Source organism: Dermacentor albipictus, chromosome 1 (assembly GCF_038994185.2).
Source record: "Dermacentor albipictus isolate Rhodes 1998 colony chromosome 1, USDA_Dalb.pri_finalv2, whole genome shotgun sequence".
Classification (NCBI taxonomy): Eukaryota; Metazoa; Arthropoda; class Arachnida; order Ixodida; family Ixodidae; genus Dermacentor; species Dermacentor albipictus.
Window position 1 is genome coordinate 402,791,915 of NC_091821.1, and position 144,179 is coordinate 402,936,093.

Consider the following 144,179-nt stretch of genomic DNA (forward strand, 5'->3'; position numbering starts at 1 on the left):
GAATCCGACGCTTGCTGATGTGTCTAATAGAACAATGACTTTGAAAGCACAGTTATAAATACCACTCCATTACAGGAATAATGTTATGGCTTTAAGTTGGACAGAAGCATTCAAAGTGGGAACCCCGAGTAGCAAGTACGCCGTGCGCCCTTCTCTGCATTGGCTATAGAATAATTTGTCCAATCAACAGACGTCAGTCTGTGCTATATGCATTCTCAAAACTTTAGCTTTTTCGAGGCGCGCCAATAATTTAGATAACTCACGTAACACCGCAGACAACCTTTCCTTGCATTGAACTTTACTGAGCGAGATACTAAATGAGATATGTATACCGAAGCGCACCTATTTATACTTCGCTAGATGTGCTTCCTGGTGAAAGCGAGGATATCTTCAGCCTTTGCGACACACAGAGGTCTTCCTTCTCCCACCAAGTTGAGAGTGGGGAAATAGGGTGAGTGAATTGTGCAAATGTCAGGTCCCCATGATGAGCTCCCCGCGCAAAACAACGTGCAACTATTGCTTCGAGACACCTGGACTGTACACGTCTGCGTTACAACATTATACTTGTAGCGACTGATACGGGCATGGATACGAATAGCTTTATTAAAAGCATCCTTAGAAGTGCTGCCCCTTAGGGCGGCACCGTGGGCCACTCCCCCGTGGGGAGAGGTGTAGCTTGGACCAATCTAACCGCCGTATTGCAGGCTCTCTGGACAGCCCAAAGCTGACAATGGTATTCTGAGCTCTTGATGGCCGAGATGCACTCGCAACGAGGGGCACCACCAGACCATGTGATCTAAATTACATGTCTCCCCCGAGCTAAGACACTGTGAGCTAAAAACTCCCGGCAATAAACAGTGCATGAAGGCGGGGCTAAAGTAAGAGCTAGTGTAAGCATCCTAAGAGCTATAGCCTGAGGTCTTGTGAGCTTTTTATGTGCTGCAAGAAAGATTCTTCTCTCCAGATGGAAATATTTAGTGAATTCATTAAAGGTGAATATAGTGTCTCGTAACTCTTGGACATTGTACAGTGACAAGGCTCCTCCTCCCACGCGGAGAGCTAGTACGCGCGCCTGGGAGTGGGCAATGTCATTAAGGTTTCTGAGCGAGTCCTGATTTAGGCTCAAGCATGCCGGAAACCAAGTGATCGTATGTAGAGTGATTGCCATGTTACTGAGAAAACTGTGGGTCTCTTTTGCGATGGAGCCCGAGGCAAACGCCCCGACTGCCGATCTAGAGACTGCTTATGTTTGCGTACTGTTATTTTCCAAAGAAGCTAGAGCAACAGCAACCTGCTCCGCTTTAGACGAAGTGTTTCCAGCCACCGAGGCTGCCGAAACAGCATGACATCTGTGATCTATTGCCTGTATGGCAAAATGAGACGAGTGGCCATCTTAGCCGCATCCACAAAGCAGACCGATTGGGGTTCGTCCTTGAATTTCTTCAGGATCGCAATCACTCTGGTCTTATGCCTTCCGCCATTGTTCTGCACGTGTACATTATGAGGGATTGGCGCAACGTAAACGATTTTTCTTTTTCGTCGGTCCTTCTCCCTTCAGCAGGTACTGGGTTAACGTCCAAGATGGCCAGAATTCTTCTCCCTGCGGAAGAGCCGGATGGCCGAGCCAGTTGGGCGGATTCCTGCGCCTCGATAATCTCATCCAATGAATTGTGCACTCCCAGTTGATGGAAGCGTTCTTTACAGGCGGTCATGGGATTGCAGGGTACCCTTTTGATGCTTTTCCGAATGGGGGTGTTCAACTTCTTTTTCTCAGAAGTGCACCAATTGTGCACAGCTGCTACAGTAAATGCGAACGGCTCCTTTATAGAGGAAGATTATTAAAAATATATAAATGTGACGTTTCCGATTTACTACGATATACAAAAGGCATATATATAACCGACCATTCTTTCTTCACGTTCCTCTAAAGTTCTTCACGAGACTTATGCACCATTAATGCACAGTTCTAGGAAAACGTTAGCAAGGAAACGGTGACACGTTACATTCATAATGAGATGGCGGAGTCCTGCCTGCGCATGGCCATTACGCTTTCTGAGTATGCGGGCGCTATTCCAACGCAAATTTGAAGTTTAACGTATTGCGAGTTTAACGTAAGTATTACGTACGCTCAGAAATAGCGTTGTCGGGTATCTGTGGGCTATGGACCACCTATGGGCTCTTGCTTAACGAAATTGTCTGGAAGGCTTCACTCTCGCTGTCGTTGATTGCCAGTAACTGTGAAATTGAGCTTTCGCTTTTCCTAAACTCTCCTTAGACGCTAGTTTCGAGCACAAAGCGCCTTCAATTTCTGAAAGGACGCGGCAATTCAGCCGACTGTAGGCTTCGCGAGCCGCGTCGACACATATATAAACGACACAATTATTTGTAATGGATTGCTGTCGTTCAGAAGTTTCTAGCGCGAGGCACGAACGACTCCATTTTAACTCTGTTACGTTTCCCTTCATGCACGTTACAATAAAAGTGAGTACGTGTAACGTACATTAGGTGTCAAACTCAGTTGGTCTTGTCGTTAGGTGTCTTGTCATTTGTGTTCTTCTTCCTAAGTCCTGACGGTGGTGGTGGTGGTGGTGAATTGTAGCAACAGGCGGGTTTAGCCTGGCGAACAAGGCCGGCAATTGCTCCGCCCGAGCGTCTCGCACAATACCGCTGAAGGGTTTCACCATATGTCCATCAGACCGGTCTCCCTTAAAAAGTCGATGAGGAGACGTGAAGTTTCTTTGCGGGCTATAACTGATCCCTCGGGAAATATAAGGTCTTGAAGGCGTGCATGCGGAAGGTCCTTGTTTTGCAGATTTTTCAGGAGAGTGTCTCTTTCATCTTGGAATTGCTGGCAGGACCACAAAAAGTGCTCAATGTCTCCTGTCTCGTTGCATGCCGTACAGTTCGGAGAATTGATTCGCCCCGTTTTAAATAACCAGGCCGGTGTATAAGCAGATCCTGTCCTTATTCTATATAGCAGTGTGGCTTCCTCTCGGTGCAATCTCTTGGTTACGCAGGGCATATGCGGTGGAATCCAAAGCGACGCAAAGTGATTTCGAACGTCAGATTTTTGCACTTGATTACTCTTTGGAGCCTTGATTTTGGGAGGATGATAGAGTGCTGCGTATGCAAGCGCATCAGCTTTTTCGTTTCCTGAGATGCCAATGTGGGAAGGAATCCACTGAAACTTTACGGTGAAGCCTTTGTTGTTGAGTTCTCTCACGATGGCTAGTGATTTGCGTGGGAACTTGAGGGATGGCAAACCACGGTATATTTGCTGTAATGCGGCCTTTGAGTCCGTAAGGACCACCACATTCTGTGGAGGCAAAGTCTTTAGTTTGCGCAGAGCAGAAGCGATTGCTACGCCTTCCACAACTGTCGACGAGGCTATACAGTCCAGACGGCCAGACCACGTATATCTTAGAGAGGGAATATAGAATGCAGCTGCACAGCGGTCTTCGTCTGCCTTGACAGAGCCATCTGTGTATACTTGTAGGTGATTCGGGTAAATCGTGCTCAGGTGCTCCAGGACCAATGACTTGGCTTCTGCAGATGGAATACAGCTCTTTGATTGCAATCGTGGTACACCTAAGTTGCATGTGATGTCCTCGAATGTCCAGGGTGGTTCTATCTTTTCCCTCTGTCTCGAGCAGCGCAATCCTAATACGCGAAGCGTGTTCAATGCGGCATAAAAATGTGAGCGTGGCCTGTTACCTATACGTCTTAAGAGGGCTCTACCGGGCGTAGACTCACTCAATCGTAGGAGCTGGATCATCAGAGCCTGGGAAGCCTGAAGTCGTAGAGGGCGTGTCTCAGCTTCGTAGAGCACTTTCTCGTTTGACGCTGGCTGAGGGACTCCAAGGCAAAGCCGGATACCTTTTCTGTGGATGGCTTCTAAGCGCTCGTATTGGCTGTCTGAGGGTGACATCAGAGGTAGCTGATACAGGATTCGACTGGTAACCAACGCTGTATGTAGTCGTAGCATCGACGTCGGGTGGTTGCCCCAGCGTATGCCAGCGACTCGCTTGAGCACGTGTAGCCTGGGTGACGATGACGCCACAACGTGGTCAACACCGCGGCGCCAGAGTAGCCTGTGGTCTAAGGTAACGCCCAGAAATCGGACGTTGGTGACTTGTCGAATCTGGTGTCCGTCCAAATTCAGCGTCAAGCGTGTAGATTTTCTTTTCATTCCAGGAAACAGTACGAATGATGATTTCTCTGCTGATAGTGATAACCCAATCGTTGCCAAGTGGCCCTGAATGGCTTTTACTGCTCCCTGGGCTATTCGTGCAAGGCGGCGATGCTGGTAGCCGGAGACCCATATGCAGATATCATCGGCATATATGGATATCTTCACTGGTGTTCGATGGTTTAGTACTCTTGGGAGGCTACTCATGGCAATGTTAAATAATAAGGGAGATAAAACACTCCCCTGTGGCACACCGCGAAATATACGTATTTCATCACTCAAAGTGTCGCCAAGACGAACTCTGATGCGTCGATCATTGAGGAACGTATGTATAAAGTGCAAGAGATGCCCCGTGACGCCTATAACTTGCAACTCGCTGATGATGGCTCCTTGGGACACGTAGTCGTAAGCCTTAGAAACATCCATGAAAACAGCAAGTGTCGACAGGCCATCCGCACTGTAATGTTCTATGTGGCTTAGCAGGTCCAGCACATTGTCTTGAGCGCTTAGACGCTGCCGAAACCCAGTCATGCACGATGGTAGTTTTCGGCCCTGCTCGACATACCATGTGAGTCTTGTGCACGCCATCTTCTCCATTAGCTTCGCTGCACACGAGGTCAGTGATACCGGTCTGTATGAGTCCAGAGCTGCAGGATTCTTTCCAGGCTTCAGAACCGGTACCACCCATGCTACCTTCCATAAATGTGGAATAGCCCCACTGGCCCAGACTTGGTTAAAAAACGCCAGCAAATCACGCCGTCTCTCAACCGGTAGGTTAGTCAGCATCTGATTACTGATAAGGTCAGGTCCCACCGCACAGCGACGTCGTAGGCTGCTCATAGCTAGTTCCAGCTCTCTGAGTGTGAAAGGAGCATCCATTAGAGACGACGATAGCAGCGGGGGTGGGTTGGTTGTGCCGGCTGACCTTCCGGAAGAGTATATTTCAGCGAAGGCATTCGCAAGACAAGCGAGTGTCTTGCCTAACTTCAATGCTAGGGCTTCAAATGGCTTGTTTGGTCGAAAGGTGCCAGCAAGGTTATTAACGACCCACCATATCCGTGGAACTGGCGTGAAGACAGATAAGCTTGCACAAAATGATGCCCATTGATCTCTTCTTAGTTTCCTTGTATAACGTCGAATTACTGCGTTAATCCTGTTATATATAGTCTTCATTGGTGGGTCGCCCTTCGTCCTCATCAGCCTCCGTTCCGCTCTTCTACGGGCAGCGCATAGATTTTTGAGCTTTAGATCCGGAGCGGGGAAGTGGTCGGGTAGCTTCAGCTCTGCGGTAGCAATCTTTTGCTACGTAACATGTCCGCGAACAGGTCTCCAGATGATTCGCTTAGGCCGTCCCTGTACGTATCCCAATGCGTCACAGGACAGGATCTGCGGCCGTTGGCTCTATATCCAGCAATGTTAACTGAAGACAGGGAAATGATCACTGCCCATTCTATCTTTACTAGTCGTTGACGATGCGAGGATGTCCGTTGGGTGTAACGTCAAGTCAATGACACTTTAAGAGGCCGGTGGTCGAAAAAACGTTGGCTGTTTGTCATTTGCCACGCAGAGTCCCTCGGTGTTTAAAGCACTAACAATTTGCTTTCCACGTGCATCAATCGCCTTGTCGCCCCAGAGAGTATGGTGCGCGTTGAAGTCGCCACATATAATCCTAGGAGCTGGGCAGCGGCTGCAGAGGTCTCTTATTAGTTCTCGCATCGAGACCTTCAGGCGAGAGCTCACATACACGGAGGCCACGCTGAGGCTTCGGTTTCCCAGCCGCACTTGTACAGCAGTCACTTCCAAAGCACTGCTGCAAAGGTCTTGCACTGGTAGAACGTAGTGCGGTATTTCGCGTCTCACATATAGCATGGCGCTTCCGTTCGGAAATGTCGGAATACTTTGGTTTCCATGTGCGACATAACCAGCAATTGATCTGGAACTTGGAAGACCAGCCTCGGACAGGGCCAATATCGGCACAGGCATGTTACGCAAGAAAAGCGACAGTTCAGGTAAATGGCACGCAAGACCCGCACAGTTCCATTGCATAATAAGTGGCACTTGCGGACGAGATGGTGAACATTCTGTCCTGACCGCATCCATATTGATAGGTGCTTTAAAGAGAGGCAGAGCTGAGAATCACTGACTCGAGAGCCAGGACTACTTCGAGCATTTCCTTCATCGAGCTCGCCGGCATCTTCTCTATGTGTGATCGCAAGGCCTTGAAGAGAGCACGTAGCACCTGCTGACAGTCCTTCTGTGGTGTGTTTTCATCGCAACGCGATTGGGGTCGCTGCAGTACAGACTCATAACTTCGCTGTTCCGGTTGTTCAGCAGTCTTCTCGTCTACGGGGCCTCTGTTCATTGATTTGTCTGTTTTACCCGGTCCGCTGCGCGATGGCACCACAGTGTCCTGGATTCCTGGAGAAGGCTTCAGGCTTGGAAAATCAGTTTCACTCTTTGAGCTCCATCTCGTTTCGTCTGACTCTCTTTTACTGTCTGTCTTTTTCTTCGTCGTATTTTTCTCATCGTTTCCTGTTGGCCCCAAGATAAACGTTTTTTTACGCTTTATTGCCGCTGCCCGCATAGGACACTTGCTATAGCTAGCTGGATGACCACCACTACAGTTTGCACAGATAAAGTTCTCTCTGCACGCGCATGTTTTGAAATCGTGGGGTCCTCCACATCTCTTACACCGCTGCTCACCACGGCAGTACTTGGCCACATGTCCATAGCGCTGACACTTGAAGCACCGAGGTGGTGTCTCAACGTAGTCAATGGTCTCGTGTCTTGTGAAGCCCAAGTTGATCTTCTCTGGGCGGTCTGTATTTGGAGCGAACGTAAGAACCACGGAGCTAGTTCGCCTGGACTCCCAATCGGTTTCGGAAATTTGGACGCGTCGCGTGACTCTCCTTGCATGGTAGACTCCTTGTGGTTTTAGGTATAGCAGCAGTTCCTCGTCAGTGTACCACTTCGGTACTCCTCTAATAATGCACGTGTTTTGCAGGTACGAATTGGGCACTCGTGCTGAGATTGCAGTCCCTGAGATTGACTTGCAGCTGAGAAGGGAATTCACATGCTCTTCTGTCTGTACATCTAGAAGCAGGGCTCCTTGAGCAGTAAATCGGCTCCTAACTGGCGATGCGCCAAGAATTTTTTCAATTTCTGTAGACAGAACAATCGGATTTACTTTTTTCAGGTCGGCTCCTTCTGTGGCAGGCGTAACAATCACTGGGATTCCGACGGTCCTCTTCTTGCGGTGACGCACAAGCCTGAAGCCTTCATCGTCCAGATCTGTGATGTCAGCTATGTCACAATCGTCAATAAGCGTAGACTCGTCGTCTGTTTCTGCAGCCTTGTATCGCTTACAGTCACGGTTGCTCTCGGGGTCAGTCGGTGGCCTCTGTCCCGGTGTCAGGTCAGGCGTAGTCATGACGGAGCTCTCACCGCTACCAGATCGGGCTCTTCGGCAGGCTTCTATCGAAGCGGCGGGAGGCGAAGGTCACCCCGGCCTCCGGTAGGGAAGGTACCTTGGCGAGTCGTCCGACGTCTTCGACAAATCTATTTGACAAAACGTCGAAAAAATTTAAAAACACTAGGGAGCGAGACAGCAGTGCGACTGTGTCGAACCAAACTTCTTCTTCCTCCTGGTCTTCTGCGCCTTGCCTTTACTACTTCAAGCATGAACCAACTAGCCCAAGCAAGAGTATTACTTAAGTTTTAAAGCTGTCTAATATCTGGAAACGTAGCCCAACCGTCTTAAATATTTTATTAATCTCTTTACATATTCTGGCATTCTGCCGACAAATGGGCCCAGAAGCCCTAAACGTTCATGTCAATGACATGCAGTTAGATAAGACTGTCAATGTGGCACCTGTCAGCTGGTACGAATAGACAAATAGCTTTTACATCATCTACGAATGCCACACTCATTCTTTCGAATAAGAGCACGAATAAGAGCACAAATAAGAGCGCAAAATCCGGACATGATCTTCACTCAAATGTTCCCTTTAACCGAGGGTCCATCTGTACATAAACACCCAGCAAAATATCTGTTAACAAAGTTGTATTTTAGATGACGATTGGTTCTGAGAAGCCATACAGAAAAATTGCGTCAGAAACAACCCTGGAAGATTACTAAGTTAATGGGAAGCAGTCCTCCCCTGCAAGTGGTGCAAAACTCGAACGAACTCACATTCTCACGGGAAAACTCTGACTCGAGCTTCAGATTTGACGATGTGCCCAGAAGACAGCAACTTTCCGGGGAATTCGTCACGTTATTCAATATATACAGATTACTTTCTTTCTCCATGTTTTCCGAAATAAATGTCAGTTGAGAGCCAGCGTCTGTCCTGTGCAGACCTTCTTCGTGCTTCGTCCACATCTGAGCGCTGCACAGACATGCATCACGCTCACTCGAGGACCACCATGTGCGCGGGCCACAACGCCATGGCGACGCACGATAGGCGTCAGATGCGGTCGCAAGTAGTACAAGTCGCACCAAATTTGTCTTCGTCAAAGTTACTTGAAAAGCACGCGCCTGCGTCTGGCAATTGCCGCTCCTCCAATCACTCGTTGTTTTAAATGCCCGCTGGTTAACTCCTCGTTCGGTTAACTTCTCGTTGTTTTAAATGCTTCGCATTTAAAACAACGAGAATTTAACCAGTCTAAGCCCCGTTGGCTACCCTGCACTGTGGAAAGGAAAAAAAAAGGGAGGCTGAAAGTCCAGCGCCTGTCCTTTCAAGTTCATCTTCTTTGTTTTCACGATCACTGGCTGGGCCCTTCCACTGACCTATATGTACCAACTTGTCCAGTCAACAGCTCTACTGTAAGAAAATTGGTCAGCAAGTAAGGCAGAAATATATGGCCCTCTATTTTCGTATTTACAAGCAAAGCACTGATTTCCTCTCCACACACACAAACACACACAAACACACACACACACACACGCACACACACACACGCACACGCACACACGCGCACACGCACGCACACCCACTGTTAAGAATGGCCAGCTGCCGTGCAGGATTGCCACCCACTTACGACAATGAAGGCAATCTCCCGGCGCTGTTGAGAATGGCCAGCTGCCGTGCAAGATTGCCACCCGCTTACGACTATGAGGGCAACATACCGGGAGCTTCGCCGCCAACTTCTAGCCGCAGCGTGACTAAATCTACTTTGTGACGGAATGAGTTCGGCGGGCCAACTATTGGTCCCAAACTCCCCAACGCGCTACCCGGAACGGCTCTGAGTGCTACGGGGCCCTTCTGACGTCGGCTCCGGACATTTGAACGTGTGTGCCTTTGTGTGCGTAGGCCGTCCTGCGAGAGGCGGCTAGTTTGCGCCGACGAAACGAAGATTCGCCGCCTTGTATCGCCGGAGGACCGAGTGTTTAAAAACTGCTGCTGTGCGGATGCTCGGCACATTTCTCTTGAGCAGTCGTGTTGGACTGACACTTCTCTCAAGCAGTCATGTTAGACTGATGTACTTTCTCAAACAGTCATGTTAGGCTGATATAAATATTGTAAATAAACCCATATCCCTCGTTCTCGATGAGAAGCAGTCCTTCCCTTCATCAACGTCCTCAGCGTGGATAAGTTGGACGACGGCATGGGCCAGCTACCTTCTAATTCATGCCGGACTCCAATCTTGACAACGGATCACGAGCGACGGGATTGAGCCCCTAATCCTGACACCACACACGAACAAAATTCTGTTTCTGCCTCTGCTGATTGTTGGCTGCTGATTTACATCACCGTCCGGTACCCGAAATAGTACGAACAAACATCTGATCCTTACCCCTTCGTAGTCCGGTGATCGTCGTCAGGGCGTCGTCGCCATGGCATCATCATCACTCCAGTGTCGTCATGCCATAGTCGTCTTGCGTCATTGTCAGTTGGAGTAGTTGCGTCATGGTTCTTCTATCAACATCATTTTGTCATAGTGATTCGAGTGCCGTAAGGCCATTGTCATCATGCGTTCGTCGTCACATTGTCGTCGTCACATTCTCGTCGTCATGTCTTCTTCGTCATTCTACCGTTGCCATTCTTTCGTCGCCATGCTTCAGATCCGTATGTTTGAGAGTTCATGTTGAGCAAGGTGGTTTCCCATGAACATGTTTCTAACTTAGTCGTATGCGTTATACGTGAAAATGGTGGCTAAGCAAGAACCGCGTTCTTAGCAGACACCAGTAAAATATTCGATTAGGCAAATTCCCTCAGCATGCTGGGTCCACATTTTGCTATGTTGTTGCTTCCTGTTGCGCCCCCAATGGCGGAGACGTTTTACTATTATCCATTGCAGATTCGGTAACAGTTCATTTAACCCTTAAACCCAATACTTCTAGCATGGTTACTAAGTGATCACTGACATATATATGGATAAAGGGCACACAAATAAATAGACGCTACGCGGTGGCAGCACTGTTACATATTAAAGTAGCACTGAACAAATATAGGACGCATCTGCTAGCAAGGGAGGATGGTATTCGACATGAAACGGTTGCGGAAAAAACAGCCTAATGTATATATTCTGTCCGCGTACGGAAATAAAGGTAAAAAGATCAACAAATTCCACTGAGGCACCGCGTACGTGATGCCCAGAATAGCAAAACGCCATCGCAGAAATCCCCGTTCTTTCAATTGGTTAAAAAATTTATCTGCTGGCTTCTGTTTTTGTCAGAACGGCAAAAAGAAGCATGGCCGCCTGAAGCAGCTGCGCCGCTCGCGATCTACAAAATCTCTCGACAATAGGACACGTGATCTGAATAGCGCCGCCGTTGCACAACGCTGTACGCACATAGCTAAGTTGCTCCACGCGTCTTCAAACCTGCGTTAGCTCTCTCGCTTTTTTTCGTAACCTGCAACTGAATGACGAAATTACGCCGTCAAACGTTTTCGCACAAAGTGTTTGCATACACACGATGAATAAATGTGTTTCAGCTTAAACCTATTGACGAGTTGAAAGTTGTTGGTGACCCTAAAGAATTCGTTTCTTGGCCCATGGCCAACTGCGGGCCTTCAAAAAAGAGCGCTTCTTGCTCTGAAAACGTTTTTAGAGGACACCAACATTTTGGGAAAATATTAAGTATTGGATAATCCGAATACGCTAAATGAGTTACATAAACGTTGTTCGTGGTGCATAGTTGGTTTAAGTGGTGACCGCAACTTTTACGCAACACGTATAATTCTGTCCTGTACTTGGAGTGTATTACAAGTGTTGTTGTGTGTTTTGGCTGTTGAAAACATCGGACTTCATATATGCGTACGTGGACTGAACTCATGCACAGAACTTTCCGACTCATGTGCTGTTGGACTGTATATTTTTATTGATCCGGTGTTCTACTGAGTGTTATATTTAGTGTCGCTATTCTCCCTTTTTTCGTAAGTTTGTTTGGTCAGTCAAGTGACAAGGAGTAGCCGGTGCCACCACATAAAGGCGCCAACCTCTCCTAACATTCACTTCAATAAAAAAAAAATCGTTTCTTTTCTCCGCATACTTCGAAGTGTGTTTAGTGCAGTGTGAAATGTTGCATCGTGAAAATTACGCCAATAAATACATGATGGCAATATACCACGCAGACCACCACAAATATTTGTGAAAGGGTGTTAGCGAACGCAGAATATTATTAAACTTCTTTATTGCAAGTAGAGCAGTTCCCGTAGTGCGATAGATGATGGAGGAGTTCTGTCGAAAAAAAAAACATAAAAAAAGGAAATTGTAACCCCACAGGGCCGCAAGAAACGGGTATTAAACACTCTTAAATTTTAGGAATTAATTAGTGGTGAAGTTACTAATTGTAATTTACCTTTACTAACGTGTTTCTGGCTGTTTATTAACATGTGGCATTCAAAGCTGTGTAGAGATAAAGTAAAGTCTGGTGCTTCGTCTCGTGCGTGTACTATTATCATGTAAGTGGCTGTCTTAGTACCATAGTTGCATAAACTGCAGTTTCTTGCATTAAATTGGAATATCTGCTGCCTCGTAGCGTACGCAAGTCCAACGAGTACGTTAAAGAAATTAGGTAAGAATATTATTTATAATATAAAGACGGCGGTAAAGTTGGGGGTGGTGGTGGCTAGTGATTCAGTGATACAGTGATTCTTCATAAAGCAGCGCTAAAACAAGCGAAGACGAAGATGTGAAGTATGCGAGGACAAGTGTGAAATATATAATAGATTAGAACCATACAAATTTCTATGGAGAGAAAAACAATTTGTGAAAAAAATACGATGGTGATAACAGCATTACAGGTGTCTCACTAAGTTCAGAGACTTCGTTTTCAGATTGCTTCAACAGCGCGACTCGGAGCCACCAAACATTGTCCCTCTTTGCTGACTACAATGAGTACGATGGCGATGGATATGCTTATCTTACCAATGACAGAAAGTTGGAAGGGGTTTCAACTTCTAGTTGGCGTCGATCCAATGCTGTCGCTCCAGCGCTGCTACTATGACAAATTATGCGGCTCCAAAACCAAATCCTGATGCCCAACTCACGTCCAGGAAGAAGTTGTCCCTCACTTACTTCAACGACAGGTTTAATCACCTACCAAGTTTGTTCCTTCGCAACTCTGAGCTGTTAACTTATTGGCTGCGCACAGTACTTACGTCAGTGGTTGCATCATCACAAATACTTAACATATAATTTCTCGCGGTGGGCCACGCTTTCGGGGTGGCCTAGCTTCACTCAAATATCACTAATATCCCTGATCGGTGTGGCCAATACATGCGTTGGATGAACGGTGAAACGTACGCTAGGCGAGTGTCCCGACTACTACTACATGAGGAATAACTACCTCATGACCAACATTAGGAACTACAAAGACTGGACAACGACCAATAAGGATGTGAAGCACTCGCCACATTGCTGCTTCTCAGCGAGTTTGCAATATAGGTCGGAAATGACCGTCGCTCTAAACCTTTATTGCCAACTGTTCTTTCATTGATCCCATGCATGTTGCGGTAGCTGGGTAGGTTCATGTCTCGCATCGTTTAGAGCCACTTCAATAAACAATACGCAGTTTCGCCTGTAAGACAAAGCTTTGATCGTGGTAGCAAAGTATTACACAACTGCGCGAAGTATGGTTCATAGCTTTATTGGCTGCATATATTGTACTGAACATTCGCTTACTAGGTAAATTATAAACCAATGTATCAATTGCGCACAGGCAAACATGGAACAGATCTCACCAGAGATCACGGTCCCCGTGTGGTACACCCCTATAGGTTTCAATGCACTCGTCTGCACAACCTTGACTCTTCTCTACCCCTTCGCATCCGAGCTAGACTCTGCCGACGCGAGGCTGATTTGCCGAATGTGACTGGGAGAGGCTTTTACAAAATATTTTTCTTTGGGAATCGGATGGGTCCACTACACCTCATGTGATTACCCTGGTAGTGAGGAGGCTCTTCAACGCGTTCTCTGCGACTGTGCTCGCTACAATTCACTGAAACGATCGCTCGCACTCGCGATAGTGCGCTTTGATCAAAGATCTTTAAGGAAGGAAATCATTTTAGAATGCTGACATCGCACACCATCGCAGGTCAGGGCAGTGAGGGCACTGTTGCAGTTTTTAAGGTCTACAGGCCTGCGCAAGCGGTTGTAGCCTAGACTGATGTTTGCACTGCTACAAGTGCTAGTGTGAGGTGATGGTATGGGGTGATAGTGGCCAACTGAGACTGTTTGTGTGTGCTTCCTTTCACTCTATGCGTTCCCCATGGTAGGTAGAAAACTGGATTTCCTGTCTGGTTGATTTCCTCGTTTCCTCTGTCTCTCTCTCTCTTTCATTAAGTAGGCCACTTATAGCGCTAGTGTTAAATACTTATCGAGCACAGTAATATATATATATATATATATATATATGTATATATATATATATATATATATATATATATATATATATATATATATATATATATATATATATATATATATATATATATATATATATATATATATATATATATATATATATATATATCTGGGGGTTTCTTCAAAGTTCAGCACGCAGGACGCGACGTAACGTACGCAGGAAAGAGTCGACGAACATTTAGGAAGCCTTATTTACTGAACGTTTTCGGCTGGTGGACCAGCCTGTAATCTGACGAAGGCTGGTCCACCAGCCGAAAACGTTCAGTAAATAAGTCTTCCTAAAGGTTCGTCGCCTCTTTCCTGCATGTATATTATGTATATATATATGGCGTCGCTTATGGTACTATAAGCAAGGTACCAGTAATGACATAGTGGTGCGTTCCTGTTTGCGGTCAAAGCTGTGTTTGCCGACTGTTTTTTGAGAGATCACTACTTAATGTTTACGCACTCATAGCCAATTATCATACAAAAGGGCCTGTGTTTAAACTGGCTGCTCAAATGTTATTTAGACAAGGAAAAATCTTCCTTAGTGCGTTAACTGTAAGATGAAAGATAAAAGGAGACAGGACAGAGCGCACAGTAACAGCCAAGTTAATTTCTTAAATCGTGGGCATATAAGTAAAATCGAGGGGAGGGGGGAAAGGAGGGCGTAAGATAACTGCTTAGGTACATGCACAAGAACACGCATCATTTCAGGAGATACTGATATTCATTGTCTAGGATGTTATTGGAAGGCGCGCTCTCACATTTATTTTCACCTGCACCATGATTAAGAAAAGACTGATGAATTTCATGTGCAATTTTGCGACTGTATTTGTGCGCACCTTGGCAATCACTAAAACCAGGGCCGTACTTGCATTTGAAAGAGTGAGTTTCCACGTGAATTCGTACAGACCCGCGCGACAGACTGGCTGCTCTCTTAGGCGGTCGTTAATACATCGGAATAAGCAAAGGTTCCTTCATAAGCGCGTAACTCTCATTACGCTTCGTGGTCGGACTGCATGAAGAAATATTCAATATTTATGTGGAATGTAGCATGAGAATTTCTACAGCATTTTTTACTGTCTGGTCACTGCTGCATCGTCCTGACAAGGCGATATATTAAAGACTGTCCAGCAAGGCGTGTGAATCTGACGTGTGGGTGTGTAGGCAGCCACCTGGCAAATAACTGTTCAAATTGCAAGTGCACCCATAGTTTGGGCGATTACCAAGTTGTGGCCAAGTAGAGTGACAAAAAGGCAAGTGAAAGTTAACAGGCCTTTCTTATGCGAGGTGCAGGTGAAAGTGAATGCGTGAGCGTGCCTTCTGTCTACTTGCTATTTAATGAATGTCAATATATCGTGGGAAGGTGCGTGTTGTTTTACATGTCTAGTAATGTGGAAAGTTGGGCAAGATAGTGATTATTCATTTATCATGTTGGTGAAGCATGTCCACATGTGCATACTGTTATTTAGCCCCATCTTCTTCCCCTCCCCACCCCTCCTCCGATTCTACTTATACTCCCACCATCTGAGTAATAAACTTGGTTGTTAGTGGACGATCTGTCTTGTCACCTTCTTCTTTCCTTCTTGTGGTTTGAGGAATAAAGAAGCTTTTTTTTCTAATCAAAGGAAGTGCCGTTATTACGGCTCACCACTGTGAGAAACATCATCACGGGGCGATAATAACGCCGACAATTCGGACGTTAAAGATGCCGAAAAGCACCGCGAGAGCGAAACATGAGCGGGTGCGCTCGGGGGCATCGGAGTGTGTGCGTGTGCGTGCGTGCGTCTGTGCCTGATACGGTGACTTCTTTCTGACTCAGTACTATAGCGCCGGCCTTGCGACAACGTGCGCTCCATACGTACTCAGCGCCCGCCGCAGGTGTGGCGAAAGTCGGCTCCCTCCATCTCCTGGGTGAGATTGTTCTTGGCAAGCTATAAAACACGCCCCTCACGAGCGAAACAAGATCATTGAGCATTGAGGTTTGAAGTTTCGCCTTCGCTCGTCATTACGAGCAGTGTGTTGAGCTGACCGCTCTTTGCGAACCATACAATAAACGCTTTTTTTTTCTTCGTTACGTTGCCTCGTCTTTGCCTGGGCCATCTCCACTGCCGGCCAGGCTCCGGACCACTGGGCTACCCTTACCCCTAGAGGCTCGTGAGCCACCTTTGCAACAGCAAACGGAGTGTCCCAGCTAAGGCGGATTAAGCTATTCTAATAAGTAGGCTTAGAGCTGGAAAGATGGCACCAGCGATGTTTTGTTCGCATTCACCTTAATAACGTTGGACAATTTTTAATGGCTTAATAAATTTATTATGTAAATAACCTAACCTAACAAATACATAATGAATAATAAATATTTAAATGAATTGCTGATTATATCCAGTGACATAACCTAAAATATTAAATACTGATTATATCAAGTTACATAACCTAGAATATTAAATAATGGTAGAATTTTGTAGGCTCGAATGTCAAATTGTACACTGCAATCTAAAACATCATCTTAAATTGGTTTCCATCTCTCTACACTTTGCCTAGTTATTTCTTCGTGGTTGTAATCTTGTGCCGCAAAACGCAAAAAAATAAGATGGAATGTGAGCTCGGGTGTTGTGTTTAAACGCGAAGTTTTCTTTTACCCAGTCGAAGCTAAGTTTAGAACAGCGTCACGAGCTAGAACACGCCAATTCTGCCTCCGAAAACATATCGGCCGATCTCGGAGATTGTGCAGCTTGAATTGCCGCCGGACTTAGTGCAAACAACCACTGCATGTAGTAGGAAATAGGCCACCCTCACGGACTGGTAGCTAACACAGTGCGAACAAACATCGGATGTAGGCGCAAGTAATACTGCTCCATTGGTCGTACTGAACACAACACAAACAAACACCAGATATAGAGCGAAGAGGGCAGTCCAGTTTGCCAGTATCGGACACTATGCAAACACACAATGGAAACACTACAAATTTGGCCGGCCCAGTTGACGAACATCGGACGTCGTGCAAACACCGGATATAGTTCGAATCACCCCACCCACAGTGGCAGGGAACGCATGTTAGTGGTAACGTGAGCTCGATTGCCAACATGCCATCGTTTTCATGCGGTCGTCTTGCGGTAACCGTCATTTTATTACTTTCACGACATTGGCAGCTTCACCCCATTCTGTAGTCATATCACTGTCATCTTTCCGCCGTCACTGTCGTGCTGTCGTGGTGGTTAAATAATCGTCATTTTGTTGTAATGATTACACGGCAGTGAAACCATTGTCATCACGTCCTCATCACCGTACAGTGGTCGCCATGCCATTAAAATATTTCTAACTTCATCATCACCCTGTCGGAATTATACTTAAGCATCGGCAGCATGTCGTCGTCAAGCCGCGTCGTCTCAGCATCATCGTGATACCATCGTCATCACTTAAGCGTCGTCATTTAACAGTCGTCATGCAGTCTTCACCACAACACAGTTGTCATGTCATGGTCGTCTCGCCATCGTTGTCGCACCATTTCCGTCATACTATCGTCATCACTACAATATCGTTATCTAATGGTCATCATGCAGTCGCCGTCACGGCATCGTTGTCATGTCATGGTTTTCACACCAAAAACACCCACGACCAAGTAACCCTACAGCAAGACCTTAACCACATTCAAGAATGGTGTGAGAAGTGACATATATCTCTTAACTCGGACAAATGCAAGCTTGTTTCCTTTTCCCGCCGTAAAAAACCCTTAATTTTTCAGATAATATCGCAAACGTCCCTGTAGAGTCGGTATCATAGTTCAAATATCTAGGTGTCACATAGTCTAACGATCTTACTTGAAATGCGCATACAATTAGCATCATTTCATCCGCTAACAAAATGCTGGGCTTTCTAAAGCGTCACTTACGTCATGCGGCCCTGCAGTGAAGTTGCTCGCGTACCAGTCTCTCAGTAGATCAAAACTCAAATATGCCTCCGCCGTATAGAACCCGCCCCAAATATATCTCATAAACGGTCCTGCATCCGTGCAAAATCGCGCCACCCAATTCATTCACTCCCTATACTCATACGATATCAGCGTGTCATCCTTAAAAGCACAATATTAGTTATTACCGCACTCTGTTTGCCGTCGTATCACCACCCTTTCCCTCTTCCTAAAAATGTTTCATTCTTCACTCAACCTAGCGCCTACATCATCCCCCGACGTACATTTCACACCGAACCGGCCATTCACTTCAAGTGACCCGTTTTCGCACCTGAACTGTCAATTTTTCCACTTCTTTTTTCCCCGTGCAGCCAAAGATTGGAACGACCTTCTAAGCTCTATTGTTTCCATCACCTGGCCATCAAATTTCATTGCAAACTTAACAAATCACCTCTGTTGGTAAAACGAATGCGGCGAAATGTATATTTTTATGTGCAAACCACCCCTCTTGTAGTATCCCCGAGTAGGGTCCTTAAGGAAATAAAAATGAAATGAAAATGCAATCACACCATTGTGGTCATGACATCTCTGTTTCTGAATCGTCGTCATTCCATTGTCTATATGTAGTCGTCCTCACACCATTGTCGACACCCGCCGTGGTTGCTCAGTGGCTATGGTGTTAGGCTGCTCAGCACGAGGTCGCGGGATTGAATCTTGGCCACGACGGCCGCATTTCGATGGGGGCGAAATGAGAAAACACCCGTTTACTTAGGTTTAGGTGCACCTTAAAGAACCCCAGGTGGTCAGAATTTCCGGAGTCCCCCACTACGGCGTGCCTCATAATCAGAAAGTGGTTTTGGAACGTAAAACCCCATATATTATTATTATTATTACCATTGTCGCCATGCCATTGTCCCCACTATTCACACGCAGTTGCGTCGTCCATGCATTTCACATATGCCTGGCATGATATAGATAACCATCAAGAATGATTTATGTCTGAAATTTTTACTTCACGAAACTAGCGCTCCTTATCGCCGCCCTAAGTCTGTGCGGCCTGCTCTAGCACACAACGTCAGGCGGCCGCTTATAGCTGCATTCAATGCCTGCGCCCCCGACCTGTCCATCTTGAGCGGTCGTGAAATCAGTTACTTAGCCTAAAGGTAATTGTCCTAAATCCCTCTAGAGAGCGCTGTTGTCGCACACGCGAGGCGCAAGGGTGGGCGCTCAACTCGCATTCTTTGTCGCGTTTTGCGGTACAAGAGTGAAAACGGGGCGAAAAATAATTAGGGAGAATGGATCGAATTGGAAACCCTTAAATGTGATATTTCGAATTGGACGCTCATTTTCGCATTCGAGCTCACGGAGTCATAGGAATTTCGATTCCATTTGGTAATTGAGTTTTTCGTAATTAGCTAATGAATGATGCACGAAAGAATTCTGCAGTTCACGCAAAACGACAGCTACCAAAAAACATTGCAAGTCCCATTCTCGCAAATCATAGCCCCTTTTTTTGCTGCTGCACTCTCTGCATCAGAACCATTATTTTGCATCCGGAAATTTTGTTCATCGCATTGCGCTGCAACGTGGCAGCGTCGCGAACCTACGTTTAATAATCTTGGTCACCACATCTGCATATTTTGGTGTGTGTATTTCATAATATTTATTGAATGGGACCAAGCGTGGCATTGAAAAGGAATCTTCCAAGTCTGAAGCAGCACAATAAGAAACAACTACCATTTCCTGGCAGCCTCCATGTGTTAGATGACACTATATGTATATTTATGAAATGGATTAGATAGTGTCCTTATCAGGCTTCTTCAGAGCTAAGCCAGTGCAGCAGTGAACACCTTCCGGCTTTCTTTCCAAGAGCCTAATAATCGAAACGGCCCGTACAGTTTAGAGCTACGTCCTTCCTGTTTTGATTTAGTAATGGAAACAGCTGTACACAGATTCTGCACGCGTCAGAATGGCATCGTAGACATTTATGTTATCTGAAGGGAACACATCAAGCTGCAGCATCAGGATGGTCGAAATACGAGCTATGCGAAGGGGTAACTTCCGTGACAAATTAACCTTCAGCGACGGCTTAATAGCACACTTAGAAATAAGACGCTTGTGCTGTAAACATGCTTCAGAGTATCCAGGCCTCACGGTAAACGAAGGCGGAAGAGAAAGAAGGCCGACTCACCGCAAGCGACTAGTAGAGGATTATTCGAATAAAAAATACAAAATAAAAATAAAAAATAACGCCTCTTTGTTATGTTTCAACGATACAGGAACTTGTAGCCGACAGGAGATTAACTTTTAATTGAGATTTTCACTCATATTATTACCTTTCTCTCCAAATATCCGTCACTCACATCGAAAGCATGCTTGCGCATATATGCCAGTAGACCTGAATACTGCTTTAGCGTTACAGCGACTATGCTGAGAACCTAATTAACTGGATGGCGCACTAACCACTATAAAAATTGATATATTTTAGCATAGTAAAACGCTAACTTGATGGTCTCCTAAACATCAAGTGCCCTAGCTGACCTTTCCTGATGCAAAATAGGAAAACACAAGCAACTTGAAGAACTCGTGAAGGGACGTAGGCCGACAGGATAACGAGCCCGAGGCTTAAGCTTCTTTGCAAGCATTCCTAGCGCTCATCAGTCGGGACATGAACGAAGCCACACAGAAGAAGATGACGCGGGCAGAGAAACCTGCAAGTAACGTGGCTTCTCAAGGACTTATTTGCTATGGTATGACGGCTGTCGGCAACGCAAGAGCCTTAACTAAGTGAAGCGGCTCTCCATAGAGGTTTGGTTAAGCACTTCCGGCATACACACATCATCTTCATTATTAATTAAACCACAAAACAAGCCCCTATTCAATAGCATTTAAATACTGGATGCTACGTTAACATTAGCAATGTTTAAAAATTACCTGTCACATAGAGTACGAATGTACTCATTGAAGTGGATTAGTCGTTAATTAGTTATTAGTTATTATTAGCCACATTTATGCAGTATCAACAATGACTAGTGGATTTGCATGCCTCGACCAATGGTTAAATAGTTCACGAATTAGTATTCTGAGTATGCTCATGCGTAATACTTTCAGCGCATGCTGATGCATTCTACATTTCTCATTCTTGCAGTTTATTTTTTTCAGGTGCGTATTTTCCTGTGTGCGACTTCTACTCTGTAGTTGTGTAAAGATGCCATGCAAATTTTTTCTCTTGTTTACATGTGATTTGTATGTGTATTCTTGCAAGTTCATGGTTGTTCATTTTTCTGAAAGTGATTTATTATAATTCTTTTTCAACTGTGCTCTGCTCAAAGCATGTGAACTGTCACGAAGTGTGGAGGCAGAGGGGCCTTTGTCAGGTTTGAGTTGCAGTAAGCTTTGTAAATTGCTTACTGTAAATAAACTACTTAATTAAAAAAAGAAGACACAGGCTACAATTTTTAAATTGCGATATGTTTTGTAGAGTAATTAGTTCAAATGTTATCCAGCGAAACTTCGCTCATTATTCAAATACGAATTTTGATTTCTTATGCAAATAATGTCTACATTAGAGTAATCTACCTCAGCCAGTAGAATTGTAATACATGACAAAGTAGACATAAAACTTCTGTTAACGCTGAAATGAAAAAAAAACAGGATATATAGATTAAGGAAGGAGGCAAAAAAAAAGCTGTTTGAGTCACTTTTGAAGCTTTGCATCGAGGATAATGTTTCCTCTGCTGAACCCTTTGTAAAATGCATGGAGCCCTACTAATTGGTGCGTGAAATCGCACATAAGTAACGCGCAAAAGATATTGCAGAAATTTATATAGTCGCATGTATTGCCCACACAATGCCTCGTCACCTTCTAGAGAACCTAATGCTTTTAAGTATGTCATTCTCACTGAATATGTTTTAATGAAAAAATAATTGAAGTCTACTTACTATCAATCTACGCTACACTGTAATTCTGGCGAACGCAGAACGAACATTCGCCAACCACCATGACGAAACTCTCATCGCAGATCTGTAAGTGAAAGTGCTCCACGGATGGCAGTGACCATGCTACTCAAACAAGAGTTGAGTGACACAAGAACAAAGAAAAAACGGGAGCCAACGCCACGACAACAGGACCTGCCTTTTTCAAAGGGACTTACCATTTGAAGACACCTTGAAAAAGACAATTCCACTGGTCGAAACTTCGGCTCCCGCTTTTACCTTGTTCTCGTTTTGCTCATCGTCTTGAATTTTCATTTTCCGCCTTCCCCGTGTTTTCCCATAAGAGTTGTCTCAGATGAATTAATACGCACCGTCTCTCCTTCGGCTGAAAGTTTGGAATGATAGACAAGTTATAAATAAATGTTTTAATGCGATAGCGTTAATGACCCCATGTCGCTGAAAATAGGGCGTCAGACGGCGTTACGGCAAAAACGATTTTCGAACCACCTATGCCCAGGCTCCTCATGTGGCGCAAAGAAGCTACTGAACTAATTCAATTGCTCAACCTACGTAGAAAAATTGCTCATACGTAGAAAAATCGTAAAGTACGACTTACACACTACCTACAGACATAGACAAAAAACGTAGTTCCTTTACACAAAAACTCAAAGAAACCCCTTTTCCAGCGTTTCTACCAATCATCAACCGACCACGCTGCCCGCCGTTTGCGCGCGCTGGCACGTGAGTATCTCGGGGGACACGGAGTGGCGCACCCGGTTTCTTGCAATACCTCCAGATGGCACGTGCCTCCGCCCCCTCGCGGCCAGCGCAAGAGGCCTCGTTTCTACCAGGAAGCCCGCCTTCATGGATAGAGTTCACGGCCAGCGTTTCCCGGTAAACATTGAGGTTACATACACTCCAGTTGCCGGGAAGCGTGAGAAGCAGTCAGAGAGCTTTGAATGATGTTGCGTTCGACTCTTCAAGCGAAGCTTATGCGTCCTCCATTTTTTTTTCTCCCATTAGCTGTTCTTTCATAAAAATGCATCCCCTCATCACGTACGGCGAGTTGTTCCTGACCACCTCTCACTCTTTAGAAGAAGCGTGAAAATGCACATAACATGGCACAAGTTCATCGGAACTGCGTTGTTGGCCTGCTCTGTTAGAATTAAATTATAAGGTTTTACGTGCGAAAACCACTTTCTGATTATGAGGCACGCCGTAGTGGAGGACACTGGAAATTACGACCACCTGGGGTTCTTTAACGCGCACCTAAATATAAGTACACGTGTGTTTTCGCCTTTCGCCCCCGTCGAATCGCGGCCGCCGTGGCCGGTATTCGACCCCGCGACCTTGTGCTCACCAGCCTAACACCATAATCACTGAGCAACCACGGCGGGTCACCTGCTCTGTTAACCCTTTCAGGCGCCACTTGCAATTATGCATAGAAAAAAAATCTTTTTATATATAAACATTCGTTTTGGGACCTAAGAAACACAAAACCATCGAATTCTTGAAAGTTATTATGAAACTTCATTATTTGCAACATCGTATACAATTGTGTACACAGCGCCTCGGTGGTCACAAAATTCACTTGTGGAATGCGAGGAAGCAATTGCTCTCTTTCGTCAGGCACAGTTGCACGGCGCATTTCATGCAGAATATCCGGGTGCCTCATGTGCACTTCTCGAGCTTGCACCTAATTCGCACGTTCTGGTCGCGGGATTCGGACCAATGGTCAAAGGAGTCGTAGTGCGCGTCGGTGCAAGGACGCGATATTCTTGCTTTTTTGCCATATCTTTGGTTGTGGTGCTTGGATCTCTGCAAGAGAAGGCCTTCCACGCTTTTTCTCGGGTAGTACCGATTTAATTAATGCTTCGGCAGCTTGCAAGCAAGCGAAAATTCATCAAATATAGGAGTTTAGCTCCAGACAGCGTTTGATTGTCACGGTGGTAGTCCAGCCAAGAATTGCAGATACCCAGCTTCACAAAAGGAAAAAACACTCTGTGTCCACTTATTCAGCTTGCGTTTCCCCTGCAGCAGCGTCTTCCTCTTCTGTGAGGTTGGTGAACGCAGCGGCAACGCAGGCGTCGGTCGCTTCGCACGTGGCTTCTTCTTCGTCACTTTCCCCAACGTCTGAAACATTTATCAGCAATGAGCTCCAAAAGCCTTTCAGCTGTCTTTTGGGTTTTCTTATACTTGTTTGCATTGTAGAAAGAACGACGAATGGCCAAAAAACCTGGAAAGAAAATCAAAGCAACTCTCAGCGTTCTTCATTTCTGCAGCGACCACGGCGCTTTGTACACAATCGTGTACATATGCGCGTGCGAGCGTTAGCGTTCGGTCATCTCCTCAGAAAGGATAAAATTATCACTTCTTGGTACTTCATATGATGCACAAGCGCGTCTAATTTTTTTTCGCTTGCCACAATAAAAAAAAGTGGCTCTAAAAAAATAAGAACTTGACTCACCGCTCTTTGCTGCTCCAGCGTCCGCCATTTCTTGTTTTGATATGAACATCTTCACCGAAATGCGACAGATGGTGCCCAAAATGCACATGGTTGTCAGTTTAATGTTTGGGAATGTGCTAAAGCCAACCTAATAGAAAATTGCGCGCCCTAAACGCGAAAAAAACACCAGAAGTACAATGTACACAATTGTGTACAAGGCGCCTTAAAGGGTTAAATAACTGTAACCATTACACATGTGACAGTCATACACGAGCATGTACCTGATTCTCTCGGATGGTCGATTCATCTACACGTTGTTCCACTTAGTAGAAAAATTATACTTGGGGCAGGGCATGGTTAGAACTTTCACCTTTAAGGAGAGGGGACGGGGCAGGGGAGTTCGACCTAGGCCTTTTACCCATACAAGTAAAAGCGTTTCACAACGAATTACACACATGTAAAGGTACTCCGTAAAACCTGTACCCTAGACAACGACCTTAATCTGGTAGAGAACTTGGCGGAACTTGCTATACTTCAGGAAGCCTGTCGTTCATATTATAGGAAGACATGAAAGGGAGTAAGAAAAAAAAATAAGCGGGTAACGCATACTAATTCACGGAAGTGAATTATTATTAAAGCACTGACGGTAATGCTTTTTGTTGATAATGGGGCAACAGCTGTCTTAAGCCTGTCTGTTCACAGAAAGCGTTGTCAGCACACCCCGCCAGCTGCGCGTCTACGACCAGAGCACGCTAACTTACTCTACCATATACGATTACATTCATGCCCATAGCTATACCACCTGCTACATGAATGTCAATCGTTTTGTAAATAGCGCCACAACTGTGTGCTTACGTCTAAACGCTTTAGGGGGAATATAGACTGCGAACCCCGTCACTTGGCTAGTTAACCCTGGCTATGTAAATACAGTTGTGTGTGGAAGACCGCGTGTTTTTTCCTGAGTACCTTGCCTCTTAAAGTTCACTATACAAAGTTCGAGGGATCTTTCTGTCTTCTATAGCGTGGATACGTGAGAAATCAGTTGGTGCTTGCTAAGCCGCGAAAGTCTGCAATGAATTTGTTTACTGATGAAATCGTTGTTCCATCTGCAGACGAAAATATAGATAAATTTCCTCCTTTCTTTCACTGAAAAGTTGAAAAGCACAGAAGCGAGATAGGAGGCAGAGGAGTACGTTCACTATTGTGGTTTGATTCAGCGAATCGGGAATATTTTTAGCTAGTAGATCACAATGACTGAGTAGCTAAGAGTAGTGACTCATATTTGATGCCTAGTGAGTGTGCTAACGTTACCGTCACTTTAGTACCAAACGTGATCAGCACCCACTAATAAAGTTGATAGATGCTGTTATTGTACACAGTGCACATGTACTGTGCACAAACCAATTGCGAAGGCCTTCCGAAGACTAAACTGAGTCTGTCCAAGCCTACCGGGATATTGTGCTAGTGTGAAGTAAATTTCTCTATCTTACTAAAGAAATAGGATGAGCGAAATTAAGGTGTCTATTGAATGAACCAGTAAAATTTTATGCGAATGTTTACCTTCGGTGGCAGCTTTATATCGCGAGATTTCATCCGCGCTTTTGAAAAGTTCAGCCAGAAAATCAGTCGGAATGTGGCGTCAAGGTAAGTGTGGTAGAATTTTCGTAGATGGAAGAACGTCTATATATGTATACATACATGTGTTGCATATAGACCAATTGATAGTCAACTTTTGGCCATAAGGGTCCCTGCATTCGGCGAAAGGAAACTCTGGGAGAAGGTCTTAGCATACTCTCTAGTACGCAGATAAAGCTTGACTTCAGGGTGTTCGAAAAAGTTATGCAAATTCAACACACACCTAGGAATGTAAGCGAAGCGAAGCTTTCGTTAGGGGGTGAATTAAATGCTGTAAATCTGTTAATTTCACTCTTGCGTTCGTGACGTAAAGAAAACCGGTGCGTGAATGTGCTATCGCGTACCCATGCTACACAATGCGACAAACCACATTTCGGTTTGTATTTATACATTGCTTCTTATTTAATTAACGTACGCGGCTACTTGTTGCCCAGTCCCCAGTTGTGGATAGGTGCCATAGTATGCAAATCGTTATCACCATCGAAACGTAGAGATTATATCAAATAGCTAATTGACGTGTGCCATCACGATATGTGTGCGTCCCGTTTCTTGGCCCAAAATTTCCAATTGTGGGCATGCGCCATTGTATCGCCCGCTTTTTGGCCAACCGCCGTTGAGGATACGTGCCGTTGTCTGGAAGTCATCATTATCGTAATCAAAACGCACACGCGTTTCTTGACAGATCCCCCGTGGCAGACATGTATATGCGATAGTACGGAAATCATTATAATAATCAACACACGTCTATCAGCTTAAAGAACTGTTTGACGTTGCCATGGTATGTAGCCACCGCTTCGTGGCCAACCTCTTTGTGTATGTGCCTTGTATGGAAATAATCGTCATCGTAATAAACATGAGGAGACGCTGCTTGGTCGATTCCGCGTTGTGGGTATATGCCATGGCATGGAAATCGCAATGATCAACATGTGGCGATCATCTCAAAGAGCTAGTTGGCCTTGGCGTGATAAGTACAGCCCGCTTGGCCACTACTTCGTGGTAGGTATGTACCCTAATGTGTAAATCGTCATCATAACAAACTCGTCGCGCCCAACAGAAGTAGCACATATGTGTGTCGACTAGTAGATCATATACCAGGCCACAACCGCATGTACCCTTCTCTCGTCGCAATGCCTCGTAGATGTTCGGCAGATGCGAGACTTCAAGCACTTAAGCGTACACCTGTCTCAATACTTCAACAGTAATCCTCAGTGGTCAGTGGAAGTTACAGAAGTAGAGCGTAAGGTTAATATTGCCTGAGGCGACAGTTGTCCAGTTTAGCCGAGATGAGGCTCGCAATGTTAGCAGGCAAAGCAGGCAAGCCAGTGTGATAATAGCCTAGTGATGCATCAGCGTTTGTGTGTGCCGCTGCTTTCGTCGTATGTCATCATCCAAGCGCTGTATTCAGTGCCTAGAATTCTGCAGAAATTCGTTATTAAATGACAGCTAGCTGAGCTGCTTAGTGAGTGCTGAAATCGTAAACAAAAGCTCACTGATAATTGAAACAGCATTCAGCGCACACCATAATTTTGTAAAGTGTATAATAGCTGTGTCTTACCAGTGCTCACCTGCGGGGCAGAAACCTGGAGGCTTGCGAAAAGGGTTCTACTTAAATTGAGGTCTACGCAACGAGCTATGGAAAAAAGAATGATGGGTGTAACGTCAAGGGATAAGAAAAGAGCAGATTGGGTGAGGGAACAAACGCGAGGTAATGACATTTTAGTTGAAATCAAGAAAAAGAAATGGAGGGTCATGGGCAGGACATGTAATGAGGAGTGAAGATAACCGATGCTCATTAAGGGTTACGGACTGGATTCGAAGGGAAGGGATGCGTAGCAGGGGGCGGCAGAAATTTAGCTCGGCGGATGAGATTAAGAAGTTTGCAGGGCGACATGGCCACAATTAGTACATGACCAGTGTTGTTGCAGAAGTATGGGAGAGGCCTTTGCCCTGCAGTGGGGCGTAACCAGGCTGATGATGATAAGTTTCGAGACTGGCATCAACACATGAAAGATTGACAGCCGCTGCAGGAAATCTTTAGAGCAATAGTACACGCTCACGTCGGCTAAGGTTTTATTGCAAACAACACTCTTGAACTCCTGGCTGCGAAATTGAACGCCAAAATAAGATAGCGCAATAAGCTTTCTCCATCGAACTCCGCGTCTGTAAAGGGTATTTTGCAAGTCAACGCAAATTAAGAATGCAGTACCCACTTAAACTTGTCAGTATCGCACCAACCTAAAGTTGTTAATGTGACTGCAATTATACGTAAGCGATAGCAATGTTGGTAAACGTCAATGGCTGTCAAAACTACCTGCAATTTCACGCTCCGACCATTTCTTCTATGCTGTCCACCCGAAGTTATTGCGCACTAAAGAGTGTTCAAAAATCTGCGAAGCGAATATAAATGGCGCGTACAATGGACCCGAAAAGAACTCTTCCAAGGGATTGGGATAATTGCATTATTTGCCGCGAGATACTGCGCGGCATAATTTCGGCCAGACACAAAAGATTTCGAGCTGTGGTAGCACTTACAATAATTCTGTCCGGCTAATTAAGCTGCTTACGCAAAATCCTATAATCCGGCGTAATAAGTCGCGATGGCTGGGGAAGCGAAGGCGAGGTTTTCGAGCCAAATGCTATTCCGGTTTTAATGTGCCCGGAGGCTGCTGCGTCCTCTTCAACGAACATTGCCACAAATATGCATCAAGTTAGCTTGGGCAAGCAAAATGTAAGAAGCCTTCAGGCACAAGTCAGCGCTCGAACGCGTGCTAGTCTGAAAGCTCCCCAGCACAATCCATCGCCAAAGGCTGGCGGTGCATGATGCCTGGCTGTTGACATTCAGAGCGAGTGATATGACAGGCGACAAAACGCGCTGGAATTTGCATGATCGTGGCCACGTCAAGACCTCGTGGCTTTCGTTGGCCCATCACTAAAAGACACGAGTAGACATGTACGCGTTCAATATATGGGAGAAGGACGAAGAGTCGAGACAGTCGTGGACGGGGGAATGTGTCAATGCCGATTGACGATGGTGACGGCGCCTTTTCATTGCGAAACGAATCACTGGGGCCATGACCGTGTTTTGTTACGAAAGTGCAGACACAGCACACGGACGTCGTTCGAGCTTGAAACGAAGTTAGGCAAGAATCGCGAATAAAGTCGGCTTGATGTATGCGAGTGGCCGCATCCGCGCTGGTGTCGGGGCACACTGCAGGGTACGGTCGTTTGGCGAAAATGAGAGACGTAAGTGCTCTCCCGGGGACGCGTCCGGCGTCAGCAGTACGGTAGTATCGCAGACCTTACCAGTAAGTGCATGAGCAATTTTATTAGAATAAAAAATGGCGCAATTTCAGTGTCAGTAGGGATGTCTCATCATATCTATTGCTGACTCACGATGTTTAGAATGATTTCACATTTTCTTAGATGGTCTCAATGGTGGCGCTCACTTTGCGAGAGTGAACTAATAATTTTTATCTAGCGTGACGGCGTTTCACTAGCTTTGATATGCGCTGATTTGACAGGAGTCGAAAAACATATTATTCATTCTCGTCGGTATAGCTCCAGAGTGATGCTTTTTCCTTGTTTTTGCCTTATTGAGAAACAATTTCTTACGGCAGCTATTCATATGCAACTGAGGTTGTGACTCGTTGCAAAAAAAAAAAATCTCTTCTTGGATGGCGGTGACACTTCTTGCAGCACGGTCAATTATTTCTTAGAACTAAGCGGTCTAAAATTTCAATAAGAAAAGATCACATATTTCTCTCCCTAATACTTGCGGTAGCGAACGAATACAATTAATTGATCGTTCATTGGAAATGGATATCACCACTTAGACCTCGGAGATGTGAAAAGAAAATTGAACACGAAGATTTCTTGGCGCCATGTTACGACGCAGCATTACATATTACATATTCGCGCTGGATAACTACGTTCCTTCATAATTATATAAAATCATTGCGAAGACGTGTACTTGACAGGGCCAAGTTGAGTTGTTGAGTTGAGTGGTTGTAGGCTACTTGCAGTTGCTGCCGGCAATTGCTCCACCTAGCCAACTTCAGACGTGCCAAGGCATACTCCAGCAAATGCAGGACAAGACAGGACACAGAGTGTCACAATCGTGCGTAAGCGGTCCAGCTGTTGGTGACACTCACCCTTAATTATTGCCCACATAAACTTGCAATGTCTCCTACCTAAAGGACGACATCTCGAAATCAACGCAGATGATCCCGCAAGAGGCTCAATTAGAAGCGATTGACAGCAGGCTCTCGCACATGAGGGAGGCCAAACAAGGGCTGCAGAAGCGATGGAAAACGGAGTAACATAACAAGATATTAAGAAAGAAGATAGCCTTGTTCAACAAAAAATAGAACAATATGCGCAAACGCCCAAAAGACGACAATGGAAGGAACTATGTACGATGCTGGATTAGCAACTGAGCCCGAGCAAGACGTGGATGTTGCTCCAATATCTCCTTAATCCAATGCAAAGAAAACGGTGCACAGGCAAAACATACACAAGATCATATACGCGTGTAAAGGAGCCGAGCAAGAATTCTTGAAAGAGGTCGAACTCAAATACATATCACAGGCATCGCCGTGTGTTTATGCCGAATACGAGGGAGAACAAAACTCCGACCTCGATGAAGAGTTTAGGGAAGCATAAATAACAGCAGTCCTGCACAAGCTCTACACCAAATCGACACCGGGCCCAGACGCTCTTACAAACAAGACACTCATAAACCTGGACGACGCGTCTATTGGCAAACTAACAGAATTTATCAAGAAGTGCTCGAAAGAAGGAAAGATATCGCAGCAGTGGAAGAGGGCCCAAGTCATCCTAATATCAAAGCCTGGCAAAAAACTACAACTCGCGAATATAAGACCCATATCGTTCACTTCCTGCGTGGGCAAACTAATGGAGCATGCCTTCCTCGTGAGGCTCTCGAATTACATAGAAGACAATGACTTATTCCAAAACACGAGGATAGGATGGATAGGATAGTAAACACGAGGGGACAAGAAACCTGCCTACACAAGATGCTATGCTGCAGCTGAAGCACCAAGTAATAGACGGACCAGGAAGATCGAGTCGAGCCAACTTCGGGCTACATATCAAGAAGACATTCGAAAATCTGGCATACCAAACCGTACCGCACCGAATCCGAAACCTTGGCTTGGGTGAGCGGACGTACAACTATATACGAGACTTCTTAACGGACAGCAAAGCAAAAATCAGGGTGGGAGATGTAACGTCTGAGAAAGTGCGTATTGGCAGTGCAAGCACACCACAGGGCTCGGTGATATCGCTCATGCTATTTAACCTGGCTCTGATTCGTCTTCCTAGCAAATTACAAGGAATCAAAGGACTTAACCATGCTACTTATGCAGACGACATCACGCTATGAACAAACGGCGGCAGTGATGGACCGATTGAACAGAGACTACAGGAAGCAGGTAAACCAGTCGAGAAGTACCTAGAAGGCACCGGTCTAACATGCTTGGCCAAAAAAATCTGAGCTGTTCCTGTACAGAGCAGCGCTAAAGGGGAGACCTCCGAAGAACCACAACGTACAAACCTACCCTGACATACAACTCAAGACCCAAGATGGACAATCTATGCCCAAAGTCGAGAATAGAAGGGTGTTGAGAATGATCACAGAAGCCAAGGGCACTCGCACACAAACCATTCGCGAAATCGCAGCCAATGTTTCTCAGATGAGGTGATTGATCCAAAGAATCTCTAGCAGGCATGAGAGCATGAAAGAAGCAAGCGTCATGAAAATCATCCAGGCGTTCGTCATAAGTCAGATCACGTATGTGGTGACGTACCACAGATGGCACGCCACAGAAAAGAAGCTAGATGGCCTGATTAGGAACGTATATAAACAAGCGAATGGACTCATGTAAAACATGAGCATGGAGACCCTCATAGAGTTAGGACTGCACAACACGCTAGAGAAGTTAATCGAAGCGCAACGCGTAGCAGAATACGAGCGCCTCTCCAATATGACGGTGGGCATGCATATCCTAGATAAATTAGGGATCCGCTACCACACACAACACGGAGAAAAATGGGACATACTCAGGTAAATAAGGGTCTATCTTATGGTACCCTCCCTACCAAAGAATATGCATCCTGTACAGTACGGGGGTAGAAGAGAAACCAGGGCAAAGAACATGGCGAAGAACTACGAAAGAAACAAGGATGCAGCCTTTGTAGACTCTGCATGTTACAAACAAAAACGCAGCTTTGTCGCAGCAGTACTTAACCACAACAGACAATGTTGCACAAGCTTGACTATAAACATGACACACATCGAAACGGCAGAAGGAGCGGCTATAGCGGTAGCCATAGCAGAAACGAACGCATACTATACAATCAGTGAATGCTAGACAGCAATACGCAACTTCGCGAACGGCCGGATCTCACCTGAGGCACTAAACATGCTAAGAAAAGGACAAACAACAAGGGAAGACAGATGCGTCCAAATTCTATGGATGCCATCCCGCCCCCCCGACTCAACGGGAGATGATACTCCTAACACGGGGGCACAAAATCTAGCTCTATGACTCACTTTCGGAGGGCGATGAACGTAGAACCCTCGACAGGGCCCTCCGAAGTATGGAAATAGGAAGACAGAATGACCAGGTTCAACGACATTACCAACCATTACAATATGCAAAGATGCACTTATCCACCACCACAGCAAATCGCAAGGTGCCCAGTGGCGACACCTACAGACCAAATCATACAAGCGTCCGACACTAATGCGTGCTATTTATCCAGACATATACACAACAGACAGATGCAAAGTGTGTGGCACCAGAGCCATGCTAGAACACATGCTATGGCAAAGCCAGGGACTAATACACGACAATAAGTGCGGCCTCCATCGACAGCCTCCGCGTGCGAACGCAGGCGGCGCTGCTCAGCTCGAACCTGGAAGACCAACTCTGGCCAGTCCAGCGGGCCGAGGCAGCCGCCGGGAGGAAAGAACTCTTGGCCGTAACCTCGGCGTGTGCCCCAGCCCACTAACTCGCCAGGTGTGAATTGTTCTAATTCGAAATGAAGTTTTCTCACTCAATCACTCCTTTCTTTCCCACTCCATCTTCCCGCCATTTATCTTTTATCACTAGCCTCTGCCACACACATACTGAAACAAACCATTTATCAGAAAATGTGCCTTTTTTTCTTGCGTATTAATTCTAGCTGGAACGACCGTACCAGACTGTGAGTGTTACTGTGTGCGTGGGAGTCCTGATAGACCTTTCTCAAACGGTACGTCTCGATTTCGTCAGGAATAATAAAGGCACGGAAATGTAAACGTGCTTAAAAAGGCTGCGCGTGTGCCTGCAAAGCCAGCGTTTCATGTAGCACAGCACGCGTCAATCATGTAACCACCCAAGCATTGTTATTCTTCCTTGTCTAGTTTTCTATCCATATTCGAGCGTATGAGGTTGCTGCATGGTAACACAAACCGATCAAAGGCGTAGTAACTGAGCTTGGTGACGAGAGAAACATGAAATAGAGGGGGAAGGAGGCTCATGCATTCGTGTCTTGTGTCCTCTGTGTCTCGTCTTTGCGCTGTTTTGAAGCAATTAGCGTTTATTCCGAACTTTACAGTTTTCGGTGTGTCTGTACACGCCTAACCACCTGAGTCGCTGAGTACTCCATGGTTTAATCAGTAAAGCATAGGGATGATTTGCAGAAAGAAGTGCGCTCGAAACCAAGCGTGGAACCATCCGTGATCACTGGGTGTGTGAGAGTGGGTATGTGCCGCTCTTCAATACACCTCTTTGACACCAACTTCGCTTAACGTGCATGTGCCACTGGATACGTGTCGTCGTTTCATATTGCAGCGAAGAAAACTGAAGGTTCTATTATAGTTCTTTACAACATAGCTATAGTGAGCCATCCAGCTTTGGCTACTTCAATTCTTGACACAAAAATATATGTAGGTAGTCGCAGGCTCTAATAATGCAATAATAATGTAGTTATTACTGTAGTTATTAATTATAATGTAATAATAATGTAGTAAAAGTGTTCTTACGGGCCGTCTCACCCCTCTGAGGATTTGCCCTTTGAGGGGAAGTTTCAGCCAATGCACCCTCCTCACACCCGACGTCTCCGCGTTAGGCGGCGCATCAGTATCAGCTCCGTATCGTTTGGAAAGACTCCCCCGATGCCTGAGGCAGGGAGATGTGACCGTAAGCTGTCTGGTGTACTGCCGTAAATACGCGACTCGTGAATTCCTGGTTCGCGCTGAAAGTTTCTTTCTCTATTTTTCATCTTGTCTTTTTTTTCAAACTTGTTTTATGTCCTGTTCAAGTTCGCCGAAAATATATCGTGTATATAGCCATGTTCATGGGCGCATGCGTATGGGAGACTTCGAAACCACGATCTTAGAACCACTGAGAAATACTACGTTGTGCCACCTCTTGCGATCAGCAAAACCCGTACATCATGGATAGTTGAAGCATGTTTTCATGCACCTAGCATCCTCTGGGCTGGAATTCTCCTACATAAGGCGGCCTGACTCCCCGCAAGGTTATCTAGTTGAGCGACCTTGGATGCTCGGTTGCCACAGTTTGAAGTTCGAAACCTCGTGTTTTTTTCCTGAAGGTGGGAAGCTCGAATTCACCTACCCCAGTACACTACATCTCCAGGCTTGGAGTGGCGCCTGATACAAGCAAAAGCGCCGGGAGCAAGTGTGGCTATACTAATTAAGATACAAGCAAATTAGGAAGCCCGCTAAGCTACAACAAGGCACTCCCTTACAAGAACAGGAATTGGCATCCTTGGTGCAGTATTTGGCCACTCCCTTCCAAATGACTCAGCCAATTAACCGATGGCCCTCAGTCCCCAGCAGCTGCGGAGCACCTGACCAAGGCGGTGGTCAGACCTGTAACGCTGCGGGGAGGAAAGAGAAAAGCAGAGTGTGCTAAGAATCTTTGGACCCGGCAGGCCACATTTGGAAACTAATCCTTGCAACCATTAACACCCAAACCCTCTCGAGTGAAGCTAGCCTAGCAGGACTCTTTCAGGAACTATCAGGCAATGTTTGAGACATCATTGGCCTTAGTGAGGTTAGAAAAACTGGTGACACTTATACAGTGCTGACAAAAGCCACGTCATCTGCTATAGAGGACTAGCAGAAAAAAACCAGTTCGGAGTAGGATTCCTAATTCATAACGACATAGCGGGCAACATTGCCGATTTCTACAGCATTAATCAGGTGGTGGCAGTAGTCGTAATAAAGCTGAATAGGAGGTATAGTATAATGGTACTACAAACCTACGCTAACACCTCCAGTCACGATGATGAAGAAATAGAACAATTTTATGAAATTATGAATTAGTGATGTGAAAAGTGCAAACTCAGCATACTGTAGTCATAGGGGACTTCAATGCAAAAGTGAGTAAAAAGCAGGCTAGTGAACAAGCAATTGGTGACTATGGTGTAGATTCTAGGAACACTCAAGGAGACATGTCGGTAGAATTTGCAGGAAGGAAAAAGCTGCGAATAATGAACACCTTCGTCAGGAAGTGCGGGAACAAAAAGTGGACCTACAAAAGCCCAAAGCGTGAAACAAGAAATTGAATTGATTTACTACATTCTGCCGATCCCAGCATAGAGCAGGATGTGGAAATGTTAGGCAGGGTTAAGTGCAAGGATGATAGGTTAGTGAGGGCTAGGATTCACCTCAATTGGAACAGAGAAAGAGTAAAATTGATCAAGAAGAAACAGGCCAACCAAGACGGAGTAAGGGTAAAAACAGACCAATTCAGGTTGGCACTTACAAGCAAATATGCAGTGTTAGAGCAGAGAGATGAAGATGACATCGAGGGGCTATGAATCAAACCGTAGCAAGGCCGGCTTCAGAAGCGACAACTGAAGTGGGAGGTAAGGCACCAAGGTAACCAGTAGGTAAGCTCTCCCATGTAACAAAGGACCTAATACCGAAATGCCAAAGAATGAAAGTGTCCATCTCAAGAGATCAAATAGAGTTCGCTGAACTGTCAGAACTAATCAACAAAAAGAAAATAAGGGATATTCGAAATCATAACATGAGAAAGACTGAGGGAGCAGTAAAATATGGACGCAGCCTACAACTCAGTGATAAGGGAACTTCGCATCGGACAAACCAAGATGTATACATTCAAAGGTAAGCCGGGTTATATCATCAGCAATCTCGAAGATACAGCAAAAGAAGCGGAAGAATTCTCTACTAACCTGTAAAATACCCAGAGGATTCAGGATACCTCCATTAGAAACAATAATGAAAAGGATACAGAAACTCCCCCTATAACTAGCGGTGAGTTCAGAAGAGCCTTGGAAGACATGAGACGAAGAAGGGAGGCAGGAGAAAATGGAATAACAGTCGATTTAATCAAAGATGGAGGAGACATAATGCCGGGAAAACTAGCGGCTCTTTATATGAAGTGTCTATCGGCTGCTAGGGTCCCAGGAAACTGGAACAATGCAAACATAATACTAATCTAAAGAAAGGGCAACATTTAAAGATTTGAGAAATTATAGCCCCACAGCTTACTCCCAGTATTAAATAAATTATTCACCAAGGTCATTTTCAATAGAATGAGGCCAACACTGGACTTTAGTCAACCAAGGGAACAGGGCGGCTTCAGGAAGGGATGCTCTACAATGGATCATATCCATGTCATAAATCACGCAATTAAGAAATCCGCAGAGTGCAATGAGCCTCTCTGTATGGCTTTTATAGATTATGAAAAGGCATTTCAGTCAGTAGAGATACCAGCAGTCATAAAGGTATCACGTAATCAAGGAGTACAGGACGCTTAGGTAAATATCTTGGGAAGTATCTACAGAGATTCCAGAGCGGCCATAATTATCCACATGTAGGAAGATACCTATAAAGAAAGGGGTCAGCCAAGGAGATGCCATCTCCAACGCGATTCACTGCATGCTTGGAAGAAGCATTGAAGCTAATAAACTGGGAAGGCTTAGGAGTAAGGATCAACGGCGAATATCTCAGGAACCTTCGGTATGCAGATGACATTGTCCTGTTCAGCAACACTGGCGACGAGTTACAAAAAATTATTGAGGGCCTTAACATAGACGGTATAAGAGTGGGGTTAAAGATTAATATGCAGAAGACAACGATAATGGTTAATAGCCGGGCGAGGGAACAAGAGTTCAGTAACGCCAGTCAGCCTCTAGAGTCTGTAAAGGAATAATTTTACCTAGGTCAATTACTCAAAGGTGACCCTCATCATGAGAAGGAAATGCATAGAAGAATAAAAATGGGTTGGAGAGCATTCGGCAGACATTGTCAAATACTGACTGGAAGATTACAATTGCCATTAAAAAGAAAGGTGCGCAATCAATGCATTCTACCGGTGCTGATATATGGGGCTGAAACCTGGAGACTGACAAATAAGCTCGAAAACCAGTTAAGGACCGCGCAAAGTACGATAGAAAGAATAATGTTAGGCGTAACGTTAAGGAGACAGGAAGAGGGCAGTGTGGGTCAGAGAGGATACGGGGATAGTCGATGTTCTAATTGACATTAAGAGAAAGAAATGGAGCTGGGCAGGTCGTGTAATGCGTAGGTTGGATAACCGGTTGACCGTTGTGGTCACAGAATGGCTGCCAAGAGAAGGGAAGCGCAGTCGAGGACAGCAGAAAACTAGGTGGGGTGATGAAATGAAGAAATTCGCATGCGTTAGCCGGAATCGGTTGGCGCTGGACAGGGTTAATTGGAGGTCGCAGGGAGAGACCTTCGTCCTTGTGTAGACATAAAATAGGGGGATGATGAATGTAGGTAGCGGGTAGTGCATGATTACTTCATGACATACTCATAAGCCATGAGCATGAATTCACGCTTGGTAATGTTTAGGTTCATACACCTTATTTTACACGATCTGGAAACAGCGTTAAGATCATTCTGAAGAACTGTTATCTCATTTGCAGATTTTATTTGACGAAATGTTACGCAATTGTTAGCAAATAAATAAACATGTTAAATAACGCAGGTTGGTAAGACGGTAGATGTAGAGGATAGAGATAAGGATATGACCAACTGCGGAGCCTTGCGGTGCCCCACAGAGGACATGGCTTGCCTCCGAATCAGAACAGTGAGTGGAGACGTACTGAAGACGGCTAAATAAAAATTACTTTAACCATGCAATTAAACTTTTGCAAATGTGTAACTTCGGCAGTTTATGCATTACTAGAATGTGATTTCCATTTTCGTATCCTGTTGAGCAATATTAAATTGTACTCTCTGCTTAGGAGGAACAATGAAGAATAACACTTAGCATGAGCGTCAATTCTACCTGTTGTGTTTCAGAAGATTAACTCTTTCTGAAGCCTTGTTGCGCATCAGTGAGAAATGAGTTGGATTGAATAAACTAGCTTGATTATAGGAGAAGACGTGCTCAAAAGTCTTACAATGCGTACTAGTAAGTCATAACATAGGTTAGTTAAGGGGAAAAGCTTATCGCAAGATTCGTAGATTGGTATCAGATTACCCAGTTTTTACTGTGTCACTTAACCCATTAGGGACCGGTTTCTTTATTGTCTTGCTATCTTGAAATAAATGTCATATCTTAACTTACATTGATACTAATAATTCACATGCAAGAAATAATTACTCTTGCCTAATTAGTTTTTGAAATATAGCCCGTGACCATATGGTCACACTGGGCCCTTACGCTACAGCGAAATACGCGAAGTTAAAAACATTTATTTCAAGCCATGAAACATCACAAAAAAATATATAGCGAATAGTCGAGCCCTGATTTAGTGTGATATGGTTTAAATCTTGGAATATACATGCCGACGTCATACTTTGGGCATGGTGTGTGCACCGCGCTGTTGCAATTATCTCATGCACACCTCCACCTCTTGCCATTACGTATTGGTGCAACAAAGTGGGCCACTTGGTCACACCGTGTACCAGTCAGGACATCACCAGTCTTTGGTATTCTGCGTTGACCAGGTCCTCTATGCTTATTGTCCCATCGAATCAGGTAGCTTTGTGCAATTTGCTTGCGGAATTCCACCTGCGTGACGTTGAACCCTGTGCTACGAATTAGCGCCCTAGCGTTGCTGATATATACATCACAAAGTGAAGTGAAAATCGGCAACCACCACTTTTTGCCACAGATTGCAATCCTATAGGCGCCTGCATTTGCATCCGTCTGGTCCGTATCTCCTATAAATCTCGTACTTAGCAACAGTGTTTGGATGGGCCACCTTGATTCGCTTCTTCTCAACATACGAGTACTTGCCCTATCGAGTACGGCGTTGTCAAAAAGCTCGAACAACTCAACAGGTGAAAAGTGCCTGTAAGCAGCAAAGTTTGGGTCGGGAAATATGCCAATACTTGTCTGGAGGTCAGCCTTCGTCCACTTAGAAGCAGTGGATAATTTTGCCGGAATGGCCACATCAACTACAGAAGAAGAAACCTCTGATATTCTGTCACCTTGCTCGCCGGGGTCGCCATCGTCGGAGTAGCATCCACCAATGCTGCGTCCGTCAGAGAAAACAGATTCAGCGCCGGCTAATAGCTACCACCTGCTTAGAATGTCAATGAGCCCACCTGAGTCTTCATCGGCCAAGTTTTCATCCGAATAGGTGCTAGCCTCTGGCGGCTCGATAAAAATCACTGACACGTCGTCATGCACCTCTACGACTATCTTCGCTATTTCTTCCAACATCAACCTATTCAGACAATAAAATAAGAAATAACCACTGCGAGAACGCGCCTGCAGCCGTGCGCGAGATGAGAATGCATTAAAAAAAAATAAAAAGTTAGGTAGCCTAAAAGCCTAGCGTGACCATATGGCAACGCGCAAGATAACGCGCTCGTTCATGGATAAATCAAACATTAATCTTTCACAAAGGGTCATCGAAGGTCACATATTCAAAGAGCAATACGGAGGTAAGGATATCTGACTATTGCTTAAACAAGTAGTAACAAAAAACACACTTAACCCTTGGAGCGATGAATGGCAACGCTACTCGCAGAGACACACTTATTCCTGCCTATGCTAGGGGCTCCCACAAACCGACTGACAACTGCTGCCACTTGGTATATATAAAGGGAACTCTAATCTGCCAAACGGCACGTCAAAGGCGATTTTGGTGCCATTTTGTTAATCTTAGTTAATTAAAATCCACTGTGCAGACTGACATGACCATATGGTCACGCTAGTCTTTAATGGGTTAACTGGTGAAAAAGCTCAGTAGTAGAACAAAAATCACAGCTGCGCTTTTCAAAAATTTGTGGCTAATAAATGACACCTCGCAGGCGAGGAAGATTTAATTTTGGTAATGACACTCTCGACATCAGTTGCCCCAATCACCTGTGAGAACATTAAAGTGTAGTTGTAAAATTTGGCTACAGGCAGACTTATGTCGCAAGTGCCAGAAAAGTTCTGTACGAGAAGTGCGTTTAAAATAAATGCGTATTTGCTCGATGAGACACTGTTTCCAAAGCAATCTAGCAAGCTTACGTCACCATTATAGCTGGGGTTAATATTGCGCCCGAATTCTTTGCATTTGTTCTCAGCATTGAAGGCAAAGTGCGTTATATAAGTAGGTTCTGGAATTTTTCAGCATATTACAGTCACATACAGAGGCAAGTCTTCAGGTTATCCAGTGAGTGACGTTGGAACTAGCATTAACTGTTACGTAGAGACGGTTTCCTTGTTTTAGATACTTTCGATATGGGCGTTCTACAACGATGCCTTGAGATCACCGATCAAACTGTTAACAAATATGTATTTCCTTGGTAAATCATTAGGTTTAAGAATAAACGTATCGAGGTTTTCCTCGGCATCCCGGTGTTAAAAATTTTTCAAAAATGCTTGAAGAAATTAGGATAGTTCAGTGCTCATTGTTTTCTAGTTAGCTTGTCTATACTTGCGAATGATTTTTGTATATTTTGTAGCTTGTAAACACTGCAGGTATAATAAATGAAAAAAAAAACTTAGCTCACGCAAAGCAGGAATGCATTTGGTATTTGAAGTGCAGCCCCGTCAGTTGTTAAAGGCGGTCAAGAATTTCAAAGATCGAACATTTTTTCTCGGAGTCAATTGCGCAGCTTCGCAAAAAAAAACTGAGGTGAAATCATGGACATCTTTGTGCAAGATTGAAAACTGCTGCACAATTGGGGGATCAGATTTCAACTGAATATTTACGATAATAATGTCACCTAACAATAATAAAGGTAAGGCTGGGTTCCGGGGGGACAAATATAAGTAGCCTCGTGCAGATCACTTATAAAGCTACATGAGTAGCCAGTTCGCAATAATAAGTACCAAAATTTATTTTGTTTTATTCAGTAGCTCAGAAATAACCCACAGAATCTCCAACTCGATGCGTGTCTAAGTACATTGCGATGAGATTTCTCTACGCACAGGAACCAGTAAGCAAGAGCCCCACTGTATTGATCGGTTGTGTTGTCCTGGTTACGTTTCATGAAGCGTTTTCACGTGAAAATTTGTCAAACATGGTCGCATGCTTGATGTTTGCAAAGGGTCCTGAAAAGAGCACAGTGTTCTTGGCAGACACGAACTAAAGCTTCGCCCAAACGGATTCCCACGGTGCTCGAGATCCGCATATTTGTAACTAGAACTTTTGCAGGTCTATTTTTCACTGGTGCTGCAACGCCGCAGTATATCGCAACATGGTTTCACCGCTTTGCAATCAGGCGGTGAGCCGCTGCGTAACGTGTGCAGCCCCGCAGTCTCGGGCATTAGGGTCTTAAATCTTAGCCCGAGACTAGTGAGTTACTTAGGTGCACGAGGTTGGCCCGAGGCTTTGGCCGTCAAAGGAAATTTATTACAGTGCTTCTCAGGACTCCGGCTTACAGGACCCGCCTCCTTCATTACTGGAGTGGTTAGCATGCGCCCGATGTTTCAGTTAGATGCAGCGATGCGCCACGGAGGCGTGCCATCCAGGCATCGAAGGATGTGGCAGTGTTGTAATTTAAAGGCGGTCTCTCGTCTTTTTTTCTCTCTGTCCTTTCAGGCTTAGGTATTCCACTGTTGGCGTGCGTTATGGCTCCGCTACAACTGGAGTGCAAAAGTACGAAAGTACGAAGAGTACTACCGCATACCGAGGGCAATGCGTGGGGATATGTTCCGTTCTGGAGTATTTGAACCTAACCCTTGGCTGGAGAGATGGACAATATAGTTAACTAATACTTAGCATGAGTTATCACAATTTCCGTGGCGATGAAAGGCTAGATAACATGTTTTCTTCACTGAGATTCAAAACTGGCAGTTGGTTCAGGTATAGAGATTGTTCCAAATTATTCTGTTTAAGAGAGTACTTCTGTTGAGAAATAAATTAGCAGTGGTTACGTTCATTGCTTTACATTATATATTTCAGCAAAGGCTCGAATTAGGTCAGATTTTACGTGAAAATTACGTCCTTTGGCTTAGGGCAAAAGCTTTGGAAATATATTGATGTATTTTCTGAAGAATACAGAGTTACAAGATGTATTTCTTATTCCAGTATGGCCTTGCGGGAAATACTATAAAAAAGGTAGTCTATGCGAATACTGACCTTGACGTTCAAATCGAATAATAATCGAATTGTGGTAAAAGCCAATAGAATCTATTCGTATCAAATATCTAATACTTTTTGATACCTGTGCATGAAATTTACACTTTCTAACACTTAATATCGAAGAATTTTCATATCCTGTCATTTGGGACGTCAGAAAATTTGTCATTACAATGCACCTTAAAAAAATGGTTTATAAAAGTAATAAAAGGAGCATTATGAATAACTCTTCACAAACATCGGATTTATGCTTAAATTGCTGTTTTGTATGACTTTTTCTGTTATGCAATGTTTGCTATGTATCACATTATTATTGATTATTCTTACAGCTTTTTATAATACTGAAAACCTTTGGCGGACTTCTTCCAGAAGCAGCGTTTGCATTTACGTCGGCTGTATTTCGATGCATCGCACTGTCACTTGGGGCAGACCGCATCTTGAAGTTCCAACCAACCTGATGGAGTGTCGTCAGACGAAATGTAAACAGCAAATAATAAATAAATAGACAAAAAAGTTCTATTTTAGCGTGGGCAACCGACGACATGAGCCACAAAAATATATATAGGACTTTTCTAATAGCGCGTAGTTGTTTTCTTGCGTCGAAAATATTGCAGACCCCAATTTTACGGTAAGGTTTCTGATTACATTTGCGATTTAGGTGCATTTTTGTATAGGGCCAAAAAATTCCCAAAATAAGGAAGATATTGGCATAAAAATTATGTCTAAATGAAAATAAACTAGCATAAAAATAAAAATTAGGTGTACAGCACCCATACGGAATAGACTCGGGGACGAATTCACAAGCGTGTTTATTCATTTTGTTTTTCTTATTTATTTTCTAACACTTCCTGACTAGTCGGCGCCCACGGCTAATAATAGGCTCACTGTCACTATGAGCGGTTTTTTATGCTCACAAACTCTACTAGCGCAAGAAGTTGTCCTGAGTACGGGCTCCGCTCTTATTATTTTCTTGAGTCTCGACTGCATGCTCCACGTTCGCATGCAGCGTCGCGTATGGCCTCACTCGTTCCCATTCTTTCGTTCCTAAAAACATCCTATAACTGGAACCGCCTGCCAGCCTCATTAGTAAGCATTACAGACGTTAATTGAATTAGCGCTTTGCGATTTCGGGTGTAACGTGCAGCATGCTGCCTACTGGTCACGGCTGCCAAACGCCCTTTTTGTGCTTCGAGTTTACGGGTCAGCAAATTCTCACATTCTGGAGCCCGCTTCGCAGTGTACGTTGTGCTCGGCCTCGGTCATGCAGGACGTGCGGGCAGTCGCAAAACTAACTTGCCATCCAGTCAGCCAGTAAATTGTTTAGCTAGCCTCGCAATCGCTATGAGCAAATGAACGTTGACTACGGAGAACAGAAGAGTACACTGATCTATTTCCCAGATAGCGCACATTGATGTTCGCGTAGTCAAGCGCCTCACATACGTAAAATTCCCAACATCACAACACTTCCCGTGCTGTGAGAGAAGGCATTCGATTTCTTCTTTTAGATGTCTTGGTTCGGACAAAGCTTTTTTTTTTATTTTGCGCTGAGTTTTACTTTGCGAACGAAATTGCAAGAGTTCTTGATAGTAGTGAAATTAGGTATTAGTGAAAATTAGGTAACTTTCCGTAGCACTGAATCTTCAAGGGCTCCATCGCGTTAAGTAAGTGTGCGCATTAGGTGGCAAGTAAAAACTGTCAGCGCCAGCGCTTGCTGACTTCACCTAGCCAGGAATAGCGATATATCGGTGTGATGGCAAATCTTAGCTGTTACTTGTTTTAAAAGTAATGGAAACAGCATGTACCAGTATAAATAAACGAACCTGTCAAGAAAAATGTTGCCTTGACGTCCAACTAGTGTAACGTCTTTAGTGTTAGATCACGTATTAACAGTAGGTGGCCCTTCGGGCACCATGCAAAATGACAGGTGTTATTCCTTACGTCAGTAAGGCCGAGTGATCCATATGCGTAACCCTAGGATAAATGCCCGACAGATGCCTAAAACAGGAAAAGAAACAAAAACTACCATAATTATGGAATATGCGCGAAGCTCCCATGCAACCATTAGCCAAGCAAAAAGCGAGGACAATTTGCGAGCACATCACGCAATAATTTCACGCTGTTAGATACTAAGCCGCAGGCACGAAACAAAAAGATAATAATAACCACCAGCACTCACTGTAATTATAAGGAGGTAGAGCGTACACGAAACACTTTCTGCACAAAATTTCACAAACCCATTGTCCGCAATGCAATGGCGGCCAAGTGGATGACAGTGCACAAAATACAATTTAGAATTTCAGCAACAAGTCAAGCAAAGCCAATGTTTACAATGTAGTTTATTGGAATTGGAGCACGGGTCATTAGGCCTCGAGAGTATTATACATCCATAAACAAAGTATTCCTTGCAAAGGCGTGCGTTAATGTTGCACCAGAGCTTTCTCAAGTGAGTTACATTGTGGGAAGATAATAAGAGTATTTGTCATCTTGGTAAGCTTTCTGAATGTGTTTAATGCGACACGACTTTCTTCCAACCTGTGCCTGGATTCGAGAATCTTTGTGCGAAATTATGCCACGTTTCCCGATGTGCCCTGACATGTGTACTTATGATAATGAACTGTGTGTTTCTATGTACTTTTGTCTTGGAGTTCAAAAAGATTTTATATAATTTTTTATCTGACAAAGCTTTTAATTTAGAGTGTGTCTTGATGTGAATTTTGTATGTCTGTGGCCTTCGTTATTTGAATTTAAAGGAAAAAAAGCAGCTGGTGTAAATTAAAGCTGCCAACAAATCCTAAACATCATATCATAAAAAAGTGTATTTTGCGCGTCCGTATTTATTCACGTCTTTATAATACCTCAATAAATGGGCTGTGTGATTATAGCGATCAATATTCTTAGGGAAGGTTCGTCCACTTTTCCGTATCTGTCTGTGTATCCAGCTGTTCTCCCTGGCCACTTAAATAATCGAGGCCGGGGAAAACTAATAAAAATAATAATCATTGACGCCGCGGTGCATGAGTTCCACAGCACAGTAGTCACGTGATTTAGCAAGACACGCCACGGTTGAGATTTTTTTTCTCGCGAGGTATTTGTTGTTTTATGTGTATTACTGTAGAGAATTCCATAAGGCACTGGCCAGCATGTAACGCATTGATGATTTAAAGACTATGTACAAAGCGTCATGCGTTCACCTTGAAACAATAACAAAAAACTATATGTATTTTCGCGCATTAAAAAGTGGCATCGACACTCAGGCGATCTTGCCTTTTTCTGCGCAGGCAAACGAAGCATTGACAAAATGTTATCATCAACTGAAAAAAAAATTGTCATGGCTTAATTTTGGTGCCTAGATAAATTGGGCAAAATACTCAGGTCTTCCGTTTGGTTTATAGGAATTACCAGCAACTTGCCATGCAGGTATAGAGTGCGCAAACGTGCCGTGTATATACGTTATCGTTCCTTTAGGTGCCTTCAAGCGTAGTGTGCGTTACTGTCGAGAACGTGTACCAGTCCTCCAGCGCTATGTGGGCACGTTTATTACGCGCCACCTCTCTTTGCTTGTCAGGGTGGTGGCTTCTAAATTATCCCCGTCTACAAAACGTGTTTTATGCACTGCATAATTTTCAATGTAATAGGACATACATTGAGCGTCTTTATAGAAGGTTCACTACTCTTTGTGAGGTATTCTACCTATGAACGTCTGAACTGCATGAACTGTATGAATCTTTAGACCCGTATGTGCTGGTGAACTTGGTCTGGTGCATCTATTTCTTTGTGTGTTTTTGCGACAAACAGCTTGTCGTTTCTTCTTCTTCCACAACATTACACAAGCAGTATTGTGGCCATTAATACAACTAAAGCTAGCGTATATGCTCTGCCCAGCCTACTAGCTTCAGCTCAATATTCTGGGCGACTTTGTGATGTTTTCTATATCAACTATATTGCACTGTGCACTTTGTTTTGATTTTGTTTTGTAGCTTATATTTCTCTATACACGCTAGAGAAGACAACTACACAAATATTTGTTATAAATTATTTTCTCACCGCCCCTTTACACTTCGACAGTTTCTGGCTGTTAAGCCCATGACGTAGTGCATTTTGTCCACGTGATGCTTCTATCCTTATCCACTAAGTCATATTTCTTTAAGTAGAGCATTTGAACGCTAGCTGCTAAAACATGGTTGTACAAAAAAAGTGTCTTGTAGCTTTTCTGAACCATAAGCATTGCTTCATAAGTGGTAAAGTTGCAACACGTTCCTCGGATGAACTTAAAAGGACACTGAAGAAAGTTTTTATCTTGAATCAACATACTATACAATATTTCATTGCACCCATAAGGATGTCGTGCCATTTCTTACACTTTTCCTAGTTTGACTAGACACGTTATGAAAGACACGCATGTTGGACCGAAACGCTGAGCCTTTTCTATCTTCGAAAATTTGGTTTCCTCCAATGACCTCACTTGGAGTACAGGTACGATCTAACAGAGTTTCAAACTGACTGGTACCACATATGGATCGGTTCCCTGCGCCACGGATACACTGGGTATGTGCCGCTGGTCAATAACTGTCTTTTACGTCTACTGGGTGACTAATTATGTGCCAGTGCTCTAAAGAGAAAAAAAAATTAATACACATTTTATATTCCACTCAGCAATGAATTTTTTTCGAATCCCGGCCACGGCGGCCGCATTTCGATGGGGGAGAAATGCGAAAACACCCATGTACTTAGATTTAAGTGCACGTTAAAAAACCCCAGGTGGTCGAAATTTCCGGAGTCCTCCACTACGGCGTGCCTCATAATCAGAAAGTGGTTTTGGCTCGTAAAACCCCATAATTTTTTTTTTTGGGGGGGGGGGGGGGGGTTATGTGTCACTTTTTGATGGTAAAGTGTGCTGGCTCTCGCATCTCTGAGGCCAGGCGCGGATTTTTTGGTGATGTGACTAGATGGCCAAGAAACGCAACAGTACGCAAAGAAAGTGTAAGTAAACTGAGCTTTTCTTTCAGCATTATGACATTAAAGAAGCTTTTCGCTTTTTTACCAGCGGGGAAGTCTGTGCTTTTCTGTCTCACAGTTCTCTTTGCGCTTCTCAGTCAAACGAGACGACATTTTGCAGCGCAGAGCTGACAAGTGGGCAACTACATAGAGCATCAACGTAGATAGACTGCTTGAGATAGAGCCGCTATATTCTGCTGTGGGCCAATGTTAAGTGCATCACAAATTTCAGCTGCAGCTCGGGTAGTGGTTAATTTCGTATACAGTGGCAGCGTCGCTTGAAAGACGGCTATAACATTCCTAAGTAATAACGATGACTTTGTTGTTAGCACCGTCCGTATGCCTACTTTGGCATATTTGCTTGAGGACTCAGGTAATGTCTGCTTAACTGTGTAATATAAAACGCAAGCGAAACCTCATTTGTTCTTTTGAGGCAGTTTTATTCTGTGGCATGCTAGCAGTGATGACTGTAGCACAGATACGTTATGATCAATTGTAAGCTCGCTATACTCTATCTCTTCTATTTGGACTATGTCGCACTCGGCATTCATGTGCCTTCCTTCGAACGTATCCTCTGTTTTCTTCTGTACCTTGACATTAGTGTACTTATGTGAGTGAATGTGGTGTCAGTGCGTTTTTATGCGACAGTTTTGGCAAGCTGTCTATCTTGTAATTATGTGAATTGACTTAAGGACTGAATTTGTTACACTTACTGTTGTAGCTTGACAATAAATGTATTTCAATTATTTGTATGCGTTGCCTTGAAGTACGAATTTCCTACCCGTGGCCTTCATTACATTCAGTAGTATGCGACAAGGAGCAAGCGGCGCCAGATAAAGGAACCAGCGTGCGCTAGACATCATATACAAAAATACATCGGACTCAGAAAAAACCACAGCGTGACAAAAGCATTAAGTGGACCACAGGAAACAGCAGTGTCGTGTGAGCTGAAGAAGGCCTTTACATTATTGCGGTAATGTCAACGACATGGCTCTAGAGGCGCGAAGTCATTTCAATTTGCACTCGCATAAAACATGCCTCCAAAACATGCAGATATTAGAAATATTTATAGCCTTTTAATTGCCGCAACGGGAAACCCGCGCCGTGTGCCTTGAATATGCGAGCTCAGCCTTAGAGAAATGCTATCATCTTGATAAGTTCTTGTTGTAGCGGGCATAGAGCACACGATGAATGCGCAGGTGACGTGTACTGAGAATAAGGGCAGTGCAAAGAAAACGCGCAAATATTAGAACTACTTTAGATACTAGCCACTTGAGCTTTGTGTGAGGCGCTGATGTGATTCTAACGCGTAGACTACAAAGAAGTAAAACTGAGGGGCCATTCCATCCTGTGACGGTGAATAAACAGCGGAGCTGCTATGGTGCTATAAATTATGTTGGTATAGAGTTTTGTTGATATGTAACTGTACCTATGTATGTACATGTAATTTACGCGAAATTCAAAAATATCAGGCACGCACTACGTCACACACTACGTCACACATACACGGAGCTACCACCTAAGGGTTTTTACGACGACGCGTTAAAGACAGGTGTCGTCGACGCAGCTGCGACGTGGCGCAGTTTAGACGCAGGTGGCTGTTGAACCGAGCCTCGACGCGAGCGACGATATGCGTCGACCAGGCTGCAGTCCAAAGGAGTACAAGAAACAAAACACGTTCTTTTGTACTTTGCTATTGAGCATATTTCCTAGTTAATTAGCAGAATGGAACTTGGAAGGACTAGAGTTTTATGTAAGCGGACAAACAGGGGGCTGTTTGTTTCCCTCCCGTAGAACCGCAGACGGGAATTCCACTATATTTACAACTTCACTGTTAACTCCGTAATAATGAAAAGTAAATGAAATTCGTTGTCAGGTTACAGTCGTCTTACAGGCTAATTGTCACATAATTTGTTTCGGGACAGTTCTGATAAAACAAGAGTTACAGCTGTTTTCTCTAACAATACTTCCTCCGTAGATGCCCATGTGTTGTCAGGAGATGGGAATTCTGTAACATTTATAAGTTCACTGTGAACTAACCAAATATGACAAGTGCAACTTGGCGTAATGATAGAGTCGTCTTAGCGGCCGATTTTCGCATAATTTTTTTTAATACCTACATTACATTGAGAGCTACATAGCATTCGCGATGAAGCTTGCTTTGCTGTAAGGCGTTTTCTGCTCGCCACCACGAATTTACCTAAGGGTAGCCATAGACATCAGAAGAGCTTCAGTTTGGCCTAGTTGGTGTTTACTGCATATCATATTAATTGCAAATAAAGACGGAGACCGCAGAAGAGAAGACAAATACGACACGGGTGGTAACTTTCAATTGGTTTATTCACGGCAAACCGTGGCATTATATAGACAAACAGAACATGCACAGAACGCAGCAAACAAGAACACTCACCAACCTGGCGGAGCAACCAATTATAAAAAAAGTCTATCTCCGATTGAAACAACCTGATGGAAGTGTCATTACCACACTCTTGACCTCCATCAGTTCACGTGCGGTCTGGTCCAGGCTTCTCCGCAGAATATTTATCTCCTTGAAAAATGGTGCACTGGGGCGGGCATTGCAGTGTGCAGGCAGGTGCGCCAATTCACCTTTCGTTAACTTTTGTTCATGCTCTCTGGTTCGATCATTCAGACACCATGCCGTCTGCCGTATGTAGTACTTGCCACACGCCAGGGGGATTTCGTACACAACTCCTACATTGAATTTTGCATACGGCTTGGTATGGTTCTTGCCACAGCCTTGCCTTCCTTTAGGATGAAGGCAGGTGCGAAGGCAAAGCCGCACCAGCATAAAAGGAGCTGAAAAGACAAGGGGGACTCCAAATCTGCCTGCCGCCTTCCTTAGGTTGTGAGGGACCCTGTGAATATGTAGTTCCCCTTCAGGTGTTACGGCTATAGTAGTCGTCCTCACCCTTGCTTTGCTCATAGATCATTTTACATTTTGCAGGGGGGTTTCAACCACTGGCGTTGCCATCGAGTCAGAGAACACTGCCGTCAAAAGAGGGGAAATTGTCGAAGGCAAGCTGCGTGCTGTGCAGACACGACTTACGAAAAGCCAACTCTAAAGAAAGCATCGCTAGTCCTCAGTTTACAATCTTTGTCTGGGAGCAGTTATATGGCACCAAACCCTTATGTGCGCGAGGGAAGTACTGCCAGCACGCGTGGCCTTTAGCAAAGGTAATGCTTAAGTCTAAAAAACGCAGGGAGTTTTCGAATGGAAGTTTGTACGTAAAAGAAAGCCGTTTACCGAGTTGCCTAAGAATGGCTAGAATGCTGTCATAAGTAGTTAAACTGCCTTGCCCTTTAAAACAATTAAAATGAGATCCATATATCTAAAAACTTCTAAAATTTTTAAAAACGCAATCCTAAGCGCCTCACCAAGCGCTTTGTCTATGGTAGCTAAAGAAAAGTTGCACAAAAGCGGCGCAATGCTGCACGAGCCGATGCAGATTCTACATTTCTCCAGAGAGAAGGGTTCGTCAAAACTGATAAAAATGCTATTATGAGAGGTTTCCAAAAGCGTTAAAAAATCTTCTATGTCACAGAAAAAAGAGAGGCCAAGACTGTGCTCGTGGCCCTTCCTTCAGATAGTATCAATCCGAGATAGAATTGTTTTATATTTGGTTGCCCGGCTAGGCTGATCAGTGTTCTTGTTTGCTGCGTTCTGCGCATGTTCTATCTGTCTATGTATTGCCACAGGCTGTGGTGAATAAACCAGTTGAAAGAGACTGCCCGTGTCGCTTTTGCGTTGTCTTCCGCTGTTCCCGTCTTTATTCGCAGTCAATATGATATGCAGCCATAGACAGCTTCGCTGTAAAAGGTTTTCGTTAAGAAATGAAGCGACTATCTTTTAGTGATTTCGGAATTAGCTTTGTATACGCCTGGTAGAGTGGCAAAGGATCATACTTATAGCTATACCAGCAACAGGAGTGTCTAAGATGTTGAACTTCATCGCCACCGATCAGCGTCTTTTTAAATCAAGGCTTCTCTGGCCATTCTTCCTTTCATCCTTTTTGGCATCGATGCATTGCTCTCAGCTCAGAAGTAAGTCAGTTCAAGTTGGCCCAGAAAGTTGCTTCGTTATCAAAGACGTCTTTCAGATTTTTGTCGAGCGCATCCCGTGCAAAAGCATTCGGGTGTATGGTGCGCGTTAAAACATGTAAGCCACCGGTAAAATTAAGGTTTATTCCCACTCAACGAGAAAGCGGATACTTCCAAAACGGACAACGTCGTACGTGATGTTGACAACATCGGCGTGGCTGAATAACATGTGGAAGATGAAGCCGAAGAGAAGAAAACTGAGCCACAATATATTCGCAGTGTTCGCGAAGGCTTCGCTGCTTGAAAAAAAAAAAGAAGAAAAGCGAATTATGGTCCCAACTTTACTGAATACACCTGGGCACACTTTTATCCTGGAAGCTGGCGGTGAATTTTTTCTTGCTCATAAACTGGCGAAAAGGTCTCAGTATCTTCTTACAATATTATTTTGAAGGATGGGCGTCTAGACATAAGAGACAGCTATCGTGTGAACGCTGGCGTTGTCACTCTAAAGGAAGCTTGCTGTAAGATGAACGATATGCTTGGAAAGTCAGCTTTGGTATAGAAATGTATTTGATGTCACACCAGATAAGGCTTATCACTAAGACATCGATATATGCTGCACTATTGAACAAAATAAGGTTTTTCTTGAGCAGAGATCAGCTGGAACATTACTCTTGCGGCGCCGGCAATGTGTGCTGTTACAAACATGCGATTTTATTGTGCTAGTTACATTCTCAAAGAGGGATTGAAGGCACGCTCGATAGAACATATTTCCTTGCAAAAAAAAAAAAAGGCATGAACGAAAGGTGTACCGAGCTGCTGGAAGCACTTTCTAAGGTTTCAGTGTGCGATGGCCAATGTGTCACTATTCAATCAGGGTTGATATATTAGGAAGCAGTGCACTTGATAAAGCAAGTTGATAACGCCTACTACGCGGTGACACAATTTTTATATGTGGTCCTATTCTTGGCATCTGCAGTGTTGATTCGATGAGTCACGACATACGTCTGGCCTAGAGGGCGACCTTCAATATCACAGCTGTCATGATAGGACACCAGAACGCAGCAGAGATCTTGAGCTTGAGCCTGGGTCAGGTCGGAAGCGATCATCTTGTTAATGTCATCGAGAGACGAAGGCGCGAAGTTGGCGCAGCAAGAACGCGCAAAAACATCTGCATCCAAAGCGGCAATCTTGCAAGGACCAAGCGCGGAAATGGTGGCCAGCTACATATGGCTTGCGGGATAACTTTAGTCATCAGGCTAACGTTGAGAAGGGGGAACGACCACTGTCATTGTCAGCAATGGAAACATTGATGTGAGCAAGGGCGACATCGTGGGCTAACAGAATGTCGATAATCGGAGGCAAGACGTAGTCGCCATCGGGAATATCATGTGAAGACATCAAAGTAACGCATGTAACATCTTGAGGCGGCAAGCGTACGTGATCGCGAGAGCACAAGCGTAAATGCCCATGTCGTCGAGCTCCTACGGGACAATGGCGCGGACGAATGGAGTCGTAATTGAGCTCGAGTCAGCGGTATCAACTGGGGCACGGGTGAGGACCTCAAGTTCGCGGGGTACTGTCCGTGTCCGCTGATCTGGTGCAACTGACAGCTCTGCTGCCGTGTGGTCTTCGCAAGAGGACGTTGCCGCCGTGTTGGGTAGACGGGAAAACGCGTGGTGAATGCATTGGCTTTTATTCTGCTCAAAGCATCGGCATACTTTGTAATAGCGTCGACTGTACAGATATTTTCGCGTATTAAAGGTTGAAGGCGTCGTTGGCGATCACTTTCAAGATATGCCCAACCTTGTCGTCCTCCGGAACCTCGGCATCGGCCTTTCGACATAGCGATAACACATCTTCAGTGTACGAGACGTAACATTCTGCAGACGTCTGCGCACGTGACTCGAGGCTCATTATTGTGGCGATCTTCTGGCGAACTGGCTTCCCAAATAAATCTCGTAGTTTTTCTCTGCAGGTCTCTCAGCTCCCAATCTCAGCTTCGTGGTTATTGAACCATACTTTTGCAGCACCTTTGAGGTAGAAAATAATATTTGACGACATCAGGGCAGGGTCCCGTCGGCTGTTAGCACTCAGACTTTCGTACTCCGCCAGTCAGTCTTCAACGTACGGTTCACCAGAACCGCATGACGTGCCAGGATCCCAGTGTTGCACCAGCATGACCGTTGAAGTGGCGGGCACTGATGTAGGTGCCGTGTCTTCCGCCATTGCAGATAGATATCCAACGTGATGGCCACTGCGGAGTTCCGTTGCGAGGCGTGACGTATCCTGCACCTCCACCAAAGTGGGACGGAGGCGAGATGTGGGCGAAGGTTATACTTACGAAATATTTGCAAGGAAAGGTAGGACAAGCGAACATGTCCGATGCGGCACTCGTGCAAGCGACCTCATCGTCGTCTTCATCGCTCTGCGAAACCTCGCATTCATCCATGTATTAAAACCTCTGTAACAATATCTTCTAGAAATGTTGCAATTTTGCATCACTATGAAAAACAAACACAGAGCAAGCAGTTAAAACAGCTTGAGTCCGTCAGCTACATGTCTTGTTCTGCCTTCCTCCACTAAATAATAAAAAAATTAACATGTAAATGCAATAAGCTATTCTGTAGAGGGCACATGTTTCATTAATAAGATTTATTCGTTATCACACTGCAAGGAAAGAGAAATAAATTGAGATGATGAGTTGGTGAGAAGTGGAACACGAAGAAATAAGGAATGAAGTTATTGCTACTGGCAATGACAGTGGGTGAAATAGAAATGGATCACTTAACCAACATCATTGCGATGAGGCACAAGCTCGGAGCAATGGAAACATGGTAATATGTGGTACATCTTGGTATAGTTATTTCTCTAACCATGCTGTCCCTTTTGAAGTTTTTTTTTCTGGTGACATAAATGTACCTAAAGTAGAGCAGAAACGAAACAAAGGAGAAATAAAATACTACAATTTCAGGAGCGCAGAGAAGTTCTGTGACTGATTGCCAAGGATTGAGGCCAGCGGTGCCATAAAATAAAAGCGACTCGCACCACCTGTACATAAAAATATAAATAGGCATGAGCATAGCACATGGGCTTGCGTTATGTTGGAACTGCCACCCAAACTCATACAAGAAAAAAAAAGCGTGCTATAGTTAAGGCAGCACCAGGCCTTCCACGTGGCCCTGCGGGCAGAAAAGCATTTACAGCGGCTGTCACAGGCGTGTCCCTAAGCCCATTGCTTCCTGCCCAATTGCAACGTTTACTTAGTGCCTGTCGGTGACACATCAGGCACGCACGTGAGGAGGTGCCGGTGCTCTTTCTCTCACACCCCGGACGTAGCCTATAGATGCTGTCGCCACCTCTTACGCTCTTTGTCCTGTTACTTATTCTTTCGAAACTGACTTCGTTGCCAATTGCTGCAACTGTTGCTTCACAGCGCAAATTCTCCAGCAGACCATCGCTTACCTGTGTCATGAACGCTGCCGCACAACAAAAAATACTAAAAAAATGTTTCATGTTAGGAGGGTTCCCAACTTTCCTTTTAGAAGGAATTACCGAAGCATGCACTATACCATCCATTGTCACGTTATCAATTACGTAACGTTATAGATTATGTCACGGCCATTTTTGTTGTAGATTTGCACACCATATATTCGGTTTGGCAATTGTTAGTGTTGCTTGTCGGCTTTCCTTTCGTTCGAAGAGTCCCGCAGCCGTGGTTGATCAGTAAACTTGCCAGTGAGCAGCTGATGCACGAACTCAATATAAATGCTCATAAGTAGTCAATGTGACCTTTTATGAATACGTTTATTGCGTCATATGCCTGCAGGTCGGTCTCTGAAGGGTAATTCCACGCCAAATCAACCAGCGTTTTTTAAATGCCTGAGCATTTCTGTGCAGAATTTTGTCCTTCTGCTACGTAAGATGAATGCAATGGCTCGTACCCCCTAAACTATGGCTCAGACTACTGTAAGCAAGCAAAAAATACAATGGCTCATACCCACGTAAGGCAGGGGCTACAAGCGCTCTGCAAAGTGAAGCGAATAGTGCATACATTCATTGAAATCGCTCATACAACACACCGAATAACGTAACTTTCAATAAAGAAAAAGCTCAAAATAAGCTTCTGAGCCGTCACAAAGCACTGCATACCCGCCTCAGCAAATGTAGGGGTGGTTTAGCAACAGCTTCGCTGGACGTGCAGGTTGATAAGAACCGATAAAGAGTTGACAAGGGTCGCATCATGTTAAATAAGATTGATAGCGACTGATTAGGGTTGATAAAGGTTTAAACTGGTCGGATGAACTTTCATATAATTGAGAGTGATACCGGGCTGCGTGGAGATGGGCAAGTGGGACAGTGCTTACGCATACTTGGACAACTGCCGTGGGAGTTTCTGCGTGAATTTTTTTTTCCATTGGCACAGATATAGATCGAAAAATTTCCACGTGCGTGTCGAAGTTATAATTTCATTCTCCACGTTTATTTTTCTTTGCAAACATTTTCTACTTTTTTGGAGAAACTTTCTTGTTCTGTCCCAGTAGAGCTTCAACGCACTAATTGCGATTGTTTTTCAAAGGCATGTTGTATGGTAGTGCACAGTAGGGTATAACCCCGGGTCTACGCTTGGCCAGCGTCACGACGCGTTAAACAGTCGGTTGCCGGTACTTTCCTAAAGTTATTCCTATCCTATCCTTGTATGGTACAGATATTGACGTGGTGTGTATGGCAAGACCATGAAGTGGTGCGACAGCCAAAATAGCCAAATTTTCAAATATGTGAATACTTCCAAGTGACTACACGCCAAAAGAAAGTAAAATTTCAAAGTTGAATTTTTTTTCTCAGAGCACCGGAAAATTAAGGTGGCGGAAATTAAATATAGAATGGCAGTCCGGTTTACAGAGTAGATATGAAAAAGATTAGCTTTGAAGGTTCAGGAAATCGCTTAAAAAAGTAAGCTGCAAAACTTTCTTTTTTTTTTGCAAAGTGAGCTTCATATTTAAGGTGTTTTTAAAAAGATTGCTTTGGCGTTTGGCCTAAAATTATCTGCAGTACATAATTACCTATCCCTACGTACTTTGTACAGATGTGAGAAGTTAGAAAAAATTATTTTTTACACACGGAAAGTTATTTTCTAGAATGTCCGTACCTGGATCGCGCAGACTGTATAAATACTCATATGAAGCTTTGTCGTCCAGCTAGGACAGGTTGTTAAAAAATAGAGTCCGAGGTACTATTCAACAAGCTTTGACTCTTTTTACCGACAAAAAGGCAGGCGACGTCAAGTGCTGCGGCCTCGACTAATATTTCTTTCTTTCCATGAATGCGAGTAGGGGACGTCAACCACGCCTGAGCGCGTTAGCCTGAACAGGACACGTGCAAATTTTAAAGACGAGCTTGCTCAGGCAGTCGAACAGCGGTAACACGCAACCCCTGAATACATTGTTCACGCTCGTGTAGGTTTTCGGTTGTGATCACCCCCCCCCCCCCCCCCCTTCCCTAGGGGTGCTTTCTGCTTTCTGCATTCTAAACTTTCTTATTTCTACATTTAAAAGGGATTTTTCATTTCAGGTTCGAGTATACTTGGGCGCTTGCTCCATCGCAAGTTCTTGCCCGTGGGAAGGACTTTCTCATGCGTGTACCCAAGCGTTCAACCTTAGGTGTTATCTAATGATACTGCGGCAGTTTTCATGACCCATCACTGACCAAGACGCGAAAACCACTATTCAGAGACTGTGGATTCATTATAATACAGGTTATGTGAAAAGGCGTAAACCCAGGTATAGCAAGGAGATAGGCAACTTTCCAAACTATTCTAACAAGAAGGCAATGCAGCAGGATAAACAAAAAGCAAACGGAAATATTTCGCAAGCCGGCCGTTGCGCGTAGTGCTAGAAAAGGTAGCGGAGAAACTTTGCGGCGCAGGAAAGTGTCAGATGATATGAACAAGACTGTAGCGTAATGTAATACGTGTCGTAATATAATTAATTAGGAAGTTAATTAGTAAGTTGTTTAATTTAGCACAATGCGTGTTTTGATTCCTCATGGAAATAATGTCCACTTCCCCGAATAATCTGGTTAAAGGATTGATATTGTGTTACGTGCAACAGGTGGTTCTAAAAAATTCCGCAAGCTTAAAAATTATCAGCCCATATACAAAGCACCGAAGCGGGCACAGAAAGCCATGCAATTGCCAAAACTTACGCAATTTTAGGCGACCAAGCTAACAAATCCCCACGCTCGTTATTTTACCTCCACATTACCTTTATTACTCTAACATGACCTACTGTTTTCTGCTTGACGCGAAATTTGGATCTTCAACTAAGTTCGAGTTCGCACTTGCGCGTCCGGCATACGCGTTTGCTTTTACGCGTTTTTTTTTGTTTAACCTTGCACGTCTTTCACTTAATTTTTCGAGCGATTGTAATGACAATAACATATACATGTGAAATATTAACTCAAAGGCAGGAACTGGTGAACAGCGATGCGGTAAGAGCCAATCGTACTGAATTCATGAAACTCCAGACCGAGGCTATCGTCAATAGTGCGGATTCGTCCATGCATGAATGCTCATCACTACAAATAACGCACGACAACCACATGATCGTAACGCGAGACCATCGCGAACTGTTACGAATGCACTGCAGATGTTTCGCTTAGCTTAATTTTTCTAAGTATCACTTCCGAAATCAAGTGGGAAGCGGTGGCGACAGTTGCCCCACTGACGTCAGTTGACACTGCGTCACTGCCTATCACCCTTAAGTTTCGAAATGCGCAAGGTCATCCAAGCGTATGCTGTGTTCTCACTGCTTAGCTCGCGTTCAATCGAGAGACACCACGAAAGTCATTTTGCTCGCTGCTGATGCCGCGCTTTTTCACTGCAACATTTTCACAGCGAGTGTGAGATGTGTTCATGTTTTCTTGTGTGGGCGTTACAATAGGCTTGTTATTTAGTTAGTAAGCGAAGGTTTACAAGTTTATACGGCAAATGAAACTACTATCATTGCTTGATACAGCTGTCTACTAATTTGCTTTTGCAATTAATACTTCGTTTTTCGTGCAAAACTACGACTTTCTTAACCACTACGGCGGCCTAGTGGTAGATCATCCGCATTATGTGCGGGAGGTGAAGGGTTAAAATTCCGGTGCCGCCGGAATGCCACAAGTCTTTCTAATGGCCAAAGATGTTATCAGGCCCGGCGCTCGGCTTCTTGAGGGGGTTCGCATCTTGGAAGGATGCGCTATAGAGATTTGTACATGTGGTCCCTGGTGGCCCTTGTCCAACCACCCATGGTATTCCGGTTGAGTATCCGCTGCGGCTTTGTGAGGAGGACTAGTGATACCGCTGGGTGCCTACCGGTGATATTTCTACAAGAGCGCTCCTGGCTAGGTGCTCGGTCATAATGGCATTTTAACGCTTAGAAAGGGGCTTTTCTTTCGTAGCCGAGGCTGTCCCGATCCAATAGGCTCATTGTAACGCAACATAGAATGTTGCCGCTACGGGAGCTACCCAAACCTTCCTTTTTTTTAGACAATTCCACTTTCGGTCGGCCGCCATTCTTCATGGCCCAATGCTGCAATGAGCGCTTGGACTGGTCATAAGTTAAATTTCGCAGAAGCTTGGCTAGGTGTGCTCACATGCAAGAGTGTCTTCTCAGCCTCACGCATAGCCAGCCACATTACCAAGTGTTCAGATTCTGCCTGTCAAAAGAATTCAATTTCTTCGACACATCGATAGGCACATACGCAATCCTGTAAGTCGAAGCAGGCGATCCAGAGGACCCTTCTTCACTTATACATTTAGCTGCCCTGCAGTGTTCCTTCTTCAGTAATTTCCTTTCCACGACGTTGTTTCCATTATCAGGGTCCATGGGTTCGCTGTTGTAGAAAGAGGAACCAGACACCGCTACGTCAGTATTTCTTGCACTGCAACATTGGGAGCCTAGTGCGAAGAGACGTGCTCAAAGCAAGAGATGGCATGCTGTCTCTCATTGCCTTGGACAGCTTCTCGTTCAAGGTGCGCAATTAGCCTCCACTGTAGCAAAACTATCGGAGGAAGACAAAAGCTATGTTTGCTCAATTTCCTTCGTCTTCTTCCCCCAAAACGGCTGTTCAAAATTGTTTTCGACGGCAAGGGGAGCGAACGAGACCCGTAATGAAACAGTTCAAGACGCGTAATGGTGCAATTGATACGCATATGGAATTTACTGAAGAAGGCACGTCGCATTATTGGCTTCTATGTTTAGTGAGGCTAAACGTGAGGGGGGGGGGGGGGGTGCGATAATGCATGGTACCTTAGGGATTAACGCAACGCAAGAAACCAATCAGTTTACTTGAAGAACGTGTTTTTAGATCGGCATAGCTTCGACTTCCATCGTTATTCAAGAATTGTTTACCGCTGTTTATTCCCAGTGGTTACCAAACATCCCGCGCTTTGCTTTTTCCCATCAAGCTGTCGTTTTGTCGTTTTATTCGCGAGCCGCTCTTGCTAAAATTTGCTTGGAGATGACAACTGACCTTTTCCACGTGCCAGAGAATACGACTTACATATTCACAAGGCGCAGCTCATGGAAGTTTACGTCATAGACACAAAACTCTATCCTGAATTCAAAGCTGAGGGGCGTTGCAGAGATAGGGCCCATATGTTTGCTTAAACACCGTTGTGGACAGTGCACACAACTCCACGCATTTAAGCCCTACAGCTCTCCGCACAATCTCTGCAAATTATTCAAAAGACGACCTTCTTGGCGTGTTTGGCGTTTCCCCGGCTACTCTAAATTATGCATCTTTTTCTAACTACGCAGAAAGATTTAAAAACGATGGCGCTACACTATAATAAAGAAAAAGAAGAAATAGAGCCATGATATGGCAGAGCAGGCATTAAAATAAAAGTAAGGAAACGGACAGGGAATGGGGAAACCTAAGCTTTCCACCCCCATTTTTCGTCGATGGAATTCATTGCATGAGCGCACGACATGGATATCGCAATAACAGCTGCAGAACTCATGGTGTAGACATTGAAGTTTAGGAGGAGCGAAGCTGCTATGATGTGGACAACTTGATGGTATACAGCTAATTACGATGCGTCAAAATTCTTTTATATTTTTATTCGATGCAACGTTTCTTCTCATTCAATATTTACGCATATCGCACAGGTTACAACGGGAGAGGTATATGAAGCGAATGGAACGCTCACAATCCCTATGCCGTTTAATTAGTGGCACACGACCCCGTGGAAAATCTGCCAGTGTAACTGCAACGAGAGAGCAGGACCTAAGCGCTGCCGTGATATAGTTGGGACGAAGAAACTTCGTGAAGCGCGAGTAGCTTTAGCCCGCAAAAACTTGCTCTCTGAAGCGCTTCCGTGTTCGCAAACGAGTGACGATTAATTGCCCTGTCGGGATTCTCCCCTAAGCATGATGATGCGGAGGCTCCTCTATCCTTTGATACTTCAGGCACGGCTTTGTTCACTCGCTGTGTAATGCCATGAATGGCGTCTAGTGCTACGCTTTCACTTTTTGGTAGGGGCTGTCTATTTCCCGTTTCCTAATGATCAATGTTCCAAACATGGTGACAATGACGATTTTCTGGCTCCACGAATCACTTCCAGTACGTGCAGCTAGCAATATTATAGCCTTCTAGAATAACTGATGTTACTTGTACATGAAGCCTTGGCTGCAGTGGGGCGTGGATTCGAACAGGATACAATACAAACCGCTCAAACTCTGAAAGACAAGTTTTAAACACTAGAGCACAGCTCTTAGGCGCTCGTTCCTGGGGTGAGCATTGTTGTCGTTGTTGCCTATCACGTGTGTGGCTCCTACCCGCGGTGGGGGATTGGCCAAGAAGGCTGAGCATTATTTGCCTCAATCTATCGCTAAACGAGCACACCTATACTGCTACGCTCAAGTTTCGCATTAGGGAGTATCCTAATTGTCGGACATTTATTTTACATCTTTTTTGCTACACAGTGCACTGGTTGATTATCGAACCTAACAGAGCACAAAATGGCAGCGATGGTATCCAATAATTCTTCATTTATTTTATTTGTAAAGATTAGTTACGAACTTTTTACGAAAAGTTCACGGGCAGCGTATCGTACTCGATCGCGTACTCCCATATAGCGCAGGGCTTTTTCTCATCTTCACTAGTTACACTGTAGTAGAGTCAAGCGCTCTGCTGGCGATTTGTTGAATACCGGATGCACCTTTTACGGCTGCATTAGTCATGATTATCACTCGTAGAGCGATTTGTGATTTGCACGCACCATTTCTGGCTCAACAGTGCTCATCGTGATAGAACGTGGCATCTGCTCCTTTTTTAGCAGCTTTAGGTTAAAATTTTGTTTACATGCGGATCCTAAATCCCAGGCTGCCTGCGACTCGCATTCACAAAAATAATACGCTCAAATATTTGGTGAGTGAGTGAGTGAAGAAACATTGTTGTGAATGCCTGCAGAACGGTAAAAGAAAAATCTAATCAATTCTTATGCTGGAGAAATTAGAGATAGCAGCCTGTCAAAGAAAAGTACCACTTACAAATGAAAAGCCTAGTAGATTTGGCCCCTGATTTTTGTCTACATCAGTTTCGGAAATTTGATGTTGCGATAATTTGACGTTTATGAAGTATAGAGTTGAGACTTGTTTAGGGATTCTAAAGAATGCATTAAAATTTTCCTGATGTTCAGCTTTTACATAGGACCCAAGCACAGAACTTATTTAGTGCCGAGAATATTGATATTTCGGAATTAACACTTTCTTTCCCATTAACAGCCAATTAGGAATAAAGTGTTTTGTAAGCTCATTGGGAATGTTTCTGTAAAACAAATATTATATGTAGTTGCGACTGCACGCAACAAGAACTCTAAAAATGTTGGGCCCATATTTACATACGACTTTACGCTAGGATGGTTGCAAATTTTGGCCAATCTTTCTTTCCTTTTCTTTATTCAATACTGCAAACCTTGTACAGGTTCAAGCAGGGTGAGTTAAATGGCAACAAAACAATAAACAATAATAACAAGGTAAAAAAAATATATCAAAGTGTGGAAGGCAATAAGGAATCATTCCATGCCAATAAGAAAGGCAATAAGGAATCATTCCAGTCGGTTACAGTGCGAGGGAAAAATGAAAACTTGAATAAATTTGTTCGCGCAAAATACGGCGTCAGAGAATTAGGATGATAGTGGCGTGTATGCCTTGTCGTTGAAAGCGACAGATATGGAGAAGGGTTAATAGCTAGACCTTGATGCCAAAGCAAGAAAAGAAATCGCAAACGCAAATTTTTTCTTCGTTGTTCAAGACATTGGATAACCTTTATCTGCATTAATTGAGACGGTGAGTGATACAGGGAAAATTTAGAGTAAATAAATCGTACTGCTTTTCTCTGTACCTTGTCAAGGCGGGTGATATTGTGTTTATTAAATGGGTCCCAGACAACGCATGCATATTCGAGTTTAGGTCTAATTAGTGAATTGTAAGCAAGTAATCTTACGTTAGGGGGAGAATTTCTAAGCTTATATCTTAAAAAGTACAGTTTACGGAATGCGGAAGAGCAGATGTTATCTATATGTAAATTCCATGATAAAGTATTAGTAAGTGTGACACCCAAATATTTACATTTAGTCTCTTCCAGCAAAGGTGATGAACCTAGCCTGTAGTTAAAAGAAAGCTTTTTTTGCGAGAGAAGCGAAGAAAGAAGGTCTTATCAGTGTTAAGTTTCATGTCCCACGTTTCACAACATTCAAAAATCTTAGCAAGAGAGGAGTTAAGATGGATTTGGTCATTAATTGAAGTTATTTCTTGAAAAAGCACGCAATCACCCGCAAACAACCTGATTTGGACATTCGTATCAAGTTCAGCAGTAATGTCATTATTGCATAATAAAAACAATAATGGCCCCAGCACACTTCCTTGGGGCACGCCAGAGCCGACCGCAAGGCAACCTGATTGCTGCTCATTAACTGCTACAAATTGGTAGTGATTGGTTAAATAGTTTGATATCTATATGATCAATATTTCTGGGAGGCCAATGCGTCTGAGTTTAAAATTAGTTTGTCATGGGAAACTCTATCGAAAGCTTTACTGAAGTAAAGAAATATTGCATCAATTTGCCCGTTCCTATCGAGACATGAAGCAAGTGAATGTAGTAATGTCACTAATTGTGTAATTGTTGAGTATCCTTTTCTAAACCCTTGCTGGAAATTCGAGAGGACTGCGCGAGCATCTAAAAATTCATTAATCTGGTTGGCAATAATATGTTCGATTAGTTTACAACGTGATGATGTAAGTGATATTGGACGATAATATTGTAATAATGTGCGGTCACCTTTCTTGTGTATTGGCCCAACCCTGGCTATCTTCCAGTCGCTCAGTAATTGTCCATGCAGTATAATGAAATACGAAATAAAATAACTAGAAACTTTGCAACAGATTCCACATATTTCTTCAGAAATACGTTAGAAATGTTGTCGGGACCACATGATGATTTAGTTTTTAAATTTAGTAACATAGAAACTACGCCAGGGTATGAAATAAAATTTACATCAAAGGGGTGAAACACTACGTCATTGGATGGCCAAGCACCGGATTTCGAAAACACACTGTGAAGGTTGTCATTGAAGAGGTGCTCAATATCCTCGTGATTGGTAACCACAGGACCATGAATCAAAATTTGTGACACCGGTTTCCTTTCTTCACTTATATAATTCGAAAGCTTTCTTGGTTCCTCTACAATGAAATTTGGCAGCACTGTATAAAAATAATGTTCTTTCGAGGGGTGTACTGCACGTGCAAGACCTTCTTTTAAATCCTTTAAATGACCTAAATGCAAGCGCCGTTTATTTAACCTTTTTATCTTTCGCTTTAAGTGCATATTTCACGCGTCATCCACGGCATTTGCCTGGGAACAAATTTACGTTTGCCTGACACAAACTTATCTATACAGTATAGGCACATATCTGTAAAACGGCGCCAAAGTGTGTTCAAATCAGTATCATTGAAATCGATAAGGCATGTTTCTAAGTGTTCTATAGTGGATGCATCATCTGTACGTGAGTAATCTTTGACAGAACAATGCTTCACAGTGTTAATAGATAGAGTACAAGCGACAATGAGTAAGTAAACGCTGACAAGCAGGTGGTCAGAGATGCCTTCCACAACTTCAATAGTGTAATCAGGTAATCCTCTTGGCAAAAATACCAAATCCAGTACAGATTTGCTAGTTCCTTGTACACGTGTTGGTTCGTGAACTATTTAAATTAGGTCATGTGTTACAGTACACTGTTTAAATTATTGCTGTTTTGAGGAAGGGATTCAAAACGCTCCCAATTAACGCCTGCCAGGTTTAGGTCACCAATACGCTGGGCGTGCTATTAGCGAAACGAATCGTCCAATGACAAAGAACACTCACGAACAAAAAGCCTTGTGAATTCGGCCCCTGTACATGGCGGTGACCGTGAAAACTTGAGTCGTGCTAGTAACTAAGCCCCCAATTCTGAATGTTTTGTGTTCATAGGCGTTCTTTGTCATTTGCTGGCCTCCTTACCGGTATGTCCAATATCCTGATTTGATAGTATATCCTCTTACAAACGCTTCACGTGGAATAACATTTTTGCGAATACATGCTCAGGTGGGTTCTGCGGAAACCGCCCAAGTGGATGAACATATTGAATACGGAAGTTCCCAATAGCCTAACGACAATAGCCTAACAACAACGATAAGACAACGACGGCATGACGAGATTCTGTCGTCGAAATTAAAATGATTATGATGAAACGACAACGATGGTGTCCGGACGATGTTATAACGAATCCATGAAAATGAATGTATGATGAAGATGCAGTCACGACGATGGTATGACAATGACATGAGGAAAATGGGATGACGATGAGTGTATGATGAAAATGGCGTGACGATTACTGCATCACAAAACCTTCATGGAGAAGATGGCGTGATGACGATGGCGTATTGAGAATCGTATGATGAAGCTTAAGTGCGAGAAACGGTACGAGGACGACGGTTATATGACATTCGGAAGTTCAAGTTTTAATGATGATGATAGAACTACTGCAACACAATTTCGACGATGATTAGCAATCAATGAATAACGGCGATTGTATGACGATGATGAAGGCTATGGAATTACTATCAGTGTATGATAACAATCGCGTGACGGTGACTGTATCATATATTACAAAACCTGCCAGGCGGCATTGGCGTGAAGACGACTGCATGACGAGAGTCGGATAACGAAGCTGGAGTGACAGCATGACTACGGCAGCGTTGCGATGACGATCTGGCAATGGAGGCGGGATATTGTCTGTCTGACGATGATGGCATGACAAGGGAGAATAATAATGGTTGAATGACGACAGTGTGATTACAGCATGTAATCACACTGTCGAAAAATGAAGAAGTGATGACGTCATTGCAAGGACAAAGGCCGTATGACGACGACGGCACCATGACAATGAGACGATATTACTGAAGTAATGATATTGATAAAACGACCGCATGATGACGACGGACTGACGACGACCGTGTGACAACGACAGCGTGATGACGACGAGGACATGGATGTTTTTGGATTACAGAGTATTAATGTCGGAGATGCAATGACCACAATGGCATCACGACGACAAGCCCATACCTAGTGACCCAACTTATTAGACCACTTAGGCCACTGGGTTGGGGTAGAAGGCGTGACCAAAGCTTCAAAGACGACAATGAAACGACCAGGACGTCATGACTACCGCGAGCATATACCTTGTGGCCCAAGCATGTAGACAAGTTGGATCACACAGACAGCAAGGCAAGGCAAGACCAGGCAAGGCAAGGCGAGGTGAGGTGAGGTGAGGCGAGGCATTTTACGACAACCGTGATTGTGATATCCACTTGTCTGCTGGCTCCATCATCCTCCTTTATACTCCTTAATCACGGATGGGCTTATCGGAAAAACTGCTCTCCCGGTACTCTCGCCCTTACCGCGTCGTCCGACAGCTCAGTGATGTCACTTACGAAATAGCTACAGCCGATGCTTCTCCGTGTTCCACATCATCTGATGTCGTCTACGTGGGTCGTCTCAAGCCGCATCATGCAGCCGCCATCTAGCAGGCCCTCGGCCTATGATATTGTCGTCGGGGGTTATGTCATGGTGCCACGATAGCGACTGGTCTGGTCTGTTCACCAGAAAGAGCGGCGTCATTAGAATTTTCTGCAAAGTGACATGTTTAACATGCAACGCCCGATATCAAGAGATGTGGCGCTGCAAGTAGAATGCAAAAATTACAGTAAAATACAGACCGCCCGAAACTGCCGCTTAAGATGTGCTACGATGTACAATGGCTGCAGAAAAGAAAAATAGATGGAGCTTGCAGCGTAGCGTGAAATAGGCTTTCAGCTACGAGAGTCGAAGGCATGCGAGATTTCGAGGGCTCATCTCACACTCATCGTCTTCTCCCAATATTTAGTTTAGTTTTCCCTCAGCTCTCACTATACACAACGGCACCGTAGTGCGGCGTATGATGGAACCAGCAAACCAGCTGAGAAATCAACAAATTACCTGCAAGAGATGTGGACCAACCGATGTCTTTGCACGTGCTCAACTATATGTGATGTCAGTTGCCGCCAGTCCTTCTCAACCTGCGTTACAATACCCCAAAAGCATACTCTGGTAGAACGCTTTATCTATACTTGGTCTTCTGCTTCCAGCGTATAAAAAGAAATGCCTCTCATTTCTTTTTTCATAACATATATATATATATATATATATATATATATATATTTATCTATATATATATATATATATATATATATATATATATATATATATATATATATATATATATATCGTGCTATAGAACGACCACCCCACTTATATTTCGCTTAACTCATGAGACGGGGAAGAAATGTGCGGTTAGGGGGGGGGGACGACACTGCTCCCATCCCCTGACCTCAATCTACGTTGGTGAGAAACTCACATAAATAACAAAGGGGACTATCATCCATTTTCGAAAGAATATACAAAAATAAATGTCTCTGCTGCACGAATACTACTTCACTTAAAAGAAGCATTACAATAAAAGGAAAAGGTGGCAGAGAAATTTAGTTCTAATCTACACACGAAATATCTTTATTGGTGTATAACTCGAATTAAAGACGTTTATGGATTTAGGGAATACATAATTTAGCACTTGGAGCGCGTACTTATTTGGTGGACATGGAACATGCCCATTTTGATAATGTCATGTCTTGTAATGTAATTAAATTACTTCAAGGCTTGCGTTGTCAGACAGAATGTAATTCCCCGATGAATTTGCTTCTTATGAAACAGAAAAAGACGTATTTCATAAACGCACCTAATTGCTTATTCGACAGACTTTGGCGATTCTGCTTGCTGTGAAGTCATTTGCGCAGGTTCTCACAGGGGTTGCCGATACCTTTTGAAGAACAACTTCTTTGCTGTGAGGATGCAAAACGACGTCTTTCTTCACCGCAGTACTGCGTGCTTTGGCCAGCGGAAAGCACATATAGATTCCAGCAATCCCAGAGCCTGCGCAGTGCCCGAAATTCTGGGCAAATTCTTGCTCTTCAGGTTTCTGCGATAGCGCAGTACTTGGTGCGCCCTAATTAATTAAATTAATTATTATTAATTATTGGGTTTTACTTGCCAAAACCACTTTCTGATTATGAGGCACGCCGTAGTGGGGGACTCCGGAAATTTCGACCACCTGGGGTTCTTTAACGTGCACCTAAATCTAAGCACACGGGTGTTTTCGCATTTCGCCCCCATCGAAATGCGGCCGCCGTGGCCGGGATTCGATCCCGCGACCTCGTGTTCAGCAGCCCAACATTGGTGCGCCCTAGTCTCCGATCTACGCTCAACTAAAGGGCATACTTCGTTATTCGGTAGTGGACCATGCCTAAATCTTTGCCACATGAGCAGCATGAAAAACGACGGCATGATAGCGGCTTGCCACTTAAACAGCCATTAAAAACGTGTTCCAGGCATACGCTTACAGCGAATAGGAACCGCTTGGAGAACTCAAGAAAATTTGGTCTGTTGTGCGATTGAGTAAAATGTATTCCATGGCAACATCTTTCCTCGTCGAATGAATTGGGCGTGCCTGTTTGGCTTCATGGTGAGATCAAGCATTTTTTTGGTATGTATGTTTTCGGTGGATGGTTACGCTGGTATTTATTCGGGCGCTTAGCGTTGAGGAAGACGAAAGAGTCGATGCATAAAACAGATTACAATGGTTTAGATTAAATCTAAAGGTAAGAAGGAGAACCAGGTTGAAATAGCTTACGCCCTTCAGGGCTCTGAAACAATCCTATTCGACGTCCCACCATGTCTATGAATATAAGACATACTTCAGCAGCGCCATGCGAGCTTTCTTATCAAAATCGCTTTTAAAAGCTCTTACGCACCGCCTCTCCACTTATAAAGGCGACGAGTTTCAAAGGTTGTGTTTATTTTTTGCTGAGCCCAGGGGCAGTATTTTCTAGCTTTTCGTTTCATTTCCCGCTGTTTTCACCTTTCGTCATGGGCTTAGGTTTGACTCTCAGACCACCGCGTAACCGTTAGTGCTGGAATCCGCCGCTCGCCTTGCCGCATGATGAGAAAAGAGGAATGGAGAATGAAACGGGCAGGTATAAAATAGGGGATTAGGAGTTTATCGGACAACCATCGAATTTCGGCATGGCTCGCTGCTTCTGCCACTTTTATGCGCTGCGCTTTCTTTTTTTCTTTTTTCTGAGGCCTGCTCTTCCGGTTTCAGGTGTTTGTGGGCTTTGCTATAAACGAACAAAGATCAACATGATGAGTAAATACTAGAAGATTTCGAATAGTTGGGCGGCCGCAACTCGGTCTAAATCCCTGGATGAATTACATTGGAGAGAAGATATTGAGTGAAGAGCATAACCTTTATATGTCTTTTGGGGGTTTTTATTACGAATGCTTTTTCTGTGTTCTGCCTTCAATTTTTTCCGCCTCCTCGTATTCACAGCCAAGTCAAAGCTGCATTGAAGACTAGCGGCGTATGTACGCAGAAGGAGGTAGACTACGAAATTTAGTACAAAGAACCAAGCGATTGAATTTCGTGGACTTTGACACAGAATAGGTGTGCGTCTGGATATTCATTTTCGAAGCCCTTTTTAATAACCAGATGCACACCAACTGTGTGTTCTGCTTTCTTTCGTGTTCTGCCTTCTTCTGCGTCCTTACGTCGCTACCCTTCAATGTAGCTTTGACTTTAACTGGAAAGTGATCTTTGCTATATGTTTTGTTGAAAAGAAAGAATACCCCATATGTAATGGCTTCCTTGGATGAGTTATGGGAGAAGGTTCGCAGCGAAATACTCAAAAAGGACGTTCGATGGCGTGGTATAGATCCGGCAACTTGATCCCTTTTTTAAGTTTCTACAACAAGCGCTCACCTGTTCTACAGAAGTATTAGCGCTGAGTCAACACTTCAACGAAACATTTTTATTTGTTTTGTCTGAGTTATCCTTGTGAAAGAAGGTTGTAATCAACCCGCAGTAACTCAACCTTTACAAAAGTTACTTGTTTTATGTATCAAAACTTCGATATGATTATGAGGGACGCCGTAGTTACTTCGTTTAATTGTTTACATTGCTGAGCCTAGCGTTTAACACCGAGAGTAAATAAATGATATTCATAAGTAGCGAGTACGTAGAGCCAGACTCCTTCCCTGTAATCATAGTTCCAACGCGATAGTGTTAAGGAGCTTGTGTTGCAGAAAAGCTGGTGTCGTCAGCGTCGGTCGTGTCGGCCGTGAGCGAAAAATACCGGAAGGCAATTCGTAAATAAGAACAACAAGCAAGATGAGCTGGGTGGGTATCGAACCAGGGCCTCTGGAGTGTGAGACAGAGACGTTACCACTCAGCCATGAGTTCGATGCTTCAAAGCGGGACAAAAGCGCCTCTAGTGAATGCAGTGTTGGCTTAGAAACGTGATGTAGACAGTTATACTGCGGTGTATATCAGTAATTATAAGCACGTAAATTACAGAAGTCGCAGTTAAACGCGTAGCGAAGTACGTTTCCGCTACATGCGCTACGTACGCTTTTCTGCGTTTGATGCGCACGCAGAGCCATCTTCCGACAAACAAAGAAGGCTCCCTCCTCGCAATGTATGGCGCTGCCCCGACAAATGGCACGCCACTCGCCCTCTTCTTGCCTTCGTCTTGTTTGACCGCATTGGAGCCATGCGGGGACCGGTGCGAGTATGCCCCCCAATACTCTTGCGTTTAATAAGTTTTCTCGCTCTCTCGCCTTCAAACTTCCAGCGTGCGTCACTGGAACCCTCGTGTTTAGGCGAAGTGGCTCCTCTTTCCGCTCACAGCGCGATTCCTAGGTGCAGCGTCCGATGCAGGACGCCTCTGACGTGATTGGTACGCCGTAGCGCGTCTGGGGGAAAGCGTCCTCTACGATGTGTGCCGTGCTGCTGGCGAGGAGTCATGCGTCTGCATCGTGCTCCCAACCGAGATAGAAGACGACCCCATCGAGGCATCAGCCCCATAGTCGCGTCCGCCTTCATGGTGCGTCACGGCCCAGCTGTCAGTGCCGATCACAACGTTTGGTTCACGTAGATCCTTTCTCCCTCCGAGACACCGAGTTCTTTGGTTCCTTCCGCTTGCTCAGGCGCACGTTTCGTCTTTGTGTGACTCAAGAGCATGCCAAGCGAATGAGTGGGCGATGCGAACGAGGTGCGATAACGCTATCGCATTCGACTCTTGAAGGCGAAGCTTAAGCGTCCTCCAATTTTTTAATTGCGTACTTAAAGTGCCCGTGAAAACCCATTGCATGTGTTACGACATTCACTACCATTGTCTCCTAGGAAGCCAATACTCCTAAGAAATCGAAGTTCTTCAAAGATTTGTGACAGTTACAACTGTTACAAAACAACCCTGCTTCGGCAAGATGCGACTTTCTTACCGCCATCAGTATGTTCATTACGATAAGTGTGATAAAGAGGTTTCTTTACTCTCATACTTAGCACAGTTGCTCGCTCTCCTTTTATAGGGTAATTATTGCACTCTCTTGCACTCTGTTTCTGCCACGTTCATATAAATATAAGTATTTAGGCCTCCTTTTCAGTCCAGGGTTATTCTGGTCAGAACATATTCTAACATCTTGCAACAAAGCACTAAAAAACTTGGTCACCTGTCCCGAACCCTACGTGCTCCCCCGAAAGAAACTAAACTCATTACATACAAAGCAGTTGTAAGACCTATTCTTGAATATGCGGCTACCATATGGAATCCTTACAAAATTTCCTACATCCACAAAATTGAATCTGTTCAGAAAAAGGTGGTTCATTTCAAATGCCACCGCTATGACACAATGTTTTCACCGTCATTTCATCTGCTTATGGTCGGTTTAAACACTCTTTCCCACCGTCATCACATTAATTCTGTGAGACTTCTAAACTCTCTATTTTACTTTCCACATTATGCTTCCCCTAATACATACCTGACCAGTGCAAAGCCCATAATCATGAGAAAGAGCAATCAATTAAACTTATCGGTCTTTTTTGCTCACACAAGCACTCTTAAGTATAGTTTTTTTTTTCCCTAGGACTATTGAACTATGGAATGAACTGCCTAGTTGCATCCGTTGTTTACCACATAAAGAATTTGGAGATGCTATTGAGTGTTCCCTTTAGCCGTGTTACTCACTTATGCTTCTTATGTATTGTGATTTGTATTTTCCATAAATTGTATTCACCCGCTCCTGCAATGGCCCTTCTATGCTGCAATATCGGTAAATAAAAAGTAAATAAAAATTACAGGCACAAAAAGTGCAACTTTATTCAAGTGTTTGCTAGTTTCAGATAGATTACGACATGTTTATTAACCTTATGAACATTGTTGCCACAGGTAACATGCCCAAAAAAGAATATTGCAATGTTTTGCAGTTGAGTGTGAAATTTCGGGCTAAACAACGTCGACCAACACTGAATGACAGACAGCAAGCGTCATTCGGTGGTATAGAGCAAGAACAGAGGAAGAGGAAGAATTTTGGCAGGCGACTCGCTTCTTTTCAAGTAGAGAGAGCGATGCAAGATCTCCGCCAGCAGTGTTATCGCACATATGATCTAAAACTAATGAAAATTTCAGCTATGGGTCACAGCTCATGAGGTCCTTCTGTACAAATTCCTAACGAAGCCTCAAGTGGCTTAGGGTTAAACGCACTTCCAGATTTGTGCCTGTCCCCCACCCCTTCACCATTCCTGAAAAAATGTTTAGTGAGTGAGTGAATAAACTTAATTTGGAGACCGAACTGTTGGTGCTTGAAGGTGGTCGGCCACCCGATTCCATGTAGCCGTTGCCCTGTGCTGATAGCCTGGTCCTGTTAAACAGCCGTAGCTGGTCCTTAGGTCTTGGGCTTGTCAGTTGGGCCTCCCATTGGTCGTCTGTTTATGCTTGGATAGGCGTTGCCTGCGAGTTCTTTTTGCATTCCCAGACCATGTGGTAGAGGGTGCTTGGTGTATTGCAGATTTGGCACTCTCTTGTAAGTGTTCAGGGGTACATCGTCTATAGTAGGGTACCGTGGAGGTTTTTGTCCATCTAAAGTCGGCGTGGTATGACAGTTTCTCCTCTGTTTAGCTTGATATGTGGTAGCGGATATTTCCTCCGGTTCCTTTTGTAATATCCTGTAATGATGCAGTATATTCTTCGTATCATTTAGTCTTTGTGTGACGGTAGACAATGTCCAGGTGGGCTAGCCCGGCGTCCATGTTCTCAAGCAGGGGCGTGAGCCCTTTGGTTTCCCACGAAGGATTCGTTTCCCGGGGTCTAGAGAATGTTCGTTTCAGGAACGTCTTAGTTCTTGATGATGTTGAATGCGGTCTTGCCAATTCTTCCTGCACGAAAATTGCGACAGGCTGCTGGCCAGTCTACGTCGACAATGACTGGCACGTACTATAAGGAGGTCCGTATGGCCATTGCTATGACGACATGTTCTGCTACCTCAATGTCCTTAGCAACTACTGATGCAGCTGCTATCGCTTCGTTCCGCTTGCTGCTTACGCAGGCAACACGTATCTCGGGCTTGTATCTGGCGGCCTCCCTGTACCTTATTCCAGCCTTGTTACTTTGTTTAGCACTTTTTGTAGCACGGTGTCTCTTGCTTGTCTTCTCACTTTATTGTATTCTGGGCTTTCGCAAAATATATCTTTTTCTTTTCGTTGATATAGCGGTTCTCGATGTTCTTCACTCATTTAGAAAGAAAATGAGTTTTTTTTCGGGTGCTTATATGTGCCGCTATTAAAGCGTTAAAGATACTGGTATGAAGCATACTTCACGGGATGGCTCTAACAGTTCGATCCACCATGTAGTCTGCTATGTCTAGTCTAAATGCTTTGCTCTTGTATCGGGAAGCGTGATCAATCGTCGCTACAAAGCAAAATTTTATGTATCGAACTCATCTACGAGAAGATTACCCATGATGGTTTGTGAGACATCTATAAATGCTGTTTGTGTTACTTCACTGTGCGCTAATTATCACTTCCAAGTAAGCGCACTGTTCTTGCCTTACTTGTTGGAAATATTATGTGATATGCGCCCTGTGTAGCTTCTGTCCCTGCAACCTTTGCATTGCAGTTGCGCATTATTACACCGGCGTGCACGCCAGCGCTGTTCCCATTGCACAATAGCAGTTGCCTACTCTGCTGCATCGCGTAAATTTGTAGTCCTGCCGTATTTATTCTAACACGGTGGCACTTTGATTTCACTTTCAGGACCTCATTTTCTGTCCAGAAGTTTATTTAGCACGACAGTGTTATATCTTGGGTTCCGCTGAAAGTTTACTCCATCACGCAATCACATCATGCTACTTTCCTCGCATCCCCACGAGATGACTCTGCTTTGCCGTTTTGTCACGCGCTGGAAGCGAAAAGAGAGCGGTCGAAGAGCACCACCAGAGGGCGTTGCTGTCCGCGCATCACCTCGGCTGAACAGCTCCGTGCGCGCTTTCGGCGCCGGCCGGCGTTCTCATTTGGACAGAGGCGCATCGGGCAAACTTTTCGTTTTGCACCGTCGCAATCCAATTTTCGCAAGTGGCAAAGGCACCTTTAACGAGGCCATCATTAGTGAATTCGAGCAGCACCGTGCCCTCTCGGATGTGAGCGATCAAGACCAAATAAACAATATAAAGTGCGATTGGGCATGAAGTTGCACGGTTAGTCCGCGCCGCGTTTTCATTTCCTTCATGCGGGGACTCACACTTCGGCGGTAGCACGGGTGTCGCGTTTTCGCTTGTGAAAAAACACGCCAATTCGTAACGACGCAGTTTACTTGCTTCCCGCGTAGCCTCCGTGGTGCTGTTTACGCCGCGCAGCAGCATTTGCCTCACACGCTTGCTATCGCTGTCATTGCTTCGCGCTTCGGGAGACATGGCAATAAAATACTGAGTACATTCAAAGGCTCGTAATTGTAAATGTGAAGCGGAGGTGCCACTGATTCTTAGTGTAGACGTTTCACTTTCATGTTATGATTGATTCCTGTGAAACAGGGATCAACCAGTTTTCCTATAACCTCTTAGAACACAAAAATTGTATAGCGGTGTTGTGGAAGGTGACTCGTTCGTATCATACTCATGAGGAACACAGAAAACTGTTACCACGTAAGCGATATCTGCAGTGGATTTCTCTTCATCTCTTAATCTTTCCTTCCCTTATCCCCTTACCCTAGTGTAGGCTAGCCAACCGGGCTCAAACCTGGTTAGCCTACCTGCCTTTCACTTATCATTTCTTTCTCTCTCTCTCTATGAGGAGCAGAAGAAAATAAATGCCTCGGTTCGTGCACGTTCTGGTTGCCGTCTAATCAGCATCACGGCTTAGCAAATTATTGTTTTAAAATCTAGAAGCATGGCATCGCCTTCATGGTCACCTTGCCGCCAGGTACAGCTTTCATACGTGGCAATGGAGTTGAAATAATGAGTATGAGAACTGCACAAACAAGGGAGAACCTGTTTGAGTTACTAGCCATCTGACGAAGAGGTAAAATCGTGACAGAAATTGACGCACTGGCATTCCACTCGATTGCTAAAAAGTGATAAGATAGTGCATATTGTGATGGTCGTCAGTGAGCTAAGAAAGAGTTCTACTTATTGCCGGGCAAGTAGGTTCACCCTGAATTATGGACCATAACAACTATGGCCATTTAGCGCCAATCGAACAAACATTATTGGAGAAAGGGACAAGGTGAGCGCTAACTCCCTACTGCTATATAGTGCACACAGCTACATTGAATGTGCACCAAACTACCGTCAAAGGCACATTGCAAACGCACATGACAGCATCAGCATCATTTTCCAACAAAACGAGTCTGCGAGGGTCAATGAGATATCCAGGATGGATACTCTCTCTAAACCTAATTGCTGTTTACAACAAAGTGCGTTTTCCTTTCGCGTACCATCCACGCACGCACGATTGTGCGCGCACAGAGACCAGAAAATCTAGAATACAACCACAAAAAAAAAAATGCAGGTCGCATGCACTGTGGGAATTGATGTAGACAAAGATTTCTGTGCAGTTTGCTTTGACGATAATTAGAGGTGATGTTGACGGCGATTGTTTAATTTCTTCAACGTTTAGTCCAACACGAAAGCGGTGCGTTGATGTTAAACGATACCTTGCGTGCAGCACTGCTGTTTGTCTGCGCAGGACACAGACAACACAGGGGGAGGTGCTTGCCTGAGACGTTGTTTTGCGCCGTACTTCGTAACCTCCGAGAGAGTTGAGAACATTCATTGCCTACATGGTACATCGCATCGTGGCAGAAGTATTAAACTGCTGTCACGATAGGGTTGTATGGGGTTGTATGTGCCAGAACCTCAATCGGATTATGGGGCACGCCGTCGTGTCGGACCTCAGATTAATTTTGACAACGTGGTGTTCTTTAACGTGTCCCTAAATCAAAGTGCACAAGCATTTTTTTTTATTTCACCCCCTTCAAACTGCAGCTCTCGCGGTCAGAATCAAACGCATGACGTTGAGCAGTGTCATAGCCGTAAAGCTACCGCGGCGGGCACAAAAGTATTGATTTGTCGTGTGACCCTTTCTGTGGTGTCGCCTAAACTCGCTGGTGTGTTTTCATGTGGCTCTGTTTCTGCACGTCCTGCGTAAGTTGTGCGCTTCAAAAATTTGCATGGTGCTTATTCTTCAAAAATAGTAGAAACGTATAGTACCATACCCTGAACTTAAATTCATTTCATTTGTCCGCATCCGCTGTAATGCCTATCGTAGTAGCATTTCCTCGCTTTCTCACCTCAGCTTTTCCCCATCCCCCCTCTTCTGCCATCTTTCCCCTCTCTCTACTCTTCTGTCTAGCTTCCCTCTGGCTTCGCACATTATTAGAAAGGTAAGCGCTGCAATTTCTGCAGTGCCTGTGGGGGGTCACGGATAATTACAGCCGTTAAGAGGCTAAAGGGGCGACGCCCAGGGAGTTCCGGAAGGCATTATGCACATTAGACGCGATGCGCTCCAAACGAGCTTCTCGCGTCCCCTTTCTTCTATGCAACACTCTTTCCATGCATGTACGCGCTATGACACTGCCCCCTCCCCCCTCCCCGACACGGTGTCCTACACAGTAGCTGCTACAGCTACAGTAGCAGGAGCAGCAGCAGTGGGAAAGTTGAAGGAATAGCCAAAGAAAGCTTCGCATTGAAAGAACACTGTAAGAGCAGGTATCTGTCATGATTTCGAGAGTGGAAAATATTGGAGGAAAAAAGCGCTTTCGTTAATACTTTTGACAACAGCGTATGAAATTTGGCCTTAGTTTTTTTCAATACTCGTAGGTTTCACCACTCCTGTTTACTGTCTGAAACGGTATCTGTACAGAATACTGACAGCCACTTCGAATGTTCACGGAAGATATATATTGCTTGTGTAGACGCAGTCGAGATGAGTATTCTGGCTTCTGCCTCTTGGGTTCGTAAACGTGGGCGCGTTGAACGTTGCTTATAACATCCAGAGCCTTCTGGCGTCCGCACCGAGCGCGGAGTACAAACTCGCGTTGACAGACCTGTCAAAACAGAACCTCGAATCAGGTATGAACAAGCAAGCTTGTTCCTAGTGAGGTTTTGCACGTCTGTGCCTGCGGAAGCAGAACAGCTTTTGACAGAAGATTTTAGTTTGCTCAATAAGGCGTTTTTTTTTTTACTGGTCGAATGAGAATGCAACGACATCTAAGAGACTAGGCTTTTTGAAGAATGACAAGAAAAATGAAAATGAGGTGATGCGTGCGCATTAGGTGACTTAGGAAAAGCTGATGTAATCAGAAAGCATAATAACTACGGAAAATTAGCGCAAATTTATAACAGACTCAAACAACAATGTGAACAAGGATGGTCGCTACTAGCAACTGTTCATTGCTGAAAAATAGGCTGTCGTTTACTTGAAAAGTATACGGCAGAATGCGTCATTCGCAGCTGAGCTCTGTTAGTGATATGTTTCCACCATGAGACACAAGAAATATACTATCGAACTCGATTGTATATGATTCAAGTGACAGACCCGTACAGTCGAAGCATTTATGCTAGACGGACTACTGTTTGGCTTGAACATAACATAAGAATTCTGTGGAAGCTGCACCTTATTGCCGACAACCTAATGAAATCACCCGCTAACACTCTGTTACCGCCACAGCGCGGTTGACGACGTCGATATACGTAAGGTAGTGCACGTACGTGTCCCGTAGAATCGACAAGTACCCTAAAACTGTGCCGTTCGCTTCGTGTCTCTTGTTTTACATTGTTGACGTAGAAAGAGCCATGCTCACGTGTTCCTTCGGAGCGCGCGAGCGTACTCATGATAACGAGGACTTGTTGATGCCTATACTGTATGGTTTCCCATGTTGTGAACTTTACATAGTGATATGTGGTTCCTTCAAGTTGCGATAAGCTTCAAGATTAGGTGTTCATAAGGCTCGTAAAAGGGGTGGCAGCACCATTTGTATTTCGTTGCCTAAAGACAGTCATAGTCCTCCTCTTCAAAAAGCAATATATTTGATGTTAATGTTGAGGCATCGTATTGTCACCAGTGAGTGCCCAAAAATTACTGAAATCCACAGCAAAGGAGCACAGCCGTGAAGGTGCAGTAACAAAGCAAAACAAAACAAAAACATGTAGATAAATTTTGAGCAGCAGTGCTTTGTTTGTGCAGAGAGGCTAAAGGTAGCCGGGAACAGCAACTCTCATAAGAGCGCCTCTCAATGCGTGTCGATGCCACTATGTACGTGGAGAAGCAATGCTTCGGTCAGGTCATTTCCGAGAAAAGAGACAATGTCAGGACAACTACGATCGCAACGTCACATTTTGTGAAACTCTCCTACGGAACATATGAAACAGATATACAGGTTGTCCCACATAACTTGAGCCAAACTTTTAAATGTGAAAGGTGCTCTGGACGTGAGTTGAACCTAATGCATAATGTTGGCACTGGCCTAGAGCTACTCAGGCTAATTTTCATTTTCCCCTTAATTAAGGGATTATTGATATTTCATTAATCAACTTTGTAAGTGTTGGCTGCAGACCCCAAGTGCAATACGGAAAGTTGTAGAGCACCTTGAGAAACCTCTCAATAAATGAAGGGGGTCAACCAAGGGGCCTGTTTTTATTAGTCATATCATAAGAAGCCAACAAACACTGACACCAAGGACAACATAGGGGAAATCACTTGTGCTTAATAAGTCAAACAAAGAAACCATATATTAATGGAAATGAAAGTGGACGAAAAAACAAATTGCCACAGGTGGGGAACGATGCCACGATCTCCAGATTTTGGGTTGAATGCTCTACCGATTGAGCTACCGCGGCGCCTTTTCCTGATCCACTTTCTTGGGTACTTATGACTCCTGATAGAACACTGGGAGTGTTAGCCAGTGCCACCGCTCACAAACCTTGTCGGCGGAGGTGGAACGTACTTGCTGCCACAGGCGTCGTGATAACGTGATGTTTTTAGGTGAAGACAACCGCTCAATAAACCCACACATGCTACCTGAAGGCATCAATGTTGCCGGATTTGAGACCCTCGTTAAGTCATAAACGAGAAGAAAGGGGGTTAACCGAGGGGTGTGTTTTCGTTAGTCATATCATAAAAACCAACAGACACTGACACGAATGACAACATAGGGTAATTACTTGTGCTTAATAAATGAAAAAAAGAAACGCGAGATGCGAAGGTTGTGGGATCGTTTCCCTGCTGGGGCAAGTTGTTTTTTTATCCACTTTTATTTCGAATAATATATCGTTTCTTTATTTCATTTATTAAGCACAAGTAATTTCCCTTATGTTCCCTTGGTATCAGTGTTTGTTGGCTTCTTATGATATGTCTAATAAAAAGGGGCCCCTCGGTTGACCCCCCTTGTACATACTGAAGAGCTAGTGCCATATGTGTGCGCCACCATCTCCACATATCATGTTAATAAAAAAAATGAGGCAGACACAGATTTGTAAACTGCCTTCAAGTTAGAACAGACAGAGAAGAAATGCAAAAATTTTGACCTTGAGAAGTATGCAAGAAAGCCTCGGCAGTTCCATGAGCGGGCATAGCGGAGTTCCCGAGTAAACATTTCTCCAACTCAGAAGGAATAAACTTAAAGAGTGATGTGGTTGTGCATTTTGCTGCTGGGCTTTTCTAAGCGGAGCCTATTGTTGTTATTATACTATACGCTGAAAAAAATAAGCGGCTGCTATTGTTTAACCAGTTATTCATTTCATTCCGCTTCAATGTGCTTAGGACACGTAAGTTTTCAGATGAGCTTTGCTGTCACGTTGAAATTTCACCGCCAAAAGCAGAGAAAAAAAGAAATGGCGCTCGTGTCATGTGATGTTCTTTCCGTATGTAGCTGTTCACATTACGTGCTGAAATTTCAACATTAGTACATACCGCCCAGTTCAGTTCACTCTTCTCCTAGCATTGCTTGGCCTGTGTCTTGCAACTGCAGCGCAGATTTTGTTATTTCAACTCGCCGCCCCGTAGAAAAACACATGCAGAAGCATCAAAAGATTGTTATACGGATCCCCAAAGCTGAGTTCCTTTGTGTACATATTACCATTGCGTTACAAGCGTTTTTTTCATACGCTCAAATGCTTTGTTGTTTATCGTTGTTCTTGATTTTGTTAGCGACTACGCCCGTGGCCATTGAAGCAACGCTGGATAGTGCAAAGATCGCCTTTCCACTGGTTTATATGCTTAAACACGCTTCTCTAGTAGTTGCGCGATGCATTGATTAGCGTCCTCAATTTGAGTCTCCGTTCAGTACAAAAAAAGGAAGCTTTTCATTAGAATTGTGTCAGCTCAGTACAGCATGCCTCGTCCTAGTGCTCTCTGTTAAGCCTGTGCGTATCCAGCTTGTTTATTTTTTTTTGCAGACTGGTTTTGGTGCATTGCATAATTTTACACATTCACGCGAGGCATGTCCTGTTTTCTTAGCACGTTACTGTTCGCTGGTTGAGTCGGCACTCAAAAAAGTATCCCATTAAATATTTCAAAATAAAATCTGCGGGTGTAGGCGCCGAAACTACGATATGGTTCTGAGGCACACCGAAGTGGGGGACAGCGGATTGATTTTGGTCTTAATTTACGTGCACCTGGTGTTTTTGCATTTCGTGCCCCGTCGAAATGCGGCCGCCGCGGCCGGTATCCAACCTGTGACTTGCAGTTCAGCAACGCAGCTCTGTAGGCTACCACAGCGGGTGAGTGTCGCCCTCCAAAGTTTCTTGCAGTAAATACTTAGCTCAGTGCTTCTCCACAACGCTCTTACTCGAGGTGAAAAACAGTGAAATTTCTTCAAAATTAAGCATACACCTAAATGTTACAACGCTTTTTGATTGCTCAAACTGCAGTCATTTACAGAAAAAGGCTGAGTCCAGAGAGCTGCCTAAACGATTCCAGTCTTCGTCTTTCGTTTTCTCCAGAGCAAGTCCTACATATGTAAAAATGCCAACTAAAGAAATTAGAACGGATACTACATGGAAAGAAGGAAAATCTTGGGGGACGTGAGCGTTTCACAACTTTCAAAACTTTTCTTCGCAGGCCGATAGATAGTTTAATAACCAATGCGCTATTGAAGGTACAAACTTCTGCTTTTTTAGAGATGCGAGCTGAGCCGCGTGTGATTGAAACCAGCGCCACTTTCACTTCAGCGCGCTTGTACTTGTTGTGGAAGGAGCCAAGGGACTGAAAAATATGCATAGCGCCAAAAAAATTCACCGAAATCGACAGAAGTTCGAAACTTTTCATGCGGTGCGAGGTCATTGATCGGTGGAGGGGACGGCGAAAAGCGAGTCAAATTCCAGGGGGCGCGTAACTCAACCGAGGGTGTGCGTGTGTGTGTGCGTGTGTATGTGGTAGAAAGCCAGAATACGTCAGCCAATCTCTCCATGTGCATCCGCGAAAAATTTAAATAAGAACACACCACGAAACCACAAAACTTTTCCTATTTCCGAGAAGAATTGCGGGCGGGTCAGGAAATCGTTTAAGACTATTCCAAGCGGATGCTCTTTTTTTTTCCTGCTTTTTCCCTGTTTTTGCTTTCTCAGCAGGTAAGTGCTAGGTAAGGTGTGAGTCCTGGTTCCGCTGAGGCGCTGACTTGTTTTATTGCTGCATTTTGGCGGGATCCCAAGTGAAATTGATTTTCAGGGTAAAAGCACAAAATGTATGCTGCGGACTTTTTACTTTCGTGTTTTTGCACCGGCACCCTTTAGCGGTCTAGGTACTCATACGTGGCCAGCCCTTACAATCTGGTGCGATTTGCTCACACGCAGATTTAAAAGATATGCTGATTGTTCCAGTTAACACAGAGACAATAAAAATACATGAAAAACGAAGCCTTCTGAATACCTGAAACCAACTAGATGTTGTTAGGAACCTCCACCGGAATCATCCAGCAGCTATTTTTGTCTTCCTCATAATAGAATTACTAGTCCAGCATTAATAAAAGAAAATTGAATAATGACCTCTATGGTCACAGTGTTTTCGCAATGTGTGTAGGTAGAGCCCTAGTTTTGAGGATTGGCCGAGTTAGCACTTCATTTTCAAACTGCCACAGTGCAACAAGGAAAGAAAGAAAGAGCCTCGGTCGTTTGTACGTTTATTTTTTGTGCTCGGTAAGTTAGAAAATGCATTTAGAGTCCTCTAAGAACACATCCTTCAAATAATTATGCCGCGTAGTCCTGTGTGTCGCGCTATTTTCTGCATTTAGAAGAAAGTCGCTGTGGTGCGCAAGAGGCTGGCCGGAATATGTTTTAAAATCCCGCGCAGAATACATCTTAAATGAGAAACAGAAAAGGCTGTGCAATAGATTGCGCGGCTCAAAGAACTGAAGGCGATGTTTTCAAATACACACTACAAATATTGTGTGGCCACTGTGACTATGGTATCAATAATTCAAAAATTCTTTTTTTTTCATTCCTTCACATATAGTCTATTATTTACAGTGCCTAGTGTATTGCTTATTCTTACAGCCGCGTTCCTATTACGGTTCATGCAGTAAGGGGTTAAGTCATTAGACACTGCATACAAGTGGTCGCACTCTGTTGCATAATATACGCCTCTCAACCTCTACCAGATCCCCTGTTGCGCTATCTCCTGCCGATTCGTTCCCCAACGTCGCTCCCTCTTGCATAAAATACTCCCGCCTTATTCTTCCAGATTCGATGTCGCGCTATCTTCTCGTGCCGATTCTCTTTCCCACCTCACACTTCGGCTTGGAACTTGGAACTTACGTATCCTTCCTGTAGCTATCTGTAATCATGACATGGCTGTTCACGGTAGTCACTGTTGATAACCAAATTCATCTGCTTTTTTTTTGTATGTGACTTAAGCTGCTCTTGCCAAAGCCCCGCTCATCTTTGATTGCATACATCTGGTGCCATCCAAAGCCAAGTTATATTGAGGCATTGTTTTTCTTCAATTCTTTAATGCTCCCGCCTCGCTGGAATTCTCTATTGTTACAACGTAATTTAATTCCGTTTGTTGATTGATTTAAGGATTTCAGCCAGTTCGATACGTTATCGAAGAGGTCACCGAAGAGGTTAAATAAATGAATTTAGAGGCACGGCGACATGCTGTACCAAGGGAGCGGAAATAAAACATACACATCATAGAACATTTCATTATCTTGATGTTTTTCCTGCGTTTCTGGCACATACATGTAAGTTGCGAGTGCATGACGTATAGTATAAAGAGATATCAAAGTAGGTGTAGTGGAGTCTCTGTTTAATTTTCTGGTTTGTCTGCAGAAAAGCAGGAACACAAAGAACCATATCTGTTCTCTCGTTACATTTCACACTATCTATCACCTAGGGGATAGCGGCGCAACGATCAGCGAAGATTTCTGCCCCCTCACCGAGCCACCATCACCCGAGTTTAGTGTCCCTGCTGATTTCCGAGTCAACTTGAGGAGAACGTTATCGACGAAAGAGCCTTTAAAGTAAAGGTTCCGTCCCTACAGCCTCAGCGGACAAGGTGGTAGCACATCTGCAATAATGCACTTCAAGCATCTCTCGTTTCTTATGCAGGCTAGTTACTTACCCGAAGCAAAATCATGTTAAAGTAATGACGCTTTACTCTGGCTGCCGCCTCCCCCGCAGTGTCTGGAGCGTGCTGTGTCTGGCTTGTACGTTTTATTCGAATTATTGCTAGTCTGTCAGCACATTGAACCAGTCCTTGTCACAAGGGTTCTGATATATTTTGCATTGAATCTTCATTGGCGAATTTAGGTGACAGTGACTTTCTTCTCTAGGGGATCTCAGGCCAAAATGAGTAGGTGAAGCACATGGAAAAGTTCGATGTTACGGCAAAAGACTATAGTGGACATGCTATCTCATTTTAAGGGTACACTAGAGTACATGAAATCGATTTCTGAGATCTATCGGCGTCTTAACAAAAAAACAAGCTACAGCTGGTAAATATCACGTAAGCAAGATTGAGAGGGACTTCCTTGCATATTAAAAGAAGTTTATGAAAAAAATCAAAGTGGGGAAAAAACATTATTATTCATGACCTTCCGGAACCTTTGGACGAAACATTACCAATTCTACAATGCAATACCAATATGTTAAGGACACGTTAGATCTCACAGTAACCGGCCTTGAGAGAGGCCACCGGTTGGGTTTAAGCGAGCTAATGAAACAAGGCCTGCAATTGCCAAACAAGAGGTTATCGTGAGAAACTCCTGGTGTTAAATAACGATATCGAACATTAAGATTCGGGATTATATACACGAGACAACTTTTCCCAAGAACTGCGACAAATTAGAAAGCACATATTGCAGAGCATAGCAAAAACAAGGAACAAAAAGAACACATTAAATTTGTATTTGATAAGGTGTCTGAACGGAAAGCTTGTTTTTTGTTGGCGGGAATTAAGATAAAGAGATGGCCATCCTTTGAAAACATGCGCAGAAATGGCAACTATAAGAACCCTGTTCTCTGAAGCTATTAACCGTGAACTGCCGCAGCAATCCGTACTGAGGTCCTGGTGTCTCCATTTTGAGAATCTGATAGCAATCCATGACCCTGTATGTACTGACTCTCGTAGAAATTTCGCCCCATGATGGTATTTAAGATAGTTAAATTACGCCCGCCGGGTTCAACGTGTACCAAAGAGGTTGCATTTCCAGAAGGGATGGAGTTGTACTGATTTTTGATGTAAACATAAAAATGATGTGCTTGTCCGATGTCCCGAATGTCAAGGTATAGTTTATAAGGTCTTTTATGATGAACAAAGCGTGGTCATTGGAGTAACTTAAAGGCCTCCAAAGGTACATTTGATCTAAAACAAGTCATATTACTAAGCTAGTTTTGAGTGAGAATTTTAACATGCCTGGCGTCAGCTGGCCTACTTGTACTGCCGGCAAATTAGATTCATTGAAGTATGAGGCGTTCATTCTTATTGCATTTTGTGTTTATTTTACAAAATTGGTTACGGACTATGTACGTTGTGGCCGAAAAACAGGAAATTCACTGTTATATATATATATATATATATATATATATATATATATATATATATATATATATATATATATATATATTCACTGTTCACTGTATATAAATTCACTGTTATAATATATATACCCCTGGGAAACGTGGATGTGGTGTGCTGATAGGCATTCCAGACGTCAACGCAGTCATAATTCTGTTTTGCTCATTGAAAAGTAAGAGCACTGTTAGGTACACGTGCGTGGTAGGCTTTGGTTAGGCCGATGATATGGCCATTTTAGTCAGGCTAGAGATAGCGTTTACGATATTCCTCTCAATACGCCACTACACAACGATATCCCCTTTCCATCAATTCCATTTATGAATAGAAACGACGTTTTTAAATGTTCCTTTCCGCGAACAGTAACGAAGCAGAATGAGCTTAACATATGCGTACCTACGGAATACCACATTGCAAGATTTCAGGTGCTGCATGAGAAGTGACATCGCTGATATTGTCTGAGAGATATTTTGTGTGATTTTTCATGTTTTTGAGAATTTGTGTTTTCGTGATTCTGCCTTTTTCGCGTGTACAAAAAATTATGGGGTTTTACGTGTCAAAACCACTTTCTGATCATGAGGCACGCCGTAGTGGAGGTCTCCGGAAATTTCGACCACCTGGGGTTCTTTAACGTGCGCCTAAATCTAAGCCCCACGGGTGTTTTCGCATTTCGCCCGCATCGGACTGCGGCTGCCGTGGCCGGGATTCGATTTCGCAACCTCGCAGCCGGACACCATAGCCACTGAGCAACCACGGCACGTTCTGGCATGCGTAATGCATTGTCTTGCTATGTTCGCAATATATTGACATTCATGTATAGTATTTCCGCATTTTTTATTAGCGATGTAGCGATGTTTTGTCTCTTTACTTTACCAGCCGTCTAGAACGAGTGGCGGACCCAGCAACGCACTTTAGTGGGAGCCGTTGCTCGAAGTGAAAATTGGGTGCAGGGGGGGGGTGGGGGGGTGGGGGTGGGGAGTGTTGTCTCTTTCTGTTTCGTAGAGTTAGTGCTGTCACAACATTGCCACCGTAACAAAAATACCATTAATATTGGTCACCACTCATCCCAGTGATTTGTTCCAATCGTTTTTTTCCGCTCGTAATGAACTCTGCGAACTAAAACTGTATGCACGACCACACTTCAGATATCCCCTAAATTTGCTACGCTAAGTCTCTAAGTCACGAAGATTGATGCTCGACTTCTTACAGGTAATACAAAGAGAATGCCCTTGCTATAATGAGTGAGTACCCATCCTGCCCTAAGAGATGCGATATCACGCGGATAGTTGGGCTCGGTGGAGTGCGCAGTTATTACATAACACACATAGAATGTTGCAGTTAATAAAAGCACTTTATTTTTTCACAATAAATTATGTTTATGCAATTTCATTGAAATAATCATGATTCTACATTTAGTATAAGACATAGTGTTCAGGCAAAAGATTATTCCAGTTAGGAGAATATAAGTCTAAAACCTGAAGACGAAAGGAAGCACAGCAACATCGCTACCACCTGCAGCATTACAGTGACAAAACAACTTTATCAAAATAATTGCCGTCGAATAAATTAGGTACCCTCAACCCACCCATGGTGACATTTTTATGAAAAAGGTTGCAAACGCAGGATCAGTTCGAAATATCAAATTCGAAGCACAGAATTTAGCATCAACATTTTTATGCAACATTCATCTCACTTTAATACTTGCAATGAAAGGTACTGAATTGACATGATGGCAGCGGGAAATGAAAAGCTTCCCAGAACTGAACAACATAATTAAAATGGTGATTATATATCTAGCTAACTGCTGCTCGGTGAACGAAACGCACATGTAACTATAGCTACGTCATCCCTCTCCAGCCGCAATTCGATATGCCTATCGAACTTAAGCGAAATTTAAAGGGGACAGAAAGATCATGGAGGCAATGGAAGTGATTGTTGACGTACGCCAAAAAAGATATATTGACTGCCTATCATAAAATTGACAATAAGCGAGGGCACTGCGAAAATGCTTAGGCAACAAATATTTTTTGCAAATGAGGGTGTGAAAAATCAGTTCACGTACTAGACTCCGTAAAAGCAGTACTTAAAAGGAAGCTTTAGCTCGGGCCCAATTTCCGTACGGCCCATTCAGATACATCTAAAACGCAAAGACGTTTTTCTGAGATAACTCCAGGACCGATAATAATGAAATTTGTTGCATTTTAGAGAGAAAATTAAATTCTAGCGACTGTTGGAAGAGGAATTTCATTTAGGACTTGAATATTAAAGATATTTTTAAATATTCGACCGCTGCAAAAAAATAGAAGCGCGAAGTTTACAAATTCATAGCTCTGCATCAAGAACAGATATCGCAGCTCTGTAAACGGCATCTACTAGACCACCCAAAGCGGACAAATTCAATATGTCATTTTACATCTTATGTTAATTTGTTAGGTCGGTTACAAGGGTTCTGCAAAAGCTGTATTTCCATATTACTAAATTTTTTATATTCAAGTGTAACATATAAATTTTGACCGCTTTAGATATGCTATTAGATTCAATTCACATATTTGTATTATCGTTTTTTGCTGTTTAGTTACAGAGTTGTAAACGTGATAGTTTCGTTTTTTTAAAATATTGGGTTTTGCCAATTTCTTAATAAAAAATTGACGGCCTAATAAAAAATTCGACACCAAGAGTCACTAGATCTTAAGTTTACTTTTAAATGCAAAAAAGCATTGTCAAATTCGGTGCTGTGGTTGCCGTGGAAAACGAATTCTCCTTTTGCATGTATATAGATAGGAACACCCGAGCTAAAGCTTCTTCTTAAACAAAATTCATGACCAGAGAACTAGAATGTGATCTTAGAATATTTAGGCAGTCCTATTAAAAAGTTGTTCATTCGAAGGGGCCAATAGTAAGCGAGGGTTGCATCATAAATCCAATCTCCGTCGTCCCCGATTTGAATTGGCGAAGCAATTGATAACTTTCGCACAGTCAACAGGTACATCTCTGCGCGTATGTAGCAAGGCCAGGCCGGTCAAGCGTGTTTCAGTCATCTGTGATTGCAGGCCATATTTTGAAGCGATAGAGTATGGAGAAAGATGTCTCGACACTGCCAGCGCTGACAGGGAGAGTGGCCAGTATTTGCAGAAGTGTTTTGACCGAAAGGAAAACGTCACCGTCGCACATGTAGATGACTTAAACAGCTATCCCATGGATGCCCGCTACTTCTTCGCTTCCGTGCTTCCACTTTTACAAACAAAAAAAACACCCAGATGGGCATTTTTTGCTTGTCCTCTAGCGCATGCCCTTTTGTACATCTTTTTGCTTCCGTTGAAAGGGCGTACGATAAAACTCCCATTGAATGGGCATTATTTGGGCACACAACGGGGGTACCGTAATACGCTCACTTCACCCCCATTTGATTGGGAGGTACAATGGGAGTTTTGTGAAGGAATTAAAGGCATTTTAGTTTAGGTGCGGCTAGCACGTAGCGAAATGCTTGGTGGCGCGGGTTACGCGCTTACGCAGCACCAGACGGAACACCGCAGGCCGAAATGTCGAACGCCGGCCATCAAGGCTCAAGGGAACTTGAAGCGCAAAAGTAAACAAAAATGTAGATAGAGGAGCGCAACTTGGTGCGCATATAAACTCTTGCAACAATTGTGAGGCACAACTTGATGGGACGTCAATTTTTGGCAAAAGCAAGAATGAGCATGCGTGGCTTGCCTTAGAAGCCTACGACATAAAAAGTCAAGGTGATAATTGCATCAATGACATATCTTTGTCACTGCACCCATCTGAATTTGACTTGCTACGTTTGCATATGTGATAATTTGGTAGATCTCTGTAATGTAATCTGTGCACCTGTGCAGTTGTGTGGCCTAGGGTTTATATTGCATCGACGACGAAGAAATAAAGGAGTTAGCGCCAGTGTGTGTCGTATCTTCCTTTTGTGGTCCGTCTTAGGTGTTTGTGCTGTAAGCTTAAGTTCCTTGAATAAGCCATTCCAAATCAACAGTCGCTTGTATAATGAGGCCGATCAGTGACATTTTGCATGGACTAGCACACAAATATGATAAACGTCAAAGTACTAAATTAAGAAACAGACTCATCACACAAAAAAGCTACATAGTTTAGTGTAGTTATTGGGCTCTATTTCAGAGCAAGCTATTAAAAATTATCGTATTTTACGAACCAGAACCCACCTTCTGATTATGAGACGTGCCGCAGCGAGTAACCCCGGATTAATTTGGACAACCTGAGGTTCTTTAATATGCACCTAAGTCTAAGTACACAGGTGCTTTTGCATTTCGCTCCCACTGAAATGCGGTTTTGTTTACGACTAGAGTTGCGAAACTTCCAAGCAGGATCCCCCCTATATTTTTACAGTGGGCGCTCTTTAAATGGAGCCTCAAGAGGCCAGGGAAATTGGTTCCATTTACCAGGCGTTCTATTTACTGAGAGACATTCCAGAGAGCCAACCAACTACCAGGATGGTGTCCTGTTTAAGCGGCGCTTAAGCGATTTTCGTTTATCGAGATTCTACTGTAGACCATAATAGTGGATGAGTTGTGTTCTGCATGGACACTTTGGCATGGCTACCATGTTTAGTTGAATATTGTGCAAGCAGCAACATTTCACTGTACCCAGTGCAGTATATAAAGCCAGCAATGTAACATGTTGCAAATGCAGCCACAAACAAGTACCTTCCCTGATCATGTCTAATAGCACACTCTTTAAACGAAATTAGTCATGCTTTATCACATTTAAGTGCCTTGCTTTCAGATATCAAATCCTCCTTATAACATTGGCCTTCAGTTGTGTCATCCCCCCAGCTGAGGTCATTTGAGATTGCATTTAACTGCACTTCAAATAGCATACTGGTCTTATTTAAAAAGCACATGGCATCACAGTCACCACCTAGACATAAAATTCATGCTGCAACGCAGTAGCAGACATTCTGAGGTAGAAGACTAATTATTCTTTAAGTGGGATGCATACTCAAAACACTGCAATGCAATTGCAGACAGGGCTGATAGTGTAGCAACCAGGATGGATTTAACGGACATAAAGGAGCAAAATTGTGTGAGCTTCGAATTATTATTCTCCCTGAGGAACCATGCTGTCCAATTATAAAATGGGGATCAGAATAAAGTAATTGGATAGCAAACCTGCATTTCATTAAGTAAATAAAATACTGTTCATGCTACCTTCCAGGGTGCACACTACTTTCTTTGAATGTGAATTTGTTACCTTGCCATGGGTTGCCAAATGTATAGGTGTATTGTTGGTCGAGGGTGGTGGAACGGATGTATGTCTCAGGCTAGAGGGAATATTTCGACAAGGAGACTTGCCAGGTTGAACAACGAATGTCTCAGGCTGGAGCCATTTGGTTCCCTTGCAAAGATGTTGGCTCCAGCATGAGACTTCCTTTGTTGCACAACTGTTGATGACTAATGTCGCCATTGTTTTCATTTACCCTCGCCTTATTCAACCTATTGCTCCACGCAGGAGTTGCGCTTTCTTTCAAAAATAAAGATATTAATGAGCTCAAAGGCTTTGTGCATGGCTGCGTCTTTAAGTGCAAAAATTTCTTTTCAATGAATGAGAGTTGGTACCTTTTTTGGGAATTCAATAGGAAGAACCAAAAATTAAGCTAACAGACTGGCTATGACGACAAGTAAACATGAATTGATGTGGAGTGTCATTTCTTCATTTCACACCAGGCTTGGGGCCAGCCGGACTTCTTCCTAAAATTGAGAAAATTTTTCTAATGAAATACATATTAAGAGTATTCTCTTCATAAACTGAAAATTAAAAAATGGTTATTTGGTTATTCAAATTTAGTTGGGAACAGTGCGAAGGACACTGGCAAAGTAAGGGCTTATACAGTAATGACACATAGTGCTGGCAGACAACAGATTTAATTTTAGAACAGACAAACAGTTACGTACCTTAAAATGCTTCCTAAAAGCCATAAAAAAACTAAAGCAGGAAGCAGTTCTACAAAATAATGTATGCGCATGAAAAATACACCTGATCATCCGTTTGGAGACTTACTTGTAAGTTACCAAAACATTTGTTACACTGAAACATTTATCCTACAATTTGGTAATTCTGTGAGCTTTGATTATTGCTCGGGTCAGTTCGTTACTGTTGTTACTGCTATTAGTGTACGGTGAAGTGTAATGTAGATGGGCAAGTGTTACTGACAACTATGAAAATTGGCAAATTTTGCTGCACCAGGATAATGCACGCATTGTCCTGCTGCAGTGAAACTTTCCTGTAAACTTTCACAGCTGTCTGTAGCACTTTCCCACCTGTCTCGCCTCACACTGTTCCATCTATTGCTTCACCATACTGTAATATGCATCCCCAACTGACACAAAATTCTGCCCTTCTGAAGTTCTTACTGCAACTTCGAACTCGTCACATTCAGGCCGCCAGCCGTTCTGAGCCCAATGTAGTATAACTGCATGGACTGGCAGCTCCTGTCATGGATTTATTCTGGTGTAATGGCACCACAGAAGCAACCGAAGACAAAGACATGCAGGGCACAAGCGCCTAACCTCAACTCTGGCTTTAATAAGAAAACAGACGTCACATACAACACATAGTGACATGAAGTGACGTCATTATTTCAAAAACAAATTCTTCGTGCTGTGTAACTGAGAATGACTGATGCATTTGTCCTATTTGTGCTAATCTTCCAAAGCTTAATTATCTTATGTACGTCTGCTCATAATTTCTGGCTACCAGTTTTGAAGAACACAGGAACAAACCAATCTATTTCGCAGTGCATCACAATGTGCGGATGAGTTGTTGCACGCAAACTTCATTAGCCTCAATCTCAAATTATTACAATGTGTGTCTATGCAATGCAAGCATGACTGGATGGAAATGGCAGACTGTACATAACCTCTGTTGCACAGTGCACCGCCTGCAAATTGTGCTGCATGCAACAAATTGATTTGTTTTCCTGGCTTGTCTTTTTTTCTCACCAGAGCAAATCTCTCCACATGTTTCATACAGAAAAAATAATTTTGCCCGTAGGGACCAGCTACACAATTACCCATGAAAATTACAAATGCATACGAAACAACTGCAACCACTTTTTTACTTCATCATCTCATTCATTATATTCCATATTCATGCCTAATTTAGTTGCACAAATCATTGTTTTCTCAGGCCCTTGCTAGGACAGTTTTGTGCTGTAACAAAAGGCAGAAGCCAAAAAAAGAAAAAGGATGGTTGTGGCTTGAAGCACAATATGCATCTAGTGAGCTAGGCCGCAAGCGTTGTGTAGTCTGCTGCCATCATAAGACCGTGCCTACATCGGACAGATGGGATGCTCTATTAATGCGAAATGAGGGAGATTGAGGGAGTATGAGACATCTGTGTGAAACAACCCTCCCTCACACAACGTTAGATACTGCAAAGAATGTGACTGCAGTCCTGTGTTCCACAAAACTTGCGTTGTAGCCAGGTATTACGACCTGACAACATGAAAGGTAATTGTGGCTTGCAACATTTAAAAAGGACAAATGTATCACTGATCCATTAGTTGCACTGCATAAAGAATTTCTTTTAACAGGTATTATCACATCATGTCTCCACCTTTTAATAAATACTGTCTGCTTCCTTATTTTAAAGCTTGAAGTGAGATCCGGTGCTTGTGTCATTTGCGTACATATCTTTCTTCGTTTACTTTTTGTGGTGTCATTACACCAGAATTTGCACAACCAAATGGCCACACACTGCTTTTGTCACGTTATAGTGGTGCTTGCAAAGCCTCGCAAACAGCTGCCTATTTGGTCAAAACATGCTTTTGTACACATGCTTTTCCAAAAAGAAAGCTGCTAAGAAGGTGACAAGAATCAAGAGCATGAAGTTAAATCCACTGCAATGCTTTGCTTTTTTGCCTTTATTCCTTACACCTAAGTGGATAAGACAGAGTGCGAATGTTACAGAAATGCCCCAAATAGGTTGTTGAAATCATGCGAAAATGTTAACGCAACTAAGCGTAGATTTATGTGCAATAATGGACACCAGTCTTAGTTTCTTTCCTTCTGACACAAACATAGTATATCGTATTCCTTTGGCATGAAGAAAAGCATATGTAGAGCAGACAAGTCTATATTTGAATGAGCCTTTACGATTAAGCACCATTATAATGTGACCATTAGGGTACATACACTGTAAACAGTGCAGATGACAGCCCGAATTTCACAAGTGCAACATGTTAGCGAAAGCAGTAACCAGTAACCCAGAAACTAACCAAATCCCACAAAATAACAAAAACAAAAAAAAGACGAATGCGTCAGCACAGCACCTGTTTTTTGAAGTTACAGGAAAGTGGCATGCTTGTTAACAAACCTACAACCACAGCACATTTGTATGGGACCACCCCCTGCATATGTATACTTTGTGGCGAAAAATACATTTCTGGAAAAGGGACAGAAGAAAGGGAGACAGTGAAGCGCCAAACTACCAACTGTTTAATGACAGCCTGAACAAACGTATAGAAGAAAATACAACGTCCACTCATGCGCAGGGAGCCAAGGTGTGACAGAACAACGTGGTAATAATAACATGCTTTGGATGAAGCACATTTCTGGGAAATATAATACGAAAGATGTATCGCTGACACAATCAGACCCTTTCTTTTTAATATAAAACGCTTTCAACAACTTCCTTGCAGTTTGGTCCCTACTTCTGCCAAGAATCAATACTCGTTCAAAGCATGGCCTACAACGACAGGCTTTACAGTGCGCAGGAAGATGCACGTTCTCACTCTTGCCGATGCTATTAGCGTGCTCCCTCAGTCTGTCATTAATACAACGTCCCATTTGTCCTACGTATGAGTTGCCGCAATCTAGGGGTATTTCGTAGACCACCCCTTCAACGCAGTCCCTGAAATGTTTGGCGTGCTGCTTCTGGTAGCACGCCAAACAAAATATATTGAAATGAAATATATGAAACTGAACACTCAAAAGGAAAACTACCTTTTAAGCAGACTAAAAGAAAGCCACAGCACATGCACCCATACTAAGCCAGGGACTGTATCAAGCTGTTATCAGAAGACTTTCAAGAAAGAATCTTTCCCGGTTTGGTAAAATTTTTAAAACAATGGTCAACACCTGGCCCACGCCTTAAATCTAGAAGAATTAAAGTTCTTAAGTTACTGTGTTCTTTCTTGAATCCAACAAATGTGCCTAGAAAAATGGGCCAAGTCTACATGTGCGGCAAGGTGTGAACAAGAAACTCGCTTTAGCTGGCTGCAGTGCTCCCTGCGTTGAATATTCAGGCAGAAAATTGTTACCCCAAATATGACTGTACCCCCAAGAAAACCAAGTCTGGTAGACTACATTAATGCATATGGAAAAATCTTTAGTCCATGCTTGCTGGCACCCTGTGTCTGTATTGGCCTCTAGGAGAATTATGGCCGCCATGTGCTGGAATCTTTCTGTGACATAGAAAACATTGTGATACCAGCTGTGAAGTGTTAATCAGTTTAATCAGCAGTTTAATCACAGTTAATTCCAAATGTTTACATGTTTTAAGCATTGCTTGTGGGCATCTTGGCTACATAACAGCCTACACCTTACATCCCAGTCTGGTGTGTAGCGTAACAAAGGTTTTTATTGGAGCAACTTGATGCTTGTATATTGGTTATTCAGTTGGCATGATCTCTCGCAAAAGAGCTATAGGCAATTTTGCTGCAGTAACAGTACTGTTTTTATAGCATTCGTCATGGGGAGTGCGGCTTGCCCCTTTTGCCAGAGATCTTGCTGAACGACGATTTATTATCGGTCTGTTATATGTGGAACTTGAACAGCTTATATTTTTCTCTCCTCAATCCACACTTCTGCTGCACTTCTGCCAGCATCTCTACACAGGGTGTTTTGACTGATGCCATACCAAGGGAGCACGCTAAAAGCCTTGTGTGCATCATTTTCATGACTCTTTCGATGACCAAATTTCATTTTCAGTGACTTTATCAGCTAAGTATCCAGCAGCAGCTTGAACATGGGTAGTCATGAGAACTCGCACCAGGCTTGGTCGAATATGTCCAGCACTGCAGCACTGAGTAGTGAACCATGCTGTAAGAGTTGGCAACTAAATTGCCACCTTGTGATTGAAACTTTTCAACCTTACAATCAAGGCTTCAATTGCCCAACCAGCGAGCTGCAGCAAAGGTGTGAACTATAGTTTTCTGATATCACATTCTATGTCATAGCGATAGCAGCTGATCCCTGCAGTGGTGGCCCTCAAGGCCAACAGGCCTCCCTTTCTGTGCACTTGCTTGTGTAGGACTAGGCAGATGGTGCTAGTTTGTTCTTCAGCATTAACACTATGTTCGCGCTGTATCGGGAACACATTTTCTTACTCAGTGCGATAGCCTTTGAACCTACATAATTGCCACCAAGAGCCCTTATTCCGCCAACCTTTCCTTTGCTATGTCATTTGCTTCTGCCTTGATGTCATGGAGCAACTTCAGCTATATGAAGCAATGATGGTGTTTGAGTATCCACACAGCTTTGAAGTTTTCCAACCTGAACATTGCTTCATTAAAAGCTGACATCATTTGGTCTCAGCAGACAGATCAGAGTTGAAAATGAACCCTCATAAACTTCTTTCAAAGTCATTCTATTCCCGTGCCTTTTGATGTGTTATTCAACATTGTCCAAAGCAAGTTAGCTCTTAAAAATCAAGATAACTTTGCGAGGCCAGCTATTAGGCTACCACTGTCTCTTCAGCCAGCCTGAAGTGTCTCGCAGCCATCAAAGCAAGAGTGCAAAAAAAACGACAAAGAAAAGCGTGGCAGACAAAATGTTCATGGAAATCCATATGTTTATGGACTGTTACACTGACTGAAAAAGATGGTGGCTTCCCAATACAGTCTTGAAGTACGCAGTTGTTTCAGTCACTAACAAACAGCCAGTTGCCCAGTCCTGCACAAGCACAGTGTACAGATGCTTATGGATTAAAATTTGTTGTGTGTGCATGTGGTGCAGTGTGCCACATATCATTTTCCTGAGGCTGCAGTACACTGGGAAGACTGGTTGCTACTTCAATAGTAGGCCCTTAGACTATTGCAGCCCTTTGTTCACATTTCGCTGCAGATTGTATCAAATGTGAATGCAAACTGTTTTGCAGGACATGTCAGTTCGTTCAAGCAATTAGAGTAACCCAAGAAATAGTTTAAGCCTCCAAAACGTCTTAATGCATTCCCTAGTTTAGTACAGGTTTTCGCCTGATGTTTTGGCTTATTCCATGGTATAATGCTGTTGCTTGCTAGGTACTGGTGGTTTGACGAGCACACTCCCTTGTGCTGCTATAATGACAACTTGTAACAATGATTTTCCTTCCTAACAAACGTTTGGATACAGTGCCTGTGAGCTCATCTTTTAACCTGTTTTTCATTCGATCTGTGCATTTACATCGAATGTAAACTACAAAATATCACTACTGAGAATCACAAAAAAACACACCTGTGTAACGATTCTGCCGAGATCATTGGAGTGGTCAGCCACAGGATACAACGCAGGTGGAAAGGCATCCTGAGTTAAAGCAAAATAACAATCATTGTAAGATGCGGGTACAAAATTTTATTCTGTGAGGCTTTTGGCATGTATACTAAGTACCACACTTGTATGTAAAATAGTTTTCTATAATAGCTGAGCAAGGTTAACGTCTTGCCCTGTGACTGTCAGCCAGTGCTACTCATGGCAATGGTGGAAAATATGGCACATCCTTTCAAATGGAACTTTTGTGGGTTACATGAATTCAAAAAAGAACTTAGGTTCACATAATACATGACATCTGTGGTTAGAAGCATGTGTTGCATGCAGCACCAATGCCATGAACCAATGCCATGAGTGGCACTGCCTAACACTTCCCAGGCCAGACTTAATACGTAAACAATATAAATGTGCAACAAAGCGAACAAGTGGATAGTTGCTGCTATAACTCAAAGATTGCATGCATCATGCAGATGTGAATGCAGCTCCCATAAGGAGCGAGTTGCCCTTTGGTGCACTTCACTTCTCTTCCTCTTTTGTCTTCATTGCATGCTGGTGCCATATGGTAATAATGAACAAAAATTAAGCACCTCAGTTCCCATTCTTGCTTTACTACATGCTGTAAGGTCATCTAAATGCGCTTAAAACTCTTAAGGATGTACTTCAGCCATTTTGTCTTGACAATATTTTTCGCTTGGCTTCACTACACCTTAATGTAGCGCAAATTCTAGACAATGCTTACAAAAAAACCTACTCCACACATTAACACCTTCAATTAAGATTACACAGTCTATGGCTTCGAGATGTGTACATACATACTTTATACATGGTTACAATGAAAATATAAGTGACTGTTCTAATACACACACTTAGCATACCGCATAAGTCACTTGGTTCCAAAATGGTTTTTTGTTATCACACATAGGACGGCCACAACTATAAATTTAATTCTGGCAGTGACTTAAGTCACGGCCAAAACTTGCACAGTGCAATCAATAAAAATTTTCGAATTTAGAGCACTTAGACATAAACAGGGCAAATAATTTTAAAGTGTTAAATAATGAACTGTTATGGAATGTGGCGCTAGAAAGCCATGCACCTGAAACATAGGTACTGTTTATCATATAAGCACATTGTTATATTTTTGCTTACTTTCCTAGGGATCACATCAAACAGTTTGCTTACGTGTAAATTTTGCTACATGGCTGTAGCGTACTAGCCCTTATCTTTTCACATTTGGCTTACTGCAGCTTTATGCACATGCAAATGGGCCACTACTACCTTCAGCTGAAGGCCAAACACTATGCTGTCCAACAAACATGCATTTTACAACACCGAACAGCAGACTTAGAGAATGAGCAACTCTAATAAAAAGTGCAGTTCTTTGGACACACATTGATATCTGTAAAACAATGATTTTTGCTAAAATGATAACTTAATCGAATTGGTACTGAGCATAATGCATCATGCAAGAAACTTGCATTTACCGGACACCACTATAGATGCTGCGACCTCTGCGGCTTCTCCACAATCTGGCATAATCTACTTAAGTTGCCTGTAAACCCTGGAAGGTGTCTATGATACTTTAAGAAGCTCAGCAAACATGAGAAGGACCTAAAATAGAGGTCAGAGAAGCAAAGCAAATTTTTAACCATTCCTCTCTATGTTGCTATGAGTGTGAAGGTGCTAGCAAATGATGTATTTGAACTGTACCTTTTATCGTGCAATAGTAGAGAGCACATTTTTGCAATAATTATGTCATAGAGAAGAATGACAGAAACCAATCTAATTAACATTTTTTCTAAACTTGCACTAAGTTTTCGTCATTATGCTGATGCACACACCTGCATACCTCTACTGTGAAGTCTTGTATCAGTTTCTTATTTTATTGTCACATAATAATTTACATCATACATTTGTCCTGAAATACATCACTTTGGGCTCCTTCAGCATTTTTTTTCTTACTCGAACACACATGCCTATACAGGGCAAGCACTCAAATATATGCAAAACTGCCACGAGACTGGCCACTCGAGGTCGACATGATTGTACAGGGCAAAAGACGAGGGCTGAAGGAAGAACACAACACAGGCACTGTCACACACACTCAAGGCACTTTGCGAGATTCTCAGGCTTCTTTCATGCTCCTAAAAAACAGCCACAGAAAGCTGTACTGGGAAATTTTCACGTTGCTCTACAATTTTGTAATTGAGACTTTTTATCTAATTATAATATTTGATAAGTTTATTAATTGATTAAGGCTAATTAGGTAATTAGGCAAAATGCAGAAAATCCAAGTATTTCCAAGAGACAGGAAACAACATTACCTAGGTTGCGTGCAGCTAGGTGGCATTTGCATATTTTTTTAAGTTTGCTAAATTTACATGGCATAACCTGCATACGTGTCATGGAACAGGTGTCACACCAATCACTCTAAGTGATGCGACTAAACTAGCCATCGCACTTAAAACATACAGGGTAAAAAAAGTAAACTCTAGGTAAGAGCATACCAAGGCCTCCACTGCTGAAGTGGGAAGCTGATGGGAGGCATCTGATCTCCGGCTATGAAGCTGCTTCATCCTCACAGCTGATACTGTGACGACGGCCGGCGCCACTGATACTCACCTGCTCCGGCCGTCGCCGTTCAAGTGACGGCGTATCCAGTAATCTGAGCCCAAGCAGGACACCTGTTACCGCCAAGCAGTACGCTAACAATAAAGAGGTTCTTATATTTTGACCGGCAGCTCATGCGGCGTTGACCCGTAGTGCCGTTGGAAGCTCACCACACGCTTTTAATACCACAAACGCGCAGCCGACATTTAACGCCCGCAGATCAAAGTCGACGGGCGCAGGCTCTACATGCTACGCGCCGCAGTCGCGCACTGCCTGCACAATCAGTGATGTGGGCGCGAAGAGACACAGACGATAGCACGGAGCGTACTGGCAAATCTGCACAATGCGCGCTTAGTGAGCGACCTACTGCACACAATCGCACGAGCTAGGGGATTGGCGCCACGTAGTACGTACGCGCCAGCTAGCAGATACCGCGCACAAAGAAGCGCCGCCGGTTCTCGCTCAAATGATCGCTGCACAAACACTCACACACGCGCACCGCAGAAAACCCTTAACGAGCCGCCACATTTTCAGGCCGCGGTTAGGCGGCGAAGCTTAGCTCACCTCGCACTGCACGTAACTATTATAGTATTGGCTTGCGCTTCGGGGAACATGTCGAATGCTCACATCCACCCAATTAAGGACGCGGCAAAGTCCGTCATCATGTAAAACACTCATTTTTAAGTACACTCGCTTGACTCTAAGCACTCAAGTCGCCTCGATTACAACAAAGCTCGAAGAAACCCAGTGATCGTGCAAAATGGTTCTTGACGGCCACCTGTCGCGCCATGTTGTACCGAGACCTTCAATGAGTCATATCAGCGCGTCTCCTCACTTTGAACACATGCACACTCATAGAACGTGTAATAATCGTTCGATGTCACTTACCGTGGAGTCTTGGGGGTTCAAAGCTGTGAGAAACAACAACCACGGTAGAAGAATGCGCCGCCGCTGACACAACGGCTGCTCCTTTGCGGCTTTCAACGCACGCGCGCGCGCTCCGAAGGCTTGTGCTCCTCCGCGCGTAGTTCCGACCGCTCCGACTTTCGGCGTCCAGTGTGCAGCGCCAAGGCGCGGCTACTCCGAACAGAAAAACAGCGCCGACACACATTGCGCGGGATATTTCGAATCTGACTGCAGAAATAATCCTACTGAAATTGTCGCTGCGGCTCACTGCCTTGTTGGTCACGGCTGAGTTATTCTTTTCTCTGTTTGGCTCGTCTCAGATATGGGTGTATTTCAACACTCCCACTTTCCCGTACGCCACCGTTATTCCTTGAAAACCCCCATTTTACAAACGCAATGCCCCTTCAAATGGGGCCGGGGGTATAATAATGGTTCTAGCTTATTTTACTTCTTTTCGTGGGAGTACTCATTTTAGGCTAGGGGGACAAAATGGCATATCAGCTGTTAAAACGCCAATATGGGCTCATTTGTGTTTACAGTGTAGTCGCAGATACAAATTCAATAACACTTACAGTCATCAGGGCGTGTCTTCTAATGAGTGAGCCGTACCGCTGGGCAGTCTACGTTATTGCTACTTTTGCCTTTTCTTCTGTTTTGAAGATATACAGTTGAGACTTCACAAATATGAAGAGCTCGCAGACTCCAAAAGTATTTTTCCCCAAACCTGGATTTGAGGTCGGCCAAAAGATTTTCCAGTAATGGGATGAATAACGACATCTGTAGAAGCTCTCTGCATCTTGAGCTGGAGTGTTAGACCTGTATATCTGCCTCATCGTAATGCGAGAGAGCAGCACTGCTGTTTCAAGCTCATCCGCATGCGCAAAGGCCTGCTCGTAGATAAGCGCGAATACCTCTTAGTTTTTTTCTCTTAGCAGTTAGAAGAGCTGCGGTGTCCGTCAATGGGTTCCTTGCTGGGTCCACATTGACGTACTCCTTGGGGTAGAGGCTACTGAATAGAAGCGTGTGTACCAGTAAGTACAAGAAGCGAACGAGTGCCGTTGTAAACTCGCCATCGCAACAGCGACGCTGAGTGCCCTCACTTTTGTAGCGCTTTGCAGTTCTTTCCAGTTGGCAACGGCGTCGAGAGCTTTATCCCCATAACCAAGTGACTCTCGAAACTGGTTTACACTGCCGTGTCGTTCGACCGATCTCGTCTCGCAAAGGCAATTAAGTTGGTTGTTAAGTGTGTTTCTCATTACAATATTTCGTTTTAAAACGCGGTGAGGAATGAAATAATCTTCTTCATATTTCATACTGCGTTCTTGGTTGCTTTAACGCGCGATGACTTGCATGAATACAAGTTCCATGCGTGGTTAAAACAGGGGGAAATAAACGCGTTGGGAGCACACCGCTTAATACTGGAGAGCGTGGGCTCTATCCGGAAATTTCCAAGACGATGGAAAATTTATTGAGCGGTCAAATGAGACCTCATTTACTTCGAGTTGATTGAAGAAAATGAGGGCAAATTTTACAGCTCAATAAGTGTTCCATCGTGTCGGTGTCCAGGAAACGGTACATTTCTGGTGCCCTAGAAGAATGCTCGTGTTTATGATTGGAAGCAGGCAGTTTCGGTTGCAGTTCATTTGAATTAGACGCTGAGTGTAGGTTTGGTTGGCCATATCTTTTTCAGTGCGCGGCCATGTGCGAGGAGGTCCTTCTCGGCCTGCGTTTCTTCTCTGTGGTCGCCATCTTTTCCCAGCAATTTGCAAAAGACGTGAGTGACTTACTGACCAATTTTCGTTGACCAGTAACTTGCTGACCAGTCAGTCAACTGGCTCTAAGAAAGTGACGAACATCCTCAGCCAGGCACTCGAGGATATCATGTCCAATCTTTCGATCTTATATTCGGTATATATGCAGCATCAAGATTGGGTGAAATTTTCATTTATGATTAATTATAGCGTAAAAGCTTTTTTGTGAAACCTTTTTTAGTAACAGCAGGCAGCTGAGCAAAAAAAAAAAGCTGACTTGGCCGGACGTAATATCAACAAACTGAGCCATCAAGGCTCTCTGAATGTTTCTAGTGAAGGTAGGCTTACTATAAAGGCTGTGAATGAGTCATTCGGACAAGATGGCATATATAGTTGGCTCCTACTACCTTTTCTCATCATGACTCCGTTTACTCCTAGCATTTCTCCTCATTTTTCTCTCCCCTCTGCAGGGAATAGTAGCAAGCTAGGAATTTAGAAGCATGCTAGGGTAGAGTCCAGCATTAGTGTTGGATCTGCCTAATTATTTTTTACCTACTAACTACGTGTTGCTTGAAGAGCAAGCGCGATCTTTCAGTGCCGCGCAGCGAGGGGCTCGAACGGTCTGACAAAATAAATTTATGCCATTTTATTGTAAATAATCTGCGGGCGTGCAAACGAACTTTAACCGGTTCGAACCGGTTTGAAGAGCTACTTTTTTCTCTTGAGTTGAAGCGAAATTAAACCGTTTTCGCTGAACAGGAATGAACACTGAAAAAAAAAGTTCTGCTTCCGCGCCCAGGGTGCACCTCGCATCGGCCGTATGCGCTGGGGAGCCGAGGTTCGAATGCCGGCGCCGGACTTGCTTTCTTTTTTTCTCTACGAGTAAGCAGGAATCTTCTCGGCAAGAACCTAACCAGAGATCGACCAATTGACCGACAAATCGACCGACCCAGGCGAAGCCACAGAATAGTAAGCAAACAAGCCTTCGCTTTGAAATGTCTATCTAGAAGTAACGGCAGCCATTCTACGTGATCAATTGTCAACAGGCAGTGTTATCGATTTCGGCGTATCTGTACAGCACAAGAAATGCCTTTAACGACTGATCGCGGCGCCAGTTTTAGACTTAAAAGTATGTCTTGCTGGGTGAGTTGGTCACAATTCATCTTGGGTACTAGGCGCGAACACAGACAAGGCACAAGGAAGGAGACGGTACAGAGCCCCAGTTACAAGTGCTTCATGCAGAGGCACACCACACACACTTATCTACCCGTCTAGACGCAAGGAACACAATCAGATCAAGATTGATATAGAAGCGAACTGGTTAAATATTGCTTTTCAGCCATGTATTAAGAAATGACTGAAACTGGGCGCTGCGTTAATGACCGTATTAGGGAACATGAAAGAAATGTAAAACAACATAGAGAAGAGCCAAACATTCCCAAGCACATTAAGTCCTGCCCGTCGCGTTCTTGTGAGGTATGTTTTGCAGGGGCGCGGATTCTAGCAAAGAGTAAAGATAAAAAAGCTCGGGAAGTAATTGAAGCTTTCTTTATCGGAAAGAAAGGAAACATGTGCGCCTGCGATCCATCGATATCTTTATATATGGCCTGAAAAGAAGTGTTTAACCATTTCGCTTCTATATCAATCTTGATATGATTGTGTTCCTTGCGTCTAAGACGGGTATATAAGTGTGTGGTGTGCCTCCCAATAAAGCAGTTGTAAGTGGCGCTCTGTCCCGTCTCCTTTCTTGTGTCTTGTGCGTGGTCGCGCCTAGTACCCAAGATGGCTAGTTTTAGACGTTAAGTGAGCATATAATAACGTGGCTCATTAAGCGATATTAAATGCGTTAGGGCCTCTATGAATCAGCGGTAGAATTTACCGTCGGATAAGCTGCCATTTGTCTGACGGATCATTCTTACCGTTACTGATGGACTAACGTCTTTTTATCCTACTTCACGTGGTGTGCCGCACGGTGGTCTGTTAAGCCCTGCACTTTCAACATGGCACTAATTGGGGATTCGAAGTCACTGCTGCCAAGCGTACAGCTATTACTATATGCCCATTGAATCGGGATATGGGCCTCAAGTGTTACAGCCTACAAATTCAGCTGGGACTGCAAAAGGCCGCGAGAATGTCATCCGCGTACATACGTATACAAGGCTTGGAGCTTTCACTGGAAATATTCTTTGGTTATGCTCACATGCTAAGCGATTGTTTCGTAAGTCATTCGAATAAATGGTCAAATGATACGGAAGAAAATATTAAATATATTTTAGGGACCATTATCAGTTTAGACCTATCCTGGAGCCCTTACATTTTATAAATGAAATACCAGAGACTGACAGCAATTGCTCAATTCTAGCATGTCATGGTGAGAATTCCGGTAAGTCTTGCAGCGCGGATCAGTGCAATCAGCGCTGCAATTGCACCACACACTTTTGCTCGGCTTCCCGATGTACACCTGTGCTGGGAAAAACTTACGTGACCAACATCCGCATATTTCAGAGCACCCTAGCTCGAGCACTCTGGACCTGCCTTCAGCTCCCTATAGACGAATCTGGAGCGGCTACCCAAAAGCCGGCGCACGTGAATAAAGAACCATAATGTTCAATTAATCTCACATTCCCGGAACACGTATAAGACCCCTACTATAGGCTTCCATCGTACCTTTCTTGCCTTGCTACACTGAGACTATGTAAGAGTAAAATCTGTGCCAACGTGATCGCACCAGATTATGCTTGCCTGCCGTCATGTTTATAGATGTACCAGACGGCCGCCGTTTCCTTTGTGATGTTTGCAACAATCCAAGGTACACCACATTATTCCTGGCACCAAATTAAAGTTTAGAGTGCGGTTAGCATTGCTAATGCAACCAACACTATAATCCTTATATGAGGTGTCCAACACCAGGTTCCGTGCTTATAATGATGGTCCTGTTAAATCTACTTCGACAAGCACAAGTGCGATTCCTGTGGTGTCTCTTGAAACTACACTGAAGACAACCCGTCCGAGAAGTTATGCGGGAGCATAGTTTTAGACACTTCCAACGGCACTTTATTTCTCTCTTCGGGAGCCACTTGATTGGTGGACCATTTATTGCGACTAGAAGGCAACGCTCCCATGCATTCTATAGGTTCAATGCACGGTGGTTCTCATGAACAATATGTATCAGAGATAAGACATTAACGCTGTTTGCACCACCGAGCAACAGAACAGTGACACGTTATACGTTATCAGTGGTTGCCGACACACTTAGGTATCAGTGGAAACGTTGCTCTTAGGAATTTGCCCATTCTTCGCATGCCAGCAGCAGATGCGTTTCTTTTCCACTCACGAAACAGGCGCAGCTGTTTACTTCTCCCCATGGTGCTCATATTTAACATTTTTTTTCAATAAAACTAAGACCTCCGCGAACAGTTTCCAACATTCACTTGTTCCTCAACTGAAATTCTATACCATCCTACTGAGCTACCAAAGTATCAAGAGATTTTTCCGTACTAGCTGCGGCTTGGTGTCACATTTACCAAGTCATAATCGCTCATAAATGGATAGGCCGTCACCTCTACCTGTTACACTCGTGGCTCCGAAGAAACAATCGGATATTTTCTGTGACGCGTAACCTTGTGGTACGGAGAGGCAGGTGCTGTATACCGCATTACAGGCATTTGACAGCCGGCCCCTGTCACAAGAAAAGATATTTAGACGGTGGTCCCAATTGACTTGCCCTCTAAATGACGCCAGAGCGCTTGTTCTCTTTCTGGGTTTTATGGATATACGCTTCACAACTCCTCCTTTCCGCATCCATAATTCTTTAGAGTTCTTTTCACCCGTACAAGGTAGCGAACCGGATTTATCTCATTATTGCCCCTGCCTTTCCTTCGTTTCTATTTTTTCCAGTATCAGTAATTAGTGTAAAAATGTGTGCAGTAAAACCGATACAAGGGGTCGGCGTAGCCATGCGCTAGAAACCAAGACAGCTGTTCGTGAATAAGAAAAAAAAAATATTTCACTAGAGCTCAATGTTCTGCCACAGTAAACCATAATAAACGATGATCAAAACGAAAAAAAAGGTGAAAACGAAAGCCAACGTTTTGACAAGTCCCCCTTTTGAAACGTTGGTTCCCGCTTTCCCCCTTGTTCTCCTTTTGCTCATCGTTTTGAATTTCCACCTCCCGGCTTCCCCCTGTTTTTCCTTAAACCATAATAAAATCACACACCACAACCATACTGCACAATAAATTTAACAATAGCGATTTTCTATCGAAAGTGACACGTGGTGTAAGCTCATGTAACGTTAAATAAAGAAAAACTGCCATGAAAAGGAGAGAAGCAGTGATAGAGCAAGCATCTTTAACTGATAGAGGTGCTGCGGTGGCACACAATGGGCTTTCCTTGCAGTGCTCGCAAATTGGAAATGGTGTTTACAGGAATAAATAGAAGTGCTGTGGCCCGGTCCAGCGTTAGCCTGCCATATAACGCTGAGTAAAGCCCACGTTCAAAGCTACAAGTCTCCCTGTTGCCTTGAAATTGTGAAAGTCAGAGTGTGAGCTGCGTGGAAGTTAAGCAGTGGCACAAACAAAGCTTGCGATGAACTTTCAGGCTGAACGCTGCAACAGCGTTCATCTAGGTATGAAATAGTAGCCCGTCGTGACATCACGTGATCGATGAGCAGCCGGTGGCATCCAGTACGAGCGACTCCATCCACCTAACCTAGCCTCTGCGGCGAACAGCCCGCAACCAATCGAAGGGAAGTGTCTTTGCACATTGATAGAGTGTTTCTCGCACCGGCGCGCCCTTCATGCTCTTCTTTCTCTCCTTTCAATCAGCGATACCTGTCGTAAACATAGAAACAGAGAAAGGTGGGGAAAAAAAGATATACTGAGGTCGCGATACTGGCGTAGCTGTGAGGGGAAAAAGTGAAACCAAAATGGGTCACACTTTCCCGCCAAATAACATTATGCCATGGTGACGCACAGCATCTTCGAAGCCTATGGAGGACTGAGGGAGCAACACTGTTCAAATAAGGAGAAATAATTATATTTTGTGTAATATATTCTTCCAAGCAAATATTAAGATTGCCGTTGAGCGTACAAGACATGGACAGTGCGGTCCGTTGTTGGAGAGAGCACGTGAGTGTATGCGCGCAGGTGGATTCTTTTCATCGGAAAAATAGGTATGTAATTGCCCTGCTTTGCTTATATAGAAGCTTATATAGGAGCTTATATAGAGCATTTGATGTGAATCAAAAATGAGTACACGTGAATGCATTGTACGTCAACAAACTTTAGTTTCCTTCATGACATTATCTTTTCCGGTGGCCGAAATGCCCACTCAATTCTTTTGATTCTCGTTTAGCGTAATTTCAAGTGGTTGCAGAAACGCAGCTCTGGAAGCAAGTTTTATTTCAGGTCGAGGCAGGCTGTAACAGACCTGACAGCAGGGTTTTGAAAAATCATAGTAATGAACGGAAAGACCCAAACTCAATAAAGTTCGTGTCCCACAAGTATTCAGTTCCTCGAGAAAAAAAAACTAGAGGAAAAAAAGCCTGGCTGTGTAATAAAGTCGTGCTTTTGTTCGCAATATTTCTTCTACCAACAGATCGCGGCTGCGATGTTTTCATGTGGCTCTGGCGCCAACAAACATTTCTCGTGACTTCCCTTCGGAAAGCCAAGGCCTTGGAAAATTTATGGCCGCCTCTGAATCTCACGGTATGCGCCAAACGCTCCACTGCTTCCGCACAGTTTGTGTTTCGTGGACAACACAAGTGAAAGCAACTTCCCGCCGTCGAAAACTTCCGCTCAATAAGGCTATACGGCACGTACTGTTCGCCCCCGTAAACTAAATTGCAAAACAAGATGTTATAAAAGCAGCAATAAAAGCTTACAAATTCGGACAAAGTAAAACAAATGACCGTTGAAGTGAATTGCAGGCGGAGAGTGAAATGGAATGTTTTTTTTTTCGTCTTTCTCTTCGCAGTGGTGTTTCTGAGTCAATCCCAAGGGTGCGGTGACTGTGATTCATACCTGTTAAGAGGAAGCTTTAGCTCGGGTGCTCGTATCTAAATACATGTAAAAGGAGAATTCGTTTTTCTAGGCAACCACTGCACCAAATTTGATGGATTTTGCTGCATTTAAAAGAAAAACTTAAAATCTAGTGACTGTTGGTTTCAAATTTTCGATTTAGGTCGTCAATTTTTTATAAAAATATGGCAAAAATCGTAAATTTTCAGAAAACGAAACTATCAACTTTACAACTCCGTAACTCAGCAAGAAAAAATTATATCGCAATTCTGTGAATTGTACCTGATAGCACATCTAAAGCGGACAAAATTGATATGTTACACATGAACCTCGAAAAATGGGGAAATGTGTAATTACAACTTTTGCAGAACCCTCGTAAACAACGTAACAAATTCACGTAAGATGTAAACTGACCTAACAAATTTGTCCGCTTTGAATGGTCTAATGGATGCCGTTTACAGAATTGCGATATCTGTTCTTGATGCAGAGCTATTAGTTTGTAAACTTCGTGCTTCTATTTTTTTCTAACGTCTGAATTTTTGAAAATCCTTTTAACCAAATGCAAGCCCTAAATCAAAATTCCACTTCCAACAGTCACTAGATTTTAACTTTTTCTCTCAAATGCAACAAATTTCATTAAAATCGGTCCAGGGGTTATCTCAGAAAAACGTTTTTGCGTTTTTACATGTATTTGAATAGGCCGCGTCGGAGTTGGGCCCGAGCTAAAGCTTCCTCTTAACTTTACCTACGAGTTCTATATACACCGACCAATATTACCCGGGGGTGGGTATTCTGTAAGTGCCCACCTACTGGACATGCCCATTTTGTCTTCTGCTCAAGTGCCGACTACCTGCGGACCTATGTGTCCTTCTCACGCATGCCCCATCCTAGCAAATCAAACCTTCCGTGGCAGACAAAATAGTCATGTCTACTAAGTGGACATTTATTGAATACTACCCTCCCCCTCCCTGTCGATAGCTAGATTACGTTGTCAAAGCATTGATCCCGGAGTCCGCGTTCGTGTTGTGAAATAGTGGCGTGGTTCTTATCATAGCTTCATTGCCCACACATTGAAGTAGAAGTAGACGTAGATTTAAAGCGCGGGAAGAACGAGCAAACTATATGGTGTGAACGCAATGTATTACAAATACACATTTTTTTGCTTGCCCCTCGCCGTAGCGATAAGGTAAGCAAGGATAAATAGCCCTTGAAGATACTTTGGAGAAGCGATTCACTGGTTCCCCCAAATAGCTTATCAACGTAAAGCTTACTTCTTCTTATCAGATTTCACTATGCTGATGGAAGCCTCTTGTTCTCACCAATTTTTAATAAGGCACAAACAGCCACAGTAATGTAAATTTCGATTTACGGTATGAATTGGGGCTGCAAAACAAAAGATAAAGAGCTGATGAGTTTATGATTTTGTCGCACGTATATGGGCTCGAATGTATTTCCACAGTGTAGGTAAGGCATGCGGTTTCCTTTATATAGCCTGAAGCAGGAAAGATCGAAGACACAATTGCAGCATAGCACCATGTATGCTCACATGCAACGAGGCCGTACGGCCGGACACGCAACAACAGTGCCGGAGGCGCGCAGGTCTTCCACTTGTCTGCGCATACTCCAGCCATACGCAAGGGCCGACAAGCACCGGCGGGCTCACATATGCATGCCGATTACTGCAGGGACCAGACCGGCTGAACAAGGGCTCCTAGATATGTCGTATGCCTGGGCAAGTTCATAGAAGGTGACATACATCAACGTTGTGTGCTAGGGGGGCACACGAAGTACGAGAGCTCCTATGTCACGGCGCAGAGAATGTTCTGGGACTAGGCAAAAAGGAAAAATATAATGAGGCAACAACTAAAGGTAAAGGTGGATGCCTGTTCTTCGAGTGGTCGTTCGCTTTGTTATATAGTCTGTCATGGTTAGAGTTGAGGTCAGAGCTGTTATCCTGCACCTTGTCCACAAAAACACTGCAAGGGAAGTTATTGTGCAGCCTGTCTCTTCCGACTATGGGCTGTACCGGCCAGCTGTGCTACAAAGCAATATATATATATATATATATATATATATATATATATATATATATATATATATATATATATATATATATATATATATATATATATTGTTGTGTGTGTGTGTTTGTGTTGGAATAAGACAACGTGCCACATTCTAATTTTCCGAACGTCGCAGTCTGGGTCCGGCTGTCATGAGGGATTTCCCTGAGAAAGGCCGTGCCACAGCCATAACGTCGGAAAAAATGCAGTTTTTTTTCGTGCGTCATATAATTGAGGCAAATGAAAGCCCTGTAGAACATATCTGACCTAATAATATATATATATATATATATATATATATATCGCGTGATACCCTAAACCCCGAATGCTACAAAGCTGGGCAGTGAAAAAGAAAATACGATGTCCCAACACGCGTGTCCTAGGTTTCTTAATACATGTAGCGAATTAGGAAGTATTGAATTATGTGCGCTTACTTTCGATAAGCGCAGCTCGATTGTGCTTTAATTTGTTGGTATTCTAAAGTGATGGTGTATTCAGTCATAAGGGCTCTGTTATTGTGCTTGCTGTTATGCTTAATCTATGGTGTACATGAATACTTTGTTTAGCGCAAAACGACAGACACAAGAAAGACGACAGGACAAGGCACTACTCTCAACAGTTGAGAGTAGCGCTTTGTCCTGTCGTCTTTCTTGTGTCTGTCGTATTGCGCTTAACAAAGTATTCATGGATTCGCACCAACTAACCCGCCAACGCACTGTATGGTGTACATCTTGGAAAAATTGTTTCTGTGCGACCTACGCGCAGTGCATAGTAACTTTTAGTTGGTTTCCGACCATTTATTGAGCGTGATACATAATTCACGTCACATTGTAAGCACAATATATGGACAATATCTGAAGGCCCGCAACTATGTTTGCTGTGTCTACCTATCCATCCCTTACAATGTCTTCGTCACACATCCGCCGTTATTTATGGGTCATTCCTAGATCCTAGATAGATTTTGTATGAAGAATGAACTCTTTCTATTATTAGCTAAATGACATATTGTTGTGCCATTACCACAAGCCCGGATCCCGAATCTGCAAGATGCAGAATCTATCCTGCGAGCGCCACAATTCTCCCTTCACAAGTCAAGATGCTGCGCCTTCGTGCGGGAGAGGCCTCGGCGAAGCAGCGTGTTTAAACGTGTTCGCGTGTGCCCGACAGCCCGGCGCCGCACCTCCCTTGCCTGGAGGTCACCGCGCGCGCGAACTTTGAACCGGGTGGCCAGCGCGGTCGCTGGTTGGACCCCTCGGACGACCGTCGTGTGCTGACTTTGTATTGGGCCGGTTGAGTGACAATGGGCCTCGGGGATTATAAAAGCAGTGACACGCCGCTCGAAAACAGGATCCGCCGACCCCACCTGGAGAGAGGGTCGCTCCCGACTGGGGTGAGATGTGTCACGCGTTTTCGCCGGACGCCGTCGTGCGAGAACAGTCGCGTTTGTGCTCGGAGTCTTCGCTACCAACGCTCTGTCACGAAACGGGTGAAGAGCGCTACGGGACCACAAAGCCGAAATCGTGGTGCAGCGGTGCAAGTTCGTAACACTGGTGGCACCGGTTGGAAGTTCGTAACACTGGATGGCAGCTACGGGATTGACCGGCATCAGCTACCTCGGCGCGGTGAGTGCCTGAAGTTTACCTCAAACACCAGACTTTCTCTGACACAGGTTATAGTAGCTTAGGGAAGGATTTGGTGTTGCATTGTGATAACCTTGTGTGTTTCAAGCCTAGTAAGAGCGTTTTGAAAACCAGGGGATGCTGAGGGGGTAAACAGGGCAGTGTGTGATATACTTGCATATGTGTTACTAGTAGTGTTGTAGTAGCGTACGGCAGGTATATTCAAAAAGGGTAAACAGCAGGAGGACAGTGTGAACGATGGAGAAGTACAAGGTGAAGGAACTTCTCGAAATTTGTGAGGAGTTGGGCATTGAGTTGGGCTCAACTAAAAGAAAGAATGCGATCCTTGAGGTCATGAGGACTGGGGACGTAACGGCGGAGGAAGCCGCAGAGGCCTGGGCGGATATCAAGGAACGGCGGGAAAGGGAGGAAAGGGAGAAGGAACGTTGCGAGCAGGAAAGGAGAGAACAGCAACGTCGCGAGGAGGAAAAGGAGGAAAGGAGAGAGAGGGAGCGACGGGAGCACGAGCTTAAAATGAAAGAGTTGGAGACCCGAAATAGCTCGCCAGCGCCTAGTCTCACTTCTAATGTTCCAAGAATACGCGATCAACTTCCACCCTTTGTCGTCGGAGAGGATATGGCCAAATACCTCGTGAAATTTGAGCACGTGTGCGAACGGAATAGCATTGAGCGATCCCTCTGGGCACAGAATCTGTTAGCGTTGCTTCCTGGGGAGGCATCAGACGTAATAACTTGCTTATCGAAAGAGGCGTTTGAGAGCTACAGTGATGTGAAGGAAGCGCTACTGCGGAAGTACAAATTGTCGCCCGAAGCTTTCCGGCAGAGGTTCCGGTATGCAAAAAAGGGTAAGGAGTCGAATGTTGACTTCGCGTTTCGTCTAAAAGCCGACCTGGTGGAATGGCTGAAGGGCGAAGAGGTTTACGACGACCGCGACAAAATTGTCGAATGCATCGCGTTGGAGCAGTTCTACCGTTGCATTGATGAGGATGTCCGGCTCTGGCTGCAAGATAGGCTAAAGGATGTTAAGCTAAACAAGGCAGCAGAGTTAGCGGAAGAGTATTACACACGCCGCAGCTTGCACAGCAAGGCAGTGCGCGTAGAAAAAGCTGATAGGAGAGATGGGTTTTACGGGAAGCCCGACGAACGGAAGGAAATCACGCGTCGCGAGTTTCGGGACGACGAGTCCCTTCCCAAAGAAACTGTAAGGGATGGACAGAATGCATCTCAGAATGATGACGATGGTCCGAAACAGCAAAACGAAATGACGCGTTCTTTTGAAAAACGGAGACCGTTAACCTGCTACAATTGCAAAAAGCAAGGGCACATCGCTGCAAGCTGCCCAGAGAGAATTGCTTTTGCAACGATACAGGAAACTCACAAAAACATACGTCTATTGGAGCCCTATGTGCAGGAAATTAAGGTAAACGGCAAGAAGTGCCGAGCACTGCGGGACTCTGCAGCAACTATGGACGTTGTTCACCCGTCTTTCGTCTCCTCGAGTGATTTTACGGGAGAGTGCGTTAGGATACGGCAAGTGGCCGAGAAGGAGAGTGTCTGTTTACCGATAGCAACGGTTATCATTGAAGGAGAGTTTGGAAAACTTAACACCGAAGCCGCTGTGTCAGCCGCCCTCCCGGAGCAATTTTCCTACCTCTTCTCAAATAGCTCGGAGCAGCTGCTGAGGGATCAGGGCAAATCATTCTTTGCCGACGTGGCGTACATGGCCCCCAGGCGATCCAAAGCGCGCCCGCTGTCGAGGGAACTTGACTTTGCGTCGGTGAGCGAAAGGCGGTGCGGCACACGGACCGATCACGGTAACTTGAGTGGCGAGCAGTCACGGGAGAGGCAGAGCTCGGAGGCTGGCCTAGACGAGCGGGTCCTGGAAGTGAGTGGGAGTGACGCGTGCAGTGCTAGCCGCGATATAGACTCGACGCCGCAATTAGGCGACGCGGGCTCCGCACTCGCTCCGGTTTCCGCCAGCCGGCAGGAGCAGGCTGCAGTTGAAAGAAAAAGTCTGATTCGCGAGCAACAGGAAGATTGTTCATTAGCCGATCTGAGGAAGAGCGTCAAACGGGGAGTGGAAAAAAAGGGGGTTTCATTTGGCAAGGAACCTGGCTTAATGTACCGCCGCTACACGGATAAGCAGGGTCGCAAATATAAGCAGCTTCAGATTCCGCGAAAATATCGCCGGGAAAAATGAATGACCTCATTTGCTTCCTCAGAAGTATGTTTTCGGTCCAAAGCGATTTCAAGGGGACCATTCTATTTGTAATTATTATTGCTGATTGTTAATTGTTTCTATTTTGGTGTGTTGTTGATTTGAAAACTGATTGTTTGAGCCTTGTGTGCTAGATCGTACACCTGCCTCTTGTTGCAGCGGGAGCAAAAGGGGATAGCGATTTAGTTAGGTTGATTTGAATTATGGCTTTGTCTGGTGTTTGACGGGAGACAGAGGGCACTTGTTCGTGTTGGGTGTTGCCTTTTGCCGGTCGATTTTGCAAGCTGCAGAACGACCAAGCGGGACCAGTGGCGAGAAGCAAGGTCTTAGGAACGACCCGAGCGGAGCTGGTCAAGGTGCCTTGGCGACGACGTGGTGAGCAGAGCTCCTGTCCTGGCGAGTCGGACCTGGGCACGTGAGGTTACCTGGCGTCCCGACACTGGACGTGAACTTGGACGAGCCTCACGAACGTGCGCGCCTGGCATCCGAGCCACGTGGAGGCAGCTCGTCTTCCCGGCGCCTTATCTGAGGGCGGGGATGCTGTTGTGCCATTACCACAAGCCCGGATCCCGAATCTGCAAGATGCAGAATCTATCCTGCGAGCGCCACAATTCTCCCTTCACAAGTCAAGATGCTGCGCCTTCGTGCGGGAGAGGCCTCGGCGAAGCAGCGTGTTTAAACGTGTTCGCGTGTGCCCGACAGCCCGGCGCCGCACCTCCCTTGCCTGGAGGTCACCGCGCGCGCGAACTTTGAACCGGGTGGCCAGCGCGGTCGCTGGTTGGACCCCTCGGACGACCGTCGTGTGCTGACTTTGTATTGGGCCGGTTGAGTGACAATGGGCCTCGGGGATTATAAAAGCAGTGACACGCCGCTCGAAAACAGGATCCGCCGACCCCACCTGGAGAGAGGGTCGCTCCCGACTGGGGTGAGATGTGTCACGCGTTTTCGCCGGACGCCGTCGTGCGAGAACAGTCGCGTTTGTGCTCGGAGTCTTCGCTACCCACGCTCTGTCACGAAACGGGTGAAGAGCGCTACGGGACCACAAAGCCGAAATCGTGGTGCAGCGGTGCAAGTTCGTAACACTGGTGGCACCGGTTGGAAGTTCGTAACAATATTTAGTATTTCGTAACGCCGGACAGGGGTAATTGGAGATCGCAGGGAGAGGCCTTCATCCTGCAGTGGACATAAAACATGATGATGATGATGATGGTGATGATGATGATGATGATGAGTCAGATCCTGCCAAATGAGAACAATGTAGCTGCCCACGTATTCGTAACGACACCTTCAGTCTGTATGAGTAAGACTTGTTGCTGGCCTATTATAACTTCATCCTGGAGAAATGGCACAAAAGGAAACCACACCAAGACACCGCGCGAGAATAGAGATGTCACTAACAACCTTATTCTCTCAAGGGTTTGTTGTATATATACAAGAGGTCCCAGCTACCTTCAAGCAGAATTTAAAAATATGCGAATGCCATGTAGCTTGACAAGCCAAAGGTAATGTTGTTTCCCGTCGCTGGGAGATACGCAAATTTCGTTTTGTTTTCATTCTGCATAATTAGATAATTAGTCCTTATTATTTATGCAACTTCTCAAGTATTATAACTCTATGAAGAGTGTCAAGGAGAAAATTGTAGAGTGACACAAAAAACTCCAGATCGAGCTTTCCGTTTCTCAATACGGTCTGCTTAAAAGCGTTTTTCCGAGCGTGAAAGAAGCCCGCAAATGCACGGAATTTGCAGCATTGTGACTGCTGATAGCTCTGCGCCCTTCATTTTCGCCGCTTCGCGTTGAAGAGGGACACGCCCGTGCACATTTTGAAAGCGATCTGCGAGAGCGGCAGGGCACGGCGTCTGCTGAGTGTTTGTTGAACGAGTGTTCTCGGCCCTTCGTTCGCGGTAAAGCCAACTTGCCGGCGATAGTATTAGGTGACGGATGGACGGAGGGAATGAAGGATGGCCTTTCTCACTGGGTAAGCATAGAAATGCTTACGCATATATAAAATGCGACTAGTAGCTCAGGTGAGAGCGTCTCTACTGTTTGCCCAAATTCGCCGCTCATCAAGCCGTGGTTTACGCACGCATGCATGGACTTGTGCTCTCAAATGCACACCATTTCTATAACTAACATTAAGCGCCTCTTGCTCAGTCCCGTATAAGAGAAGTCCAGGTGACAGGAACCGCCTGTCTCATGGGCGCGGAGTTTTCAATCTGCAGGGGAGGGGGCGAGGGCAGTTTGCGCCCTCTGTTGTTTATATTCGCCCCCCCCCCTCGCCCCCCCACCCCACCTGCGCATGCTTCGTGGGAAGAGATACACAGGCGCAGAGGCAATGTGTTTACCCTTCCGTTTTATTTCTTTCTAAAGTCGAGGGAATATTCTAAAAAAGAAGGATCGTATGGTTCTTAAGATACTATATCAATAAATGAGGAAAGAAACTGAAAGTAACGCAATTTCTTCGTGCTTTTTCATAACGCCCTCAGTCGAAGCGAGAGAAAACACTGGGCAAGATGTAAATTTTCTCAACAAGCTAACAATTCTAATATTAGAAGCTCTTTAGAAACAATTCGTCTGTAAGAACCACTGGACAATACAAGTGTTTCCACAATGAGCTGACGACTCAGAAATTAAAAAGAGATTTCCAACTCATTATGTCTAAGCAACATGAGGCAGTGCAAACATTTCCACAATAAGCTGTCAATATAAAATGTAAATAGACATCATAAACTCTTCACCTTTGAAAAATGTAAACGAACTACCAAACTCGGTACGAAACAAAAATGACAAGGACAATTCTCAAAATACAGAGGTTGTAATAAAGAAGCTGCAAAATGCGGCTTTTATGGGAGGGGGTAAATTAAGGTGAGGGTCTCTGACAAATTGATAAAAAGCCGGCGCATTATACTGTGATGAAGTTCACTATCCCTTTATAAAAAGCCTACCGCTACCGCACATTCGAGAATGTGTTTCTACGCACAGTTGATTTCTTAACAATCTCGGCCGCGATATCGCAGAGATTTATTTTGCGGGTGAGCTGTTTGTTCCCACGGAGAACTGCTATGTGATTTAAACGCGCTTCACCCATTGTTGACCTCAGGAGGATCTTACATGTTGAACTTACAGGTCGCTTTAATCGACAACGTTGGCATACATTTCAATGAGCAGAGCAGGAGTTACGTCGATCTTTCGAGGAATATGTAGCCGTCGCTTGTCGAGTCTGCAGTTTTAATGGCCTCGTTTATTCCGAATGCCAATGACGAAGTCGATTTTTTTTTTACCCTGGTGGTTGCGATCCCTACAGTTGGCGGCAGGTTTCGATTCGATTTAAATCACTCTGGTTGACATGTGTTCTCTGAACGCTAAGCGGAAAAAGTATAAGTGCCGGAACTGCTGCGTAACAGGCTGCCACGCCAGAGTGGCGAAGGAGACCAGGCGAGAAATGGCGGCGTCCCAAAGAGGCCACGGGAGGAACTCACTGGAAGCCATCAATGATCAGTTGTCCGAGCGCCCGTCATAAAAGATGGGAGCAGCGTCTTGTGCTGCGGCTTGTCCTGATCTCTGCACAGTGGTCTACTGAGCTCGATGTTGCCTGGTCGCAGCTTCACGCGTAGTACTACGATTAGCTTCTTCAGCAACTGTTCGTACCTTGCGAGGAGGCGCCATCACTTGCAAGTGTGTGTGGACAATTACCGGATGGCACAAGACCACCTCGTAGAAGCGTTCCCAGAGTCTGACACCCTGCCATTCACTCAAGATCAGTTTAACGCTATGGAGTTCTTTATGGAGCTCAGAATCTCATTCATTTTACTGTAAATATTTTATTTATACCCGCAGGGATGATGTGTAGGTGATGTTTCGAGTAAATATTTGATTTTGGTGCTCGCGAAGGATTCGAAGTTTGAGAACAGAATGTGCACGAAAGAAGCACCTGCACTTATCAAGTGGCCGTTCATTTATTTCTGCCCAAAAACTTGGAACAGTAGACGTTTGGAGAGCTACTGTTGCTAGTCGGAATCCTTGACAGTGAATTGGATCGAAAACTCTTCGTGTTGTCGTCCTTATCCTTTGTTGGCGCGAAACAATTTAAGGCTGTGCTGTTCTTTCAACTCTTGGCCAACTGTAGTTCTTTATCGATTTGTCCGAAACCGGACAAAGGTAGACACGATGCTCCCTCACCCAATCGCTAATCTCCGGGGTAGGAGTGAGGGAGGCGGGCACGGCACTCTGGGAAAAATTTGGGGGGTAAGGGCTCGAGCCTCCCCTGTAGTACAGTGTCATACATGTTCTTTTTTCTGTCATTTCCTCCAAATCATACATATTTTTTCTTTGACGTATGGAAGGGAGCGACGTAGGAAAAGCACCAATTTCCTATTGTCGCTCATAGAGAAATGAGTATTAATGGTATTAAAAGCCAAGTCTAATATTTCCTGGCACAGGGCTGTGCCTTCGGTGGCAGAAGACTAGCTGATCGAGGCTCCTAGAAATGGACACCATGCATACAAGTGGACAGCGGCAACATTAAACTCTGCAGTGTCCGGGCGGCAAGTTAAACAACTGAACAGTGCAGATCCCCGGACAGGCCCAGCCACAGGCAAGAAACGTGCGCCCCCAGAGCACCGTGGTTGTAGTTTGCACCGCACATACCACAGAGCTTTCTTAACGTGTTACGTGACTGCTGGATTCGATTCACGAAAATGTCGAGCAGGGAAAAGTAAACACGAACGCGAAAACAAAAGCAACTGCTACTCGAAAGCCGCAGGGCAGCACTAACCACCTACGAAGGGGATCAGAAAGAGTAGTGGTTGCGTTAAACAGAGTGTGAGAGGGCTTTCTTTTTGTAGCAGTGCCAGTGCTGTCACCTTCTAACGTGGAGCTTGATTCGTTTTATAAAATGCACGTGCCCCGCATACTTAGCTTTGCTCAAGAAGAAAAAGGATGCCTCTCACGAAAATGTGTTTCTTGTGCCTTTTGTAGAATGCAAGTGCCGGAAGATTTTGAAAAAAAAAGAAAGATTACAAACGTGGGCTTTGTGAAGACACAGACGTAGTGCGGGCTGTCCATCCTGGTTTCCTTTGTTTGGGTGTTCAGGAAAATGCCATTGACCATCTCTGCAGCTGCCGCAAACAAAACACTTCATGCGCTCTTATTTACTGTCCTTCAAAAAAAAAGGAATAAAGTGCGCATATGGAAGATATAGCAGCACCGTGAAGATTACAATAGCGTGTGCATTTTTTCGGGCCGTTGGTTTTAGAAGTTATCAAGAGCGGGATATTTAGCCTTCAGAAAAAAAGAAAGGAAGCAAGAAAGAAAGTGAAAAGCCTGAGCGGTACATGCAGCACAGTGACAGCGTAAGCTGGAGGAGCGGCTCCATAAGAGCTCCATTTTCGGCGGCACGCATTACAGGGCCTTCGGGGCGAAGTCTCTTCGCGTCGTTTGCCCAAGAATGATCTCAACTGTGCCCCCGGAGTCGACGGCGAGCTGCGTCTTGTGCTACGGCTTGTCTGCTGAGCCCGATGTTGGATTGTTGCAGCTTCACGCGTAGCTCTACGATTCGCTTCTTCAGCAGCGCTTCGTACTTCGTGAGGAGGCGCCATAACGTGTACCGAAGAGTAAACACAGGCACCCAGACTACGTGCCAGACATGCCACATCCCTTGACAGATGGCACGTACGTTGATGTTGATGATGATGATAATGATGATTTGTAGGCATCCTCTTCGAAATGGGGTGGTGACAAATAGTCACCTAGCATGCTTGAGTTAACCAGGTCCATCTACGCGCTGCATGCAAGGGCTATATGGAACTGCTACATGCCGGGACACTTGGTGGAATCTAACGTAACTGCATTGCAAAGTTTATATCTATCGATGCTACGCGGCGCGCAAGTCAAATCGCGTCTCAAATGACACGATACGATGCTAATGGTGATGATGATAATTTATTGGCATTCCCTCTATAACGGGACGGTGACAGTCACCTGGCCTGCTTGAATTAATCAGGCATGCCATAAACGTTTTTCGTTACACCAATATTTGTACATAACCATAATCGTTTTCTTCCTCAAGACTTCCCTTTCTGCCTTGCACTACTACCTATGCAACTGCTACATGGCGTGCCACCTAGATAAGAATGCCCGACTGCAATGCAAAGGGCGCATGTGTAGGCGCACATCTGGCATCGGAAGGCAAATGGCACGATACTATGATAATAATGATGATGATTTATTGGCATCCCCTTTGAAACATGGCGGTGATATAGTCACCCAGCCAGCTTAATTTAATCAGGTAGCTAATACATTTTCTAGCCTCCTTGTACACATCACCTTAAAATTATTTTTCTTCCCTAAACGTTTAGCCGCCTTAGACCGCTACCTTTGTATATGCTACGCGGCATCTGCTACATGGCATCTGCTACATATTGTCTGCTACCTGGTGTAATGATATGCGACTGCAGTGCAAAATGTGCACTCGTCGATGCTACACGGCAAGCACGTGACATCACGTGTCTCCTCGCATTCTAGGACGCCTTTATAGAGCATTTTTTCCACTGCCAGCTAACAAGCGCTGGCATGGCTCAGTGGAAGAGTAGGTGGTTCCCACGCATTGGGTCCGCGTTGAATCTCGGCGGGTACTGGGTTTATTTTTTGTCATTCCCGGCAACAGCTCCTAAGGACACCGGACACCGGCGGCGGCGGACACCATCGCCAACGGAAACGGCTATTGGAATGAGCCCATAACAGCTTGCGCTGCAAAATGCTGGACCAGGGCAAGGTGGCTGTCAAGCATTTTTGTGTCGTTGAATAGAAAGAAGGTGGTGCTTTTATACCAAGACAGGGTAAACACGGCACCTAAGTGCTAGGCGATGAAAACAGATAGATTGAAAGAAAAATATTAGTTGGAATAGGAAACGCAGTGCCTGGGCAAAAGACGCAGAAGCACCTGCCTTCATATTCTATGAAGCTGTCATGAACAATAAAAATTTGTAGAGGTAAAGTGACGACAAAAAAATGACGAGTTAACCTAAACGAAGAGCCTGAATGGGAACTTCTTCCGAAATTACCAGTAAATTAGCTTGTTTTTCTTGTGCAAGCTGATCAGTTGAAATATAAAGTTATACGGGGCAGTGTAAGTCTTTGGTTGATAGACTTCCAAAATATTATACGCCAGCCACTGCAAGGACATTGCAGGCAAATTATTTCGCTTCGCAAAGAAGGGTGCACGAAGTTATCGCCAATTCACTTCATCGGTAACCAAGGTTCTTGATTGTTGTTTTAACTAACGCTATTCAATTTTAGTCAAATCACGAATGCGCATTCGAGAGACGCGCATTTACCAGAATGCTGTTGATGAAGCCGTTTTTGAGAAAACTTTCTATTGAGAATTATTTATAGGCTGTCTCATTGACGCAAGAAGGGCGGCAAGCTCTTCAAAGGCCTTCTCGATTTGACTAACGTGCTGGTTGGCGTTTTCTTAAGCTGAAGCACTCTGGTTAGAAGCAATTAAAATATCAGTTCATGTCGCCATGTGGCGTTATTGCCTGTTCGATCGCGTCAGCATGTCATGGTTGAGTTACCCAAATAAAGTGGATTGGGCCCAAGCTTTAATTATCCGTATCTCCAAGCTTCTGTGACCTGGAATTCTGCCAAGGGTGTACCTATTTAAAAATTATTTTTCGTGAACCATGGTAAATGTCAATGTGAACATAATGCGAACATCGTAATGCGAACATAAAAAAGGTGTTGAAATGTGGAATATATTTGAACAGAAGTATTGAACTTCGGCTAGGTGCCTGTCAACATGAGCGCACAGTTTTCTCAATCGAGAACAGTAAACATATGAATGCGAACGATGTCTCCTGTTATTTGCCCCTGTGTGACAATATAACCTTCGAATCAACAGATGTAAATGAATGTCGAACGTGATCAATCTTTTTTTTGTTGCACACACTTTCATGTAACTCTTAGGATTTCATCAACGCTAAAGATTCGGGGTCGGGAATGACGTCAAGTTAAGTTTTGTTCGTTTTAGCTCAGGCATGACGAACCATAGCTTGGCCAGGTTTGGCTGCTTGTAATCTAGAATAATGCGCTGTGGCGAATAGGTCAAGAGAAACCTGTGTTGCGTTTTGTAGCACAAATATAAGTGAGATGTAGCGGAGCTGCTTGCATTGCGGTTGCAACCACTACAACCAGTTCAGAAACAAGATGATGATAATGATATTCTTGGTACAAGGCTGGACGAAAACTTTTCAGGTGAAGGTGACAAATTTTCCATATAAATCAGAGGCTCGTTGTAGGTATAAAATAAAATAAAGCACATAACTAAACCTTATTACTCGAGTGCCTGTTTCATTTTCACAATCTACATGTTCTTGTAGCTGACAATCCATGATATTTGTTTTATTAGACACACGAATAACAAATGTGATTCTATATATGCCCTCAGAACTAATTGAATCCTGAAAAAGTTTACTTCAAACTGACCGATTTCATCGCAGAAATTAAGAACTGAAGTTAAAACACACCAAGCTACCATAACGTTAACGTTCAGTCTTTCGTGCATAGCGGTGCCCCAGTGCAGCGCTGGGCCACGCGTAACGCAGAAGACGTAAAGAAAGAAAGTCCACAGTGCTCACTGAGCTGATTAATCCTCTCGTGATTCTCATAGAAGCCCCATAGAAGAAACTGCCAGCCCTGCCACTGCCACGCGAGTCTTGATTACTTCCGTGTCTGGGGGATTTCTGGGATGCCGAACCTCGGAGCCTTTTCAGGCAATCTTGCTGAAAATTCTGGCTGCGGTTTTTCCTTTTGGACCCCCTTCCGCCCCCAAATGGCCTGACTCCTTGCAGTCACAACTCTTCGGTATGTTTTCTTGAAACAGCGGATAGAAATATGACAGGGAAAGACAGGAGGCGGTCAATAATATCATTCAGATTGCTATTCGGAAGCTTCTTTGTGAAGAACCAAGACAAGTGTACTTCATTCCGCAGTTAATAAGAACAAAGCGTACTAAGTCCTACGATATGGTTATAGGTGATTAAATTACATTTGTTACTGCACATTGCCTGTGCGGCAATGTGCAGTTTGGAGCCGGTCACTCCCGACTGCACACCACACACTGGGATATGTCGCGCACCTCTCGAGCTCAGCGATTTCGGCCAGGCCACGTACTCTACAAAAACTGTGAGAGTTCTTTCTCATGCGCACATATCTCTAAGGGCACGGCGGGTAATACTCATGCCGACGAAGATAGTTTTGCGCACATCGCAAAGAAGAGCTAGATTTTTAGAAGATAGCACCGTTATTTGAGGAGCAAGAGAGAGCTATTTTTTTAAGAGTACAGAGGTTTCCCGGTGTCAATATATTCGCCTGCGTGCTAGCTTGCAAGTGAGGGAAGAAAGAGAGGAAAAAGGCCCTAGACGGAGGACAGAATAAAGGAATAAAAACAACAACAAATGAAATTATAAAAATAATGGCAACGAGACCCAGAATGGTGCCCAGTGTGAGAGCCTGCTGCTCTATAGGTAAACAAGTTAAAGTCTGCTGATATTTTTACACATTCTCTTAGACGTAAAACTCTATAAAAAGTTGCGAAACCATCGCAAAATATTTTGGCGAGTGACATTTGCCACAGCGAGGCTTGCCTGCGAATATGAATAAACAAGCCCAAGGAAACAAGGACCTGTATGTCTGTGTTATAACTGCCAATTCTTGTTCTCATCTTACAAGCGTATAGAAAAGTTCGTGAGAGTAATTGGCCTGGTTACGTTGACTGCGTACGTTCCTTAAGATCGTGGATAATCTCTGTACTGGTTCTGTTTTTGCTGTGTAGTCGCATTCTATTTCTGCTCCGTACCGGGATTCTCGATCACAACTGTGTGACAGCCTCGGAATATTGAAGATATGGACGTGACTAACTGCATCAAGGGAAGCGCGAGCACGTGAAAGCCGCCGACAAAATAGCCGGTAATCGTGCGTCCCGCCCAAAAGTGCATTATCGATGTTCGCATTCGACAGCGAAAGCTTTTGCGCGACTTGCGACGCAGACAAGTTTCCACTTGTCTCGTAAGTAGGGAGGACGACGGCAGTATGGCAAGCAGCACGCCCCTCCCGCGAGTCTTGGATAATTGGAGACGCCCACCCTGTGCACGTGCTGTCTAGACAAAGGAAAGTAAACGTCACTCGCTTGTCTGCTTTCTAGCTCTCGTATACTTATGCCGTAAGCTGCCAAACGCAGTCAGCATCGTTAGGGCGCCATATTTGTTTCGTAATCAGGATAGCTTCCTCCGTCTACGTAAATCCTAGACATGACAGATGTCAATACAGCCGTGCAGGCCACGTGAGTTCTGTACCCGCACGTACGCTGCTTTATGTGAGCTTCAGCCGACAAAGCCCTTTTCCGCCAGTAATTGAGCGCCTTCTTGCGTAACAGCTCCCTCAGTCGCGCCAGAATGTTCACTGCTGGCGCGCACGCTTGAAGCGGCCATGCCCGTCTGAAGATAACGGAACCCAAGGAATCAGCAAATTAACTTACGCAGTGAACTTCCACGCGGCGCTGTTTAACCCAATCCATATCTCCCTTTACTTCGGCATCAGAGCTGCCATTAATCGACACTGTGCTCTAAAGGAACCTCCAAATGCTAGGAAAGGAACGTACGTGTCTTCACGTCGAGCCAGAGGCACGACAATATTTCCAAGTGCTTAAATTCACCAACTGCCCGATGAACAGCTAGATTGGACCATTCGACAGCCACATAAATTTATGAAAACCTTCAGTCGTGACTCGTGAGTAATTGAGAATGAACGCTGAATCCCTTTATGAGAAAATAAGTATACAGATGGGCAGCTTCGAATCTAGCATGTTAACATGAAGTTAGCTGCTTGATCGAGCAATACGAAAAGGAACCCCCAATTTTCTTTCAAGAGGGTATCCTGGATAAGCTTATATGTCCTGCACAGAAGTGTCGCACGAGATTAAAATTCAACGGGCAGGTCAGCTGCTTGTTTTATAATAATATGTCCAATTTTATTCCGCACATCATGAATAGTCCTTGCTCGAAATCGAATTCAGTGTTATCTGTCATATTGATCACTGCTCTTCTTTCTTGCTTTTTTTTAATGCAGAGCGCCTGCAGGTTGTGTTGAGGTAAATATAAAATAGGTATGACTGGTGGATAAATATGTGGTGGAAATACAACACAGGAGACACGACAGGCAACACAAACAGAAGAAACGGATAGAAATGCCACTGCCATGATGTGAATGACATAGTGCGAAGAGTGCAGTTTTCACGGAAAAGCAAGGTCAGCCGAAAAGGCAGCTCAAAATTGTGTGCAGGCATTCTGTTTTCTACGCTCTCTTTTTTTTATGGGAAAGCGTTCTATGCCCCCATTACGCAAAAATCCTGCGTTGTAGTTCGCGATGGGACCGAAAGACGGGTACTGAAAATCGCCGGCGGCGCGAGGAGTGAAAAACAAAGTATCTTATTGCATTCGAGAAGAAAACTAGGTAAATTTCGGTTTGGATGGGAATCGAACCCGGGCCTCAGTGGTACGAGACGAGCGGGCTTCCCCGACGCCACAGTGGCTCCACGGTTATGGTTGGCTGAAGTTATGCCTAGTGCTTCCGTCATTTCACACGTCATGTCACTGCCTCCGTCACTGCCTCCGTCACTGCCTCCCACATGTCATTTGCTCCTCGGATTTCATCCGTGCTGTGTCTACTGCGCTGCATTCGGAAGCGCCTACCTCAGCGGCAGCTTCGGAACATGGTCGCCTATGGAAGCACGCCTCAGAAGACGAAACAATGGAACACAAAAGAAGACGATATAGTCACGACAGACGTAGCATTAGGCATAAAATAAAATTCGTCGTTCAGCAGCCAAATGGTCCCAATGTTTCCAGCCTGTAGCCAACGCGCGCGCGCGCGCACACACACACACACACACACACACACACACACACACACACACACACACACACACACACACACACACACACACACACACACACACACACACACACACGCACACACACACGCGCACACACACACACACACACACACACGCACGCACACGCACACACACGCACACGCACACACACACACACACACACACACACCGATTCAGCAGAAAGAACTATAATGCATGTGGAAAACATAAATCGAAAACATTTCACCTACGCGAATGTAATGGTTTCGCATTCCCACACGTACGCAGTCTTAAGTGTGTCTGCCGAATTTTTGTGAGCACTGCACAAATGACGAGATGAATATGCGCCTACCTGCTTAGCTTTTTATCCGAATGGAACAATTCTACTCTGTAAGCACAATTATAACGAAATAATTTGAGGGAACTAGAAAGGACGCAATGGCATCTGGTTTCAGCCGGGCGCAGTCTCAGTAGCATTCTCTTTAAAGGAGTTTGTGCATGCACATTCGTAACTTGGTCCGTTTTCCGCAACTGTCTTCCTCGCTGTTCGCGCTGAAAGAAGAACCTTCGTGAGAATAATGAGGATAATATAACAAGTAATATTAGTACATTAGCTTATTTTTCTAAATATATTATTTCTTTCTTTTTCAACGCGGGTCGATCGCACACTGCCATGAAGTAGAGGACTGTTGGTACGCTATCATCAAGAATACAATGCGGCGCAACAAATGTTAAAATTTATCTACGCAAAGAAAGGGCAGTGGAGGTAATCACTCCGTCGGTTGGAGATAGGCAATTGGCTTCAGTATAAAGAACCATTGATAGAAATCAAGAACTGATAGGCAATTACAACTAGATCTGTTTCTTCACTAATTTGTTCGTGATTGCTTGAAGACGGCTATAGAAGACAATAAGAACATAAAAGAGACAGGAAGATCGTCCATTTGGCCCTTCTAATTTTCATGCTATCTCCCTTTTCTCTGTCGTGTTATCTCGCTCCCTTGGCCGGTAGCCAGAGTCTTAACTGACATACATCAGGGTACTGTTGAAGCTTAATAGATGATAAGAATAGGTTGACTTGCAAATAAGCAAATATCGTGAAGTGTGCATTACAGATAAGCGCACGAGTAGAGCACACTATAAGTCACTCACTGGTATTGCCCACGCTATGTGCAATACAAGTGATTCACTCGCTTATCCTCGCGAGGAAATGCAATGGTGTTCTTTTCCCATTCTTTCTTTTTCGTTCTCCCTCACTCTTCTCGATGATCTTGAGCTATCTAAAGCTGCATGCGTCCCTAGAAAAAAAAAACTACACCTTATGCCCTTGATTTCAATTTCGTTTCTAATATATGTTGAATAAAATCGTCGTGTGGTGAGCAAGCTGTAGTATAGTTGAGTGGCTTGAAGTGAGAGCTGTATATCCTTTAAGAAAACCAACAGCCGACATTGGAGCCTTGTTGAATAGAAGCTGAGTTCGAAGCAGACAGGCTGCAGCGGCAGGTACGCTGTTTGTCCCGCTCTTAATCGTTTATCCGTCAAAGACGCCTATAATGTCCTCACAGCAGTATTTCACATTGTTCGCGCACCGTCCTCCCTGTATCACTGCACCGCGCTGAGAAATAATTGCACCACCACTGGCTACGCTAATGGCATGATTTCTCGCTCTTATTGCTGTCAACTTAGCGCTTGTGAACGTACAATCACATGTTCAAAAGTTGACGGTAAGCACAGTGGGTGGCCCTTAAATGTGCTCGGGCATTGCAGAGTGTTTGAGCTGTTGCCACACAGCGACAATTCAATATTTTATTTCACTGCTCGAAGCAGTGTTTTAGCGCTTCTAACGACAACTTGTGCATTGCCATGGGCAACTACCCCCCCCCCCTCCCCCTCGTGGAGCAAAAAGTGGGAATTACCTCAAACATATTTCTCCGAATGAGCGTTCAATTTCTTGGAAATGCAATCTCAATACACCCACTGGCTACCGCATGAAAAAAACGTTCCAGTTGACCTGAAATTATTCCTCAGAATAATATAAAGAAATTATGAGAATTTCTTTTGGCAGTAACAAAACTGCACTTTAACTCTGGAATTTTCTCCCCGGTCTTGTCAAATTTAAAATAAAGTTCATTCTTGCAAGATCTCATGTGGATACGCCTGAAAGTTCTGGAACGGCATGCTGTTCCACCTCCCATGCTTCTGTAAACCTGATTTATGCGAACTTGGGTGATTCTCCACAACATGCGTAATTACCACACTGTCATCCAAATCACCATTTGACATCTCTCCACAGTTGGTGATTGACAAGAGCTAAACTCGACAAAACTCTATCTCGCAACGTTCTCGATATATATATTAAAACGCGAATAAATTTTCGTCAGTATGTGGCGCGTAACAATTCCACCGGTCATTTCCACCGCAACTACTCGACATAGCAGCTTCCATGTAAACTTAAGGCAGCTGACCAATTATGCTATTTGTTTCAGAAATTAAATAGATATTCTACATAGCGAGAACACTTAGGATTGTGTCTATGCAAAAAAAGGCAAAAAAAAACTCAGTAACCACTGCAACAATTACCGGGATGCCGGAATTCACGCTGCATAATCTACATTGCACTAGGTTACTTGCGGCAGTAATTTATTGAATAACTTGATCAAAAAAACATTGCCCTTTGGGGGGAATTGTACCCTAGAAAAAAAACGACTGACTGCGCTTTCGTTGTCCATTGGGGAACGAAAAACAAAAAAAAAGAACATGCCCTACACATTTCGGCCTGCGCGTATAGAGCCCATCCAAACAAGCAGTGAGCTCTTCGCGTCCACTCCATCATCCACGCAGAGGGTGTTCCAGATAATCCGTCCAGATCGCAAAACTTGATTAGCGTCGATTTGAGCGCCTGAGTGCCCGAAACTACCGCGTCCTAATGGCTCCACCCTAACAGCCAAGAGGGTGCGCAAGTCACGACAGTACCAGTCAGCATTCGCGTAGAATAACAGGATTTATTCCTCGGCATAACGATAAGAGAGCGAGTATTATTGTACGCGTCCTAATGACGTTATTCTGGGGTTCATAGTACAGAAGTGAAGACGATTTCTTTTTTTTTTACCTCTGTATTTCGCAGATGGCAGGTTTCAAACAACGAGATGCAGGGAACCCCGCTTTCGGGTAACTCTCGTGAATCTGAAAGCCGCTTCCGCACTCTAGCGCAGAGCGTGCTCGATTCACTCAGGCATCGCGACACACGAGATTTTGCTGAAGGGGAAGCGTGGGTTCACTCTTCTGGAGTTTGCAACTTCGCTGCGTTAGAAAAATTTCGCTTCCTAATGTCGTTCATTTACTCGACGCAAAGCGTACTGATGAAGTATATTTGGGGGCTAATGGTTGCAGTGGTAAGCAATCTTCACGACGGTAAGGCGATTCTCGAAATGTTCTCAAAGTCGTCACCTGGCAGTTAATACCACGCAATTGAATCTTTTGTCATAACTTCTCAAATTATTCGTGTTACTTCGGAAGTCAGCATGTTCAGACAGCAGAATAAAATTCGTTTAACAGCATCTGATTCTATCACAATTACCTTACAGTATACAGCTATAAATGACCAAGTTGTGTTAGCAATGAGCTGCAATATCTTGATTGCTTGTGAGGTTTCAAATTAGAATTCAAGTTTATTTGAGATCTCAGTGACTTAGTGGCACCGACCAAGAACCTTGGTAGAGGCTTCACATTGGGTCTGCGCCCCTTACAGAAACTTGGCAACGGGTACATTCACATAAAACAAAGTACAAGAGAAAGCAATAACACAGCAGTATACAAGCTTTGAGAATAGGCATAATTGGTTGACGGTAACAATATGTAAAAAGGTACAGGTATAAACATATTACCGTAGAAACAATTGAGTAGTAACATATCAATGGCAATACAATGTAGGAGTTCAGTAATAACGGAAATAAAAGGGACAGTAATAAACAATTCCCACAGAGAAATATTGTGCATCACTGATAGGCAACAGAGTTCCATAGTAGAGAATAGAAAAAAACAAACATGAACACTAGAATTTGATAGAAGTTAATGTGGTAGAAGTTCTCCCATGAACGAACGCGGCTCGCCTTCGGCAAAATTACTACAAGCAGCTACAGCGAGTACGCTCGGATTCGCTACACGTAAAGGCCTAAAGCTGTCAGCATGTTGCATCCAGCGTGGTGTAACGCCAGCGGTTTACGTCAATCTTTCGGCGTTAGCCATCGCAGTGATCCGAGCGTACACACAACCTGACCATACCAAACCGAAGCGAAAAGAACCAAAAAATAATCATGCAATGAAACCCGCCTGTTTCTATGTATAATGCACGCAATACATATGTAGTATGTGGTATTAGGTGCCGAAACCATGATCTGATGATAAAGCACATTCGTAGTTTGGGATTTTGAAATAATTTTGGCTATGCGAAGTTTTTTTAATAAACACCTCAATATATGGGCATCAGCGTTTTTGCATTCTGACCTCATCAAGAATGATCTACAACAATTAATTCTAGCATTTTATCGGACGACGCTTTTGCCTTCTCTTGAAATTTAAATTGTCATGCAGGTTTACATCGGGCTCTCGGAACAAATGACAGGTGAAGTGACGGAGTTAACTTCGTATAAGCTTTTCCTTGACGCTGTTTATTCAGAGCCGAACACTAAAGACTGCACCAATCAGTCACAATATGCAGTCTACTTTTGTTCGTACCCAAGATGCACTTCGGAAAAGGAGCTCAAGAGTTGCGTCATGCTAAACAATACATCCCTTTTTCCTTCCTTTCTGTCTCACACCACCACCCAAACCAGGTAAAAAAAAAAAGCTAAAATGTGCAAAAATTGATGCCGTGATCTCGTATCGGGGCACTACACGTACTTATGGTACATGTGAATCCATGGTCCAAGATTGTCTAGCGCGTAACCCACGCAACTTCTAAGGAACGCTTGAGGGTAACTAGACGCTATGTTATCAAGAAAGAGTGACATTCTACTTACCTTGAGCATACTATGATCCACAGGTCGATTAGCTTACACTGTATAGTCTGTTGCGACGTGTTTTGTGTACATTTTCATCAGCAAACCTTGTTGAAGTTTATTGTTACGTCATAAAGATACTTAAGTATCTTAGTAGGCAAATGTTACAAGAGGAGGTCCCAAAGTGAGAAATGTCAGCGGGGACCTCCCATCGGTACGACATTGGTCGATTACAGGTGATTCTAAATCAATTGACGTACAAATTATACAAAAATGACAAACCAAAAACAAGCCTCATGAAAAGATACTACACTGAGCACATATATGAATATGTCAGTAAGAAATATACATGCATTGAACAAAAGAAGAAAAAAGAAACAAGAAATGAAAGGAAGCAATATATCGCTTCTACTATTCATAAGAAAGCATACAATAAAATGCATGATAATAAATTCAAACAATATAAACTCTGCGCAGAAGCAGAAACAGGGAAGCCGTGAAATGCGGTGCCCTTTAATGGCGAACTGCACCTCCGCCGCGGGTCAGCCGGCATTTTGCTTCCTTCGAGATCCGCCCATGTATGGGGAGTGTTTAATGCCTGCTCTACTTACCCCGCGGGTCGGCCCGGTATTGTAGTATCTTCGGCATCGCCTCACTTATGGGGAGGGCTTAACGCCTTCGTCGCCTCCGCCGCGGGTTGGCCGGGCATTTCACAATCTTTGGGATCTCTTTTTTCTCTGGGGAAATAGTGGGGAAAGTAGCCTTTAACAGCTTCGCTGTAATGCAAGTAAACAATGTACATGTTTTGCAAAAAGCGCAAATTTGTACAACTTGCTAACATATTAGATTTGAAAAAAACGACAAAAATAGTCAGAGGCTAAGATTCGCGATATCAGAAATTTAGTTTAACAAGAACAATATTTATCCTTGTTATAAATGACGCTATGGTTTGGCATGCTCTAATGAACACATGCAATGAGTTCCAGATGGTAATTTCACGAATCAGAACTGTCTGCTTTCCACAATGTATGTCAATGCTTGGCAATAGCAAATTATATTAAGGCGAAGAAAGCGGCGTCTAGTCCAATGATGCCAAAAATCACTGATTCAAGCGACTGATTCAGCGGCAACTGTTTTTTGCTTCTGATCCGTTTTAGCGTCATTCTTGAGCTTCCGTTGCATGCCGCCGCGATTGTCGACGAGCCACCGCAAGCTATGTGAGGGAAAGCGGACCAATCGCAAACGCCGGCGCCACCCCCTTCATCCGGTTATCGATTTTCAGTGCAGTGGCTGGGCCCCATCGAATTCCTCTTCACTTGAGCGTGCTCCCCGCCTCTTGTGAACCAATTACATAAGACAAGCCGCTCAGTCTAGACATTGTTATTCGTTTTATGCGAAGCATATTACGAGGGCTCAACCCAGCTCCTCAGGCGCGGCGGTGACCATGAAATCACGTGACACCGTGACGTCACGACAGAGGAGAAGTGGCTTTGGCTCAACTCTTGCAAGACGGGCTGGGTGGGAATCGAACCAGGGTCTCCGGAGTGTGGGACGGAGACGCTACCACTGAGCCACGAGTACAACGCTTCAAAGCGGCACAAAAGCGCCTCTAGTGAATGCGGTGTTGCCTTAGAAACGCGCTGTTTCTAAGGCGTGCGTCTCTTGCTCAGGCGCACATTTCGTTGCCGCGCCGAACGCTGCTTTGCTCGACGCTCACCGCGTCCAATGCGGGGCGCGTAGTCGCTGCCCTGTAGCCCATTGTCTTACACCCCTTGGCGGGTCGACGGGAACGCTGTCGCGTTCCACTCTTGAAGGCGAAGAAGTAATGCATGAGTTGTTTCTTCGTCTAGCCGAACCAAATATAGCCAAGCAACAGCAGTTCACCAGGCTAAACAGTGGTTCAACAACTAAAATAAAGGCTAGTATGCTTCGCATCCTGGTCTTAACCTTACCTAAGCCACAGCCATTTTTTTTCAAGCAAACAGAAGTGACCTCCTATGAACGAGGAGAGCGTTTAATAGGTCTGTTGAGATAACCCTGCGGGTGACCGCCCGACGCTTGCGTCGGCGGTTACGCAAGTTTTACGTCAGAAGATTGGAATAAAAACTTACCGGAACAGTTTTACGTTATAGGGCCCATGGTGCCGAATTCTGGCTGGCGAACCACGTTGTGATATAAGTCAGCGGGGGGCATTTTAACTCAATTTCATTCATGCGCGCAGAAAAACGGCGAACTTCTAGCCTTAATGAAGTACCATATTAGCTGGGAAGCATGCTTAGCTCATTATAAATAGGTGTAGGAGATTCTCTGTAATGAATGCAGGTAATTGTCCTGACTGCTTGGTTCTGTATATGCACAGTTGTCGAAAGATATGTCCTAAATGTGTTTCCCAAGATGAAGAGGAGTAGGTTAAGCGACTGTGAATAAAGGTCTATAGCATAATATAGGCTGAAGGTTATGGGGAAGTGAAAACAGGTTTTGATCAACACCGCAAATTCCGAAAGAAATCTTTGATGAAATTTCTGCGATGTGTTGATCAAATTTCAGGCGCGAATAATGGTAACTCAGAGAAATGTGACTGTCCCAAAAGGGTGAATAACAGAGCGTCAATTAGTGGAATGAGCGGAGTAATATTGTCTTTGGAAGGAAATATCATTTACTTGGTTTTATGTGGGTTAATTTCTAATTGGTTGATACGACACCATTAAACAATGCTGGCCACATTATTAGTTAATTCCTTAACTAAGCCTGGCCAGTCGGAATTAGATGAAAGGTTGTTGTGTGTTTTCCTTGTAAAATACATCATTAGTGCAGGAAGCCCATATGGCGCAATACCTTGTGTTTTGCAAGAAAGAAATGGCCCCGGTAAGAATGCTTGTATATTGTATATGGATTGTTTCAGGCAGCCTTTGAATTTTATTAACGCAATATCTGCAGAAAAATTAGTCCTAAAACCAAACTGAAATGGTGTCAAAAGATTAAACATTTTGGATAGTTCATCAACCAGGTAGCCAAAATCTTTTCAATTAGTTGGCTAACCAAGGGAAGAATAGTTATTGCAGCATAGGTATTGGACAGCAGCTATTCATTATAAGGTTTATTAAATAGTTAAATTGATGGTTATTCATTTTACCCTTTCGATTGTTTAGACGAACCACGTGATCAAAGCTCTCTACCACTAACAATGAATAAATGGGTAAGAGCATCCAGAATCAGATGTAGCAAAATTGAAGAGAATTTATAATATAAATCTCCCCTCTTATATAAGGTTTTAAATTTATTCGAGCACCACAAGTTGATGCCATTTTTTTTGTTTTACCTGGTGAATGGAACCTTGTGGAATACGTCTTATTGCCGCCATCCAAAGAGATCTACTTTCCAAGCAAAGGTCATTCCTCACGAACTTCTATAACGAGTACAACTTCCGTAGAAGTAGTCACCCTTCAAGGGCATCTACTCCTTCAAATAAAAGGGTGACAAATGGGTGGGTGACCATTAGGAGAACCTTAACTATTGTGCATGGCAGATTCGCCAAACGCGAAGTAGCTTTATGCTTTCTCTCTCTACTTTTTCGAAATGTTGAAAGCGAAGGAGGGCGGCCGGAAATTGAAAGTGATTCTGAGACGCGACAATGGAGGCGAATTACGTGCTCGTAAGCCTGCCTTCGGTAATGAGCATGGTTCAGCCTCCGAAACTTCCAAAGTGCTGTCGTGCTCGTTACGAAAGTGCTGCAGCAGTTACGATTCACGCGCCTCCTTGAGGATGACGCGTTAACGTGATGCACCAAGGACAAACACAAACAGAACCGCGTAGCAATGTAAATGAGTTTCTGAGTTCGTGGTTGCGCTGAAATGAAGACGTTATTTCAATTTCTCTAAAGAACAGGCGAGATAAGGTCACTCTCGACCTCTATTTCATTATTGGATCTCCACCTAAAATGTTTCCTCTGGATTTTTTAGAAAGAACATGCAAATTCGACTGGTAGTGCTCAAAAATCTTTTATAAAGTAGTTTTCACGAATTTTAAACACACTCACACAGTTTATACACACACAGAGTTTATATACAAAGCAAATGTGGCGAATGTTAACGGCAATATGCAAGAAAATTTGGACGCAAGTGTATCAACTTGGCTATAAATAAAAAGGTCAAAACCTTCGTTTTTGCCTATTAGAGGGGTTATATAAAATTATGAAGAAGGGTTCCCTGCTTTCCTGGGAAGGCCGAAAGCGACAGAGATTTTATATTCAGAGGTAATTAGGGTCATCGAATGTTTGACGTTTCATCGTAGATCGAATGTTTGACGCTTCTATGCAACTGCCAAGAATATAAATAATATATGGAATACTAACCTTCTTCCGATTGTTATTCTTTATACGAGGAATAAACTTCCATTTTTGTGATTTCTTCAAATAAGTATGCGATGTGCACTCTTTTATATTTCGTTCAAGTAGAAAGCATGATGCCAGTGACGAGCGACACATCTTTAGTCCGTGTAGGCTAACTACAACCTTCGTAGAAGGTTACTTATTGTATCTCCACACAGAGTGCTTAAGTCACTACACAATCTTTCCCAGAGTCCTAAGAGAACCGTAGAGGACACTAAATTCAAGTTCGATTAAAATAAGGCAAATGCCAAGTTAATTTTGTCCTGGTTTAATGCGAGCGTAGCAAATATTGCTTGAACCTCGTCTTATCCGCCGCGGTTGCTTTGTGGCTGTGGTGTTGGGCTGGTAAGCACGAGGTCGCGGGATCGAACCCCAGCCACGGCGGCCGCATTTCGATGGAGGCGAAATGCGAAAACACCCGTGCAGTTTGATTTAGATGCTTGTTAAAGAACCTCAGGTGGTCCAAATTTCCGGAGTCCAATACTACGGCGTGCCTCATAATCAGATCGTAGTTCAGGCACCTAAAACCCCATAATTTAAATTTTTTAACCCTCGCTTCTCCCCTGATTTCAGGCGTGTTAAGGGGTTTGTATTTAGTTTCTCTGGTGTACTCAGTGAACTAAACAAGGCACCTTGCTTATGTTTAGCATAAATGAGGAGAAAAATATGAGTAATGCGTAGGTGAGTTTGAAGTGTCTGGAATAAATGTGGCCTTTTCACTAAATCACGTATGTAAGAGCTCTGGATTATGACTGCGTTTTAGAAGTGGCGCTTAATTTAGCTCATTAACTACTAAAGTCACTGAGTTCAAATTAAGCGAAAAAGCGGGACACGCTACGGGAAGCATTCTGTGAGAAGTTCAATGCCTGTGGATAAAGGGAGCCTTTGTGACAAATTGTTTTTTCAGGCGCTGGAAAGCGTTACAAGGTTAGTTGATGCTATGCTTCCTGTGGTCCGTAAACAACTCTATGACTGACAACATTCCAACTTTGCGAAAGTAAGGGACACGATACGGAGTATTTTTTAGTAAAACTTCCAGTGTTGAAGGAAATTAGGATTTGTTCATTAAAATACGTATTCAAGTACTCATAAAGATATCTTATTGATCTGTGCAAAATTTAGCCCGCAGGCTTGGTATAAATAAATATGTAACGAAGAATAAAGCTAGTAGAATTATGAGGTGTTAGGTGGCAAAAACATGATTTGATTATGTGTCACTCTGTGGTGGGGAACTCCGGATAAATTTAACCACCAGGGAGTCTTTAACGGGGCTCTAATACACGGGACATAGGCTAAATGATCCCGGTCTCCACGGCTGGAATTTTGACCCCGGTCTCCACGGCTGGCAGGTACATTTTTTGCGAAATATATTTCTTAAGCGAGTGTCGGAAACTATCACGCAGCCGTTTTCAACTACTTTTCCAATTGTCCCAAAGTAACTGTCCGTGTCACAAAATTTATATTTAGCGCTAATTGAGGACATGCTGATAGTAATGTGTCACTAAATATTAACGTCGCTGTTTAAATTAGGAGCGCAAGAAATAATTGCTAAACCACCGCTGTTTTATTTTTAAGTGTAATTTGAGGTTTTTAGATGCGATCTCGAGTTTCCGCCATAAACTAAATTGGGCACCTTGTTTATGTTTGACCAAAACATTCTGAATAATACGTAAGCAAAGTTCAACATGGTTACAGTTTTTCCCACTTTGCAATAATTTATGAATTGAAGATCTGTAAAGCGTTATCAGTGTGTTTCAAGAAGAGTGCAGAATTAAAGGGGTGTGCGTGGATTTTACGTGCAAGGTTATATATGTTTTGAATTCCGTTGTTTTCCTGTAACGTGTACGACATGCGTGTTTCTGTATCCAAATCGGTGTTTGCTCCTGTACAAAAAATCACTTTGAACATGGAAATTCTATCAACATACATATTTCACTTATTGATTGTTTTGCTCGTGTAGATGCTGTGTACTTATATAGACGTTGATGTGCCGTAATAATGCACATTTTCGCACGTGCTGTCCAAACAAACTGGTAGGCGACACAGAAGTAACCAAACTTAATTCGTGGCTTTTTGTCTGGGCCCCTGTCGTCTGTACTCTGTATGAATGAAGCTCCATTTCAAGTTCGAAATCACGATATGACTTGAGGCACGCGGTAGTGGAGAGTCCGGTTTAATTTTGGCCCAAGTTACGAGACCGCGCTAGTTGGTATCCCATGATGATGTAGCCGGTGCAAGAGTAAACACCGAACACTGACGAGGACAAGGACACAGCGCTTGTCCCTGTCGCCCATCTTGTGTTCTGTGTCCATTCTTGCGTTGGTTACATCATAAATAATTTTGACCACCTGGGGTTGTTTACCGTGATTCCGCGCTCGGTACACAAGGGTTTTTGCATTTTACCCCCATCTACATCCGGCCGCCATGGCCGTGAGTGGATCCCGTGCCCTCGGTTTGGCAGCGCAACGCCAAAGCCATGACGCCACCATGGCGGGGGGCGCTGAATTCTAGCCCACCGCCTTCGCATAAGTACGAATGCCACCTAGATCAAATATAGCGAAAATAGGGGCAACGTTATGGCAAATTCATGTGCGCGGTTATATTTATGTACATCATATAGAGCCTCTGAAATAGCACCTGTGAGTCATGTGCCGTATTTTGTCCTCGTGTTTCCTTGCGCTAAACAACTGTTAGCTTGAAAAAAAAAAGAAAAAAAGAAGATCTTTTGCCAGGGGCTTGAAAGTGCACAATAGCCGTATTACGCTGCGTTTCCTAGTCTCCTGAGTTATTCTAGGTTACACAAAGTTCATATTTTGCGACTATGAGGACACGTTATGGGCACATTCAGACAACATAAAGGTGTTTGGTTCAAGCACAGTTTCTTTATTAAATTGATTAAACGCTCACGGGTAGGTGTGATTTACTTTTACGACCAATGCAAGGTTTAACACGAAGTACTGGCATAACTACAATTGCCATCAGGATCAAACTTAGCCAAATTGCCAGACCACTATGTAAAATTTTTGGGCGAAGGTAATTTCGACTGAAATAAATATAGCTTCTGCAAAAAAAGTAAGCACCACTTAGAAACGGTGAAGCTGTCGTTATAAGCTAGGATTATCACTGTCTCGAGTGGACCCTGCGTCAAAAAAAAATTATATTCATTAGAAATCCGGGGCATCCTAAAGCAATGTATCGCGATATTTTAACGTTTCTGGCCTAATTAGGGAGATTAAAAATAAATCTCGAAGCCTCGTTTTCTTTTTTTTTTATATCTCCAAGCGTTACACAATGTTTGTCCGGTTATCCCGGTTAACTAAACAAAGAAGTTTTGTTATTAGTGCTGAATATAAGAGCAAGATTAACAGTGGTGTGTAGGCAAAGCTTAAATCGCATGGGTGAATTGTGCCCGTTGCAATAATTTAAATATTCAATCTCTTCGGCGCATTATGAGTATTCTACGCGCGCGCGTAATGTAGCCCATTTTTCCGGCATAACTACAAATGCCACCGACATAAAATGCAACGAACGTGGAGGAAACGCTGGGAAAATACTCTGCGCGAGGTAGCAAGTGGAGTTATTACTTCCCTTAAAAACATTTTTACTCAAGTAGTTAAAGTGCAATGCAGCTGTTACGAGCTTTGCTTACAAATGTGGTGAGATAACTGAATGTCACACCAAGTCTACGTTTGCAAGAAATGGGAGTCTTCTTACTTGCAGCATATCACAAAACTTTAACTTTCATGCCCTAGTTTGAAGCGCTGCATTGTATTTGCTAATTGCTGGCATTTTGTTAGTTTTTATGCGTTATATGAAGTCCATAGTAGGTTTCCCTGGTGTCTTCAGTGAACTTAATAGAGTGCATATTCATCAAAATTAGGTTAACAGAATGGGAAATGTGTAAACGAATGTCAAAGTATGTCGACAATTACGGCGTTCGCAGTAAATTACACGCGCTTGTTGTAAGAAGCGTTATGAGTGTGTTTAAGAAAAAAAAATGCAATATTTATCCTCCTTATAAGGAAAATTAGCGCAACGATAAGACAACTCACACAGGAAGTAACGACAAAGACAAGAACTTGTCTTTGTCTTTTCTTCATGCGTTGCCATTTGGTGCGCCAATAGTTATCATAAGCAATGCGAAACAAACAAGCCGAATAAGTAATTAATTCCCCCAACATGTCCTGGGGGAAGCACAAGCATCACGAAGATCACATGTAGTGAAAATTGGGGGAATAATATGGCCTGTTGTTCTCGCTAAGTAAAATGTGTATGGGTGAATTACTGCTTTAGTAAAATGCCTTTGCAAGTGTCCGAAAACGTTACAGGCGGACAATGTTTTAAATAGACAAGTCACGTAGGCTAACGTTTTAACGTAAGGTATTTGATTACAGGTAAGCTAAATTCTTATTGTAGCATGAACACCAGAAGCCTGCTATCTTGGCACTCACAGCAAGAAGCGATCTTGCTTGCAAGAGATGTCAAATATGATTAGGGTCTTTCGTTTTCAGGTCAAAACCTGTTATTGCCCAATTTTTGCACCCCCAACGAAAATTCTCCCTAAAGTTCGCCCTTCCGTAAGCAGTAAAGACAGATGTAAAAAAAAAGGAACTAATCAATGCTGGCCACCTTTTCCGACCAGCAGGGTAAAATATAGCATAGTAATGTTGTTCTTATTGTACGAATGCAGTATGTGCTTCGTTTTCACTTATCACAAGCAATAACTGGGATATACCATGGGTGTTCATAAATTAAACTTTATGGTTTCCTTAAAATTTGGCACTGGGAGGCACGCGAAAACCACCTGTGCGAATAAGTTATGTGGCGAGCGGGACACAAAGTGAGATGATAATTACAGCTGTCAGTAGGCTAATTACTCTAAAATTGAATAATTAACTTTTTATTGGCTCCAGCAAGTGTGTAGGTTCGTATTCAAAAGTTTGAAGTAGTCGTGTTTCTACACAGTTTCACTTGGAATAATTCTTCTAGCATGTCTGTGTTCCAAGATGTCCGGCTCCAAATTTTAATTGTCGTGCGCATGATTGCGCACGCAAGAGAGTTAGTATCGGCGCAAACCTAGTTCTATATGTGACGCGGCCGTTGCGTGTGGAGTTTAGTCTGACAACAAGGTAGACGCTTACGTAAAGATCATAACGGCTCTCCTTTCTTTCTCGGCTGGTGGCATGAAGGTATGACAGCGTGGTGTGCCGTGCCCTCAACCGCAACCCCCCCCCCCCCCTCCAGTGGTTGCTGTTGATTGCAATGAAACTTCCTATAGTTAGAAATCAGCAGTGACATTTTTTTCGTAACCCAGGTGACGATCATGCTTACTGATCTAGCGAACGCACGCGCCCTGCCGTCCGGCTTCTCCGCTCGCACCATTATCTCGGCGTGGCAGCTGCCGCCATCGTTACGGGTTGCGCGGTCGCCTGATGCGACAGCGGCTCCGGGTTCTTCGATATTTTTTTTTTATTTTGCCAGGCGAGAGGGAAAGGGAACAGTTATCATATTTGCCAATGCCTCCGCCCCGTTGTCACACTAAACGCCGCACGCAACAGCCGCGTCACATCAGGGAGGAGCTTTACGCCGATCCTAACTCTCTTGCAGGCGTAATCATGCAAACGACAATTAAACTTTGGAGTCTGTTTTCTAGGAGCGCAAAGACGCTAGAATAATTCTTCCAACTGATACTATGTACAAACATGACTGCCTCTAACTTTTCGATACAAACATACCCACTTACTGCAGTCTACAAAAAGCTAATTATTCAATTTTAGTTAATTGGGCTACTGAAAGCGATAATTATCATCTCACTTTGTGTCCTCTTGGCCACATAAGTTATTTGCACAGGCGATCTTCGCAAGCCTCCCAGTGCCTAATTTTAAGAAAACCATAAAGCTTAATTTTGAGCGCCGTGTATAACGATGTATGTTGAGTGCCTACTGACGTTATGTCAACGAAAGCTAGTTGCTTTTTCAGTAACCGCGTTTAATTGAATAAAACAATGGCGAACCGAATTACATCACACTTCCCGTAAATCACAAAGACGTATACGGCGGTAGTGCACGAGAAAGCGAAGTGACGCCGTGCGTACGTTTCTCTGCACTGCAAACCGTAGCTGTGATATCGAAAAGGTTTTTACCCAACTGCATTGCGTTCGAAAAGGGTAATTGCAATAATTTTGTTGCAAGAACGTATGTTGTCACCTATACAACACCCACCCCTTCTCTTCCGTTCAAGGAGAGAAACAGAAATAGTGCCAGCGCTTAGGATAATGTGCGTTGACAAGAGCTTGCAAGATTTGGAAAAGCATCACGCCTGCTTCGAATTATACTCGTGTGCACTACTTTCTTTTACTTTTTCCATTGTTTTTGTTAACAAGGATGTGTTTCATGTGCAATAAGGTTACCTGGCAATAAGGGTTCGTAGAGGTGAGCTCGACACGTGATTGGCGAGCAGCCGTATTTGTCATTCCATGTTCTTGTACCATTTTTTTTTGTTTAAATAGAACTCTATGTCCAAAAAGAGGCCATTTCTTGTGTTAATTGTAAGTAACGGCTACGACAAGGTCCCAAAGTTTGAACAGCCTGGCAAGTAATAACTCCCATTTCAACCTTTCCTGATTAAATGAACACCAGATCTCTACCTCCCCCCCCCCCCTCGTGTTAAATAACAACAGCATAAAGGCAGAATAAGACCAACCATATATATGACGTTACGGGACCCGAAATATGTGACGACCTTGCAAGTCAGGAACAAGCCTCTTGTTAATGTCCTGTCTTGTGATTTTTTAATATCATTTCGCGTCCTGTCGCACCAAGACAATGGTCAACAAACTGATCCAACAAGAATTAGGTGCCACTTACACGACTTAAACATACGACACATACTTGAGCACTAGCGAAGTTTCATCAATCTAGTTCTGCTCAGTCCTTATCTGCGTATGTGGTTGTGGGCTTCAGTCCCGCTAAAATTTAATATTAGTGCCATAATGTGAAACTTGATTACAATGTTTATCTATGCGAACGTTTTTACACTTTTCGGTTCTTTTATAAGCAGTTGTTTCCCAAAATTTTCTCAATAGAGTAGAAACCAAATTTTTCCTTCGCTTGATTGAAGGTGAATAACTTTTTCATGTTAGCCACTTCAAACCACAGGAAGACGGATGCCGCGTTTGATGAAAGCTGGAGACGCATGTCTTGCTGACCGCTTGGCAAGCTACTCTATGTGTTGGGTGAAAGTTATAATTTGCTCTGCTGTCAACAAACGTCCAAATAGCAGATACATCCAAAACATGCACACACATCCTTATAATAAAATTTAATTGAGGCGTGTAATTCAAAATATTTGACGCGCGTGTATTCCATACATTTCAGAAGGAGTGTTTTGATGCGGATCAAGAATGCCCCGTCGTTTTAAGCTAGATTCATGGATTAAAACGCATACATTCTTCAGAGATTGCTTGCCTGTTGTTGAACGTTGACCGCAGGCACATAAAAAATGAAACTGTTCTTCAGCCAGCGCGCACTGAACATGAGGGCGAATATAAAGAAAGATGTTTGGAATTAAAATATGTGGTCTTAGCCCTCTTGAGCCTGATGTGGTGTAGGCATGCTTGGTCTTGTCTACTGAGGTCTTGTGGCATGCCGAACTCGCAAGGCGGTTGATTTTTGTAAAGGAAAATAATATGTTTTAGATGAAGTACCTATGATAATAGTTAAAACACAGTTTCAACTTTGTATTATTAAGCACGAGAGTTTGTCTTGGAGCTGCCTTAACACAGTGCCCATGTTAACACAGTTTGGAGGTGCAAATGTAGGCACGACAAATTATAACAAATGGATAAGGTTTCTTTCAAAAAAAGAAGGCTTTTGAAGATAAATAATTAAAACAGTCAAAATTTGCACGTTACACTTGAATGAAGCATTAAAAAAAGAGCGAAGTAACATACAAATAACGAGCCTGTTTGCCTGGCGTAAGTCATATGGCAGAGATAGAGCTACTGCGGGTAATGGAAGCCATCCGATAAGATTTGGATTGATGGCTTGCTGCTGGAAAAAGTCTGCAGCGATCAAAAGTCCCTTTTGTGTAAACGTCACATGCTTCCGAGAATGTGGCTGGGTTGAAACGATTCTGCGAAGAGCCAATAAACATCCTTTTTTTCTGCCTAAGGGGCTGCGCTTCTGTCTATTATATACTTTTTTTAAAATTTACGACGAGTTGTGGACAGTCCCTACGCAGTACTTGTACACAATGACTTGACCGAGGTCCAAGAACAAGCATGCGGCAAGCATTCCAAGCGTTGCGTTAGGTCCAATGCTGAATGAACCAGGAAATAACGTATATATAAAAAAACAACAACAGGCAGCAGAACGTATAATCTTTCGTGTTGCTTGTGCACCATGTGGAAAAGTCAGGAAGAAAAGGAATAAATCGGAATGTGACACGAAAGATCAACAATGAAAATGGATGGTTCTGAAGATCGGATGCTTGGCTTCCTGCAATAGTGTTGGCTAACATTAAAGAAGCTCTTGATAATGGCCTTCAAGGCGGTAA

The 144,179-nt window shown here is 44.0% G+C and overlaps 1 long non-coding RNA gene across 2 annotated transcripts; it reads left to right on the forward strand.

The window, feature by feature from the left end:
• The first annotated feature begins 26,869 nt into the window (after window positions 1-26,869).
• On the forward strand, window positions 26,870-110,195 carry LOC135903598 (uncharacterized). 2 transcript variants are annotated; one of them, XR_010564862.2, is made up of 3 exons: window positions 26,870-26,965; window positions 102,311-102,394; window positions 110,019-110,195. It is a non-coding gene; the product is annotated as an uncharacterized lncRNA (long non-coding RNA). The 2 variants fall into 2 exon arrangements; XR_010564863.1 differs by having other exon boundaries at window positions 110,077-110,176.
• Window positions 110,196-144,179: the final 33,984 nt, after the last annotated feature.